Source organism: Cryptomeria japonica, chromosome 6 (genome assembly GCF_030272615.1).
Source record: "Cryptomeria japonica chromosome 6, Sugi_1.0, whole genome shotgun sequence".
Taxonomy (NCBI): Eukaryota; Viridiplantae; Streptophyta; class Pinopsida; order Cupressales; family Cupressaceae; genus Cryptomeria; species Cryptomeria japonica.
The window spans coordinates 334,410,855-334,555,033 of record NC_081410.1 but is presented as its reverse complement, the minus strand read 5'-3'; positions in this window follow the sequence as shown (position 1 = coordinate 334,555,033).

Sequence of the window (144,179 nt, the reverse complement as noted above, 5' to 3'; positions counted from 1 at the left end):
TCTTGTTTGGTATTGGGTTCGATATTTGGCTATGGTTGTTCTGTTAATATTTGTATATCTCTGTGTAATTATTATTGGGTTATTAAAAATTATGGGGAAATTGCTTTATTTAATTATTTTGGGAAAATTGTATTAAATAAATTCTAGGGAAAGAAATTTTATTGAAAATTGAAATTTATAATTTTTATGCTATGGAATTTAAAAAAAAAAAAGAAAAAAAATATATATATATAAAATTTCGGTAGTTGCTACTGATGGTAGTAAAGCTACCAGTGGTAGTAGTACTACTGACGGTAGCACCTACTACCGACGGTAGCCCCTGCTACCCTGCGTAGCATGTACTACCTATGGTAGTACCTGCTACCGTGCAGTAGCAGTGAGTTAGTATGGTTCGCTTTTCCTTGGGTTTTATTTTGTATTCCAGAATATGGTACAATCGGGTTCCGTGCCCAGTGTTATATAATTCCTTTTTTTAAATTAATTTATTATATATATATATATTCATAAATAAGTTTTTAAAATTTTGGGTATTATATCATTTAAGTATTATTTAATTTTGTACAAATTAATTCATGTTTTAATATATATATATATATATATATATATATTCATATATAAGTTTTTAAAATTTTGGGTATTATATCATTTAAGTATTATTTAATTTTGTACAAATTAATTCATGTTTATATATATATATAATATGAATATAGGTATATGATATATATATACAATGAATATATATATATAGTCATATATTTATATCATATTATTATATATATAATTAATTTAGAATTTGTTTATTTCCAGAAAAGCTTATATTTTTTTTAGATTCTATATTTATTCTTGGAAGTACATTAGAAGGTTAATTTTTATTTTATTAATTTAGCCTTGTTGATCAAATGACAATTCTGCTTTTCTTTTATCAATGAGGTGTATTTTCTACTTTTCTAAAATATCCGTATTTGCAAGTAATTAATGCTTTTTACTGTTTTAAAAAGGATTGCCTGTTATAGGATCTTTTGAATAAAGGGTATTCTCTGGTAAAATCATATTTTGTTGCAAATCTAACTTGAGTTATTGTCTTGTTATTAAGGTTGTTTTACCCCTTGGTCAGGTGTTGTTGTATAACCTTGTTGATATGAGCCGTTGTGTGTTTTATTCCATATGGTCAATCCTGGGTTATTTATTTGTGCATCCTTCACCTATAGTTTATCAGGATTAGATATGGCTGTCCGTTTCGCCATAAAGTTCTCGTAGAGAGACCTTTCCTGTTAGTGTCCTATGAGAGAGAGTGGCTTTTGAGTGGGGGCCGCGCCCGAAGTGGATGGTAGGATAACCCCTGGAAAGTTAGTTAAAAAGTGATAACCTAATAATTGATTAGGGGGTGGGTAGCTAAAATATTAATTAAGATAATGTGCCTCGCACATGGTTGAGTGCTTGCATAGGCTTAGGATGCGGTGAGAAGGCTTGGAATGGCAAACCTATCACATTCTCTTCATGAAAGGATTGGTATGGTCTGCATGAGGCTTAGATGGAGCTGGAGGTTCGGGAGAGGTTACTAGGATAACCCAAGATGGGGGTCGGGACCTATGGAGGCCTACCAGGGTAACCACCTTAAACCATGCGATGACACTCTCTCCTTAGAGTCACTAGTGTTTGTGAGTTGAGTCACATGGATGTTTGCGGAGTCATGTAGTTCTGTCATTCTTGTCTTATTTTGCTTGCTTGAGGGTCTTCTACTATCTCCTAGCACAGTGGGGTGGTTCCATTTCGGGATCACATGGTCGGGTGGTAGTGCCACTTCCCATTGGATGTTATGGATTGTATCTTCAGGTGAGGAAAAGCTTCGCTAGTGTTTCTTGGTTCATGGTTCATGTATGAGCTCTTGTTTGTGATCTTTGTTCAGTTGAGACCTTGTGGTCATTATATCAAACTTTTATGTAACCTTGATATTGTAACTTTTGGATTCCGTAGTGTTTTTGGAAGCCATGTATTTATGGATATTGTAATATTTTATTAGTGGAATGTATGTTAATTCAGTTTCTTTAATCTTATGTATAAATGAATTATGGATAAATAAATGCATTGTAATACTTTGATTCTTTCACTATGGAATTTAGATGTATGTGTAGGTTTAATCTTAAGCATTTAATTTACCTAATTAAATGGGCAATTGGATTAACCATGCTGTTAATATAATCTATGAATTAATCTTTGTTGGTAACCCTTAGGAAATCATGTGTTAGACTTTCAATGTGTTATTTAACGTGCAAATGTTATAATTAATGCACTTAATCTTTAAAAAAAATAATATTTCACCCTTTAGTTGCCTAGTTGTGTTGTTTTCCTTTAGGGTTCCTAGTGGGGCATTACACAAAATATTGTAGAATGAATGTTAAGTGATATGCATGTGGAAAATTTGGACATATGACTAATCAGTGTAGGTCAAACAATTATATTGGTTTTAGCAAAGCAATTCAAAAGAACAATGTTACATGTTATGCATGCAATGAGGTTGGATATGTTGCTAAATTCTATAGAAGAAGAAATCTATCGGTTGGTAATGGAGGATCAAATGAGAAAGGGAAAGAAAAGGTTAATGAAATCCAGAAAGATCATACACAAAGATAGGCTAGGAAGTTTGAAGATAAATCTGCAGATGGTAATGCTTCGGTTACTTATTCAACAGATGAGGTTACTCCTGCACTGAAAGGTAGCTCAACTGGTAACTAGGGTAGATGCCTTAGGGGTAGGAAAAATTCATGAAGATGTTGCATATGCCCCGGGAAGAGGTTCTGGAAGAAGTTCCAGACATTGGAGATGCTTATCTGGTATGGAAATGCTTGTTCGTGATACAGTATCTTTCACTGGAAGTCATTTATATCAATGAAAGATTAGGGTTTTTCTTGAAGGATAAAAGGTTGAATCTACTTCATTTTTGATCACCTTGCATTCAGAGCGATTAAGAATGATTAAGAGCGATTCAGTGCGATCAGATATCTTCTTGAGTGATTTCACTGGCGATTGGAAGAGGTCTTTATGGTTTTTCACCGGTAGTGATTCACAAGTATTTATCTTCAATCATGGAAGCATGATCGTCATCCGTACCTATCTTTTTTGCAAATCCGACTGTTTTTGAGGTCAAGGACCATCCCAAGTCAATTTTCAAGTGATATCCGCATGTGGCTACCCTAGATGATTTAGTTGGAGGAGCAAAGTGCATGGAGAGTTTATCTGGCTAGATAGACCATATAAGATTACAAAGGAGGCCATTAGGGAAATCACCGATTTACCATAGGTTGGACAATGTCTGGAGAAGAAAATTTCAAATGATCAGGTTAACAAGATTACTAATGCAACATGAGACATGTGGTCAATGAGAATCAATACTATCACTGATACAGACATCAGATTTGAAAGCATGGTCATCGGTTACAAGGTAACACAATCAAACCGACTGAATTCTATTTCTAGATTTATGCAACGTATAAAATGATGAGGGAGAATGATAAGATAGATCTATGTGGTTGGATGTTAGATGAACTATTAATTAACATAGGAAATATTAAAGGAGAAAAGAAGGGGACTTTCCAATATGGTAACCTAATTGTCTGTTTAATGCTATTTTTCATCAATGAGACTCCCAGTTTTGGGAAGATACAATAGGGTTTTGATATCTCAGTAGGGAGGAAACTAAAATAGTCTATTGCTACATTAGGTAGTCAAAGAGATGATAAAGTATGGGGATATTTTAAAGCATTTTAAAAGGCTATGAATTCTAGGGTGAGGGTTTCTAAGCACATTGTTGAGAAATACTCAACTGACATATGCTTCATGGTTAAGAAAGATGAAACACTCATGGAAGCAGTCAAACCCCAGAAGATTTGGATTGAGGAGATGGGTTATGAAGTTGATGCTCAGATTCTTGATGCTTACGAACAAATGATAATTGATGCACTAGTAGATGAAACTATAAAAACCTTTGGCACTGCTAATCAGAAGACACAAGAGGTTGAAACCAAGTTCAACCAAGAGAAGTAAAGGAAGCAATTTTATTATATTTGGATATTTATAAGAAAGCCTTGATAGAAATTGAAAATGAAATACCAGCACAGTTATATGATATATTAGATGCTAGAAGACTATCGCCAATGAAAGAGGACAAGTATATTAAGATACAAGAGTTGTTATTTATTTTTGTTTCTATTGCTCCATATGAGATGGATATGACACTTGAGGTTGTAGATAGGAAAATCTTTAACAAAAAACATAGAATAATCAGTCTTATGTTAAGTTCTTTGAACAGAACCATGGTTTTTTATACTTCACCGGAATCTAAGACAGATACTGCAAACATCCCGGTTGAAGGGAAAGGAAAGGGTATTATGGCTACTTCACCATCAATTTTGAAAAACATTAAGATAGTGGAAATTAAGCCCCCAATAGATACAAATGTACAAACAAATGTTGAGATACCAAAAAATAAAGAGAGTGTAAAGGTTGATAATGTACAGGGTACTAATGTTGAGGACAACAGTCCTCTAGATACAATACAGATGTACATGATGAGGTTACAGTTCCTAGGGAGGAACCAACAGTTACTGAGAGTGCACCAAGTGGTGAAGCCACTAGTGCAAGTGAGGAAACTATAAAGGTTAAATCATCAGAGGAGAAGAAAGAGGAATCTGGCAGGGAACCAATAGTGAGTCCATCATGTTAGGACCCAGAGGCAGCTGAGAGGGGGGGGGGGGGTGAATCAATTGTCTATTAATTTCAACCCAAATATAACTTAACCAAACTTAGTGCATAATGCCGGTAGACAGTTTAGTAGTTAATTATAGTACCAGTAAAGTTTAATGCATGAAACAGAAATACAAATAACATCCACAACACATAACATAGTTATTGGTACATGGAAACCCTGTAAAGGGAAAAACCATGGTGGGACACCTTACCCATAATCAAATGATACTACTATAGATATTATGTGTGTACAAATGGGGTCTACACATGCAGAAAGGCCAACTGCCTAGAGCTCATTGCTCAATCACAAAATGAGAGTAACACTGACTACAATTGGATGGTTAAATCCAATGATAATGTACTACTCAGAATAACATCTTCATATGCTAGATTTAGTACCAGTTAAGCTCTGATTGTCTTCTTCATACCTTCCTTGAATCTTCAAATGATGTCTACATGTATAGATATGGTTATATTCGCATATACCTTATTACAATTCTTTTTCCACACTCTTTTTTTTCTTAATCTCACAAATGAGATCCTACATATATACCAAAAACTAAGACCAAATGTGTAGGTTGGCTCACTAAGATATTACAATAAAATCAATTACAAATGAATCAATATGCGATGCATCATGTCGGGTCAATGCATTTACAACAATAACCAATCAATAAAACATCTCCATAACATACCGTGATGATCTGGAATAGATAACGCTTGCCAGTCCATAACCTAGACCTATTTGCCGATAACAACAAATATGCAAACTCGATTTAAACCAATAACCAAACAATGTCTTCGACATAACCAAGTAATCTCTAGATGATAATAGATCATCCTTAGTGCCGCTGAGCAATATATCCTGTTGGTGAACTGGATACCAGTGACTATGCATAAGTCACTGAACATGTCGGTGAATCATAACCAAAGATCTCCACAAGGATAAGTGTTGATAAGTGTTGACATCAATGACAAAACCAATGCAACACATCCATAATACCAACAATCTCCCCCTTTGGCATTGATGGCAACACAAGATGAAAAAACCATCTAAGTGCCAAAGTAGAAATGCCAAAAACCAAAAACCAACAATCTCCCAAAGAGATCATCAACTAGAAATCAAAATACAGATACAGAGACTAAATCTTTCCTCAAAAGATAATGTGTTTTTACATAGATATCTCTCTCCCTTTGACATCAAAATTCCAAAGCAATACAAAACCAAATACAACCAGTTCATAGAACTTATTACAAATACCAATTGTTATAACCAAATTTATTCAATCTACTCCCCCTAAGAAGTAGCTCTCCTTCATCAAAGCCAGAAAAAGATTTCTCTATTAATTCGGTCGATCTGATGCCATGCTCCAACTGTCTAAGTTTCTACTGATGAGGGTATAACTCCAAGCTTCTCTCTTAGATATTCAAAAGTTTCGTTAGGCAAAGGTTTAGTAAAGCTATCGACAATCTTCTCTTTAGTATTCACATAAACCAATTTCACTTCTTTTGCTTCAACATTCTCTTTTAGAAAATTGAATTTGATAGAAACATGTTTAGTTTTAGAGTGAAATACCAGATTCTTTGATATATCAATTGCTGCCATATTAGCATAGTAAATGATTATAGGTTCTTTGTATTTTACCTTTATGTCCTTCAACATTTTCTTAATCCATAATACCGGTGTACAATTAGTTGCTGCTGCAACATATTTTGATTTTGCTATTGATAAAGATGTGCAACTCTGTTTCTTGCTTAACCATGAAATTAATCTACTGACTGGAAAGAATGCTCTGCCGGTGGTGCTCTTTCTATCATCTACATCTCCTGCCCAATTTGCATCTATGTATGCACATAAATCAAAATTTTCATCTTTAGGATACCATAAGCCAAGATTTGGTGTGCTTTGTAGGTACCAGAAAATCCTTTTTACTGCTGATTCATGATTTTTCTTAGGATTACTCTGAACTCTTGAAACAATACATACTGCATTCAAAATATTAGGTCTTGTTTGTGTCAAATACAGTAAACCTCCAATCATAGATTTATATCTTGTCGGATTAACAGGTGCTGATTCATCCTTTAATGATAGTTTATCAGTTGTAGTCATAGGTGTACTTACCGATTTAGAGTTTTCCATGTCAAATTTCTTAAGTAATTCCTTCAAGTACTTTGATTGATTTATGAATATATCTTTATTAGTCTGTGAAATTTGCAATCCTAAAAAGAATTTTATCTCCCCAATCATAGACATTTCAAATTCTTCCCGCATCTTATTAGAAAAGTCTTTACACAATCCATCTTCTCCTCCAAAAATAATATCATCAACAAAAACTTCTATAACCAAGATGTCATCATTAGTCACTTTGAAATATAAGTTGCTGTCAGCATTACCTTTAGTGTAACCAAGCTTTAAAAGATATTTGTCCAATCTAGCATACCAAGCTCTAAGAGCTTGGTTCAATCCATATAAAGCTTTCCTTAACCCGCAAACCATATCTTTGTCATCTATCAAATAAAATCCATCAGGTTGTTCAATGTAAACTTCCTCTTCAAGATCACCATTTAGAAATGCACATTTAACATCCATTTGATATGCTTTATAGTTATTGTGTGCTGCAAAAGCTAAGAATAATCTAACTACCTCAATTCTAGCTACCGGTGCAAATGTTTCATTATAATCAATTCCTTTTTTTTTGGTGAATATCCCTTACACACTAATCTTGCTTTGTTTATGATTACCTTACCATCTTCATTAAGTTTATTTCTGAATACCCATTTAGTTCCAATTACATTTTTGTTTTTAGGCTAGGGAACCAACATCCATGTGTTATTATTTTTAATTTGTTCCAATTCATCTTCCATAGCCTTAATCCAATGTTAATCTTCACATGCCTCATTAATGGTTGCTGGTTCAATTTGAGAAATTAGACATACTGCTTCATTTTCCAGTCTTCCTCTAGTCATAACTCCTTGATACTTATTCCCAATTATCTGACTTTCAGAGTGATTCAATCTTACATACCTGGGTGTATTCACTTGCTGTTGTTCTTCAATCACTATGGGATTCTTAGATGATGCCTGTGTGACTGGATCAACAATCTGTACTGGTGTACTCATTGTAGGTTTATTTGTGATTATCTCAACTGCCGGTTCAAAGTCCATAGACCTTTTGAATTGTTCATCAATCTTCACATTTGCACTCTCAATTATTTTCTGTAATCTCTTATTAAAACATCTATATGCCTTTCTTTTAGATGAGTAACCAAGAAATATTCCTTCATCACTTCTAGGATCAAATTTTCCAATACAATCATCTCTCCTAATATAACATTTGCTTCCAAATATTCTGAAATATTTAAGAGTAGGAGTATTACCAAACCATAGTTCATGAGGGGTCTTACCGGTTTCACCTTTGATGTGAACTTTGTTGAATATGTAAACTACTGTATTCACTGCTTCTCTCCAATATACATGAGGTAGGTTTTCTTCTGATATCATGCTTCTAGCTGCATCCAAAATAGTTCTGTTCTTTCTTTCCACAACTCCATTTTGCTGGGGTGTCTGAGGTGCTGATAGCTGTCTTTTGATTCCATTCACTTCACAGAATGTATTAAGTTCCTTAGATGTGAATTCACCTCCTTGATTTGATCTCAACCATTTGATTTTCTTACCGGTTTCATTCTCTACCATCACTTTGAATAGTTTGAATTTCCCAAAGGCTTTTGATTTCTCCTTGAGAAAAGTAACCCAACACATTCTAGAATAATCATCAATGATTAGCATAAAATATCTATCACCTTGTAAACTTCTAGTTCTTGCTAGACCACATAAATCAGTATGAATTAAGTCAAGAACATTATTGGATTTTTCTAGAGTACTCTTAAAAGTTGCTCTAACTTGCTTTCCAAATTGACAATCCTTACATACCGGATTGTGAGGTTTAACAATCTTAGGTAAATCCCTTACTGCCTTAGTTGTATTGATTTTCACAATGCAATCAAAATTTACATGACAAAGTCTCTTATGCCATAACTAACTTTCATCAATATGTGCAATCAAGCTTGTCTTCTCATTATTATTCAAATGAAAGATATTACCTCTAGTCTGATTACCGGTTGCAATTTCCAAACAAGTTTTATTCATGATTTTGCAATTACCATTCTTGAATTGTAACTAAAATCATTTTTCAACTAATTGACCAACATTCAAAAGATTATACTTCAAACCCTACACATAATAAACGTTATCAGTATTGTGCTTACCATCAAAAGATATAGTGTCTTTTCCTCCAATCAAACAATCTTTGTCATCCCCAAATCTTACTAGACCTCCATTGTATTCTTGAAATGTTAAGAATTTACTCTTATCACCAGTCATATGATGTGAACATCCAAAATCAATGATCCATTCATCATTTTCTTCAATTTTAGCTACCAGGGCCTGCTCTACCGGTTGAATAGAAGGTGTCGGTTGATCTTCTGTTATTGCAACAAAGGCCCATCCATTGTCTGCTAGTTCCTCATCAAAATCATCAGTAACTCCTTCATCAAAATAGTAACATGATTTGTCTCTATTCTTCTTAAATTTGTATCTTTGATATTCAAGGTTAGGCTTATATGTTCTTTTAGCTTCTTCTTTCAATATTGCATGTCTATCAAGACACCTAGATGCCATATGACCAATTTTATTGTAGTTAAAACATTTAAATAGTGCTTTAACTTCATACTTACTTCCAACTGGACCTTTAGGCATTTTCCTTGCAAATAGTGCTTCAAGCTCTTCAAGTTATTCATTCTCTCTTCTGATTTCAACAAGTTCTCTAGCATAGAGTGCTTTCCAATCAGATTTTTCAGATGATGATGATGTTGTAGATGATGAAGCTTTGAAAGCCAAATCTGTCTTAATTATAGCAATAGGACCAAATTCTTCAAGTTCAAAAGCTGAAAGTTTTCCAACCAAAATATCTCTAGATACTGATGCATTAGGCATTGTTCTCAATTCATTAATAGAAATTAATTTCATTTTGTATGCCGGTGGCAAAGCTCTTAAAACTTTAGAAACAATTTCATCTTCACTTAAGGATCCTCCACAATATTGTATACCCAAGGCAATTTCATTAACTCTTTCCATAAAAGCAAAAATCCTTTCATCTTCTTCCATTTTAAGATTTTCATACCTGACCCAAAAGTATTCCAGTTTTGCAATTTTGATAGTGGTATCACCTTCATTCAATGTCTCCAATTTATCCCTAATAGCTTTAGTAGTAGATTGGTCTGATAATCTCATGATTTTCTGATTTGACATTGTGCTCCAAAGTACTTCTCTTGCTTTGCAATCATTCTCCTGATCTTTAGCCAAGGTTGGTAGATTAGGTTGACTCTGTGTATGACCAACATAGCCATTCTTTGTAACATCCCATATGTCTTTTCCAATGCAATTCAGATGTGTTTCCATTCTGATCTTCCATATACCATAGTTAGTTCCATCAAGCTTCAGACCGTCCTTCCCGAAATAGTTAGTTGCCATAGAATCTCCTCAAGTTGTTAAACTTTTGCAAAAAGAGGACTTGGCTCTGATACCAATTGTTAGGACCCAGAGGCAATTGAGAGGGGAGGGGTGAATCGGTTGTCTATTAATTTCAACCCAAATATAACTTAACCAAACTTAGTGCATAATACCGGTAAACCAAATTTAATGTCGGTAGACAATTTAGCAGTTAATTAGAGTACCGGTAAAGTTTAATGCATGAAACATAAAGACAAGTAACATCCACAACACATAACATAGTTATTTATATGTGGAAACCCTGTAAAGAGAAAAACCATAGTGGGAAACCTTACCCACAATCAGATGATACTACTGCAGATAGTATGTGTGTACAAATGGGGTCTGAAAATGTAGAAAGGCCAACCGCCTAGAGCTCACTGCTCAATCACAAAATGGGAGTCACACTGACTACAATTGGATGGTTAAATCCAATGATAGTGTACTACTGAGAATAGCATCTTCATATGCTGGATTCAGTACCGATTAAGCTCTGATTGTCTTCTTCATACCTTCCTTGAATCTTCAAATGGTGTCTACGTGTATAGCTCTTCTTATATTCGCATATACCTTATTACAATTCCTTTTCCACACTCTTTTTTTTCTTAATCTCACAAATGAGATCCTACATATATACCAAAACCTAAGACTAAATGTGTAGGTTGGCTCAATAAGATATTGCAATAAAATCAATTACAAATGAATCAATATGTGATGCATCATGTCGGCTCAATGCATTTACAACAATAACCAATCAATAAAACATCTCCATAACGTGCCGTGCTAATCTGGAATAGATAATGCTTGGCGGTCCATAACCTAGACCTATTTGCTGGTAATAACAAATATGCAAACTCGATTTAGACCAATAACCAAACAATGTATTCGACATAACCAAGTAATGTCTAGATGACAACGAGTCATCCTCAGTGCCGGTGAACAATATATCCTGCCGGTGAACCAAATACCGGTGACTATGCATAAGTCACTGAACATGCCGGTGAATCATAACCAAAGATCTCCACAAGGATAAGTGTTGATAAGTGTTGACATCAATGAAAAAAATAATGCAACACATCCATAATACCAACACATCATTGTTGTCAATTGACACCTCGCAGGTTGAAAAAAAAAGCATAACTGAGATGAGTTCTACTAAACTCATGATGACGACTGCACAGAAAATGATGGAGGGATCTATGGATAAAGGTGTTATTGATCATTCTATCACTGTTTTGCATAGACTTGCCCCAAAGTGCAAGTTTGGAAATGAAGCAAGCCCATTCAGAAAGCTTAAGATAATCATTGAACATATTTCAAAGGATTTTTAGTTCTTGCAGCAAATTTCAAACCGGCAAGCATTGGAGAGGTTCACATGGGAAAAAAGAGCTACATTTGATCAAGTGATTGAGTCTGAGGGGAAGAAGATTAATGAAAAGTTGAAATTGATAGACAATTATTTAAAGCAGTGTACAAATATTTATAGAGTATGTTGTAACACATATTTACTTACAGTTAATTTGGATAAGAGGATTAAGGAATCTCAAGAGAAAATTGTAGGTATAGCCAATTCTTTTGATGAATTGAATTCATTGACTACAAACATTGATGGTCATATTTTGGTTTTGGAAGCCCAAGTGAGTCCCCAGTTGGATTCACTTAGTGTACATAAGAATGAGTGTATAGATATGGTTGGTAAGCCCACACCAGAAGAGTTAAATGAGGATTCATTTGCCCATATGCTAATTGAACTTGTATCTATTTTTGACCTTTCAAATCTGGTTGGGATACTTATCTAGAGCTTTTGGAGAAGGCCTATCTAGAAATTTTCAAATATATTAAGCTTCGGTAAGGTATTTTAGGGATATTCATTGTACAATATCTTTCATTCTTCGTCCCGATTTTGGATTTTTGGTATTCTTTTTGGAAATTTTGATGGCATTGATGTCAAAGGGGGAGTGATATAGATGTGAAAAAGAAAAAGGGAGTTGTATACATTAGGGGGAGATATGGAGTATTTTTTTTTATGATCATAGATGAATATTTAACTAGGGGGAGCAGGTTCAGGATGAAACCAACAGATGAAACCATGACCATTTTTCACATGAGTGTTTCCATCAATGACAAAGGGGGAGATTGTTGGTAATTGATACTCAATTGGTTGGTTTCACTACATTGTCATTGATAGAAACATGGCAATTTATTCTGGCTTCATATTTTGGGTTAATTGTGTACTGACAGACACTTCACAGACACTACACTGGCACCAACATCGACAGGTTGAAAGGAATTCTTTGGTTACTAGAAATGCAGGCCGACATGGTTTAGAACCAAGTTATCAGTATTGGAGGCCGATATCTTTTGGATCTGGCATCGGAAATTGTTTTTGATATTCATGTATTTATGTTATCTAACCAACATGTATATTGTCATTGTAAATATCTATGTAAGCCGACATAAGACATGATGAATTGTAAAGGGTATATAGATCAGCTGGTTAGATCATTTTGTGTAATGATTGATAGGAGGATATGATGATGTTATGTAATGCGAAACATATGAGAGAGATCATGTATGTGAGGATATTTATATGAGGGGTATTTCAGTAAAGGGTTAAGGGTTTCAGACAGAAACATACAAAGCTTAACTAGAACTATATTCTAGCATAGAAGATGCTATCTTAGAAGTTCAATCATTTCTCCAGATTGTAGTCTGGATTTGTATGTAGTCAGTGATGCTCATTTTTGTGATTGAGCAGTGTGCTCTAGGCTGTAAGCCTTCCTGCAAGTGCAGGCCCCTATATTTTGTAATATCTCTTCATATGGCCAGTGAATTGATATTGTGGGTCACAAATCCCACTGTGGTTTTTCCTCTTCGAGGTTTTCCACATATAACTTTGTGTGTTATAGTATTCATTTATATGATTGGCTTATTGGTTGCTTTACTTCTTTCAATTCTATATGTACCGGTATACCAGTTGGTGTATGCATGTTTTAATAAGGTTAAATTTATCATTCGAGTATAACACTGATTCACCCCCCCTCTTAGTGTTCTTGGATTCTAATATATATATACATATATATATGCATATATATAGACATACACACACATATATATACATATATACATGTAAATATATGCATATATATATATATGTATTTATGTATGTATGTATCTATATATGTATATATATATATATGTATGTATGTATGTATGTATGTATGCCTTTACATTTGCATGTATATATATATATATATATATATATATATATATATATGCATGGCTTTACATTTGCATGTATGCATATATGTGTTTGTATACTTTCTTATGTGTACAATGTACATAGATATATTTGTATGGGAATGTTTGCACACACACATATGCCTATATGCCTACATTTATATATGTCTGCACACACACACACACACACACACACACACACACACACACATGTATAAATATTTGGAAGTATATATGTATATACATATATGTGTAGCTGTATTTACATTTGTAGGCATACATATATCTATTTCTATATATTCCTATGTGTGTGATGTGCATAGATATATATACATATACATATGTGTGTGTGTGCACGCGCGCACACACACACACACACATTTGTGTGTGCACGCGCGCACACACACACACACACATATTTGTGTGTGCATCTAGAGAAAACATTTAATTCTATTTGTATCTATATATATTGCATATATATGTGTGTGTGTGTGGATATGTATACATGCAGAAGGGCATCTATACAGCTGTATGCATGTATTTGTATGTGTGCAAATCTATGTATATATATGTTTCTTTTGTGCTTGAGGTTTTGATGTGTTGGAATTTTGGTTATTCTATTGTGAATGGTTGGGTGGGGGGTTTAATGTATTCTGAATGATTTTGATGTTTGATATAGATACCACCATCTTGGTTTACAATGTACTATCTTTTGTGTGTGGATAAAAATGTTTTAGAACCATTTGAAATGGTGATATTGACCTTGTTGCTTTCTTTAATGGTTCATTATTATAGCTTTGGTGAATGACTTCTTGTTGATAACTTTGGGGTTGAATTAATTAAAATTACAACAATGCTCTTTGTTATTGTGCAATAGAGGTTGCATCCTTCTAATTGCTGTACAAGAGTCAATCGTTGTGATTAACAAAATAGTTATTGCTATGTCGAGCAGCCCAAGGTTTCAACAGACCTTGCACTAGGTTCCTACATATGATTCAATAAGTTAATATATTGTCTTTTATTGCATTTAAAAAAAAATCCCTAAGCATGTGGAACATGCTTGCTCATGTGTGTTTGCATCTCATATTTATTCTATTATTTTATATGGTCCTTCATACACACACATAGATGCATGTATAATAAAGGCATTCACATGGACTAGACATATGTATGTGTTCTTAGCTATATGTACATGTCTTTCTATCTCATGCAATTGAATGGTTGCAAAAAATGTGCTTAGGTTTACATAAAGTGCTCCTTGTTGTTCTTTTTGTTGTGAACATGCCAGATCCACCATATGTATAGGCACAAACACACACAAACAAATAGCTAGGAGGATGGCATACATAGACAATTAACAAAATCAATAAATAGCCTCACATTTGCATCACTAGAATTGATGGAAATGGATATATGAATGGTCATTTATGGTTGTGAATACAACAAACAAAATAAAAAATGCTTCCCCTGTTTGCAATGAAACCCACTAGTGTTTGATTTGGAAAAATAGACATGTAAATGTAAGCTAGAAACATGCATGTGTTGACCTGGAAAAAAAACATAAGATTTTTATATTTGAGACATATGCAAATCCATGTGGATAGAATCATGTATGTGCTTGGGTATAGCAAATCAATAAAGAAGTTGCTATGCTCTGTCTTTGTGAGATTTATAACATGCCCATGTACATAGAAATTCACACATATGTACATATATCTATGCTGATATATGAATTGGAAAAAAATAACTACCATATATATATATAGGAATGCACAACACATATATACTTGTGGAACTCTGTAGATTTTCATATGGGCATAAAATGTTTCATCCTTTCTATTATCTATGTAGGATGCATAGATGTATCCACAATTGACTGCACATGTAATTCGTTTGACAAATGCTGGAGATGATGTTTCATTCCTAGTCCTTCATCTTCTATCATTTTTAAAATTGCATGCTGAACAGGATGAAGATGAGCCTTACAAAGTTGTTCTCTATGATGGTATTCATATACAATTGGGTATAATACCACCCAAGTATAGAGAATTGTTCAATTCAGATACACTCAAAGCAAGTTTAATAGTCTCACTAACAATATTTGTCTATAGAGACGTGCGGGGATCAAGGTAGCTTCAAGTGCATCCTCCTTGCTTCTTTCTTTGTTTATTCTACAATTTTACACTCATACACAACAATATGGTCAACATTCTTTTCCCCCTAATGGCACAAGACTATAAACATTTTCAGCCTTGATGTTAGACTTCTACAATGCCAATTACATGGAAGCCCTAAGTACCCTTTTAAAGAGAAGGAACATCAAATGATGGGATCTAGCATGCCTCCATCTAAAAAATCCCTCAAATTTGGGATACACTTACCTCCCCTACAAGATGTCAAATTTGTAACAGTTAGTCTTATAAAGGGGCTTAACCCTTACCAAAATGAATGAACTATTAAAGGACGTGTCACAAACATAAAAAAACATATACTAGTTTAGTACACAAAGCAGTAATGGTTAAGTTTTTAGCTTTGATATGATTGAAGATGAAGACACTAAGATTAGAATTACTTTCTTTAATGACATTGCAGAGTTGCATCACGATACAATTGAGGTTGGGGCATCCTATTGTGTCTCTGAAGGCTTGGTAAAGAGGCAAACACAAAGTTAAATAAATTTGGACCAATCTTCAATACTGAAACACTTTGATGACACCAACACATCTCCTAAAAAATGTTTCAACCTTTGTGCCAATAAATGAAATCACAAATTACAGTAGCTATACTTTAGTTAGCATAATAGGCATTTTAGTTGATTTTGAAAACACTTTAATAGTGTAAAGGAAGATGGTTCACAAGTTATGCATGGAACTCTAAAGATTAATGACATATCAAAATTTTCTATTGATGTAAATTTATGGGGTGATGCATTGCGAACTGTTGTCGAAGAGTTAGAAAGAAGGCATTCTTCAAAAAATTTGATTGTGGTTTCTGTTACTTTAATGGGAAGGTTGTTAATCGTACTGGTGCAACGCTATTGAATATCAATCCTTCCATCCTTGAAACATAGGTTCTTATGATTAGAGGAGGAGTAGCATCCGATGGAATGCCATTTCCCTCAACCCCTGGTCAGCTTAATCCACCATATAGCAGAATGACACTAGGTTATGTTTTGGAGTGATCCAGTGTTATGATATAAGTTTTGGAAATGATAGTTAAAGCGTCTGTTAAGTTTGTGAAACCTGATGTGTTTTGCTACCCTTCATGTCCTTTGTAAGTGAATGGCAAAAAATGTAAGAAAAAGTGTGTTCAAGAAAATTGCAACGAATGGTTCTGCCCTAGGTGTAAATTGCAAATACTAGAGTGCACTTATCACTACTTGTTGTAGGTGAAGATTCAAGATCATATTGGCTGCATGTGGGCTATTGCTTTCGATGAAGTCAAAATAAAAATGTTGGAAATCCTTGTGAAAGAACTTTGCATGCTTTAGTGTGACATTGACGCTACAACAACTGCCTTGCCTGTGATCAATGCTATTCATTCACATTGTTATGTCTTCATCCTTATCGTCAAAACTAAAACATATAATGTAGAGAACATGTTGAAAATGACAATCAGTAGAGCTTCGAAGGTTGATTTCAAGGCCGAGTCAGATCTATTGCTTACAGAGATTGCTCAATTGGCCGGATCTACATAGTGATTTTCTAGCTTCCACAGTTTTCATCATTTCCTTGAGATTTAAGACATTGACACAAATGACTTGGTGCTTTTATTTTTTCTTCTCGTTTGATTATAGTTTATTGCTATCTTCCATAGCTATTTTTTTCTTTTCCTATGAATTTATATGGACTAAAAATATTGGCTGAAAAATTCTAAATTTGATAGAATGTAGTTCCCATCATGCTTATTATGTTTTGTGTCCTCTTTGAATTTGAATATGTTATGTAAATCATTATTTTACATTTTTAATAGCTAACACAATTTAAAATTCCTCTCCTCTTGTCGTCTGTATTTAGCATTGTGCCTATCTTTTGATTTCAACTTATGTATTTGTCATAAAATTCATTCATGCTAATGTTTATTTGAATTCTATTGTTTGCACGATCATGCTTTCGTGCAAGTTTAGCAACATATTCTTATTTGCCTTTCATATGAATATCTCCTAAAGAATTTACTATTGATCTATATTCTTCTATTGGACCATTTGTGTGTATTCATTATCATTTCACATGTTCTTTATTGATGGAATACCTACACCTATTGATAGATACGTACATGTACATGCTTATGTATATAATGTCTTTGTGTTATGCAAACAAAATATAACCAGAAAATAAAAATGTACAATATATATATATATATATATATATATATATTGTTATGGATAGCCACAATTGAAATGTAGAAATGGAAAATGTAAATTGATTGTGAACTCTAGTGTCAACAATGCAACTCACGAACATAGTTCTAATCTATATTGGGTATGCATATGCCTCTTACATGCATGCACCTACATGCCAATGTATACACATACATATGTATATATACACACAACATATGTGTTTTTGTAAATATGTATGCTCATCCATACATAGGTATTTGTGTATAGGTGCATGCATTGATACATATATATGTATCTCTGTACATATATCTATGTCTATGGGAGCTTCACTAAACATATGTACTTTTTTAGATATGTGCAAATGCTATGGACTTTACCTATGTATGCTTGTATACATAGACATTGTATTCCTTGTACACAACTTGAGGACACAAAAAGAAACATGTCAGCCTATACATATCCATATATATATAACTATGCACACACATATATACCTATGTAGATGTATGGTGGAAGTGATGGACACATTGCTCAAGGACATGGAACACACTTTAGAGAAGCCAAATATTTAACCACATTAAATACAGTCTCTTCACATCACTATTGAAGCCATCCATAGAGGATGCGGTAGGTGGTGTATCACCTCACTGCCATGTGAGACTCAAACACATCAATAGAGGATGTGGTTCAACCTATCTTGTCATCCATCGAGAAACAAGGCTTGGCTGGAAAGTTTTCAAAAAATGGATCATCGCTAGAAGGCTGACACTTTGTAGATACATGCATGGTTGTTTTAACTATTTGCATACGTATCTATTTATATACATGCTATTTTTATATACAATTAAACATACATACATTGCGGCTATAAAAAAGATACCATTGCATATATATGAATATATACATATATATGTATATGTATATATACATATACATGTATATATGTATATATACATATACATGTATATATGTATATATATACATGTATATATACATAAATATACATAGATATATATACACACATACACATACACACACACACACATACACACACACACACATATATACACATATATCTATATATATACGCCTACAAAGCTATATGTTTAGATATACATATACATATGTATGTGTTTTCATATATGTATGTGTCCACAAAAAATAAACTCCTCCATATCAATGCTTGGCTGCATACACACACGCTCTTTGATTGTGTATGGCTATATTTGTATAAATATACTTTTTTTGATGGACATTTTTAACAGACATAGAATGAGAACACACACAATAAAAACCCTGATCTAATTAACTACCACAACAATGGAGATAGACAAATCAAATTCCAAGCAATTGTCATGTCTCTCCATTTACATATCCGGAATGGAAATGTACCTATATATGCTAGATTTTTGCAAATCCTTGGTTGCATACACAATGACAGAGAGCAACACACACTCTTAAAGGTAATTATCTGTCTTCACTGTGGTCTCACCATTCAATACATCCATGGCCACACCTTTTCTAACCTTGAACATTGTACTTTGCATTTAGCGTTTGTTTTGTGTATTTACATGTATTTATGAAAAAAGGTTGTACATCTCTCTTTTGATAGCTCTTCATAGTCCATGATTCATGTATGCTTATTTTGATATGTATATATATTTACTAATATACATTGTCGTCTCTATATGTTACACACACTATCTTCTTCCACTTATGCTAGAAAATTTTAGATGCTTATTGCAATATACCATTATACACACAAATGTATCGTTGTTTTCAATTATACTCTATTCCTATTTTGATCTACCTCAAATTGATGAATGTCTGGATGAGCTCATGAATATCTTAGTACAATGAATTATTATTAACTGAATTTCTGTATGTTTTTGCACAACTATATAGCTAAATTAGATACACATATATTTAACATACTCCCAGTTCATCAAAGATAAAAGAATAGGTGTGGATGGCTATGGCCCCATGTACAACTTGCAGTTATAATTATTTCGTAAAACATGGAAGCTTTACATTTTTTCAAAGTTATGTGTGAAACCCACTTCACCAAATTGGTAAAATCTAGACTCTTCTACCTCATTCCCTTCCTATGGAGCTCATTAATGTCATTTATAACTACAAGATGTAATTTATTAACTTCCCATATACAAAGAATCCCATCGGCTTTTGTTCCTCTTATATTTGACCTATTAAATAACAATGTCATATTACAAGGACCCACAGACAATGAGTGGGATGTTCATCTTGTTTCCATGGAAAAAAAAAGTTGAGTTTGACCATGGATGACATCAATTTTTAATTGACCAAAACTTGGATCATGGTGATTTCCTTCTTTTCAAATACATTTGCCACTCCTATTTCAAATTTATCATCTTTGACAAAACTGGCTATCAAAAAATTGTCCATGCTGATTGCTACCACACCCATCCAGCCCCAAAGCATTCCTCCATTGCAAGAATTGTACTTGAACCATTTGATGATATTGCTCCCATCCATGGCAATGTTGATGTGTCTGCCAAGCACATGAAAAAAAGAAAATGCATCCACCATTGTTCTAATCATGGTTAGTACACCTTCCCTTCTCATTAATACAAAAAAAGGAATGTACTTTTCTTACTAGCTCAATCAATTTTTTTTTCAAATTTCCATCTACCTAATTATTTCTTATTTCCCATTGTCTTTTGGTATCCTTAACGAACAAACCAAGCAACCTGCCCAAGAAAACACCTACACTTGCAAATCGCTTTGTTTCAGACAAACCTTTTGCTGCAATGATCATAAAATGATGAAATATTGGTGGCCCATTCCTTATGGTAAGAAACAAATATTGCCTGTTATGTTGCTTTGCAATTAATTTAAACATTTCTCATTTTAGTGTACAGGGCTAACATTTGGATATATACTTTATCTACCTCATTAAACCATATATTTACATCTATTTCCATTGTTTCTTTCATTTTTTTAAATTGTATAAATTTCCAAAAGAGTTAGTTTGTGCACTACGCGTCCCTCGTCACCAGACAAAACTTTCTCTATTCACTAGCAATCAACACTCCTAGAATGTCAAATGTATTATTGATAAAAACACACCCATATTCTCTGTAGGTTCAAGGAAATTTGTCTATGAAAACAACTTGAATGAAGATGATGTCTGTGTATTTGAGAACCATGGTAACTCTGCTTTCCAGGTCCATATTTTTCCTCTCCAAAACAAGGGTAGATTAGTACATCATTTCTCTTGGTTACTTATTTGCATATGTATCAATACAAAGTCTATTTCCATTCCTATTTCCAATTGAATTATGACAAACCAATTGTTTACATCTACTTGCAGGGCACTTGAGTTGAGTATTCTTTACTAGCTACATGCCTTGGCTAGTTCATTAATGTTTAGTATAGGTTTTTTTGTTACACTCTACAAAAACTATCACTATTTGACACGTTCTTTTTTGTTATATTTCTAAAAAAGCTTATGGTACTTATATCGTGTGATGTGCCAACAAAACTTGACTATCTAATTAATAATTTTATATGTAATGTTTATTCAAAACAATTATTAGATGACAAACAAAAACATATTTTATTTCATATATCCAGGTTGTTTTACTACAGTTCCTACACCAAAGCAAAAAAATAATATCACAATTTGTGTCATAAATTTTATTACTCATCTTGTTCTACCCATACAAGTGTACGTCCTTTCGTCAAGAATGATATAAATATTTCCCTTTATACAACCATGTTCTCCACACTTTTCCTATATTGTTTTATTATTGACTTTGATTATTTTGATCAATACAAGCACATAGATTTTCATTTACTCTCAATGAATACACAAACACAACACCTTTCACAAATTTTCCTTTCATTGCCACTATTCAATGTTTTGATCTCTGCATTCGCATTATATCTAGTATTTCTCTTGTAGATGCATCTTATGCACCTCTAATTTTCCCACTCAAAGCAAATGATTGACATCCATGGTAATACCTTACACTTGCACACCCTTTCACCTTCTCTCCCTCTCCCAGGTTTTCCACATTGTACAAACATTCTAATCCTTACATATTGCACATTGAAAGCAGATACCAACTCAACAGGAGATTTAATAACTTTCACACATGGATTATGCACATCATGTACATTGTGCATTGCATTTATAGGTATCATTAATTTGTTTCCAACTTTCTTTGAATTTTTTCCCTTTCCCTTTTCATACACCCCTTTTACTCCCCCCAAAAAGGTGCCAATTGTTTTTCCAGTTATTGTTAAACTCTTGTTACGATTTCATATGGTTGCACTCAGTTTTTTAAAAATGTGTTACACTTTACATTTACACACAATAGTCAATTGTTTGTTCTTGGTTTTGATTGTACCATTGACATCTTTTGTTTCCAAAATGAATTACAACTCATAAATAGAATTCACTCATTGATTTTCACAATACACAGACCGATCAACATTTTTCTCTACTAGAGGTGATGTAGAGGTAGGGCTTAAACTAGTGTGGAAATCTCAATTGTTCACTTTCCTTAATCTTCACCATGGGTTTCTAACAAACTTGGGCCTTTACACATAGGCTTACACATTCATGAGGATATTGACCAACAAAAAAAAGTAATGTATGCATACTATTTTTTGGGGCTTGAACCATTACAACAAATGCAACCTTATGATCCTTCTATTGTCACAATATAGGCCTTAACAATTAGGACTGCCCTATAGGTGGTCAAAAGGGTCTAAACTAGAGTACCTTATTTTGATAACCCTCACAACCTATTAAGGATTACTCTACACAACATTTAAGCACCTCACTTTGGATTGAGAACAGTAAAAGACTCCTTTTTGTTAGACAATTCAGATAAACGAAAGACAACTGAGAGGGGGGGGGGGTGAATCAGTTGTCACAGATTATCGAAAGCATTAGAATTTTAAACTTTAATACCAGACCCAAAAAAATAACATCAGAATAGTAGTTAATCATATTAAGCATAAACAATAATCACAGAATAAAAGCTATCCACACAACACCAAGATTTGTACGTGGAAAACCCGGTAAAGGGAAAAACCACGGTGAGAAGCCTACTTCTACAGTAAGTATGTGAATTACAATGAAGGGGCATGCACTTGTAGGAAGGCTAATAGCCTAGAGCACACTTCTCATCACAAAAGGAGCCTCACTGACTACATACAAATCCATACTACAATCCAGAGAAGTCTTGAACTGCAAAAGATAACATCTCTTATGCTAGAGTACAGTTTTGGTTAAGCTCAATACTGGAGGACTAAATCCTCTTACACAAACCCAATTTGATCTCCAATGATTGACCAACTCCTCTACCTAAATTATATTACATTATTTGCACATTGCATTCCTTGACCATGAGCTCTTACATTAACCATGATGATCTATGATGAGATCTTACATCTATTTATACAAACCCTTGACCCTTGACCATAAACAATCAGGTCGGCCACCAGACAATAAACCAATTACATAATTACAAACTATGTTTTCCTTAGACCAAAACAAATAATATCCAACACATAAGACATCCCATAAATACAACAATGGGCCCTATCCACACATTGCATTAATGTTGGTCCATAACCTAGATCAACCGGGACCAAGTATAGGTCCACACGCTTCAATAATGATCTCCAAATGCCAAGTCTCGAACATGATCACCAACAACATCTTGAAACTCCATCAGAAGCTGCACCAACATCACTTATGCAAATCTTTAAAGATCTCCACCAAAATCTTTGTCGATGAAACCCTCGCCGGAACTAGAAACCAATCTTCTAAGCAAGCAAGATAGAATCCAATCACCAAACCAAAACTAGCTGATCAAGTATGAGTATAAGCATTATGAATAAGCCTATTCCATCACCAGATTATACCGGAGCCTGCCGGATCAAGATGGATCCAAGTTAACTAGAAACCACTCAACCTACCTGAACCAAAAGGTTGCCGGTAAAGCATCCAAGCAGATAGTGTTGACATCGATGACAAACCATCAATGTAACACATAATCAATTCCACCAAACGGCCAACAATCTCCCCCTTTGGAATTGATGGCAACACTAGATGTGAAAAACATATAAGTACCAAGAAATTCCAAATAAGTCTCCCCCTGTGGAAGACAACCAACAATCTCCTACATACAACTCTTAATATCAATAACTCTCCCCCTTTGATATTTAATTTTTCACATCACTATCTCTCCCCCTTTGGCATCAATGCCAAAAATCTGATAGAAATATCAAAGAAAGAAAAACATAAACCTCTAAATCTCAAAGCTGACTACTCCCCCTGAGCAGTAGCATCCCACATCAGTACCAAAATGAATAGTATCTCTGATAATGCATGCCAGACTAATACCAAACTGCATCAATCAAGTCTCTAGCGGAGGGGCAGAAACCCCCAATCTATCTCTCAGGTACTCAAATGATTCCTTGGATAAAGATTTAGTGAAAATATCTACAATCTATTCTGTAGTGTTCACATAAACTAGTCCAACTTCATTTTCTTCCACTTTCTCCTTCAAAAAGTTATACTTGATAGATATGTGCTTTGTCTTAGAATGAAATATCAGATTCTTTGATATATCAATAGTAGCAGAGTTATCATAGAGAATAACTACCGGTGCATCACAATCCACCTTTATATCCTTCAACATTTGCTTCATCCATAAAACTTGTGTACAGTTAGTAGCAGCAACAACATACTCAGCTTCGATAGTAGATAAAGATGTACACGACTGTTTCTTGCTGATCCATGAAACCAACTTCTTTCCAAGAAAGAAATCTCCACCAGAAGTACTTTTCCGGTCATCGACATCTCCAGCCCAATCAACATCTATATATGCACATAAAGTAAAGTTATCATCTTTAGGGTATCATAAGCCATATTGTAATGTACCTTGCAAGTATCTAAAAATTATTTTCATCGACATCTCATGATTTTCTCTAGGATCACTCTGAAATCTTGAAATAGTACAAACAAAATTCATAATGTCAGGCCTAGTTTGAGTCAAATAAAGTAGACCTCCAATCATAGATTTGTATCTTGTAGGATTTATCGGTGTAGAAAAATATTTTCTTGTCAATTTTTCACTTGTAACCATAGGTGTACTTACTAGTTTGGAATCTCCCATACCAAATTTCTTCAACAATTCCTTAGCATATTTAGTTTGATAGATAAAAATTCATTTGTCAGTCTGAGTAATCTACAAAGCTAAGAAAAATTTCATCTCACCAATCATAGACATCTCAAATTCTTTCTCCATATTCTTAGAAAATTCTATGCATAATTTATCTTCACCTCCAAAAATAATGTCATCAACAAATACTTCAATAATTAGTATATCATCATTAGTGATTTTATAATATAAATTACTGTCAAGACTGCCCTTAGTAAAACCAAGCTTCAAAAGATATTTATCCAACCTTGCATACCAAGCTCTAGGTGCTTGTTTCAATCCATATAAAGCTTTCCTTAACCTACAAACCATATCAGTATCACCTGATAGTGAAAAACCACCAGGTTGCTCAATATAAACTTCCTCATCAAGATCCCCATTCAAAAATTCACATTTAACATCCATCTGATAAACCTTGTAGTTTTTATAAGCAACATAGGCAAGAAATAATCTTACAGCTTCAATCCTAGCTACTGGTGCAAAAGTTTCTCCATAATCAATTCATTCCTTCTGAGAATATCCTTTACAAACCAATCTAGCCTTGTGCCTTATAACTTGACCATGCTCATTCAATTTATTCCTAAAAACCCATTTAGTTCCAATAACATTGTTTTTTTAGGTCGGGGAACCAAAGTCCATGTGTTATTTTTCTCAATCTAATCTAATTCTTCTTCCATAGCTTTTAACCAAAATTCATCCTTACATGCCTCAATCACTGATACTAGTTCAACTTGTGAAATTAAACATACCTCATTAGTTGCTAGTCTTCTTTTTGTCACCACTCCATTTCTCTTATCCCCAACGATTTGATCTTCAAAATGATTCAATCTCACATACCTAGGAGTCTTTTGACTCTCTGTTCCTCTTCCCTGTTCTTCAGTCACTATAGAATTCTCTGATGTTGCCAGAGTAACTGGTTCAACTCTCTGTTCTAGTAAAGGTGCTACCAGTTCAGATATAATCATTTCCACTGTTGGTTCCTTCTCATAAATTCTGATTTGGCTTTTGCTCAGCTCATCTACTTTGACATTAGCACTCTCCATAACTCTCTGCAATCTCTTGTTATAACATCTATATGCTTTGTGTAAAGCCCTGCCAGGATTCCCAAAGGAAAACCCACAACAAGGTGTAATACCCTAAAAATGGTCATCTAAACCATGGGCCCCTAATCTCAACAACATGACCAAGGTCCGAACCAAAGACATTAAATCAATCTTGAGCACATTATTAATTCTTTAATCACCAAATATCACATGGCAAATTAATTACTCAATATTAATTAAATATTCATTTAATTAATTGAATCATTTTCAAGAATATCATTTTGATCAATTATCCTATTTTAATTTATTGTTCTTTTTAGATTATTTGCATCCATTATTGCTTGAATTATTCATCCATCTTGCATCCATATAGTTAATATCATATAGATTAAATCCTTCATCTTGGTGTAGTCTAGTCACTGGTACTGCTTATAAAAATCTGAGAGCAATCTTATACTCACATCTTTTAGAAGGCAATTAGTTGTTTTGTTATGGTTTATTACTTATTGATTACTAACCATGCATATAATGACTTAATTGAAGTGTTGTGCTTGCAAACACATACCACTTTTTCACACACACATATCTGGTGCCCACCGTGGGGCCGAAGACTACATTTTTCGGCCTCCAAGACTGACTACTTATTTTTTTGTTATTTTCTAGATTTTAGATTTTTCGTCCATACATCTCGTATGACAATTCCTATAGGCTGAAACGACAAACTGCAGGTGTTGTACGAACTGGAATCCTAATCTCATATGAGTTGGTATCCTATATCGTACGATTTTTCATACTGTCGTACGACTCTATATTTTCTAGTAAAAAATTAAAAAAGCGGCAAATTTTCATAATTTTTATTGATTATTCTGACGACTAAACCTGACTGTTTATCTAGCTATCTCAGAATTTTTCACAGCCTAATCAGTTTTTGCAGAACGCTTGTCAAAGAATATGCTTGTCGCACAAAGACAATATCACTACTGATTCATTGTCTTTGCAGGTTGCCTAAGGAGAAGCGACTAAACATCGTGTATTCTTTAAATTCATTTTTAGGAACCTAACTTGCTATCTGGTTAAAGAACAAATCTATCTTTCATGTTTTTAGAAGATTCTGAGAGGTAGGAGAGTATGCTCTTGTCTTTTTCTAGACAATCAAAAATCCAGACCCTTGAGGCTTTTTCTTTGTTTGAGATTTGTACATCTTTAGTAGGCCTGCCCTCCCGAGGGGTTGACAAACTCTTAAAGCTATTATGGCCGGTGTGAGGGGAACGACCTAAGTGGGAATGGATAAATGTGAAGTACTTCAACCCACTATAAAATAAACGTGATTTGATGAAAATCAAGTCAACGACAGTGCTTGGGAATAGCTCTCCTCCATACCTTTGGGTATATTAAACCTTGGTTTTCAAGGCTGGGAGACCTCTTAATTGAGTTTATACCTCAACGCGCCGAACAGATCCCTGACTAGTTCCAATTAAAATTAGAAGCTACTTGGTTAATCTCCAAAAGGGGGATAATCTTTGTGCAAGAGAGACAGTAACTCTCCCAAGATACTTGTCATTTCGTGCTCCCATTAGCGTTTGGAGTTGGATAATACGACATTGAGAATCCATTGCATGAGACTCAATGACCGTATTCTGATTAGCTATTGGGTGTGTACCTGAGTCTACAAGCAAAGGTTTTCTTTCCTCACCAAATTCCTTAGGGTTTGCATGTTGTGATTGGAGTCACTATACATACTACTTGTTTTCTGTGTTTTCATCCCTAAAACAAAAACTGAAAAACCAAATTGGAGAAGACAAGAAATCACCTCAATGATTAGAAACTCTGTCTGTGTCAGAAACTAGTCCATCCTACGTCAAAACTTTGTCCATGTTAGAAACTCGTCCATCCTAAGTTGAAACTCTGTCCATGTCAGAAACTAGTCCATCCTAGGTCGAAACTCTGTTTGTGTTAGAAACTAGTCCATCCTAAGTCAAAACTCTTTTCGTGTTAGAAACTGGTCCATCCTAAGTCAAAACTCTGTCCGTGTCAGGAATTTGTCCATCTTAAGTCAAAATTCTGTATTCTAGTAAAAAATCAGTCCATCTCAGAATTGGTCATACTTAGTTATCATACTCAGCAATTGAAAAAACTCAGAATTTTTAGGCTCTGTCATGTGAAGAGTTGTACGAGTTTGATAATTTATCATGCTGCACCTAATCCTGTGTCGTACGAGTCTTCTGGTTTGTCTTCCTAGACCTGATCCTGTGTCGTACGAGTCATTTTCATCTGTCATCTTTCTCTATATCCTATGTCGTATGAAACAAAACTGCTCTGATTATTTTTCCGTCCTGCATATACCCATTTGTCATATGGTACGAGACAACAACTCATATGAAATGAAACTTTTGTCATCCAATTTAGAAAATTCTGTCATACGAGTCTCTGGTTTTGTCAGAACAGAATAGTCAAACTTGCCTAAAAATAGCTTACAGTTAACATAATACTGGTTATCAATTTTCCTGAGCATAAACAGATCAAGACAGTGTACCTATGCCATTTGCATTGCATGATTTGGTCGATCATCTTTCAGCTAGTTCAATCAACTACCTATCAAATTTTTAGTCACTTAGATAACATCTTATATAGGATAGATCATTCTTAAAACTAGACTGAATCTTACACTACTCTTAGAATCAACTTAGATAAACATCTTATACAGGATAGATCATTCTTGAAATCAGACTGAATCTCAGTTGTTTCTCCCAAACAATACTCTAAACAGAACAACTAGCTATGAAATTGATCTTGACCTCTGCATCACAAACAAAATTTAGGTCGCACTAATCCATAAAAATTCCTACACAAACTAGGAGTTCTCGTAAGAAAGAAGCCAAAGGCAAAGGAATACCCTTTTCATACACTGACAATCCATTTTATGAAGGGGATCCACTTACTGACATACCGTCGTCATCAAGCGGACCAATTTTTGATGAGCCTAAATCTCCCACTATATATGAGACGGAACAAAGATGAAAACAAGGACAATAATAACATTCCCAAAAATGATAATGATTCCTCATCATCAAGTGAGGCTGACGAAGACATTGAACCTCTAGAAAAAGAAATTCATGACTGTCAAAAGGATAAAGACTTTATAAAAATGATGAAAGCTATCATGACCCGAGAGAAGGAAGACTATTTCTTAGAACTAGCAAAACAAGGTGCTAAACTTCCTACTGGATATGATGTTCAGACACTCATTACTAAAAAGAAAGAATCACCTATACTCATGGTGCACAAACAATTACTAGCCTTATGAATGGAGGTCATAGAATTGAAGAATAAGGACAAGTCCCCAAAATAATATTCTCAGGAAACAATATGTTCCTTTCCATTTGACAAGAATCTATACATGCCTCCATTTCCTTCACGAGTAGAGATCCCAAAATTTGATAAGTATGATGGTACCTTAGATCCTCAAGATCATGTCAGAGAGTTTTGTGCCACTTGTATGGAGTTCATGCACGATCAAACGTACCTCATGCACCTTTTCCCAAGGAGTTTAGGGGGTCAAGCAATTGAATGGTTCTCAAGTCTACCCAAGGGAATAAAAATGTTCGAAGAACTAATCCAACTATTTTTACAATAGTACTCATACAACATTTGACATCTTGTGACTATGATCGAGCTTTGTAATTCTAAACAAAAAATAAGGGAGCCTCTTCTTACTTTCCTCCAATGCTGGAGAAAGATGTTTTCTAGGTATTCTCGACCTATCCTAGACTCTGAGAAAATGGATATATTTGTCAATAACTTGGTCCCTGAACTAAAGTATAGTGTACAAATGCAAGTACACCCATCATTTAACAAAATGGTAGATAATTCCATTCGAATGGAAGATGTGCTCATAAAGAAGGGGGATATCATGCCTTGGAAAGAAACACAACCATGATCTAGCTCTAAAGAGAAGAACAAGTATTGGAAATTTGGCAAAGACAACAACAAGAATGTTGTTAATGATGGAGTAGTAGAAACTGTTAAAACCAACTCAAAGCCCACAATATTCAACTTGGCTAGTGGTACACAAGCACTTAAAGCTTCAACAGAAAATCCGCCAAAGAAAACAAAGGAGTGGTTCAAAGAAAAGCCTTGGCTTTCCAAACCTAAGCGTGATTTTACTCCTCTCAAAGAATCATATGAATCCACTTTCAAACTTTGTTGGAAAACTACTTGATAACACTACCAGATAACTCCAGACCATATGATCCAGATGTCAAACCAAGATGGTGGAGAGAAAATGAATACTGTGACTTCCATTAGAATAAAGGTCATAACATAAACAATTGCATGAAGCTAAAACATGAGATTCAAGATCTCATAGACGCTGGTAAAGTTGTTGTTGGGAATCATCCAACCAATTCAGATCATAAAGCATTTAAGGACCCTTTGCCTATTTATGAACAAGGTGATTCTTCAAAGACTAAAGGAGGTGCCAAGGTAAATTATACCTATACCGGTCAGGACAACATTATCAACATGATTGAGTCTTCCCACTCAGAATATTGCAATGTGATTATAGTTCAAGATAAACCAAATGAATCATGATATGCAAGAGCTCTCACCCGTTCTCAAAAGAAAGTCACCCTCCAAGGAGCTAGTTCTTCCGACCCGGCTCAAGAAACATCAAACCCACTAGCCTTGCCAAACAAACAAAAAGAATCAACCTTGGACAAATTTAAAAGGTTAACTTCATCATCATCTTCTAGATATAATGTCGTTGAACAGTTAAAAAGTACAAATGCTCAAATCTCAATCTTTGAATTGCTAAAAGTCTCATCTGCTCACAAAGAGATCCTAGACAAAGCATTGCTCACCACCAACATTCCAAAAGATTTAGATATTGATCGGTTTTAGTCTATGGTGGGTCATTTGACTTCACCTCACTATTTGACCTTCTCCAAAGAAGATGACAACTCACTAAATCATCCACATAACCAACCATTGCATATTGAATCCATGATCCACAAACATAGAGTCAAACATGTTTTGATAGATGGAGGCGTGGGGTTGAATATCTGTACTTACAGGCTGCTTACACAACTAGGATTATCTGAAAATGTCATTCATCCTGGCAAGAAAATAACAATAAAATCCTATGATGAGGAAGAAAGGACTTCTAAAGGTCTGGTGTCATTACCTATCAGAGTGGGACCTGCAGAAAGAGATGTCCTTTTCCAAGTAATTGATATTCCTTTGTCATACAATATATTACTGGGCAGGTCGTGGATTCATGAAATGAAGGTAGTACCATCAACATACCATCAATGCTTAAAGTTTCCTTATAATGGAGCTGAAGTCAGTATTCCTGCTGATACAAATGTCATCTGTAATGCATGGACAAAAGGTGCAGATACTTTTGTGCCTCATAATAGGGCAGCCTCTCCAAATGCAGATCCAGAAGCACTAATGAAAGACTTAGAAAAGAGATTTAAGATTACAAATACTGGCATGGATGGCTACAAGATAGAACTGGTACTTTCATTAGTTTCTCTCCCTCCATCACCAAAATAGTTGGGCAAGCCATCAGAGGCTATGAGAACACAAACTTCAGCTCCGAATACCATATATGATGGTCTCTTTGTACAATCTTCTACCTCCTTGGCAGATGAAATAGAAGAGGATGTTGTTCTTAACTGGTTCTTTAAGGAAGATAGTCAAAATGAGGAGGTGCGACATAGTGAGATTTCTTCAAACCAATATTGTCCTGGCTACAAAATGATTCAACACATGGGATATTTAGGTACTGGTCCTCTGGGAAAACATAAGGAATGTATTACTGAACCAATTCAGCTACAAACCAAATCCACAAATGATAAGGCTGGACTGGGATACGATCCAAAAAAAACATCAGACCAAAAATATGTTTCTAAGTCTAAGTGGCAAAAAAGAATATCACCTTTAACATTACAGGAAGTAGACACTCAATAAACAAAAGCAAAGTGTAGAAAAGAGAAAGAGGAATCAACAACCAAGAAAGAAGAAACAGTCAGTGCTCAAGCTTCAATGGTATCAGCTACAATAATGCAGGAAGTTGAGGTCCCAAAGGATATAAGAGATGAAGTAGTAAGAATCAGAGAATTGTTTGCACCACTAAAAGTTCTAGTCACATATACTGGCAAGCAGCAAGTAGACGATTCAGAGACTGATTCAAACGAGTATGAATGGGGTCCTGACGACCTCTCAGACACATCCACTATAGAAACTCCAGAAGAGTCTAGTGATGTCATAGATGATGCTCAAGAGCTGATGCACATAAAACTAGAGAAAGAAATATAGGAAATTAGACAAAAGAGACAAGCAAATTATGAACAAGGACTGAAAGAAGGAAGAATACTAGAAAGCTTCTCATCTATGTACCCCTATCCTAAAATAGAACAAATCAGGTATAGCACTACACAAGAAGAGTTGGAAGCTATAGAACAAGAACCAGTTATCAGCCCAGAAGAAGTTGAATGGAGTAGATGACAACAAATCACAGAAACATCAAGATCATGTCAACAGGTGTGTCAGATACAAGTGACAAATGAATCAAAACATGAAGGAACTTGCAGTATTAAAGATGTTGGTGTTGATACCATACATACGCTTATTAAATCACTTGAAGAAGACTCAAAAACTTCACCTGATGACTCTGATGACAGTCCTATTCAGGACAATATCTACTCAGCCTCAAATCCTGAATCAGCTAATACAAACAATGAAAATCTGTCTACTGATCTTATTGCTGTTAAACCATGATATGACGTCCATTCTGGCATAGTGAACGATGTTACAAGTATGTCTATCAGATTAGATCAACTAAATATTAATGTGGACTTTGATAATCATGATCTGACTCTTCCTGGTCTCGAGACACTTACGCAAGGTATTCTTCTAGAACTTGACTTTTCGATCTGCCACTATGATAACAATACCATGAACGCTCTTGAACCTATCCAAAATTTATCCTTAGTACACCCCGAATTGATTCACTATACTTTACAAAACCAGCCCATGAATATACCCACTTTTTCCAATGACTATATGTTAGCTTATTATCTCAATGCAGTCAAACCTATAGACTCTTCCACCAGTGAACATAGTGAAAATATGACTAAAGTGGATATCAAGTATCTTAGTCGCAAAAACAAGAAAATAAAAATAAAAGATCTGATGGTGAAAACCACATTGTGGTGGTATCAGAATATAAAAAAGAGAAAATAAAGGATGTACCTAAAGGTGAAAACCTCTCTAAGGCGCCTGAAGGTGAGATACTTGATATACTACCAAGTCATTTCTAGGAAAGGTCCTCCATATTGATTGAGCCAACTCAGCCAGTGAACATTCAGAGTCAAGAGACACCACACATCATTCATGTAGCTCAATCACTATCAGCAAAAGAATTGAGGGAGTTCACTCAGCTATTCTTAGAAAAGAAAATAAACTTTGCATGGACGTACTCTGATATGCCAAGCTTGGATCTTGATCTCATTATGCACCATATTTCAATTACACCAGGAGTAAAACCAGTTAAGCAAAAACTCTGTAAGATGCACCCGCATGTAGCACTATTAGTCAAGGCTGAACTAGAAAAACTACTCAAAGCTGCATTCATCAGAGCTATAGATTATGCCAAATGGATTTCAAATATAGTACCTGTGTCAAAGGCAGACAAGTCTATCAGAGCTTGCACTAACTTCAGAGATCTTAACAAAGCTTGTTCGAAGGATGACTTTCCATTGCCAAACATTGATATGATAGTCGACATGACTGATGGGTACGAAATGTACTCACTAATGGATGAATTCTCTAGATATAATCAAATCAAAATAGCTCCTGGAGATCAAGAAAAGATAGCTTTCACCTATGCATGGGGAACCTTTTGCTGGAACATCATGCCATTTGGGCTAAAGAATGCAGGAGCTACCTATCAAAGAGCAGTTACAACCATTTTTCATGATATGATGCATAAGAATATCAAAGATTATGTTGATGATACCTTAGTGAAGACTATGAAAAGATCAACGCATATTCAAGAGTTAGGTCCTATACTAGACAGAATGGAAAAGTTCAAACTCTGGTTAAATCCAAAGAAGTGTGCATTTAGAGTGACATCTGATAAACTACTTGGCTACATCATTTCAAAGAAGGTTATCAAGTTTGATCTTGAGAAGGTCCAAGCTATAATGGAAATGTTGCCTCTGAAGAACATCAGTCAAATGAGAAGTCGACAGGGATGTCTCCAATCCATCAGACGATTTATTTCTCAGCTAGCAGACAAAGCTCAACCTTTCACAAAAGAATTGAGAAAAGGAGTAATTTACAACTGGGATCAATAGTGTGAACAACATCTTCAGAAAATCAAAGAGTACCTATCGAATCCACCAATATTGATGCCACCGATTTAGGGTAAACCACTAATCTTATATATATTAGCAACTGATTCATCATTGGGGGCACTTCTGGCACAACAGGATGACAATAAAAAGGAACAAGCTATTTATTACATTAGTAGGACATTGGTGTCTTATGAAATGAACTACACTATAATAGAAAAAACATGTTTGGCATTAGTCTTTGCATCACAAAAACTGAGACACTACATGCTAGAACATTCAGTCAAGCTAGTGGCCAAAATTGATCCACTCAAGTATCTTCTCAATAAGGCAACACTTACATGAAGATTGGTGAAATGGGTCATGATACTTATAGAGTTTGACATTGAATGTGGAACACAAAGCCATAAAAAGACAGGTAATTGTTGATCAACTTGCTGAAGCTCCACTTGAGGACACTCAACCACTACACATAAAGTTTCCAAATGAATCTATAATGCACCTTACTCAACAACCTTGGAAAATGTTCTTTGATGGGTCCTTTACTCAAAATGGTTCAGGTGCTGACATATTATTCATTACTCCTCAGAAGTATTCAATCCCAAAGTCTTATAAGATTCTATTTCCTTGCTTGAACAACATTACAGAATATGAAGCTTTGGTGAATGGGATAAAACTAACTATTGAATGGAAGGTTGCAGAATTGTATATCTATGGAGATTCCCAGCTGGTGGTTAATCAAATCAATGATACATATTAGACTCGAGATGAGAAATTGATGCCTTACAAGAGGATGGTTGATGATCTTAAGAAGTATTTTTCTTTTGTATCATTCCAATAGATTCCTAGATCCGCAAACAGAGAAACAGATGCTATGGCTACCTTGGCATCTATACCTGAGTTACAAGAGTCCAATTTTCACTTTGATTTCCTGGTGGAAGAGTTATATCACCCCGCTTATGATTCTCCTGAGACCCAAATAGTTTGTTCTATTATTGGAAATGACTCATCCCGATACAACCACATCTACTCCTATCTATGCGACCAAATTATCCCTGGAAATATTACCCGAAATGAGAAAAGAAACCTAACTCAAAATGCTTCGCGGTATGTTATCATAGCTAATGATTTATTTAGATGAGGTTTGGATGGTACATTGCTTAGATGTCTAGAAACTGAAGATTCTAAATGTGCATAATCGGAAGTCCATGAAGGTATTTGTGGATCTCATTCGAATGGCCTTACTTTAGCTCAGAAACTACTACGGGCTGGCTACTACTGGTCAGACATGGAAAAAGACACCATCAAATTTACTAAGACTTGTGAGAAATGTCAGCTTCATGGAAATTTCATACATGCCCTGGTAAGGGACCTCATACCATTTATTACACATTGGCCTTTTCAGCCATGGGCCTTTGATCTCATTGGTTAGATATATCTTGCTTCATCTAACAGACATAAATTCATCATAACTGCCACTGAGTATTTCACCAAGTGGGTAGAAGCAGTTCCGCTCATTAAAACAACCGGTAAACAAGTCACCTTGTTTATCTTGAACTATATCATCTACAGGTATGGGATACCTTCATCCATCATGACTAATAATGGAGGACAATTTAAGAATAAAGATCTGGACGAGCTTTTTGAGAAATTCAAAATAAAGCAACACTGGTCATCAGTATATTACCTTCAAGGTAATGGACAAGCTGAGGCATCTAACAAAAACCTATTGACTATCTTGCACAAAACAATGAACAAATTCGGGAAGGATTGGCATCTGCAGCTCAATCCTGCACTATGGGCTTACAGAACAAGTATTAGAATACCTACTGGGGCTACACCTTTCTCTTTGGTGTATGGGTTCGAAGTAGCACTACCTATTGAAGTAGAAATACCATCTCTAAGAGTTTCTTTGCAAGGTCTTGTTACTGATGAAGATCATAGAATATCTAGATTGCAAGAACTTGAATTGCTGGATGAGCATCGGCAAGTGGCATTTGATAATCTCAGAGTGTATCAGAAGAGAATGTCCAAAGGATATAACAAGAAAGTTTGACAAAGAGAATTTCAGGTTGGTGACCTAGTTCTGAGAGAAAATCCAAAAAATCAATAGTTTCGTGACAATAAAGGGAAGTTTGAACCCAACTGGCTGGGTCCCTACATTGTTACTGCAGTATTCGGCTCCGGTGCCTATCAACTCTCAAACTTGAAAGGAGAACAACTCAGTGAACTGATTAACACCATCCACTTGAAGAAATTCTTCGCTTAGCATTCTCTATGCTATCAACATGTATAGCTGAAAAAGTCCTAGAAAAAATAAAATAAAAATCATAAAAATCATAAAATACAAAAAAAGAAAAAAAATATAAAGAGAGAAAATGCCCTGGTGAAAACCTGGTAAACAGGCACCTTGGTAAAAAAAAAATTGAATCTCTGCCAAGAAGGTGAAAAGCTGGCAAACAGGCACCTCTTGTACTCAAGCACTCCATCTATCAATGCAACGTTGGCATTTCTCGCTTTCATGCATCTTTTGCTTTCACTTGTACACATTTTTCAGTCACTTTTGTGACATCCTAGTTCGTTGGAACCTTCATGACTTGAAACTGATCAATGTCCTAGTCTCAGGTTACTTGACAGAGCACATTACATATCCTAAGCAATGTCAACCAAGTCATCTTTTCGTCAGTGAATCGTGGTCGTCCACTTTGAGTCAGTCACCTGTCTCCTAACTACCAAAGAGTTTTTTTTATCACTAAGTAAACAAGTAAAACAACATAATGGAAAACAATCACTAAACAATTTGAGCTATGAATGAACAATTTTCTTTGTGTGTTGTCTTTTACATTGGTTTTCGATTATTATCCCTTTGAGTAACTCAAGGAAGTCTATTGTGACAAAGAGGAGCAAGGATTGGGGGCATAATATTTTCTTTATTTTCTACTTGTAGGAATGATTCCGATGATCTGAAAACATCTAAATTAGCTGGGTGTCTATGATAAGAGCCTTCACAACAAGGTGAAATCACCTCACATACCTCGACTCCTCTTATTTGTATGCTACAGGGAGGTCCATATCATTTCTTTGTTTGTTTTGAGGGAATTTCTTTATGATGCAATTTGGGTCCCTGCGAAATCTGTCCAAGGATATGAACAAAAAAAGGGTCATTGCGGACAAGATAATTAATATTGCACATTGAAAAAGAAAGGAACTCTAACCTACCTGTTGTGTTCGTTATGCTCAGTGATGAATCTTAAGTATTTTAAATCCAGTGACTAGGTTTAGGATTCATTTTGCATATCATTCTGCATTTTTATGAAGTTAGAGTGATTTCGATATGGTAATAATATCCTTATCTTCTGAATGAGAGCTGAAAGCATCATCATTTCTTATGCTAAGTGGTCTATTTATCATTATTTCTTCGATCGAGTACTTGTGTTTTGAGATGTTTTAGCTGCATACATAACATTTAATATAGCTTCATACATTTCATTATTCACTCATCTGCATTCATCTTATTGCATAGAAAAATGTAAAAAAACAAAAAAACATTGCATTATTCATTACTTCGTTGCACATTCATTTATTTGCATATGAAAAGAAACAAAAGTAGACATCCATAATCATTTGCATTACATACATTCATATTGAAAAGAAATGCATACATATAGAACACAGCATATAAAAGACATCTCATAAATGAATTAGCACAAGTATGATGAATTCAAATCGAATCTCTTGTATATATATATATATCATGTCAAGTCTAAAGGTACAAAATGATGTCGAATGACATATACAAACTCCCATCGGAGAAAGAATCGTATAGGCTACAAAAAAATATATCCAAGCTACAACAAGAATATCTAGCTCTGGGCCTCTCCCTCATCGCCTAGTGGAGGAGGAGGAGCTTGATGATCGGGATCTTGTCGAGGTGCCTGAGCTCCCTCAGAACGTGCCATATACTAAGAATAAGGAATCACCTGCTGCACTACTGGAACTGCCACGCTATATGCTGCAACATAGTAGGCTGCCCTGCTATTCTGATGCAAAACCTCCTATTGGAGGGCGTCTCGCTCGTCTCTCATCACCGCGTCCTGATGATTGCGCTCTGCTCTTAGCTCTGTAAGCTGATGATCTCACTCCACCAGTTGAGTCTGAGCCACTATCAACTATGACTGTAGCTCTGCAAGACGTGCTCTCATCGACCATCTTGTGTCTGTCCCCTGCTCTCTCATCAGCTCTCCACCCCCATCTCCACCTCCAGTACCACCCTGCTCCTCCCTCCACTATCGGACCTATCTCGGAGTTGCTCGCTCCTCCTCAGATCCACCCAATCTCACTCCTACTCTCCCAAGGGATCCGCCCTCACCCCTTTGCTGTCCACCTTCAGCTGGAACCCTGCTACTACTAGCACCAGGATCCCCACCTATCCACCTGGGAGCCTTGACTCTCTATCCTTGTCTTTGTCTCTGGCCCTGTCTCAGATCCTATCCCTGTACTTATGTGGGAGCATCATCCTCAATATCCTCAATGCGCGATGCCTACTCACTCGGATTAGTAAACCTAGGAAAATGATGCTACTAGAACCACTCTTTTTATTGGGGTAGTACCCCTGCATCTGCTACATCATCCATATAATCCCATCCGAGGTGTTGTAGACCAGTTAGCTCCTGCATGGCTAGGGCATAAGATAATCATGGAGACCATCCCTGTCTCTCCTCATCCGCGTAATGTGGATATGCTGTAAACTCCTATGAGATCCCCTGAGGCCATCCATACTGCCTCATCACTCAAGAAATGATGAACCACTCCACAATAGTTTGTGATCTCCCAATAAGTGGGCGCATGACAAAAAGGTCCCTGTGGACTAGCCGCCAGTCATATCATGGCTCCAAACCTCTATAAGGTCTCCACACTATGGCTATCAAATCATCTAGCTATCACCGCCAAAAATATGTCTTGCCCAGATTGGGCTGCGTAATATAACTGACATACCTATATATAATTGGTTGCCCGAGCTCTCTACTATCATCTACCATTGGCCAACAAATAGGAAGATGCTCCCAAGCCCAAACCGGTAAAATATATACACCTGCGGCCATGCTCCGACCATCTCTATACATGATCTCATGCATCTCGTGATACATGTGCGCTAGCAAGCAAGAACCCCAACCAAGCCTCTGAGGGGTCTCCATCAATCTCATCAACATCCTTCCCCAACCACATTGGAAACCCTGCTGCCCTCTATCTCACATTAGAAAATAGCCTATGAATCCTGTCAGAACACACGCTAGAGGAAACTCCTCACTGTATCTGCTCATCAATATGTCCCAACTAATGGAACAAGTCAAAATGTCAGGATCTCTGAAGACATGCCTCACTGCCTGCAATCCTGGAGGTTGCCCTAAATCATTATCCACCTTATCCCCTGCAAAATGGATATGAAAGATCCCATATACATCCTCAAGAGTGATAGTCAACTCCCCCACCGACATATGAAAAGTGTTATGCTCTGAATGGAAATGCTCTACCAATGCCGTGAACATTTTGTGATTCACATGGATATCTGGCAAACTAAGAAGATGAGTCAAACCACATAAATCAATCTGAGCCTGCTCAACCTTAGATAAATGTTGAACTAATGCCATAGTGGGAGGATAAACGCATCTAAAGAGCACAGGAGGTAATTGAACCTGCAAAAACCCAACAATGAAGCATCATAAAACATTCCAAATGAGCCTACAATAGAAGTAAAACATCAAGCAAATCCAACTAAGTCAAATGCAAAATCAAAATTTCACGTTTAGACCTTAAAAAATGCTCACTGTCTCCCAAACAAACACAGAGGGATAGAATCTCATACGAGTTAGGAATAGCTCCCGTATGACAAAACAACCCCAAATGACAATTTATTAGACTTTGCATGACAAAATGGTCTTTTTACAGACCTGTCGTACGATACAAGGGTGCATCGTGAACGATAATTCTAATGACTTTAAACGACAAAATATAATTTACTAGTTACTCGTACGAGACATAAACTTGTCTCGCACGATAAAACGTGAAACCAAACCCCACACATGTGAAAAACTTGAAAAATGAGCAAAAAAATTCAAAATTGAAAACATAAAGAGGTTTAAGATCGATCACTTATCGCTGACTCATAGTTTCGGGGTCGCTTATGATGTCTCTGGCGCTTGAATCGATGCTGATGAGTAGGGACCACCATTTTCTTCGCAGAAGGATTTTTGAATTTTCAAACTTGAAGGGTTAAAATGATTTGAAAATGACACTTTCCTCCCATATATAGCCAAAAACCCAATTTTTCAACTTGCTCTGATGGACATGAAAATTGTACACTTAGCTAATTCACCCACTTTGATTCCATTTTCAGGATCAAAATTGAAATTCGAGATCATTTTGCTAGTCAATTTCACAATTTGGACCACTTAGCGCTCTTTTCATTAAATGCTCTTTTTTTCTTCAAATTACGCTCAATTTCAATGCTGAATATCCATTTCAATTCTACACATCAACTTTACGATCAACTCTGCGTTCAATTAACTCATCAAATCAACGTCAATTTTTTCAAATATTCCTCAAAATCACTTTGCGCTCAAATAACTTATTTTCGCCACACAATTGCCTATGATCAAGTACCCTCACTATTTTTTTTTTGATTTTGTTCCCGAGGGGGCATACTCATGACCTTATGATCTCACATCTTCAATGTCGAGAAATTTTTTTTCAAATCTTCATCAAATGTCGAGCAAAATCTTTTTAACTAAAGAAAATCAATTCTTATTGCTAAGGGGCATCTCAGCTTCATTGCTTCACATCAAGTTGAGATCTCTTGATCATCTGAATCGAATCAATCTCTAGGGGCATATCAGTTTCATCGCTTCAAATCAAGCTGATATTTGTCTTTCATTTAAATCAATCTCTTAACGTTAATCAGTTTCATCGCTTCAAATCAAGATGATTATTCGTTTAAACTCAATCAAAAGTTTAAAGAGTATCTTTGATCACACTCAATCTAAGCAGGTGTTTAGTATTTGTTTCTTGATCAAGCTGAACAGTTTATCTTCATCGTATCTTGATCATTCAAGTTCAAGATTGATTTTTATCATCACTCACTGTGTCTAGATCAATCAAGTTCTAGATCAGTAAGATCCACTTCTTGATCAATCAAGTTCAAGTTCGGTATCTTTTATTTCTATCGTTCCTCAGTTCAATCAAGTTCAAGAACGGTATCGCTTTAATCAGACTTCATTTAGCTTTGTCACTTCAAATCAAGCTAAACACCTTGCCCGTCATCTAGTTCGTGATCATTCAAGTTCAGAACGAACATCTTCTAGACGTCACACATTCTTTGAACCAACGCGCTGCTCGCACATTAATTCAAAGAGGAGTAAATGTAATACCCTAAAAATGGTCATCTAAACCATGGGCCCCTAATCTTGACAACATCACCAAGGTCCTAACCAAAGGCATTAAATCAATCTTGAGCACATTATTAATTCTTTAATCATCAAATATCACATGGCAAATCAATTACTCAATATTAATTAAATATTCATTTAATTAATTGAATCATTTCCAAGAATATCATTTTGATCAATTATCCTATTTTAATTTTATAAATATCTTTTCATATTTAATTAATTAATAAAATTACCATTTAATCATGCAAAAGGAATTAATTTATTACAAAAGAGGAATTAATTACAAAGCAAGAGTTGAATTGAAATTAAACAAAAAGAATTGAATTGAAAGAGAAATCAAACTTGAGATATTATTTCTTTTTCTAAATTTAGAACTTGAAATCATAAAATCAATTAATTGAATTATTGATTATTCTCTAAAATTGGAACTCAAAGCTTTTCAGAAAAAGAAGTTCAGTTGCATTGAAAACTCTTTTCTTGAATAAATAAAAGAATTATCTATTTTTATCATGAATGCATAGAATTAACTAAATCTTATTTCTAATGCAACTTGGACTTCTAATTTGAATGCATTTCAATTAAACTATAATTGGAATCTATCTCAAGGTTAACTAAACCTAATTTCTCAATTATTTTCAATTAATCCTAAATTGAGCTTTTCTCTTGGTAATTCTCTATAAATTCAGTCTTCATCTCTCATTCCAATTTACCCCAGATATTTTTGAGAACATGCTTAGAGATTATTATCACACTACTTTCACTCTGAAGTCATTGAAGATTATTGTGCTTTTTAGATTATTTGCATCCATTATTGCTTGAATCCATTATTGCTTGAGTTGATTATTTTCTTGAATTATTCATCCATCTTGCATCCATATAGTTAATATCATATAGATTAAATCCTTCATCTTGGTGTAGTCTAGTCACTGGTATTGCTTATAAAAATCTAAGATCAATCTTATACTCGCATCTTTTAGAAGGTGATTAGTCACTTTGTTATGGTTTATTACTTATTGATTATTGATTACTAACAATGCATATAATGACTTAATTGAAGTGTTGTGCTTGCAGCTACAAACCACTTTTTCACACACACACAAGGGTGAAACAATTTTTTTTTTTAAAGTATAAACATAATAGGTGCAATAAACACAGCATGCACGATGACACAAGAAGAAGACTTACACTAGAATTCCTTATGGGTTACCAACGAAGAATTGAAACAAAAAGATAAAATCCACAATTAAGGTTAATCCAATAATCCATCACTAACTCAATGATCACAAGAAGCCATATGCAATAGAAGATTACACCATTGAAAGACTGAAAGGATACAATATAATTTCTCTTCAATAAGCATGTACACATAACATAAAGGAAACTGATAAATAACATCCCAATCTTAGGATTACATTGTTCTTCCAATACATGGCTTCTCAATATACATAGAAAGATACAACTTAACAAAATACAAGGTTACAAAAGATCACGATACAATGACCACATAGGTCTCCAAATAACAATAATCTCCAACATTATATAAGCATGAGCCACAAACCACAGAAACGTCTGTGAAGCCAATCCTCACATGAAGGTATGAACAAGAACATCCGATGGGAAGTGGCACTACCACTCGACCATGTAATTCTCAAAATGGAATCACCCCACCATGCTAGGAGATAGCTGAGGACCCTCAAGCAAGCAAAAGCATGACATGGTTGACAAAACAATATGACTCCATGACAACACCATACGACTCCATAATAATCCAGGTGACTCAACATCACAAATACACAAGTGAACTGACATCAGACACACAAGTGACCCTAAAGAGAGAGTGTCATCACATAGCTTACGATGGTTACCATGGTCGACCTCCATAGGTCCTGACTCACTGTCCTGGTAACCTTTCCCGAACCTCCAGCTCCAACTAAGTCTTATGCAGACCCTACGAGCCTTTCGTGAAGACAAGGTGGTTGGTTTGCCATTCTAGGCCTTCTCACTACATTATGAGCCTCAGTACAAGCATTCACCTATGTGCAAGGTATAATATCTTATTTAAATGTTATGAACTTCCCACCCTATCAATTAATTAGATTATCACTTATTATCTTACTTTTGAAGGGTCATCCTACCAACCTCTTTGGGTGAAACCCCCATTCAAAAGCCACTCTCTCAAAGGACACTAAACAAACATGGTCACTCCATGAGGACCCTATGGCAAAGCAAACAACCATAACATCACTATCCAGAAACAAGTGGTCAAAACAAGGAAATACTAACTCTTGGTTAACCATAAGGCAAAGACACTACATGGTTAAGACAACAAAGTCATCACATATCACTTGGTCAAAGGTACCAAATATGCCACCATAGGATGACTGAACCACATACCAAATATAACACAATATAACTCTTGCAAGAAAAACAAATTTCACTAAGTCCGCACTCAGACAATCTTTGAGAAAATCAGCATCATAAGCACTTGCAACATCATTGAATGAAAATTAAATAAAACACTCCTTTACCATTCACATCTATTCAATTTCCAATTCAATATTCCATCAAGAATGAAATTCACATCAAATATTCAACCGAATAAAAAATGAATTCCTAACAGGCATTTAATTCATTTCCAGAATATATCCAAATTAACCAATTTGAATTACTAATTCATGCCTTGATTTCCATAGATAAATTTATTAATCCACATAATAAAAATCACTTGAAAATCACTATTTAATTAACATAAAACAAACGCTTAAAAATATTGATCAAAATAAAATTAAATTCATAGCACATAATGAATTGTGCTTGAGGGAGAATAAACTTTTTGCGAATTTGGAAAAGTGTGATTTCTTCCAGTCAAAGGTGAGCTATCTTGGTCATATAGTTTTGGGAGAAGGTGTATCCATGGATCCTTCTAAGATCCAAGCCATTGTTGATTGGCTACCACTGACCAATGTTTTTGAGGTTCAAATTTTCATGGGTTTGGCTAAATATTACCGTCGCTTTGTGCAGAGATTTTCTTGGATAGGACACCCAATTACTTCTCTTCAGAGGAAAGGAAAGAAGTTTGTTTGGTCAGAGTAGTGAGAATTAGATTTTCATACCTTGAAGGAACTCCTTGTTAGTGCTCTGATTTTGGTAGTTCCTGATCCATCCAGAGATTTAATGGTGTGCATAGATGCCTCTTTAGAAGGTATAGGTGCGCTGCTTATGCAGGATGGACGTGTGGTTGCCTATGAGTCTCACAAACTCAAGTATCACGAGTTGAACTATCCAGTTCATGACTTGGAGTCGGCAGTTGTAGTGCATGCGTTGGTTAGATGGAGACATTTCTTGGTGGGGCATTACACTTTTCTTTCATTAGAATAACCAAGAAATATGCCTTCATCACATCTAGGATCAAATTTCCCAATAGTATCATTTCTCTTGATATAACATTTACTACCAAAAATTCTGAAATACTTAACTGTAGGTGTATTGCCAAACCACAATTCATAAGGTGTCTTACCGGTTTCTCCTTTGATATGTACTCTGTTGAATGTATAAACCATTATACTTACTACTTCTCTCTAGTAGATATGTGGTAGATTATGTAGTTCCCCTACCCTAGTCGGCTCTATAAAACTGGTTTGACCTTGGTTGACTTTTTCTATGTGGCATTCTTGGATGGTTGATTAACCATTATGTAATGTTGTTTATTAGATAATATGAGTATTGTGCGTACCTGTTATTGTGCTTTTGCATTGATTCTTGTGTAAGTTTAATTGTTTCCCTAATTCTTGTTATAAATCTCGAGCTAATGCCTTCATTGTATATATATATATATATATATATATATATATATGCTTGCGTGACTCATGGTTGCAAGAGATTGCCGGTACAGTATCGCCTAGGTGCGAGGTTCATCTCCATCAAGATTTGCAGGGTTGAATATACCTCTTTCATCCTTATAATTTGGATTAGGTGGTCATAAAACCCTCGTCTTGCCTTAGCAATGATCAAGTGTGCGTCTTGTGTGGTTCGTCGATTTCCCTTTTCGTTTGGGTTTGTGTGTTGTGTGATTGGTTGGCTTTCTTGGGTTGCATGCCTTGCGTGTGGTAAAATGGGGTATTTTATCCTAAGTACTTAATTCAATTTAATGTGTTCGTTTACGCATTGGTAATTGAGAAATTTAAAATAAATAAGTTTCTTTTATGAGATTAATCATTAATTAAAAAGATCGCTTTATGTATGTTTGTAGCAAGTTTAAGTATTTAATTTGATTTAATGTGTTCATTTATGCATTTGTAATTGAGGAATTAAAATATATAGGTTTCTTTTATGTGATTAATGATTAATTAAAAAAATCACTTTATTTATGTTTGTAGCGAGTTTAATTTAATGGTTAATTTTAAATAACGAATTTAATTAGTTTATGCATTATATATAAAAAAAAAACTAAATAAAAAAAAAAAGAGAATTTTTGGGTTCCACGCGGACCCCACTGTGTACACACAGTGTGGGCCGTGTGGCGCCCACTGTGTGAACACACAGTGAGAGCCGCTCGGCTCCCCACTATGTGGACACACAGTGGTCGGCCGCGGCCGCCACTGTGTGGACACACAGTGGTGCGAGCCGCAAGCGGCGCCCACTGTGTGGACACACAGTGGTGCCGCGCCGCCACTGTGCGTTCACACAGTGGCACCCGCGGCCCTTCCCTTTTGCCATCTTCCACCTTGCATAAAAAAAAAAATGGCCGCCGTTGTTCGGCCATGTGGAAAGATTTTAGTGTTAATAAAAAATAAAGAGGATAAAACCCTAGCCCGGGTAGGGCTAGGGCAGATGAAATAAAAATATTATGATAATTTAGAGTTGTTAATATATATAAAAATATATATATATATTTTTTAATAAGATTTACATACAAAATTTTAAACAAAATAACAATGGGAGACACATTATGTAAATCCAAAATTTCATGTGCACAAATAAATGTATATGCATTTATATATATATATATATATATATATATATATATATATATATATATATATATAATTAATTGGTATATAAACTTAGGCTCTTTTATTTATTTATTTTAATTGCTGATAAAAGAAATTGAAGTAGATCTTTTGCTAACTTTTATTCTAACCCCTTTTTTTTTTTTTCCTAAAAAAAATCATACTATTCTGAATAAAACACATTCATTGATTTTTCCACAAATAAAACAATTACTTAAAATACCCTTATTCTTTTAAAATAGTTAGGATCTTTCAGCCAAAAAACTCACACTTTTCAACAAGAAGAATATAGATAAAATTTATTTGAAAACTAATTTTTTTTCATAACACAAAAGAAGCTTTTGCATGCAACTCAAGGAGGCTTTTCTTTTTCTGAAACAAAAACAGAAGTAGAAATAAAACAAGCTTTTTTTTACAACTCCAAGATATTCTGCAAATTTTACAGGATGTTTCTTTGTTTAGCTACAACAATAAACCTCAAGTCTATTTTCAAGAATTACAACTTGCCTCTCATTTCTATGAATGAGGGCATACTTCTGAATCAAATTAAAACAAATATATTGCAAATGGATTTAAGTATCTTCAACAATAATCTTCTGTATCTTTTCATGGTTCCTATTCACTTCTTCTGACTATCCTGCATAATAGAAAACACAAATATGACCACGGAGTGCTCACCTCCCAGCCTAGGCTAACTGGTAGCCACCCCCGAGCTCGGAGAACCAATTCCTAGACGGGTAACATACAGGCAAACACATAGAAGGCAAATGCATACAGATTTTCAGACACACTCCCAACTTGGCTTCACAACACCACACTTTGGTGATGATCTTTTCAAAGGGTGGTAGTGGACCAATACCCTAAGGAGAACTGCAAGTATGAAATAAACAAGAAGCCACCTCATGGCACAATAATTATATCAAGAATCTCAACCCCTTATTCCTTATGCCCCCCAAAGGCATTCTAGCCTTATTTCCCTCCTTATGACCCCCATTGCACAAACAGGCCATGCAGTAAGGGTCACACAAAGATCCCTTGTGATCGCTCTCAAGAAAGAGTCTCTCACTCGAGGGTTGTCACTGCTACCACCCACAAGATCCTCTTCTCTCCCAAGAGTAAGAGGTCTTGAGAAAACTCCCTAAACACAAACAATTCATAATGCAAAAATACCAAATGAATTTCAAAAGAAACATTCAAGAATACAGATTTCTTACACCAACATACTTCCAGACATAAGCAAGAAGAAGACATTATAATGAATAATTGAAACCAACCTTAATCTGGCCAAAGGTTTTATGATATTTGAGGAAGAGCTGCCCAATCCACGAATCTTTTTCCTTCTACCCTTAGTCAATTTTTCTATTCCATCCTATTATTTTCTTTTCAAAATTTCTCTTGTCTCCAAAAATGGAGAGTGGGTGATTACCCTCCAATTCCCAAAAATCTTGCTTAAGAAGCTCATTCTCTGAGTTCTCACAAGTTTCTAAAAACCAAAAAGGAAAGAAAAGCAGAATGCAAAAAGACTCTCATTCCAAAAGGAAAATCTTAATTAGATTTAAACTTCTAATTTTCAATTTTCGCACAACTCAAAAAAGCCAATTTTTAAAGCGTTAAAAAGATCATTAAAAAGTAGAAACTTGCCTAAAATTACCCCTAACCCCTAGGTATACCTTATGGGCTTTAGGAAACCCTATTAAACTACCCCTAGGTGTTCATTTAACCCATTTTAAACCCCTCTGAAGTTTATTTTCGGGTCAAACATATGTTGACCACCCCAAATATTATATTCCCAAAGTATTTATGACAACACATTATTTTATTTAAGAAGAACTATAATTAAACACTTTCCCACCAAGAGACCAATTAAAACATTTTAAATTAAATCCACACATGTGTCAAGTGACACAAATAAAACACTTTTACAAAATAAAACATGAAATTGTCTCTTGTGATTTTACACATTAAATTTAAATAACACTTAACACTCATGCAACATATACTGTTACGAATAAAATACAACACAAACGGGGTGTTGTCTCTCCAAATAGACAACCCCTGGCTTACGAACATACATAAGTCTAGGTTTGGTTCTCCGTAATTTCCATGGTCACATGGTAAATTTCCTGCACAACTCATTTAACACATTAGTACTTCCAAATATCCACATAAAATATAATTCAAAGGAATAACAATACACATCATTACTTGCATACAATTTTCATCAACACAGATTAAATACATCTTTTATCAAGCAAAGTTCTCATAAACAATTTCATCCCAATTCACATAAACTTAACCATACATCATAGTTCTATTATCATAGAAAAGTCCTGCAATTTAAATAACGACATCTATCATTGCAATATCATCTTATCTAACAATCATGTAGTGTTCTATCACAAAAGCATAGAAGTAAAATCATCAAATCATCGCAATGTTATCCAAATCCTGAAATCATGTAAGTTCTAAGTCTCAAAATGCATCAAAATAAAGTATCCATAATAGTCTAAATATAGAATCCACTGAATGTCAGACTGAGTCGAGGTGAGGCCTCACAGAAAATCATGAACTTGCTGGAAAAAAATTTCCCATAATGTTGTTTTGAACAATCTGGAAAATATATGGGACTATGTTAAAAAGAAATTGAGGGGTTTTTAGTTTGTTATTATTTTATTTTTTTATTTTTTTTGGGGTATTGATTTATTTAAGATCAGATATTTTTTTTTATGAAAAAAAAAAAGAGATTTAATTCTTGTTTTGGGCTAGGGTTTGGTGGGCGGAGGGGTCGAGGCTAGACTCACGCCGCCGCCTCCCCCTTCTCTCCTCCTCCCCACGGAAATCTCCGCAGAGAGTGGCATCCACGGTGTCTGCTGGGAGTGGCGCCCGCGGTGGTCGCTGTGAGCGGTTGCCGCAGGGAGGGGAGCTGTGGGAGCTTCCCATCTCTCCCGTGATGGGAGGTGGGCCCCGTAGTGTTTCCCCCCCCTTTTTCTTTTTGTATTAAAAAAGTTTTTCTTAAAAGAAATAAAACATGTTTTTTTTTATGCATAGTGTATTTTTTTATATAGTTTATTTTTATTTTTAATATTAAATATTATTAATATATATTTTATTAATAAGGGTTAATAAATATATATTAATTAATATTTAATTTGAAATCTACGATTTATTTAACAATTATTAATTTATATATATTATTAATGATATATATATATATATATATATATATATATAATAATAATAATAATAATAATAATACTTAATTTGAAATCGTGTGTTATTAACTTTATGATTGTTATATTTTATTTCCTGGAATTAATATTTTAATTGGAAAATTGTTTGGAATAAAATATATCTTGTTAATTTCTACATAATATGTTATTCAAGGATATAATTTTAATGGATTTGAATATTCTAGGAGACCTAGGAATTTTAGAAAAGAAGTGCTTATCATTGGATATCTTGTAGACTTAAATGATATGCTATTAGAAATATTGGAAATTTAATGATGTGTCGATTTGAGAATTGGTAAGGTATTGTTGTAATCATTAGTGAAATAAATGGATTAGATATACTTTCCCTCTGTAATGAGAATTAGACAAATGGTAATATTGCTATTGTGGCAGTGTATTCACCTTGTAATTGTGATTTTTTTTGTTAATGGATTTGGAAAACTGAGATCGTTTAGAAAACTTGATCACCTTTTTTACTGTTTAAACCAGTAGGAAAGAAGATTGGCCGTTTCCGGTTATTGCCTATGCAAGTTAAATTTTTGTATTCGCTTTTGTTTAAAGTAATGGCAAGACCTTGATATGTTTGTTTGGACCCTGTCGTCTGGTTGTTATGAGTTGGGCCATAGTGGGTCAAGTCCCTAGTTAGAGTACCGTCAAACAAGAGACCTTTGTATTAGCTTTTAATATGCTCAGTGGGATCCATTTCTATGTAGGGATCATTTAGGATTTATTGACCAAAGTGGTCATTTGTATATTGGTTGTTGTTTTCCTAAAAGGCAAGAATGTAAATGACATGAACCCTATGTAACTATAACTTAATTAATTATCAGAGGGGTCTTGCAATTGAGAAGACTCGGAGATGTAGCCCTCTAGGGGTGAAATCTGAGATCATTTTGGTGCTATGCGATACTTTTGTTCTCATGTTTCATGGTTAGTGTTAGCATGTATGGATGCCAATTTGATAGAATGTATAAGTGGGTTAGATGAGAATTGTCATAATGCATGTATGTAGTCGTCTTTTAAATGCAATAAATGTATCATGAAGGAATGTACTCTAGTAATGTTAATGAAAATAGGTATGCATGAAAGGACCTCATTAGTTATGATGATATTATAGAGCATTTTGGAACAAGATGCATGGTATGAGTTTAATGCAAAATTGAACGTAATGAATGGATAACAATTATTGGATGAACTCGTCATATTACCTAAATTGTAATTCTAATGGAAGAACTTTATTTAGTTACTTACATTTTAATATTCATAAATGAACTTCATCTTAATAGCTATATTTCAATTGTAATGGATGAACTCATTTAGTTATTTACATTTTATTCTTAATAAATGAACTTCATCATATTAGCTTCATTCTAACTATAATGGATGTACTCATCAAGCTATCTATATTTTAACCCTAAGGGATGAACTTCATTATGCTATGTACATTTCAACCTTAATATGTGAACTTCATCTTAATAGCTACATTCTAACGATAATGGATGAACTCAATTGATTATCTACATTTTAACCTTAATAAATGAACTCCATCTTATTAGCTATATTTTAACTATAATGGATGAACTCAAAGGGTTATTTACATTTTAACCTTAATAAACGAACTTCGTTAGGTTAGCTATATTGTAACTAAAATGGATGGACTCGCCAAATTAACCATATTTTAACCTTAATGGATGAATTTACATGTTATCTATGTTTTAACTTCTATGGGTAAATTTCCTCATGTTAGCCTCATCTTCAACCATAATAAATGAACGATTCCTAATTTCTATAATGTTAATTCATTGAACAAATTATATCCATGTATCAAGAAATAGCATGTAAATAAGATATCCTGCTTAATTGGATCAAATGTCGCGAGTTGAGTTAGGTGTTAAGTTGTGTAATCACATTGGGAAACTCCTTAGGTTCATTTAGTCTTCCGCTATGTTATCTAAGCATTAGATAACTCCAATGTATCTTAATGATGTGTATTAAAGTTTAAAAAATATATATATTTGCACTCCGTTTGAGTGTTTTAGCTTTAATCCTTTGGGGTTTCCTGGCGGGGCATTACAGATTAGCTTCCATCATCATTGTTCTAGCAGCATCCAAGATAGTTTTGTTTTTCCTTTCCACAACTCCATTCTGCTGAGATGTCCGAGGAGAAGAAAATTGTCTTCTTATACCATGCTTTTCACAAAAGTTATTAAACTCACTGGATGTGAATTCTCTACCATGATCTGATCTTAAACATTTAATCTTCAATCATGTCTCAGTTTCCACCTTAGCCTTAAAGATTTTAAAATTTTCAAATGCTTCAGATTTTTCTCTCAAAAAAGTAACCCACATCATTTTAGAATAATCATCAATGATTAGCATGAAATATCTATCACCATGAAAACTTTTAACTCTAGGAGGGCCACACAAATCAATATGAATAAGATCAAGAACATCATTTTATTTATCTTGTATACTCCTAAAAGAGGTTCTTACATGTTTATCCATTGGAAATTCTTTACATACCGAATTATAGGCCTTCATAATCTTAGGTATATTTCTAACAACCTTAGTTGAACTGATCTTCAAAATGAAATGAAAATTCACATGACACAACCTTTTATGCCATAGCCAACTCTCATCAATCTGTGTAATCAAACATGTCTTCTCACTGGAGTTCAAATGAAATATATTACCTTTTGTCTATGTATTGGTTGCAATCTCCAAGCCAGATCTGTTAATGATTTTGCATTTTCCATCCTTGAATTGTAATTGAAATCCCTTATCTACAAATTGTCCTACACTCAAAAGATTATGCTTTAAACTTTCAACATAATAAACATTGTCAGTATTTTTCTTACCATCCAATGATATATTTCCTTTTCCTTTGATCATACATGCCTTGTCATCTCCAAGTCTAACTAGTCCACCATCAAATTCTTGCAAAGACAGAAACTTCCCTTTATCTCCAGTCATATGATGTGAACAACCACTGTCAATTACCCATTCATCCTTATCCTCAATTTTAGTAGCAGGTGCTTTTTGCTCAGGTACATTCTCTTCCAGTGCTTGATCATCTTCCTTGATAGCCAAGAATAACCATTCTTTCCCATTGCCGAATCCAATAGTAGAGTCTTCTATCGGTTCATCATTTGAATCAGTAACACCTTCCTCATCCGCTATGTAGCATGATTTGTCTCTATTTTTCTTGAATCTATACTTGTTCTAATATCCAGGGTTAGGCTTAAATGATCTTTTAACTCTTTCTTCAAATCTTGAATTTCTTTCAAGACATCTAGATGTAAAATGACCAATCTTATTACATGCAAAACATTCAAAAGGTTCTTTTCCTTCATACTTACTTCCTATCGGTCCTTTTGGTACTCTTCTAGCAAATAGTGCTCCAAGTTGCTAGAACTCATCATCTTGTCTCTTCATATCTTCTAATTCTTTTGCATATAAATCTTTCCAGTCTTGCTTACCGGTTGTAGATGTAGATGCATGAAAAACAGGTTCAGTCTTCACAGCTCCAGAAGGTCCAAATTCCTCAAGCTCAAAAGCAGATAGTTTCCCAACCAAAATATCTCTGTTGACAAATGTATTAGCCATTTTTCTTAACTCATTGATAGAAGTAGCCTTCATTTTGTAAGCCGATGGTAAGGCTCTTTGGACTTTAGAAACAATTTCATCTTCACTCAGAGTTCCACCACAACATTAAATTCCCATAACAATCTCATTTACCCTTTCCATGAATGCAGTAATCCTTTCATCTTGTTCCATCTTTAGGTTTTCATATCTCACCTAGTAACCATCAAGTTTAGCAATTTTCACTGTATGGTCACCTTCATTAAGAGTCTGCAACTTATCCCATATAGCCTTTTCGGATGATTCGTCTATAAGTCCCATTATTTGCTAATCAAAAAGTGCACACAAGAGGGATTCTATTGCTCTACAATCATTCTCAAGCTCCTTGTCTAGGTTAGCCGGAGGAGGATTGCCAGATCCTGGATTATAGGGTGTGACACCATTTTGTGTGATCTCCTAAATCTCCTTTCCAAGACATCTCAGATGAGTCTCCATCCAAATCTTCCATACCGTGTAATTTGTTACTTCAAGCCTCGGTATATCCCTTTGAAAGATAGTTCCAAAAGAACTGGATGAACTTGAACTGTTAGTTGCCATAGGATCTTCCTCAAGCGGTTAAGCTTTCTACAGAGAGGACCAAAGCTCTGATACCAATTTCTAGATAGTTCAGATAATTGGAAGACAACTGAGAGGGGGGGTGAATCAGTTGTCATAGATTATCGAAAGCATTAGCATTTTAAACTTTAATATTGGAACCCAAAACAATAATACCAGAATAGCAGTTAATCCAATTAAGCATAAACAATAATCACAGAATAAAAGCCATCCACACAACACCAAGATTTGTACATGGAAAACCCAGTAAAGGGACAAACCACACTGGGAAGTCTACACACAGTCAGATAATACTTCTGTAGTAAGTATGTGAATTATAATGAAGGGACCTACCCTTGTAGGAAGGCCAATATCCTAGAGCACACTGCTCATCACAAAAGGAGCCTCACTGACTACATACAAATTTAGACTACAATTCGAAGAAGTGTTGAACTGCAAAAGATAGCATCTCCTATGCCAGAGTACAGTTTTGGTTAAACTCAATACCAGAGGACTAAATCCTCTTATACAAACCCAATTCAATCTTCAATGATCGACCAAATCCTCTACCTGAATGATATTACTTTATTCGCACATTACATTCCTTGACGATGACCTCTTACATTAACCATGATGATCTACAATAAGATCTTACATCTATTTATACAAACCCTCAACCATAAATAATCAGGTCAGGCACCAGACAATAAACCAATTACATAATTACAAACTATGTCGACCTTAGACCAAAACAAATAATATCCAACACATAAGACATCCCAAAAATACAACAATACATTCTATCCACACTATAGAGCCCCTCCCCGATCAAGCTTTGGTTAACCTAGTTTGACCATGGTTGACCTTATTAATAGATGCTATAATTCAATAGGATGGGCTATGTTAGACGGATAAACTAGTAAGAAAAGTAATTGAACCATTTTTTGGAATCATTTTACCTTGCGGTGCACATTTTGATGCGTTGTGGATTTAGATTTTATATAATCCACTGATTGGATAACCTTGATATGATGTATGTCATTTATCTCTAAATTTGCAGTACTTTATTTATGATGTTAGAAATTATGGATGCATGCCTTATGAATGATTGAACTTCATGATGTTTATGATGATGCCATTGAGTAAATTATTTTACGTGGATTTTATTAGATAATTAGTAATTTGATTGTTATGATTAAAATTGTATGCAAATTGTCTGAATTTGTATTCTTTTCATATATTAATATTGTATGTGGTTAATTGAGACTACTAATGTGCAAAGTGAGATGTGCTGGAAAACCAATCCATGTGACCATGGAAACTATTCGGAGAATCAAGCTAAACCTATGTGTGTTTGTGAAGACAAGGGTTGTCTATTTGGAGAGACAACACCTCATCTGTAATGTGTTTTATTTGTAAATGTAAATGCTTGAGTCTGAGTTGAAATTGAATTTGTTAAATTTGTTAATTCCAAAAAAGGACATTGGCATGTGTATTTAAGTATTGTGTATTTTTATGGTGTCACTTGACACTTGTGTTGTGAAGTGAGTTGATAGTGACATGTCCCTTGGAGGGAATTTATATAACCAATGCATTTTTTCAAATATCTTAGTGTGGTCCCAAGAGAGTCTTGGATATAGAGTCATTAGAAAGGTCAACTCAAGTTTGACCCATAGGTAAACTTTAGGTGAGTTTCTAGAGGGTCAAACTAACTCCTAAGGTTAGGTTAGGGGTATTTTTATGATGAATACTAAGAGGGGGGGGGTGAATTAGTATGCCAAAAATCTCTGCACTAAAACACTTAAACAGTCTGAAGACAAACCGGTAAAACAGTTTAACAGACAGACCGGTTATCACACATGCAAACCAAAATGCAAATAAAGCATTCACCCACAAAAGCAATACAACCATAACACAATATATTTGATGTGGAAACCCAAATGGGAAAAACCATGGTGAGATGGAACTCACAAGTCACTATCTGTAGAATAGAAACCAGACCAGTTAAGGTCAGACCGGTTAAGGTCTTACAATGTTCTTCACCAGAATAGATCCTATTAGGAATCTCAATCTCTGTTAGGAGATAAGTCCGATTAAAGACTACCTTGCTAGAGGATTTTAGATTCACAGAGGTGAACCACCTTGTTAGAGGATTTTACAAAAGGCTTTTGGGCCTACCCGGTTAAGGGCTATAGACTTGTCAAAGATGTGAGTAATCAACAAGTGTTTGATCTATCTACTAGCACAAACTGCTTGGTTAGATCCAGTATAGCTCACTGCTAATGCATTCCAGCATTACTTTAGTCTTCTCTATCTCTCACTCAGTTACAACTTGATCTTCTCAGATAAGATCACTCTTACAATAACTCATCAACCACCTTAAACCCTAACACATCATAAACCCTTTCAACAACAACCTAAAACCCCAGACATGATGTCCTTTTAAAGGAATCTAATTTCACATCGGTCCAATAGGATTACATTACAATTTCCTAGGTTCAATGAATCTAGACAAACTTAGTAACATGACACAAAAAGCACCGTCAATGTGTCAGCACTGTCAAAAAATCGGTGGATTGGTAACTCATCACAGAGTATTACCGGTTCATACAAAATACTGGTTGCCAGTTTGACAAAAATGAAGACCGGTAAGAATGTGTTATGCCGCTTTGCTCCCTCGTACTGCTTGAGATCTACGAACCGCTTGGGGTCAACATGCTGCTTCAGATCGGGAAACACATTCTACAAAATCACCAATAGTCTAAAGACTAAAATACAACATACTGGCTGGAATAGATACCGGTTGAGCTCTAGCTCATACATATAAAGGGGATCTTAATGCAAGTGTGTGTTCATCAATGACAATCACAACATAAACATCAAAAATATGCCAATAATCTCCCCCTTTGGCATTGATGGAAACACTTAGGAAAATAAAATTTTGACATCTAAGTATTTTACAACAAAAACATGCCATTAACAAAATTGCTCCCCCTAAGCATATACACTATCCCTTAATCAATACAATGTATAGCAGTTTTGCATACAAAACATAAACATTGACATATTATAGCATATAGCATATATCAAAGCATATAGCAAAATTTTAAAACCAGATACTTCTCCCTATACTTCTCCAAAATAGATAGAGTACTTCTCCCCCTTTGCCAACAATGACAAAGTATTGTTGAACAACCCTGTTTCCATTTGATATATAAAAATAATAAAAGGTTATGACAACAAGGAATAATACTTGTCAAAAACCAATTTATAATCCTGCAAAAATTGTTTCATGGATAGAGACCAAGACTCAAGTAGGGAGGTGGCCACTTCTTTCTCTGTTTGCATCTGGGATACCTGTTCTTCCATGGCATCAACTATGCTCATCTCCTATGTAACTGTCAAGGCATCCAGGTTTAGATAACACTTCTGAAGAATTTACAGATGTGGAAGTAAAACCAGTTGTAGCTCCTGCAAATCTCTAGACCATGTACTGATCTCTTGCTCCATTTTGTCCGACTGGATCTGAAACCGGTGAACGGTTTGCCCATAAGTTGCAAAGGAATCATAAGGTGGCTTAAATGTGCTTAAGTAAGACTATAAGTCCATTTGAAGCTTTTGCTTCTGGGCTAGCACATCATCATAGAATAGATGGGGTTGACAGATTTTGCTTAGTAGCAGGTTTCCCTCATCCAAAGCGTCCCTTATATCCTTTTGGTCTTTTAGCAGCTCAGACTAGAGTTCATTCAACTTCTTCACCAGAGAAATGTTAAGATCCTTTTGATGCTCTTTCTTGACATTTGCCTCAGCTGCTTCTTCCAGACTCTGCACCTGATCATCCACTACAATACATAGTAGCTTAAGCTGTGCTAGTGATGATTCAGTGTTGGGAAGATTGGTACCGGGGATCAAACTAGTAAGGGTGTCTACAGCCGCTTGAATTATATTTTGCTCGTTTTTCCTTCGTATGATTTCAAGGTGCTCTTGAGAAACCTTGATGCTATGCATTAGCTCCTACTCACTTGCAGACTAGAGATCGATAGGATTGGAGATGTCAGCCGGTTTGGCTTGACTCCTGGTTGCCTTCAGAGTCTCCATCTATGTGCTCTTCACCGCTTCCGCTGCCTTCTTTTTTCCCTCTACTTCCTTCTTCTTTTCTTGTTCCTTGTCTTCTTCTTCTTTCTTTTTCTTTTCAGATTCCTTCCTCTTCTCCTCTTCTTTCTCTTCCTCTTCCTTCTTCTTCTTTTCTTCTTCCTTCTGCTTTTCCTCTTCTTTATCTTCCTCTTCCTTCTTCTTCTTCTCTTCTTCCTTCTTCTTCTTTTCTTCCTTATCCTCTTCTTCTTTCTTTTTCCTCTCATCTTCTTGCTTCTTTTTCTCTTCATCTTTTTTTTTCTCCTCTTCCTCTTTTCTTTTCTCTTCCTCTTTCTACTTTTTCTCATCTTCATCCCTCTTCTTCTTCTCTTCCTGTTCCTTAGCTACTTCCTATCTGTCCTCGGCTTGCTCACTGCCCTGTTCAGCCTGTTGCCCCTGTTCTGTTCCCTCAGAAGGTATGTCTTGAGTGACATCTTCTACGTCTAGGGCATTGACATCAATAGTGTCAATTGGCTCTTCAACCGGGTTTCCTTCTTCATAAAAAACTTCATCTAGTTTGGATATAACCAGTTCTTCTTCTCCTTGCCGGTTGGCCAGTCGTGCTTTGTGATCTTGGATAGCATGATTCATATGCTAATGAGTGTCTTTTTCAACATCATCAATTCTTCCCTCTAACAGCCAGAGTCTTCTTCTCCTTGTGAAGAAGAGTTCCTTATTTTGGTCCAAAACATCAAATAATTCTGAGTTTGAGAGGTTGGGAAAGTACTGTGCAAAGACTTTCTCCCTAATCTCCTATTCTTTTTCTATGGCAATGCACCATTTATTACCTAATGCCTTATATAATGAATCCGGTGTCTGAGATTTAATCTCTGATGGTGACCAGTCATTCTTACACAAATAAATAATAATTTCCTCTAGTACTTCCTCTTTCTCCTCATCACTAAAATCATCATAGTAATCTACTAAATCATGAAGTAATTTTTTCCTAATATTATTTACTGTTCTTTGACAATGTGTCAAAGGTTTATATGAGGAGATATCAATATTTACCAGTGCAGACGCTGCCGGTTCATTCTTCTTCATCTTCTTTGTCTGTCTGGCCTTCTTTGGCATTTCATCAGACTCAGTCTCTTCAGAGTCCGGTTCATTTGACTTAGTCTTTCTTTTTCTTTCAAAGACTTTTGCCGGTGCCACTTTCGGGTTCTTCTTTGCAGGTGACCGCTTGGTCACTCTTGGAGTTGTAGTAGTAGCCGGTGCCGATGCTGCAGGTACTGCCTTTGCTTTCTTTGCTGCTGGTTCTTTACCTTTCTTAAGAAAGGGTTCTTCGGCCAGTGCAATCCTTTCCAGATAGGTTCTGGTCCTTTTTGCCTTGGGGTCAAGAGGTGAGGCAATAAGGGTTGAGGCATACCCTTCTAGCATATCGTACACCACCTCATAGCCCATTGGCTCCACTTCTTCCATTCTAGGCTCAACAACCTCCATTAAGCATTTGTCCACCTGGATGGTGAAATAGATGTCATCTTCATATTCTTAACAATATCACCTGAGATCCTCATCCTTTGGCTCACCTTCCATCTGAACTCATCAAAATATTTGTTCAGCACATCAGGGTAACCGGTTCCGATAGCTTGAATGCTTTTCTTGATTTGCTTGGTTACCGGTTGGTCAAGAGACCACTAGACATCTCCTACTCCAAGAAAGTAGCCTTGGAAATAGAAGAACAACCCAACCAATAGTTGTCCAAAATTGAATCTCAATGCATTATCCTGTTTAATCGACTTCAGATTAGACAAGAGTTGCCTTTGCATACTGGTGCACAGGTCAAATGATGCATCCTCTTTAATCATCCGGTAAGCGGCATTTACCACTGCAGCAGATACAGAGTTAATTCTACTGGCAGAGAATGTTCTGTAGCCTATCACCATGCAGGCATACTTAACAAGATCATCCTTGATGGAGTTGACTATCATGCCTCATGAATCGCTTGTTGAACTAGAGAGCTTGGCCATTTCAATTTTGCTTACCGTTCTTAGGGCTGGCACTTCCCCTGTGTTGTAGAAACTGATGACTGCATGAATTGCCTGAGGTGTTATATCATGCGTCCTCTCTAGGTACATCTTGTCACCATGGACTCTACTCAAAATTATCCTAATATGATCCTTTGTAAAGTTTTCCAAAAATTATACTGCATTATGGAGTTTCTTCTTCTCTAAGATACTATATTTCGGTTTGATTTTCTTGTCCTTTCCACAAAATAGACCTAGTTGAGAGTGGATGGCTAGAGACCCTAGGTCTTCAATCTTGCAATCAATATAGTCAAAAATTCCTTCTTCCACTATCACTCCAGCCGGAACTTGTGATAGGGCATTATACTTTGACTTCCTTTGAATTAAACTTTCAGACTTAATGGATGTACCAGAATTGGTATGAGATGCGGAAGCCATTGTAGAATATTTTAAGAACTCAAAGAATACCTTTAAAACATGAATTTAGGGCTTTCTGATTCTGCTTCACTCCACACTCCGTCAGTTGCCGAATCACCAATTTGTGTTCTCCACTTGACCGTTTGCAAACTAAATTTGAATCTCCTTCAAGATTATTCAATTTCTTGAAATCTTAGCTCAAATCGCCTTTTCTTTGCTCTGCACTTTGAAAAACTTTTCTTTGCTCAAAAACAGATAGTGAGAAATGATTTGAAATATGATTTTATACATGTCTCTCACCTACCACCATTAATGCTCCTCTATTAGGGCGTAAACCCTAATTTGCCTTTTTACCATTTCTGGTCTTCTGCCAAGTGACAGGTATCACATACCGATTAAGGTCCTTTACCAGTTTGAATTGGGGTTCGAAAACATTTTTCCGTTTTCTCCCCCTAAGCCTTTTGAGGCTTAGTTTGCCAGTTCTGATATTTCCACACTAGGTGCAGAAACCGGTTCCTCTTCCAACATTGTTGGTTTCTTCCTTGAGGTTTTGGTCATGTCTGCTTGAAATGTTTCAACATCAATTTCTCCTTCCTGAGTGACTGGTATATCATCAGATATACTATTTCTGCTTCTGCAGAATCTTGCAATGTGAACCGGTTTGTTGTAGTGGTAGCAAACCAATCCAGGTGCTCTCCAAGGTCCATTGTTCATGTTTCCATTATTCCTTTTGCATGTTGTAGCAGTGTGACCATGACCATGACAAATCCAATAGTTTTCTCTCCATCAGGTTGCCTGTTGATAACCATTGTTACCTGACTGATAATTGTAAGCATTAAACCGGTTGGGGTTCCGGTTCACAAAAGATTCTGGACCAGCTCCTTGGGTCCTCTGAGGATATCTTTCGGTGTTGTTCATGACAAACCTGCATTCAGATGCTCTATGCCCAAACTTGTTGCATGCATAACAATGACCGTTGAACTTATTGGATCTAGGTACATTGTTAATAAAGTAAGGAAAATTATTGTAGGCTTTTCTCCTACATACATTGGTAGTGTGTCCTTCTTTAAGATAGTTAAATCAAACAGGTTTGAATTTTTGCTTACCTTTTCCTTTAAATGCCGGTTGCTTCTTTGATGCTTCAGCATTTGTTCTTAAGGATTCTCCTTCCTCATGTCCAGAGAAACCAAGTCCATTGGTATTCTTTACTAGTCTAGATGACTCAAGCTTTTTCTCTAGCTTGAAAGTACTTTTGCTGAACTTAGCAAGTATTTCCTTTGACTCAGAGAGTTCTTTGGAAATAGCAGTATTTCTCTCCATTAGGCTTGCATTTTCAGAGATGGCTATGTTAAATTCATCTTGTACTCCTTCCTTTTCCATTCTACTCTCATGAAGGTGAGCAGTCAGTGCACTAATCTCTTGTTTCAACTTGGAGATCTCATGATCTCTGTCCTTCACCAGATCTTCAGCTTTCCTCCTACTCTCAAGCTCTTGACTAAACTAGACAGTCAGTCCTTCCAACTCCTTTCTCAGGTTGGAGTTTGATTCATTCAACTTATTTACTTCTGCTATCATGGCTTCCATATCTGCTTCATCTGCAGAACTATTTTCAAATAGCTCCATCAACTTTTCTGCATGTTCTCTCCTTTTTGCTTGAGATGCCTTGTATTTGACCATAAGATCATCATAGGCTTGCTCAGACTGAGTGAGCCATTGAGTAAGTTCCCTCAAGGTGTATTCCCCCATATCTCTTTCCAAGTGGTTAAACTTATAGAAAGGTAGGCTCTGATACCAATTGATGAATACTAAGAGGGGGGGTGAATTAGTATGCCAAAAATCTTTGCACTAAAACACTTAAATAGTCTAAAGACAAACCAATAAAATGGTTTAACAGACAAACCGGTTATCACACATGCAAACCAAAATGCAAATAAAGCATTCACCCACAAAATCAATACAACCATAACACAAGATATTTGACGTGGAAACCCAAATGGGAAAAACCACAGTGAGATGGAACTCACAAGTCACTATCTGTAGAATAGAAACCAGACCGGTTAAGGTCTTACAATGTTCTTCACCAGAATAGATCCTGTTAGGAATCTCAATCTCTGTTAGGAGACAAGTCTGATTAAAGACTACCTTGCTAGAGGATTTTAGATTCACAGAGGTGAACCACCTTGTTAGAGGATTTTACAAAAGGCTTTTGGGCCTACTCGGTTAAGGGCTACAGACTTGTCAAAGATGTGAGTAATCAACAAGTGTTTGATCTATCTACTAGCACAAACTGCTTGGTTAGATCCAGTATAGCTAAATGCTAATGTATTCCAACATTACTTTAGTCTTCTCTATCTCTCACTCAGTTACAGCTTGATCTTCTTAGATAAGATCGCTCTTACAATAACTCATCAACCACCTTAAACCCTAACACATCATAAACCCTTTCAACAACAACCTAAAACCCCAGACATGATGTCCTTTTAAAGGAATTTGATTTCATGTCGGTCCAATAGGATTACATTACAATTTTAGGAGGTTCAATGAATCTAGACATACTTAGTAACATGACACAAAAAGCACTGTCAGTGTGTCGGCACCATCAAACAATCGGTGGATTGGTAACTAATCACAGAGTATTACCGGTTCATACAAAATACCGGTTGCCGGTTTGACAAAAATAAAGACTGGTAAGAATGTGTTATGCCGCTTTGCTCCCTCGTACCGCTTGAGATCTACGAACTGCTTGGGGTTGACATGCCGCTTCAGACTAGGAAACACATTCTGTAAAATCACCAATAGTCTAAAGACTAAAATACAACATGCTAGTTGGAACAGATACCGGTTGAGCTCTAGCTCATACATATAAAGGGGATCTTAATGAAAGTGTGTGTCCATCAATGACAATCACAACATAAACATAAAAAATATGCCAACATTTTAAAGGTCCATATGTTATAGCTATTGGTAAAGGTCAATTTTAGCCATGTGTCCACTCAAATGTGACTATCAAGTCACCTCAAAATTTGAGTTTTCTAAGATGGACGAAATTAAACTTTTGAAGATTTATCCTACGTTAGACAACTTTCCAATTGAGTGATAGTTTCTCTTCCCCATTTTCTTTTACCCTTTTCAGTTGCCTTTTTTAGAGAGCCTGTAAAAGGTTGGGAAGACCAACCTATGAATTCTCACACTCCTTCCAAGAGGTTGGAAAGTGTGAGAAGAGTCTACTTAGGGAAGAGATTCAAACTTAGGATTTTGATCACCCACTCTCCATTTTTGAGAGACTTAGAATTCTTGTTGGAAGTTTTTTTTAGTTTTTGAGTTGAATTTATAAGCTTTGGAAAGAAAAAACTAGTGGACTGGGCAACTCTCCTTCAACCCTTCCTCATTCCATTTTCAGGTTCAAGGTTGGTAATGTTCTTCCATGCATAATGAAATCCATTGTTAATGTGAAGAAAAGACAGTTGTGAATTTAGCTTTTGTTGTTTATGTGGTTTGTGAAGTTCATTGTTGGAGTTCTTCCTTGTGTTAATTTCTATGTGTTGTATGGTTTTATGTGTTTTGGGTGTTTCAAGGTCATACTCACCCTTGGGAGGGTAGAGTATAGCCTTGGGGGTGAAGGGATGCTCGACAGCCTAAGAGTATAGAGACTCTCTTTTTAGAAGAGAGAGATACACACGGGTTATGTGACCCGGTTCATAAGGGGAGATATGGGCTTGTATGCCATGGGTGACTTAAGGGTATTTTGGGATAGGTATGTGACTTATGATGGTTTTACTTTGATAGCCTTGTAAAGGCATTTGTTCCTCTTTCTTGTAGATCTCCTCTAGGTACTTGGTCCACCTTCACCCCACAAAAAAATAGTCACTTGCTGACTTTGTAAATCCTTGGGTTGGGAGTTCATATGTAGATGAGTTCTTCTTGCTTTCATGGTTGAGTTTGTTTGTAACCCATTTATCCTTGATTCTCCTAGCTTGGGGGTGGCTTTTTGTAAGCCTAGGTTGGGAGGTGAACCTCCATGGTCACAACCTATAAGCTTTATGTGTAGGTTTTTGTTGGGATTAAGGATGGAGAAAAGACAAGATCGTGTGCAAGTTCTCCTATTAGATTTATTTAGAATTTTGAAAATATGCATTGTAACAAGCCCTCATTCTTGTAGAAATGTAAGAGGGTTGAGAATGTAATTTTTGTTATTATTGTAAAGTGGATTAAAAAAGAAAAGGATGTATATTTACCCTTTGTTGTATTTTCATTATAAAGAAATCAAAGAAGCAATTTAATAACATTCCTATATTGTTATTTATTATCATGAAATAGAGTAGGAAATGTAAACTTATTTTCTGTTTTAATGTTTATTGAAATAAATATATATAAAAATAAAAGGGTAGATAAACATTTAAATAAAATGCAGCTTTATTTCTTTACTCAGTTTTATGGTGTAAACTAGCTTAGTATGAAACCTAAACATGTAGTGTTGAATAATTATATAATTGCATTTCATTTATTTATTTGAGCATATTCTTATTAAAAAAAAAAAAAAATGCTAGTAGCAAATCTGCAGTAGGAAGTAAATATTTAGTAGAATGTGTAATCAAAAAGTTAAAGTTTATATTTAAATCTAGTGATATTTTCATTATGTCCTCTAAGTGTTATTGTTGGTTAGTCTTTAATAAAATTAAAAACATTATGATTAAACTTATTTGCTATTTTGATAATTTTTCTGTGAGTCCCTTTTGACAAAAGATAAACATTTTACTTGTAAATCAAATGATGTTGTAATTTAGTAAATCTGAAAAATGATGCACATAAGATGTTTAAATATATACCTTCACATTTTGTGTAAACAAACAGGTTGTTGTAACATATTAACCTGGTAAAAGAAAATAAATAAGTCATTGTGTCTATACAGTAAGTGTATTTTCCCATGAAAATATACACACCCACATGTTTACAAATGTATAAACACACACACACACACACACACACACACACACATATATGTACACGCACAAACACATATATATGTATACATACATACATATATATATATATGTGTGTGTGTGTGTGTGTGTGTGTGCATAGATATATATGTATACATGCATATATATGTATGTATACATACATGTATACATATGTATATACATGTATATACATGTATATATGTATACATACATATATATATGTATATACATGTATATATGTATACATGTACACACACACACACACACACACAGATATATATATATATACATATACATATACATATATATGTTTTATTGTGCAACTAAGGAAGTGAGAATATCATTGATAAACTAATTCTAGTAAAATTTACAGTAAGTATACTTTGTGAATCTAAGTATGTTGATATATATATATTGTTCAAAACTTTTCCCTTTAAAAAAAAATACATATACAAAAAAAAAAAAAAAGATTTATGAAAGCATGGGGATGGGGGAGTCGAGCTCTCAACTCCACCCCCCACCACCACTGTGGGTATCCATAGTGAGCGGCACTGTCACTGTGGGTAACCACAGTGAGCGGTATGGCTGCCACTGTGGGTATCCATAATGAGCGACATGGCCGCCATTGTGAGTAACCATAGTGTGCGGCGTGGCCACCACTGTGGGTTTCCATAGTGGAATGGCTAAGCCGTCCTCCACTCCTCCAAACCGCTGCCATCTCCTTTCCCCTTTGGCCGCCATTCTTTTGCCTTCAACATCCTCTCCCATGGCTGAAAACCCTACAACAAAGACAAAAAAATTAATGAAGTAAAATAAAAGAAGACCCTAACCCAATTTCAGGTTAAGGTTATGAGATTAGGAAAATAAGGTAAGAGTAAAGTTTGATATGTTTGGAAAAGAGAGAAAACCCTAAATAGGGTTAAATGAATAAAATAATATTATATTAATAAAGGTTTTGAAATTTGAATTAAAGTGAATGGGGAAAGTCCTCATTTTAAATAAAGTAAAAATTTTAATGTAGAGGGGTTTTTGTTTATATATTATAGGATAATTGATTTTTACAAGAGTATGATTGAAGTTATATTTTATTATGTAGATAATCACTCTCTCTCTCTCTCTCTCACACACACACACACACACATGCAAATATATATCTATATATATATATATTTAATTTTGATTAACATTTATTAATGGGTATTTCAATTATAATGATTATTTAATCCCCTAAGGGGTTAATTTAATTGGATATGACTAATTTATATTTTCAAGGGATTGATTTAATTATTAATGCTCATCTAAGGGAAGATTTAACTTCTAGGCAATTTTATTTATGATTTAGCTAAATAAATGATGTATGGTATTTTGCTTTTATTTGCTTTTTAACAAACATTGAAACAACGAATTGGTATTAAATATTAATTTAATAGATTAGTTAATGCAATGATGATTTGGAAACTTTGTATTCATTTGCTTATTTAAGTAATTAATATTAATACAATTAATTTGTATTAATGTTAATTTAAAGAACCTTGGAGTTATTTAAAATTGTATGGGATTAATGATAATTCATAATGTAATTAAAATTAAAGTAATTTAATCAAGCAAATCAATTAACTAAGAAAGTTGTGACGACTTTATAGGGGTAAATGAAGCAATTTAAGTAATGGTGATTATTGTAATTATTACATACAATAAAATGTAATTTGATCGCTTAGGAGTTAGAGATAAGACCTAAGTCTTCTAGTTAAATTATATTGCATTTTTCACTTTAGGAACCCATTCTTAATGTCTAATAGGATTCCTTTTAGTGTATCTTATTAAGTTGTCACATCTAATTAAACGTAGGCCTCTAGTAATTAAGTATTTAAAAAAAATAAAAAAATTGTTGTTGTGTTTTTGCCCAAAAGTTTGGGCATGACATTTTGGTATCAGAGCCCTAGCTTCATACACTGGAGAACATGGGCTACATTCATAACTTAGTCAGTTCAAACTATGACTTCAGAATATACCACCTAGGTGAATACTTGCGAAATAATGAGGTGATACATATGTGAAATTATTTTAAAAATGATCAACATATATCAATTTAGGGGGTTCCAAGGGTCACCAAAAGCCCTGAAATTTGAAACTCATTAATCATAATGGTTATGGCATAATGAGACCCCAAAGACTATGAAAATTTCAATATATATAGGAAAATATTTTCAATGTTTCATAATTGAAGTTATCTATCTAGTACATATGAGGTTACCAGTCAATTGGAACCTAAAGGCAACAATTGTACCTAGTCAAATTGAGTATGAGGAGTTAATTGTATAGAATACTCATAATAGTAACTAAGGCAATACCATCAGTCGAGATATGTTCTTGATGTGGCAAGTCAAGCAAGCTAGATAGACATGAGATGAAGGAACAACAAACAAGTTGATTGAGGTAGAGACAGTTCTTGTTAATATTTAAAACTATGTGAAATTGTGGTGGTTTGAAAACTATGACCGCCATTTGAGGCACCAATAAAGAACGAGTTAAGACGTACCCTTTATAAATATTGGGAAGGAGAATTATCCTTTCCTAATGGATAGGTACCTTAGGCACGTGGCCATACTAGGTTACTCTTATTGAGATTATTTGTTAGAGAATTACTGTATCAATGCAAAGAAGCTAGTGGTGGATAACTTTGAGGATGAGGGCTGAAATGGTGAATGACAATCTCCTTGATAAATGAACCCTAGTAATGCTATAGATAAATTGAAATAAGAAGAAAGGAGACATGAACCTCTTTGGATTAAATCACGTAATTGCAATAAACCCTAAGTCCTTTCGTAGTTATATAATTGGGGAATCAAGCAAAGTAAAGTCACAACTAGCTCCTTTATGGGAAGATAATCTTGAAAGGACTAAGTCAATGGAAAAGATAGTAGAAATGGTATGGGAATCACGCAAAATACCTATTATAGTGCAAGGAGTGTAGATGAATCATGTTTAGACAATCAGGAAATGAGTAACTTATATGCATTCATAACCTAAAGAGAAAGTGCAATCCAATCATGACTAGTAACTAGATACAAGATAGTTTGGAACATTTTTACTACTTTGGCACAATCGAAGGAGGTTTGCAATATTAGGGCACTTAAGTGTGGAAATATGCAAAGCATTAGGTATGGACAAGACAACATGCAATTGGATAAGGCTTATGGAAGGAAAGTTTTAATTCTCATTAAAACATGCAATGTTTTAATGAGAATTAGTTGGGAGTGTAATATATTGTTCTAATGCAAGGATTTATGATTACAATGATAAGGAGCCGATTTATGTGGCTAGCTAAGGGAGAACTTGGAAATTATGAGAGTCTTAAGACATTCATAATTATGGTACACCTTTATGATATGCATTAATAGGATAGTTTGATATTATGATGATAAGTTGGTTTTATGGGCTTGAAGATTTTCAAAAAATGCTTATGACGTGGTAAGATAACAATAGATATACAAGAAGGAAAATGGAGAATGATAATTTATTTTAGTCAAAATTTAATCAAAAGGAGGGTGTTGATGTCTATGCTTGTCACCCCCCTTGTTCTCATAGTTGCATTAGTGGAGCAGGTGAGAATAAGTCAAACCTCCACGTCTTTAGATAAGTATTATAGTATGTGTGGGCTAGGAATTAGTTGTCAAGCGTTATTGATTGTACTTGACAATTATTCCACCCTTGGTTGATCTTAACCATAACTGTTAGTAATTTGGCATCATGCTCCTACTTGAAGGAAACAAATCGATGATTAGATATGAAGATGTAAGGAGCTAGCAAAAGGTGCTAAGAGAACAAATGATGTCCCTAGTGAAATTATATGATTGCATTATACTAAACCTAAGTGGTTCTAAGTATATAAGTATCGATTTTGTACCCAACTATCGGTCCCATTAATAAGTGAGACATAAAAGTGTCAATGCATGTGTTACCATGTATCACTGAACCAAGATTTAACATATCAAGATATTTAATGGAAATCCAAGAAGAATGGACAAAGGATGGTAGAATTAGTGTTAGGTCTTGGAGACAACTGAGAGGGGGGGGGGGGTGAATCAGTTGTCAAATAAATTCAAACCAAAAACAATTTGACTAACTTAAAGCTTAATACCAATAAACCAGTTTAATATGCCAGTAGACAGTTTTAATAGTTAATTGCTATACCGGTAAGGATTAGTGCATGAAACATAAAGACCAAGTCATTCACAACACATAACACCAATATTTGTACATGGAAACCCTATAAGGGGAAAAACAACGGTGGGAAACCTTACCCACAATTAGATGATACTATTGTAGATAGTAAGTGTACATAAATGGGGTCTGCACATGTAGAAAGGCCAAGCGCCTAGAGCTCACTGCTCAATCACAAAATGGGAGTCACATTGACTAAAGTTGGATGGTTAAATCCAATACGAATGTACTGATAGTTCTGATACTTAATATAAGTATAGATCCAATAGCCAACAAGATGAGAGGGGGGGTGAATCATACAAACTTAATCATCCATAAAAACATCAGATTCAACCTCGGTAACATATATATCAGTAATATAACCAAAACTGTTAAACATGCAAACTTAAAAGCATATGAACAATATAAACCTCATAACACTAGATTTAACGTGGAAACCCAAATAGGGAAAAACCATTGTGGGATTTCAGACCCACTAAGAAATATACTCTTCTAGAGTATGCTCGATTAAAAGCAAATACTGTTAAAGATTACAAACACATTGCTAGATGTGACTCAGTTAAGGGATTTCCCTCAGATCTGTTAGGATCTTCACTTTGTTAGAAGTGACCTTGTTAAAGGATTTCAAACATTCAATCAGAATGTCACCTTGCTAGAGGGTTTACATATAAGACTGTTAAGTCCACTCGGTTAAGAGATTTTTTGTAACTTTCACAAAATAACAGTAAAAAAATCTATCTGCAACTTCACATCTAAAATGCTAAAGCAGATTCCTATTTGTTCAATACAATCTAGACATAAAACTAATCTTGTCTATCTATTGGGTTTCTATACTCTGTTATTCTAACAGGTCTTCAAGCTTCTGTGTTCTGTAATCACTATGTAGCATCCCTGTGCATACACTTGCCCGCATACATTGTTTATCAACAGTTTCCTATTTATAAACAATTAGGTAACCGCTTAATCTCCTTGATCACATTTCCCATGATCAATCATAGCCATTAGATCTTTAATCTTGTCCAGGTTCAATGCATCTTTCGATCTGAAAATGTTTTACCCTGCCTTGGAACTTGCATAATAGTCTTGGAACTTGTGCCAGGGTATTGCGGTTCAATCTGAGCTGTAGATCTTCATGTTGACTTTCCTTTGCCTTAGATTCGTTAACAAACTTCTTCCACGGCTTACCAATCATTCAATCCACTCTAGCTCATCAGCTTCCTTCATTAAATACTGCATGTAAACATTTAATGCATTCTGTTACAGCTCGGTTACAACTCGGTAACAACTCGGTGAATACTAAACTCCACTCGGTAGACATTCCGCCTTCATTAACTGATAGCGATAACCTTAGGGTTTACCGACTAGATTCTTTGCTGGATAACATAGTATAGTATTAACCTTTACAATTTACAACATATGTATGATGTTAAAACAATCTAAAACATCATGATCTCATCATTGTCTGACTCGGTAGTAGTTTCCCATTGAATACCTTATTCATCATATTCTTTCCTGTGTCTTTTACCGACATCTTTATAATCTTCATATCATACTTCTCAAGATATGGCAACATCATACCGAATTAGAAAATCAATTTCTTGACATCAATGACAAAATAATAATATCAAGATAGTAAAACATCTTTAATCAGTTATATCCATAATCATGAACAACCTTCTCAATATCCTTAAGAAATGCCAACAGTCTTTCATTGTCTGTTATAATGCAATATTGCCAACAATCTCCCCCTTTGGCATTGATGGCAAAACCGATTGATTTGACCTTAATAGATTCGGATTGCTGTGATTCTAAAATGCTAAAATGCTCTCCCCCATACATTAGACTTTTCCTCATTTCTTCAGTCTTCTTCCCAATCTGTAGTCTGCTCAGTTTTCTCTTAGTCTTCTCTCCTTTATAGTAGTCTTATCCCCCTTTGTAGGTCTTCTCCCCCTTTGACAACAATGCCAAAAAGAAAATAAAGAACTAAAACATAATTTCTTTCTGTAAGAAGTGATTTCCTGCTGTTGTGTATCAACTGAGTCTTGGTCAGAGCATTTGTCTTCAATTCCTGTTCCCTATAATATTTCTTGTATTAATTCTAGTACACTTTTAGAAAACATCCTAAAGTGTATAACTCAACATCAACTCCCAAAAGATATTCATTAGAGTCATCGGATTAATGCTTTCACCGAACTTGGTCAGTGAGTAGAAGATAGGGGTAGGACCCCTAACTTACTTTTGAGATATTCAAAAGTGTCCTTTGGTAGTGGCTTGGTGAAGATATCTGCTATTTGCTCCTTTGTGCTAACATATTCCAACACCACTTTCTTCTCTTGAGCTTCTTCTCGAAGATAATGATTTGATAGATATGTGCTTTGTCTTAGAGTGCATAACATGATTCTTTGAAATATTAATGGCACTAGTATTGTCACAGAATATAGTTACTGGCTCGGTAACTTTCTCATTTATACCTTCCAATAGTTGTTTGATCCATGCAATGTTGGTACAATTCAATGCTACAGCAATGTATTCAGCTTTAGCTGTTGACTGTGAAACACATCCTTGTTTCTTTCTAAGCCAACTAGTCTTTCTCCCAAAAAGAAAGCTCCTCCACTTGTGCTTTTTCTATCATCAATGTTGCCTGCACAATTAGCATCAGTATAAACTTTTAAATCAAAATCATTTCCTTTCTGATATACTAAGCCGTAATCCTCTGTGCCTTTCAAGTATCTAAAAATTCTTTTGATTGCTGTCATGTGTGTTTCCTTAGGATCTGCAGAGAATCTTGCAACTATACCTACTGCATGTGCTATGTCTGGTCTGCTGTGAACAACATATTGTAGCTTTCCAATCATGGATTGGTAGAGTGTCTCATCAACAGATGCAGATTCATCATTCTTAGATAATTTACAGTTGGTAGTCATAGGAGTACTTACTGGTTTTGAATCATCCATTCCAAATTTCTTCAAGATTTCCTTTATGTACTTGGATTGAGTAATGAAAATCTCATTTTTCATTTGCAGTATCTGTAAACCTATAAAATACTTTATCTCACCAATTAATGACATCTCAAATTCTTTGCTCATTTCATTTCCAAAGTTCTTGCATAAAGAGTCATTACCACAAAATATAATACCATCAACAAATATGGCTGAGATCAGTATTCCATTTTTATCATTCTTCATGTATGTTGCTATTCTCACTTGTCCTTATAAAACCAATCTTAATCAAATAAGAGTGCAATCTTTCATACCATGCTCTTGGTGCTTGTTTCAAATCATATAAAGCTTTGTTCAATTTACATACTTGATCTTTATTATTGTCTTCAACAAATCCTTCAGGTTGTTCAATGAAAACTTCTTCTTCTAATATTCCATTCAGAAATGCAGATTTGCCATCCATTTGATATACCTTGAAGTTCTTGAAAGCAGCATAGACCAACAATGTTCTTACTCCTTCAAGTCTAGCAATAGGTGAAAAGGTTTCACCATAATCAATTCCTTCTTCTTGAGCATAACCTTTGCAAACTAATCTTGCTTTGTTCCGAATGACTTCTCCTTTTTCATTTAGCTTGTTTCTGAAAATCCACTTTGTACCGATTACATTTTTGTCCTTTGGTCTTGGGATTAGTGTCCATGTGTCATTCTTCTTGATTTGATCAATCTCTTATGTCATAGCATTTACCCAATCTTCACTGTTAAATGCCTCTTTCACTATTCTCGGTTCAAATTCAGATATCAAACATGTGTTCTGTCTCAGTTTGTTCCTTGTCATCACTAGATCATCCTTATCTCCTATAATCTGACTTGGTGCATGATGTCTTTTGACATACTTGGCTAATACAGGCTTGGTAGGCTCTGTATGATCTTCTTCATCACTCGGTAATTGGATATTCTCTTCATTTTCTTCAACAGTCTTCTTGGTAGGACTTCTCAGTTAAACATAGACAAATTCATCATAGTCTTCTGGTTCCTTGGAATTTCCTTCATCATTTCTTTCTGCAAATTCATCAATTTTCACATTTGCACTTTCTACTATTTTGTTAGATGATTTGATCAGACATTTAAATGCTTTGCTTCTGAAAGAATAACCTAGAAATGTTCCTTCTTCACTTTTCTGATCAAACTTGCCATTTCTATCATCTATATGAACATAGCATCTACTTCCAAAGATTTTAAAATAACTAACATTAGGTTTCTTATCATACCAGATTTCATATGGTGTCTTCAAAGTACCTTTCTTCAGTTGAATTCAGTTCAAGGTGTAAATAGCTGTGCTTATTGCTTCTCTCCAGAATGTTTGTGGCACCTTCTTTTCAATCATCAGTGTTCTAGCACAATCCACAATAGATCTATTTCTTCTTTTAGCTATTCCATTATGCTTGGAGTTCTCAGTGCAGAGACTTGTCTTTTAATACCATGATCATTGCAGAATAAGTTGAATTCATCAAATGTGAACTCTCCTCCTCTATCTGATCTAAGACATTTTAGGTGTCTTCCTGTTTCATTTTCAACTCTTGCCTTGTACCATTTAAACATTTGAAAAGCTTCTGATTTTTCCTTTAAAAACATTACTGACATCATCCTTGAATAGTCATCCACAAATAATATGAAATACTTATCACCATAATAACTTTGAACTTTCATAGGACCACAAAGATCAGTGTGCACTAGATCTAAAATTCCCTTAGAAGTGTAAGACTTACTTGTAAAGCTTGATCTTGTCATCTTACCCATCTGGCATCCTCGGCACATAGCATTCTCAGGTTTTTGGAGACTCGGTAGACCTCTTACTCTATGCTTCTTACTTATTTTGATCAGATTATCAAAATTTACATGACAAAATATTTTATGCCATAACCAGGTATCATCAATCTTTGCATGCAAACACTTATTCCGAGTTGAGTCAAGGTGAAATGTATTACCTTTTGTTTGTGTCCCGGTAGCAACTATCTTTCCATTCTTGTCATAAACTTTGACAATTCCTTTCTGAAATTCTATTCGGTAACCTGTGTTGTTTAGTTGTGCTACACTCAACAAATTGTATTTCAAACTTTCAACCCAATAAACATCATTGCATCTTGCATTATCAAGAAGTGTTATAGATCCTTTACCTCTTACCGGACATGGTGCATCATTACCAAATCTAACATAGCCTCCATCATAATCTTCTAACATAACAAACTTGTGTTTATCACCTGTCATATGATGTGAGCATCCACTATCTATAATCCAAGAATCATTAGTGTTTATGTGAGATATTAGAGATTTTTCTTCATACCTTTCTTCATCTGAGCCATCCTTGATAGCCACATAAACAACTTCCTCTGTATCAGTCTCATCTGATTTATCATCGTTAGATTCCTCATCAGCTATTAAGCATGTCTTTCTATCTCTTCTTCTGAAGTCTCGGTGTCCTCTATAATGGTTATCTTTCTTTCTATCATCTCGGTAATCTCTCTTTTTAGTAAAATCTTTGTCAGGACAGTTAGAAGCCATATGTCCTATCTTATCACAATTGAAACATTTCAAAGGTAGTTTTCCTTTATACTTACCTTTGCCTCTCAGTAACCTTTTGGCTAATAGTGCTTCAAACTCTTCTTGCTTTCTGATTTCTTCATACAATTTGTGTACTTCTTCCATGTTCTTCCGAAATCTTTCACTTGCTCCACTATGATCTCCTTCAGAGTACTTATACTTTCTTTCATTGTAATCATTAGATTCATCAAGATGAAAAGAACTAAATGCAGATTCAACTTTATTTATCGAAGATCCACTGTTATCAAAATTACTTAACTCAAATGCATGTAGCTTACCAATAGTAGCATCCAAAGAAACTAGCATATTAGTTACGGACCTCAATTCATTGATTGCAGAAACTCAGATTGCATAAGCTGGTAGAAGGGTTCTTAACAACTTACTTGTTATATCCTTTTCTTCAATAGTTCCACCTGCTCCTTTGATTTGATTGACAATCTCCTTTAGTCTTGTACTATACTGAGTTATGTTCTCACCTTCATTCATCCTCATAGATTCAAGTTGTCCTCTTAGACTGTCTACTTTTGCTCTTTGAACATGTTCATCTCCTCCATATACTGATATGAGCTTATCCCACATTGCCTTTGCATCATTGCAGCCTTCTAGATCATTAAACTCTGAATCGATCAATGCAGATGTTATTTCAATCATTGCTTGAATATGTTCTTGCTTTGCCTTTATCTCTTCCATAGTCAATGGATAGGTTCTCGGTGTAACAAAATCATTCTCCAGATAGTATACATCATATTTTCCAAATCCTGATAGATGTAGCTTCATCCTTTTTTGCCATGTAGAGAAACTTGACTTGTTCAGCTTTGGTGCATCCCTCTTATACATCTTTGGATCTTTAACTCAAGTGCCTTTAAACTTTCCTTCCCGAGTCCAAAGCTCTGATACCAATTGATAGTTCTGATACTTAATATAAGTACAGATCCAATAGCCAACAAGATGAAGGGGGGGGGGTGAATCATACAAACTTAATCATCCATAAAAACATCAGATTCAACCTCGGTAACATATATATCAGTAATATAACCAAAACTGTTAAACATGCAAACTTAAAAGCATATGAACAATATAAACCTCATAACACAAGACTTAATGTGGAAACCCAAATAGGGAAAAACCACTGTGGGATTTTGAACCCACTAAGAAATATACTCTTCTAGAGTATGCTCGGTTAAAAGCAAATCTTGTTAAAGATTACAAACACATTGCTAGATGTGACCCGGTTAAGGGATTTCCCTCAGATCTGTTAGGATCTTCACTTTGTTAGAAGTGACCTTGTTAAACAATTTCAAAAATTCAATCAGAATGTCACCTTGCTAGAGGGTTTACATATAAGACTGTTAAGTCCACTTAGTTAAGAGATTTTCTGTCACTTTCACAAAATAACAGTAATAAAATCTATCTACAACTTCACATCTAAAATGCTAAAGCAGATTCCTATTTGTTCAATACAATCTAGACATAGAACTAATATTGTCTATCTGCTGGGCTTCTATACTCTGTTATTCTAACAGGTCTTCAAGCTTCTGTGCTCGGTAATCACTATGTAGCATCCCTGTACATACACTTGCCCGCATACATTGTTTATCAACAGTTTCCTATTTATAAACAATTAGGTAACCGCTTAATCTCCTTGATCACATTTCCCATGATCAATCATAGCCATCAGATCTTCAATCTTGTCCAGGTTCAATGCATCTTTCGATTTGAAAATGTTTTACCTTGCCTTGGAACTTGCATAATAGTCTTGGAACTTTTGCCAGGGTATTGCAATTCAATCTGAGCTGTAGATCTTCATGCCAACTTTCCTTTGCCTTAGATTCGTTAACAAACTTCTTCCACGGCTTACCAATCATTTAATCTGCTCCAGCTCATCAACTTCCTTCATTAAATACCGCATGTAAACATTTAATGCATTCTATTATAGCTTGGTTACAACTCGGTAACAACTCGGTGAATACTAAACTCCAATCGGTAGACATTCCACCTTCATTAACCGATAGCGATAACCTTAGGGTTTACTGACTAGGTTCTTTGCTGGATAACATAGTATAGTATTAACCTTTACAATTTACAACATATGTATGATGTTAAAACAATCTAAAACATCATGATCTCATCATTGTCTGACTCGGTAGTAGTTGCCCATTGAATACATTATTCATCATATTCTTTCTTGTGTCTTTTACCGACATCTTTATAATCTTCATATCATACTTCTCAAGATATGGCAACATCATACTGAATTAGAAAATCAATTTCTTGACAATAATGACAAAACAATAATATCAAGATAGTAAAACATCTTTAATCAGTTATATCCATAATCATCAACAACCTTCTTAATATCCTTAAGAAATGCCAACAATCTTTCATTGTCTGTTATAATGCAATATTGCCAACATGTACTACATAAAATAGCATCTTCATATGATGGATTCAGTACCGGTGTAGTTCTGATTGTCTTCACAAAAACCCTCCTTCAATCTTCAAATGATGTCTGCATGTATAGCTCTTCTTATTCTCACATAAACCTTCACACAGTCCTTTTTCGCATTCCACACTTGATCTTACAAATAAGATCTTACATTTATACCATAACCTAAGACCAATTTTAGTAGGTCGACTCTACAAGATATTACAATAAAAACATTTTACAAACAATACAATATCCGATGCAATAACCAATTCAACATGTCGGCTTAATGTATTTACAACAATAATTAATCATCTCCATAGCGTGTCGTGCTAATCTGGAAAAGATAAACATGCCGATGTAACTTGGACCTATTTGCCGGTAACAACAAATATGCAAATGCTAATGTGCCAATTAAAAAACCCCAAGACAAAGTGTCCACATGATGTCTTCGACATAACCAAGCGTTTTCCATATTATTCCAAGTGTCGGTGATCATTATATCTTGCGGGTGTACCAGATACTGGTGACTGTGCATGAGTCACTTGCTTGCCGGTGAATGTTGCTGATTTTCCAAAGTGCCAGAGTTGATAAGTGTTTAGTAGGTATTGAAATCAATGACAAAACCATACCAAAATACCAACAATCTCCCCCTTTGGCATTGATGGCAACACAAGATGGAAAAACCATCAAAGTGCCAAAACAGAAATGCCCAATACCAAAAACCAACAATCTCCAAAAAGAGATCATAACCAGAAATTAAAATACAGATATAGAGAGTAATAATCTCTCCCAAACAACAATCTCTCCCCCTGGGAGCAACATGTGTTTTCCTTGTGTTTTTCCATACCAATCTCTCCCCCTTTGACATCAAATGCCAAATTTCTTACGAAGCCAAGTTCATATACAAAATACCAATCAATTTAGTATACCAACTACTCCCCCTAAGAAGTAGCTTCCCATCAAAGCCGGAATAAGATTTTTTTGTTAATTCAGCCGGTTGATGACAATCATCAACTTCCTAAGTCTCTATCGGTGGGGGTATGAACCCAAGCTGATCTCTCAGATATTCAAAAGTCTCCTTAGGCAAAGGTTTAGTAAAGATATTTGCAATCTGCTCTTTAGTGCTCACATAAACCAGTTTTATTTTCTTTGCTTCAATATTTTCCCTTAGAAAATTTAGTTTGATAGAAACATGTTTGGTTTTAGAATGTAATACCAAATCCTTAGATATATCAATCGTTGCAGTGTTATCACAATAGATAGTAATAGGTTCCTTGCATTTTACCTTTATGTCTTTCAACATTTGCTTAAGCCATAGTACCTGTGTACAGTTAGTTGCTACTGCAACATATTCTGATTCTGCTGTTGATAAAGATGTACAACTTTGTTTCTTACTCAACCAAGAAACTAGTCTGTTTCCAAGAAAGAGTGCTCCACCGGTGGTGCTTTTTCTATCATCCACATCTCCTGCCCAATTTGCATCTGTGTATGCACATAATTCAAAGTTTTCATCTCTAGGATACTATAATCCAAGATTTATAGTACCTTGTAAGTACCGGAAAATCCTTTTTACTGTTGATTCATGATTTTCTCTAGGATTACTCTGAAAACTTGAAACAATACATACTGCATTCATAATATCAGGTCTGGTTCGTGTCAAATACAGTAAATCTCCTATCATAGATTTGTATCTAGTTGGATTAACAGGTGTAGATTCATCCCTTAGTGATAATTTGTCATTTGTAGTCATAGGTGTGCTTACCGGTTTAGAGTTCTCCATCCCAAATTTATTTAGTAACTCTTTTAAGTACTTGAATTGACTCAAGAATATACCTTTATCAGTCTATGAAATCTGCAATCCTAAAAAGAATTTTATTTCTCCAATCATAGACATTTCAAATTCTTGTTGCATTTTAATAGAAAATTCTTTACATAATCCATCTTCTCCTCCAAAGATTATGTCATCAACAAATACTTCTATGATCAAGATGTCATCATTAGTCATCTTTATAATATAAATTGCTGTCTCCATTACCTTTAGAAAAACCAATCTTCAAAAGATACTTATCCAATCTTGCATACCAAGCTCTTGGAGCTTGTTTCAATCCATACAAAGCTTTTCTTAACCTGCAAACCATATCTTTGTTATCTGTCAAAGAAAATCCGTCAGGTTGTTCAATGTAAACTTCTTCAAGATCTCCATTAAAAAATGCACATTTAATATCCATTTGATATACTTTGTAGTTCTTATGTGCTGCAAAAGCCAAAAATAATCTAACTGCCTCAATTATAGCTACCGGTGCAAAGGTTTCATTGTAATCAATTCCTTCTTTCTGAGAATATCCCTTACACACTAGTCTTGCTTTATTTCTGACAACCTTACCATCTTCATTAAGTTTGTTTCTGAATACCCATTTGGATCCAATTACATTTTTATCTTTAGGCCGGGGAACTAATGTCCAAGTATTATTTTTCTCAATTTGTTCTAATTCTTCTTCCATAGCTTTAATCCAAAATTTATCTTCACATGCCTCATTAACTAATAGTGGTTCAATTTGAGAAATAAGACATATCTCTTCATTTCCCAAACTTCCTCTTGTCATAACTCCTTTAAACTTGTTTCCAATTATCTGATCTTCAGAATGATTCAGTCTTACATACCAGGGTGTCTTTGTTTGTTGCTGTTCCTCAGTTACTGTGGAATCCTCAGTTGATACCGGGGTAACTGGATCTTCATTCTGATTCAGAGTAGGTTCATTTGTCAAAATTTCTATTTCCAGTTCAGAGTCTATATACCTTGAAGTTCCTTAGAATTGTTCATCAATCTTTACATTTGTACTTTCAACAATTTTCTGCAATCTTTTGTTAAAACATCTATATGCCTTGCTCTTAGATGAATAACCAAGAAATATTCCTTCATCACTTCTAGGATCAAATTTTCCAATATACTCATCTCTTCTGATATAACATTTACTTCCAAAAATTCTAAAATATTTAAGAGTAGGAGTAATACCAAACCATAGTTCATGAGGGGTCTTACTGGTTTCACCTTTGATGTGAACTTTATTGAATGTATAGACCACTGTACTGAATGCCTCTCTCCAATATACATGTGGTAGGTTTGCTTCTGATAACATACTTCTTGCTGCATCCAAGGTAGTTCTATTTTTCCTTTCAACAACTCCATTCTGCTGTGGTGTCCGAGGTGCTGATAGTTTTCTTCTGATTCCATTTACTTCACAAAATGTATTAAACTCCTTAGATGTAAATTCTCCTCCTTGATCTGATCTTAGACATTTGATTTTCTTACCAGTTTCATTTTCTACCATTGCTTTGGACAGTTTGAACTTTCCCAGTGCTTCTGATTTTTCTCTGAGAAAAGTAACCCAACACATTCTAGAATAGTCATCAATGATTAGCATGAAATATCTATCACCTTGTAAGCTTTTAGTTCTAGCTGGACCACATAAATCAATGTGAATTAAATCAAGAGCATTATTGAATTTTCTGGAATACTTTTGAAACTAGCTCTAACTTGTTTTCCAAATTGACATTCCTTACATACTGTATTCTGAGGTTTGACAATTTTAGGTAAATCTCTAACTCCCTTAGTAGCACTGATTTTCACCATGCAATCAAAGTTTACATGACATAGTCTCTTATGCCATAACCAACTTTCATCAATATGTGCAATTAAGCATGTCTTTTCATAGTTATTTAAATGAAAGATATTACCTCTAGTCTGATTACCGGTTGCAATTTCCAAACTAGTTCTATTCATGATTTTGCATTTCCATTTTTGAATTGTAACTGAAATCCTTTCTCAACTAATTGACAACCACTCAAAAGATTATGCTTTAATCCCTCAACATAGTAAACATTGTCAGTGTTATGCTTACCATCAAGAGATATTCTACCCTTACCTTTGATCAAACAAGCTTTGTCATCTCCAAATCTCACTAAGCCTCCATTGTATTCTTAAAAGTTCAAGAATTTATCTTTGTCTCTTGTCATATGATGTGAGCATCCTGAATCAATAGTCCATTCATCCTTTACTTCAACTTTAGCTGCCAAGGCCTATTCTACCGGTTGAGCAGTAGGTGTCGGTTGATCTTCTATTATAGCAACAAAAACCCATCCATTGTCTGCCGGATCCTCATTAGAATCATCAGTCACACCTTCATCAACAATGTAACAAGATTTGTCTTTATTCTTCTTAAATCTGTATCTCTGATATTCAGGGTTAGGCTTGTATGTTCTTTTAGCTTCTTCTCTTAGTCTAGCATGTTTAGCAGGGCATCTTGAAGCCATATGACCAATCTTATTGTAGTTGAAACATTTAAAGGGTGCTTTACCTTCATACTTACTTCCAATTGGACCTTTAGGCATTTTCCTTGCAAATAGTGCTTCAAGTTCTTCAAGTTCTTCATTTTCTTTCGTTCTTTCTTCAAGTTCTCTTGCATAAAAGGCTTTCCAATCAGATTTGTCAAATGATGGAGCAGATGATGTTGATGCTTTAAAGGCCAAATCTGTCTTTATAGTAGCAACAGGACGAAATTCTTCAATTTCAAAAGCTGAAAGTTTCCCAATCAATGTATCCCTAGTTACTGATGTATTAAGCATTGTTCTTAACTCATTTATAGCAGTGACTTTCATTTTATATGCTAGTGGTAATCCTCTTAAAACTTTTGAAACAATTTCATCCTCACTTAAGGTTCCTCCACAACATTTAATACCCAAAACAATCTCATTTACTCTTTCCATAAAAGAAGAAATCCTTTCATCTTCTTCCATTTTCAGATGTTCATACCTGACCCAAAAGCTTTCAAGTTTTGCAATTTTTACTATGGAATCTCCTTCATTTAGTGTTTCTAAATGATCCCAAATAGCTTTAGCAGTAGACCTATCTGATAGTCCCATGATTTGTTGATCTGATAATGCGCTCAAAAGTGCTTCTCTTGCTTTGTAATCATTTTCCTCATCTTTAGTCAAGTTGGGTGGATTGGGCTGACTCTGAGTAGGATCAGTATAACTATTATTTGTAACATCCCAAATGTCCTTTCCAATGCAATTTAGATGTGTCTCCATTCTGATCTTCCATATTCCATAGTTGGTTCCATCAAGTTTGGGACTGTCCTTCCTAAAATAGTTAGCAGACATTGGATCTCCTCAAGCTGTTAAACTTCTGCAAAAGAGGACTAAGCTCTGATACCAATTGTTAGGTCTCAGAGACAAATGAGAGGGGGGTTGAATTAGTTGTCAAATAAATTCAAACCAAAAACAATTTGACTAACTTAATGCTTAATACTGGTAAACCAGTTTAATACGCCAGTAGACAGTTTTAACCGTTAATTGCTATACCGGTAAGGATTAGTGCATGAAACATAAAGAAAAAGTCATCCACAACACATAACACCAATATTTGTACGTGGAAACCCTATAAGGGGAAAAACCATAGTGGGAAACCTTACCCACAATCAGATGATACTACTCCAGATAGTAAGTGTACATAAATGGGATCTACACATGCAGAAAGGCCAAGCGCCTAGAGCTCACTGCTCAATGACAAAATGGGAGTCACACTGACTACAGTTGGATGGTTAAATCCAATAAGAATGTACTGCATAAAATAGCATCTTCATATGCTGGATTCAGTACTGGTGTAGTTCTGATTGTCTTCACAAAAACCCTCCTTCAATCTTCAAATGATGTTTGCATGTATAGCTCTTCTTATTCTCGCATAAACCTCCACACAATCCTTTTTCGCATTCCACACTTGATCTTACATTTATACCATAACCTAAGACCAATTTTAGTAGGTCGGCTCTACAAGATATTACAATAAAAACATTTTACAAACAATACAATATCCGATGCAATAACTGATTCAACATGTCAGCTTAATGAATTTACAACAATAATTAATCATCTCCATAGCGTGCCGTGCTGATCTAGAAAAGATAAACCTACTGGTGTAACCTGGACCTATTTGCTGGTAACAACAAATATGCAAATGCTAATATGGCAATAAAAAAAACCCCAAGACAAAGTGTCCACACGATGTCTTTGACATAACCAAGTGTTTTCCATATTATTCCAAGTGCCGGTGATCATTATATCTTGCCGGTGTACCAGATACTGGTGACTGTGCATGAGCCACTTGCTTGCTGATGAATGTTGCTGATTCTCCAAAGTGCTAGAGTTGATAAGTGTTTAGTAGGTGTTGACATCAATGACAAAACCATACCAAAATACCAACAATTAGTGCATCCACCCGTTAGAATATAACTATGGCTATTGATAATCCTAAATGGATCATGGATTATATCAGAAAGTGTTGCTTATAATAGTAATCATGTTAATATCAGTGGAACATGATCTATATAATGATTGTAATCTCTTATGTATAAGATATTTTATGATAATAAAGAAATATAAATGATCTAATAACCTTAAGAGTCTAATAATCACTTCCTAACACACTCAGGACGTGTGATCTTGGGTGATGTGCTGTGGTTACTTCCTATAGTATGGCTAAAATGGTCACCTTGTTTTGAATTTTGATTTCGACGGTGTTTCGACTGTCTTTTGAATAGTGTATTGTGACCTTGGGGCTAGTACTTCCTTTTATATATATTTTTTTTATGATGGAAGGACCACTAAATTTATGTTTCTTTTCGTTTGAGCTATGGTGTTTTCCATGTTGCTAATTTTAATATTTTTTGATTGCCGACATTTCTCTTCTTTCTGATTGGACTTGGCAAATTTAACTTTTTACTCCCATCTTTTAAGGTGTCAAGTGGTCATTTTGAATGTTTGATTTAGCTAGCCCTAGTAATATGATCAGTGTAATGACTATCATGTTTATTGAACCATTGATAGTGTGTCAAGGAAGAATACCGCAATGAGTGAAATTAGGCACAAGGAATAAATAAAAAGTATTATATCAAATTAAGATAATGGAAAGAGTATCCTCTATGATGAAATTCTCTTGCGATTAATCTAAGCAAGGAGATTAATAACAAAATGTGTGATCTAGACCTAATAAATTATGAAAGTGTTAATAGGATGCAGACTCATGCGTTGGCACATGCATGGAGATGATTACATGGATGCTATCTAAATTAAGTGTAATTATTTCCATCACTCCCTTAGAATGGGATTGTTATGTACCTTAATATTTGGGGTTGTGAATAATGTGACCTATGTAACTTAAACCTTTGTGCCTAGATGTCTAAATATTGTAAGCCCTAGAGGTAGAAAAACACCCTATTTTATGGGCGGATTTAAAGAACTTTAACTTGATTATACCTTGTTGCCTTATGATGTGGGAGGAAATCATGTAAGCCCCAGAGGTAGAAAAATACCCTATTTTATGGGCGGATTTGAAGAACTTTAACTTGATTATACCTTGTTGCCTTATGATGTGGGAGGAAATAATGTACATAGGGTGGTCAATAAGGCAGTTGATCTTCTTAAGTCTTTATAGTTGTTGTTTGTTATTTTTGTCTTTTCTCTGGTTTTTCCACTTTGTTGTTCCTTTCTTTAGCTGTCCGTTCAGTTTACTGGCCTTTTTTCCAGTCTTTTTGTGTGTTGTTTCAATGCTGGTCTAGATGCTTTTTGATGAACTATCTTATGCTCCTATGTTAAAGGTTTCGGGTCCTTAAAACCTATTTTTCATATTAATCAGAACAAATATGTAATTAACACTCCTATGAGGCACCTTGAAGTAAAATAAGAAGATTCATTTTGGATAAAGTAAGTTATGATGTCAATTTTCTTTAGTATCATGTAATGGACAAGAATTGCAGTAGGATAATCGTGTTTTGAACAAATCCTTAAAAAAATATGACTCCTAGAAATTTAATAGGTAAACTAATACTAGATAATGAAAGATGATGTATTGTGTTGTTATGATTTGGATGGAGCATTAACTTAAAGTAATTAAGGAATGTGTAAAGAAGAATTTGTAAACACCTCCTGAGATTGAAGGAAAATGTAATAAAAATGCTAAGATCAGTACCTTATGGAGGTAATAAGCTGTTACGATAGTAGGTTGGTTTTAGTATTGCATCTTTCTTGTAGGTAAGATAAGATTTAGAGTAATTTAGTGAAATTGTGGGAAATGTTATGTCCCTATTTTGTATCCTAGTCATGCGACTTCTAGGAGTAAGTCAAATGTAATGCCCATACCCTAGTCGGACTTTTAAAACCCGTTTAACCTTGATTGACTTCCTATGTGGCATTCTTGAATGGTAGATTAACCGATATGCAATGTGTAGTTTAGATAATATAAATAAATTGTGCATACTTATTATTGTGCTTTTGCATCGATTTTTGTGTAAATGTAATTGATTCCTAACCCTTGAGATAAATCTTGAGCTAACGCCTTCATTGAATATGTATATGTATATGCATGCTTGAATGAATTCATGGGTGCAGGGGATTGCAGGTACAACACCGCTTAGGGCAAGGTTTATCCCCTTTGGAATTTGCAAGGTTGAGTATGCTCCTTCATCTTTTGAATTCGGATTTAGTGGTCATATAACTCTCATCTTGCCTTAGCCATGGTTAGGTGAGCATCGTGTGTGGATTCGTGAGGCTTGCCTTTCATTGGGATGCGTGTCGAGAGATTTGGAGGACTTCCTCGATTTGCGTGCCTTGCGCGAGGTAAGTGAGGTTTGTTATCCTAAGTATTAAATTTAAAATTATGATTAAACGTACACATTAGAGATATAGAAATTTAAATAGGTAGTTTCTTTTATACGATTAATCAGTAATTAAAGAGATTTGCTTTAAATTATTATTGTAGCTAGCTTAAGGTATTTAACTGGGGTTAGTGTGCTCATTTACGCATTTGTAACATTTATGCATTTGTAGTTGAGAAATTTGAATAAACAAGACCCTTGCATTAGATTAGTCATTTATTTAAAAATGTTGCTTTATTATGTTATAGCGAGTTAATTTGATAGCTAATTTTAAAATAACGAATTTATTGAGTTATACGTTTTAGAAAGGAAAAAATTTTAAAGTCGTTTGGGAGATAGAAATAAATTACTCATTTTCGCATTTTGGAAGAAAAAAAAAGGGGTAAATTATTATTATTAAGCAAGATTATTTCCTTTTTACTTGTAAAGTCGATAAAGTATAAAAGTTTGACTTTTAGAAAATTAAATTAATCAAATGCCTTACCCCGGGTCAATAGTTCCGAAATATAAAAGTAGCTCTAAAATTAATACTGAGGAATTAAAAATTTTAAAACTCAATAAGAAAAGAAGCATTTTAATTTTAATAAGGGAAAACATATAAGATTAATAAATAATGGTAATGAATGACTTCCATTTGGGATTTCCATTCATTTTTATTTTAAAAACAAATGCCTAATTTCGAAATTAAAAATTAGGGCAAAATTAGGGCTTTTTCTTTTTAACCTAGTTTTGGAGACTTTTTGGGGGTTCTTGGCTTGGGAGTTTTTTGGAAGAAAAATGGGGGACTTGCAATGGAGCAGCAGATTGGGGAAACTCTTCATCAAGATTCATGCCCGGAATTGCACCATGAGGTAGGATTTGAATCTACCTTTCTACTTCTTGTTAAAAAAAAAAAAAGAGAGAGAGAATATTACTCATGAATGTGTTTTCTTTGAAGAATAGTTGCAGTTGTTCTTTTAAGCTTGGTTGATTTAGAATGAAGTTTGATTTTGTGTTTCAGCCTGATGAGGAAATATAGTTTTCTCATAATGAAGTTATTTTTTGGAAAAATCTGATAAAAGAATGGGGCTGTGAATAAGAAATGAAGGAAAGAAAAAATAATAATAGTAAATGCAAAATGGGAGAATGAGGGTTTTTACATTTGTTTTGGTTGCTTGGTTCATGGTCATTTCAAAAAATACAGCTTCCCCAATTGGTTGTTTGCTATGAGAAATCTGGAAATTTATTTGAAGACTGTAAAAAAATGGTGGTTTATTTTACATTTTCATTTTGAGTGTTTTGTTCATGATATTCAAAAAATATATAAAAACAGAGAAGCTGCTGGAAACTGTTCTTTTTTTTCCCTGTCTGGCTGTGTGGGTGCACTGGGAATTTATTATATTCTTTAGACTGTTTTCTTTATTTATTATGGCAAATAAATTTAAAAAAAAAAAAAATTTTTAAAAAAAATGTTTTTGTTGTGCCCCACGGCAACTGCTACCAGCTGGTAGCAGCGCTACCAGAGGTAGCGAACTGCTACCAAATGGTAGCAGCGCTACCAAAGGTAGCGCTCTGCTACCATTTGGTAGCAGCGCTACCAATGGTAGCTGGGCTGCCAGGGGGGAGGGCCCACGTGGGTGTCCACGTGGGTACCCTCCCACTCTCTATTTTGTTTTTTTTAAAAAAGAAGTTTATCGTATTTTATTTTTTTAAAGAAATTTATTTATTTATATTTATTTTATATAATTGTTTTAAAAATAAATAAATGAATATATGCTTATAAGATATATAAAAAAAAAAAGAGAAGAATCATATTAACAAGTGAATTCAAGGTTAGTACAAGGGATTTACATTTAGTTCCTTGATAATATTCAATTTTAAATTCAGTTCTTATACTATTAATCTTGGTTTATAAATTAATATATTTGGACTTTAGGGAATCAACATTAGTAAATCCATACTTGAATACAAGTTTTCTTTTAAATTTCATATTGGTTTCAGCATACCCAAGTTAACACTTATTTTTTTACATGGACTAAATAGTCATGGTGGACTAGTATGAATTTTTGAATAAAAGTTAAATTATCAAACCCGTAAACTTGTTCGACATTAATGGTTAGATAGATATGGTAAACGAACACCTCTTCCGGATTATGCTTATGTAGGTTTAAATTTCTATAATAGAATTTGGTTATGGAATGGCGAGACTTGTTATGATAGTGATTGGTTATAAGTCGGTTAAACCCCCTAGTTAGGCTACTGTCAAACAAAAGAATCTAGGTTGTTTGTTTTCTTTTGTTATGATTCAATTTGACCCGCTTTTAAAAGGGATCCCTATGTAATAATCTAACGAGGTAGATGTTGAATAGTGTATGTGTTCGCCTAAAAGGCAAGATTGTAAAGACATGTAAATATGTAACCTTAACGATATAATACCAAAGGGGTCTTGCAGTTGAGCAGACCCGGAGATGTAGCCCATCCGGGGTGAACTCCGAGACCATATCTGTGTTATGCGATGTTTATAGTGTGCTTTGTTTTATGTTTTAAATTATCATTAACGATTGTATTCTTGCATAAGTGTATGGTGAAAATTTAATGAATTCAAAATTAAGTGCATAACATTATTCATATGGTTAAATGTAGTTATTTAAGCTCATAAAACGTTGTAAATTATGAATATGGCAAAATATTTAAATATTGTAATTAAAGTTGTGGAAAAAGTAATTTGATAATGTTAAACGTAGTAATAATGGAAAGAACCTCGCTAGATTACTTTATTGGATTAAATTGTTAATAAGTATGTAAATGGATTGAATGTAAAAGGGAAAACAAAGTTAAAACTTATGTCACAATTCCCAAATTGAGATTAAAAGGTTGAACATCATATAAACATCTATCTTTTTACCTTAGTGAATGAAAAACACGCCATGTTAATTATGCTTCATTGCATTGGATGATTTGTTAAGTTATTTCACGCTTTAACCTTAACTATAATCCTCACCAGAGTAAATTGATATTCGTGTGAACTCAATTAGGTAATTCATGTTGTATATTGGATGAATATACTTAGTAATTTATGTTGTAATTTTAATCAATAATCCTCACCAGATTTATTTTATAATTGGGTGAACTCAATTAGATATCCTTATTCTAATCTATATAAAAGGAATCCCTCATGATTGCTAAAATTAATCTAAAATGGGAAAGTAATTGATTTGTTGGTTATACATTAAACCTAGTAAAAGAATCCCTCTCATATTATTTTCATTTAACAAAAAAAAAGTGATTTGCAACAAGATAATTGTATTTTAATCCTAATAGAAGAACGTCATTATGATCTTGTTACTCTAATCTTGAAATGATAAATATTATCTTGCTAACTATATCTTAAAGTTAAAGGATGAACTCATGTGGCTCTAATACATTTTCAACGTAATGATTCTAGCCATCTAGTAGTATTATTTTAAAACTTCAAAAGAATTCCCATGGCTACTCACATTATACCTTTCATAAGAATCTTCAACTCATTAGTTGGCTATGTATGAAATCAAATGAAGGGATCTCACCCTAATTGTTGTAGTTAATCCTTAAGGAATGAATTCTTCTTTTTAACCATACCTTTTTAATATTTAAGAAATATATATCAAATGAGGGTGGATACTTTAAAACCAAATGGAGGGATCCTTGTTTTATTAATCGTAGTTTAACCTCAAATGAATGAATCTCATTAGGCATATTTTTAAACGTTAAAGGATGAAATCAACTGTGAATGGATACCACAAAACCAAGGAATGAACTACATTATATTAAACGCATGAACCTTTTTGGAGACCTCTTAATGTAAATATGAAATTAAGTGCATTGGATAAATAACTCCTCGATGGCCTCCTAACCTCTAAAGTAAATGAATTAAGATCTATGCATTATTCCATAATTAAGATATCCAGATTTATGGATCTGTTGACGCAAGTTGAGTTAGGTGTAAGGTTATGTAATCGCGTTAGGAAACCTCTTAGGATTGTTTGAGCCTTCCGCTGTGATATCTAAGTTGACAGATAATCTCCATTGTATTTTAATGTCGTGTCTAATAATGAATTGAGTTAGCTTCAACTATCTTAATGTTGTAACTTTGTATTAACGCTCTTAATAATTATTAAAAAAAAATAAAAAAATAAATTTGCACCCTAATTGAGTGTTTTTATCTTAAACCCTTAGGGGTTTCCTGGCGGGGCATTACATCAAACCCTAGGGGGGAGGATGTAGAGTCCCTCCCCGATCAAGCTCTAGTTAACCTAGTTTGACCTTATTAATAGATGCTATAATTCAATAGGATCGGCTATGTTAGACGAATAAACTAGTAAGAAAAGTAATTGAACCATGTTATGGAATCATTTTACATTGCGGTCCACATTTTGATGCATTGTGGATTTAGATTCTATATAATCCACTGATTGGATAACCCTGATATGATGTATGTCATTTATCTTTGAATTTGCAGTACTTTATTTATGATGTTAGATATAATGGATGCATGCCTTATGAATGATTGAATTTCATGATGATTATGATGATTCCATTGAGTAAATTATTTTATGTGGATTTTATTGGATAATTGGTAATTTGATTGTTATGATTAAAATTGTATGCAAAGTGTCTGAATTTGTATTCTTTTCATCTATTAATATTATATGTGGTTAATCAAGATTACTAATGTGCAAAGTGAGATGTGCTGGAAAACTAATCCATGTGACCATGGAAACTATTTGGAGAATCAAGCTAAACCTATGTGCATTTGTGAAGCCAAGGGTTGTCTATTTGGAGATACAATACCTCATGTGTAATGTGTTTTATTTGTAAACGTGAATGCTTGAATGTGAGTTTAAATTGAATTTATTAAATTCGTTAATTCCAAAAAGGGACACTGCCATGTGTATTTAAGTATTGTGTATTTTTATGGTGCCACTTGACATGTTCCTTGGAGGGAATTTCTATAACCAATGCATTTTTTTAAAATATCTTAGTGTGGTCCCAAGAGAGTCTTGGATAAAGAACCATTAAAAAGGTCAACTCAAGTTTGACCCGTAGGTAAACTTTAGGTGAGTTTCTAGAGGGTCAAACTAACTCATAAGGTTAGGTTAGGAGTATTTTTAAAGGTTCATATGCTATACCTATAGGTAAAGGTCAATTTTAACCACGTGTCCACTCATATGTGACTGTCAAGTCACCTCAAAAGTTGAGTTTTCCAAGATGGACGAAATTCAACTTTTGAGGATTTCTCCTAGGTTAGACAACCTTTCAATTGAGTAATAGTTGCTCTTTCCCATTTTCTTTTACCTTTTTCAGATGCCTTTTTTAGAGAGCCTGTAAGAGGTTGGGAATACCAACCTATAAAATCTCACACTCTTTCCAAGAGGTTGGAAAGTGTGAGAAGAGTCTAATTAGGGAAGGGATTCAAACTTAGGATTTTGATCACCCACTCTCCATTTTTGGGGGACTTAAAATTCTTGTTGGAAGTATTTTTTGGTTTTTGAGTTGCATTTCTAAGCTTTGGAAGGAAAAGACTAGTGGATTGAGTAGCTCTCCTTCAACCCTTCCTCATTCCATTTGTAGGTTCAAGGTTGGTAATGTTCTTCCATGCATAATGAAATCCATTGTTAATGTGAAGGAAAAATAGTTGTGAATTTAGATTTTGTTGTTTTTGTGGTTTGTGAAATTCATTGTTGGAGTTCTTCCTTGTGTTCATTTCTATGTGTTGTATGGTTTGATGTGTTTGGGGTGTTTAAAGGTCATACTCAACCTTGGGAGGGTAGAGTATAGCCTTGGGGGTGAAGGGCTACTTGACAACCTAAGAGTGTAGAGACTCTCTTCTTAGAAGAGAGAGATACACAAGGGTTATGGGACCCTTGCTGCACTATTTTTTATGTTTATGCAAAGGGGGTCATAAGGGGAGATATGGGCTTGTATGCCATGGGGGACATAAGGGCATTTTGGGACAAGTATGTGACTTGTGATGGTTTTACTTTGGTAGCCTTGTAATGACATTTGTTCCTCTTTTTTGCAGATCTCCTCTAGGTACTTGGTCCACCTTCACACCACTAAAAAATAGTCACTTCCTGACTTTGTAAATCCTTGGGTTGGGAGTTCATATGTAGATGAGTTCTTCTTGCTTTCGTGGTTGAGTTTATTTGTAACTTTATTACTTTACTCATTTTTATGGTGTAAACTAGCTTAGTTTGAAACCTAAACATGTAGTGTTGAATAAATATCTAATTGCAATTCATTTATTTATTTGAGCATATTCTCTTAAAAAAAGAAATGCTAGTAGTAAATCTGCAGTAGGAAGTAAATATTTAGCAGAATGTGTAATCAGAAAGTTAAAGTTTATATTTTAATCTAGTGATTTATTCATTATGTTCGCTAAGTGTTATTGCTGGTTTGTCTTAAATACAATAAAATCATTATGGTTAAACTTATATACTATTCTAGTAATTTTTTCCGTGAGTCCCTCTTGAGAAAAGATAAAAATTTTACTTGTAAATCAAATTATGTTGTAATTTAGTAAATCTAGAAAATATGATGCATAGAAGATGTTTAAATATATACCTTCACATTTTATGTAAACAGACATGTTGTTGTAACATACTAACCTGGTAAAAGAAAAGAAATAAGTCATTGTGTCTATACAGTAAGTATATTTTTCCATGAAAATATACACACCCACATGTTTATATATATATATATATATATATATATATGTATATATATATATGTATATATATATATATATATATAGATGTATATGTATATGTATATGTATATGTATACATATGTATACACACACACACACACACACACACACACACATATATATATGTATATGTGTGTATACATATGTATACATATGTATACACACACACACATATATATATCTATATATATATGTATATGTATACATATGTATGTGTGTGTGTGTGTGTGTGTGTGTGTGTGTGTGTGTGTGTGTGTGTATTTTATTGTGCAACTAAGAAAGTGAAAATATCATTAATAAACTAATTCTGGTAAAATTTACAGTAAGTATACTCTGTGAATCTAAGTATGTTGATATATATATATATATATATATATCGTTCAAAACTGTTCCCTTTAAAAAAAATACATATACAACATAGAATATACAAAAAAAAAAAAAAAAAGATTTATGAAAGCACGGGGATGGGGGAGCCGAGCCCTCAACCCCACCCCCCGCCACCACTATGGGTATTCATAGTGAGGTGTGCCACCATTGTGGGTATCCACAGTGGGTGGCACTAGCACTGTGGGTAACCACAGTGCGCGGCGTGGCCGCCACTATGGGTTTCCACAGTGGAACGAATAAGCTGCCCTCCACTCTTCCAAACCGCCGCCATCTCCTTTCCCATTTGGCCACCATTCTTTGGCCTTCGCCATCCCTCTCCCATGGCCAAAAACCCCGCAACAAAGACAAAAAAAAAAAGTAAAATAAAAGAAGACCCTAACCCAATTTTGGGTTAGGGTTATGAAATTAGGAAAATAAGGTAAGAGTAAAGTTGGATATGTTTGGAAAAGAGAGAAAAACCTAAATAGGGTTAAATGAAAAAAACAATATTATATTAAGAGAGGTTTTGAAATTTGAATTAAAGTGAATGGGGAAAGTCCTCATTTTAAATAAAGTAAGATTTTTAATGTAGAGGGGTTTTTATTTTATATTATAGGATAATTGATTTTTACAAGAGTATAATTGAAGTTATATTTTCTTATGTAGATAATCACACACACGCACACACACACACACACACATATATATATATGCAAATATTTATATAGATAATTTTGATTAACATTTATTAATGGGTATTTCAATTATAATGATTATTTAATCCCCTAAGGGGTTAATTTAATTGGATATGACTAATTTATCTTTCCAAGGGGTTGATTTAATTATTAATGCTCATCTAAGGGAAGATTTAACTTCTAGGCAACTTTATTTATGATTTAGCTAAATAAATGATGTATGGTATTTTGCTTTTATTTGCTTTTTAACAAACATTGAAACAACGAATTGGTATTAAATATTAATTTAATAGATTAGTTAATGTAATGATGATTTGGAAACTTTGTATTCATTTGCTTATTTAAGTAATTAATATTAATACAATTAATTTGTATTAATGTTAATTTAAAGAACCTTGGAGTTATTTAAAATTGTATGGGATTAATGATAATTCATAATGTAATTAAAATTGAAGTAATTTAATCGAGCGAATCAATTAACTAAGAAAGTTGTGACGACTTTATAGGGTTAAATGAAGCAATTTAAGTAATGATTATTATTGTAATTATTACGTAAAATAAAATCTAATTTGATTACTTAGGAGTTAGAGATAAGACCTAAGTCTTCTAGTTAAATTATATTGCATTTTTCACTTTAGGAACCCATTCTTAATGTCTAATAGGATTCCTTTTAGTGCATCTTATTAAGTTGTCACATCTAATTAAACGTAGGTCTCTAGTAATTAAGTGTTTTGAAAAAAAATAAAAAATTATTGTTGTGTTTTTGCCCAAAAGTTTGGGCATGACACACACGTTACATTAATGCCGGTTCATAACCTAGGTCAATTGAGACCAAGTATAGGTCCACACGCTTCAGCAATGATCTCCAAATTCCAAGTCTCAAACATGATCAACAACAATATCCTGAAACTCCATCAGAAGCTGCACCAACATCACTTATGCAATTCATCAAAGATCTCCACCAAAAGCTCTACCAGTAAAATCCTCGCCGGAACCAGAAACCAATATTCTAAGCAAGAAGGATAACATCCAATCACTAGACCAAAATCAAATGATCGAGTATGAGTATAAGCATTATGAACAAGACAATTCCATCACCAAATTATACCAGAGGTTGCTGGATCAAACCGGATCCGGGTTAACCAAAAACCACTCAACCTACCGGAACCAAAAGGGTGCCGGTAAAGAATCCAAATAGATAGTGTTGACATAAATGAAAAAAAATCAATGCAACACATAATCAATTACACCAAATGGCCAACACTTTTGTGGTACTTTTGTAGCATATGTGTGACTGGTAAATTGGGATTGAGTCAACGGTCCTAATTGGAACAATCAATATTATTGGCCAAAGGCCACAAAAACATCATTATGACACCATAAGTTATGCTTAACGATGTGAGGGACTTCATTTAAGGTATACCATTTAACCATTAAGAATTCCTACTTAGGTTTCCAAACAATACTTCATTTGAAGATCACTAACACTGATATACTTGTGACTGTCACAATCAATGCCTTAGAGTAGTCATTTACACATGGATTATTTTTTCTTATGGTGCCTTCCAAATTCTTCCAAATGGTGTATAGGGTCCTTACAAACCTCTCTTTAACATCAACCACACAATAAGACCACACACTTTTTCTTTCAAACAAATTCTTCTCCCTCACCACCTTACAAGATATGATATACTTAGGAAATCAGACCGACCGGTCCTTCTTAACATGCACATCCTTCATAATGGAGCCTTGAAAGATTGGGAAATAAAAATACATGTTTAAAAGGGACTTCCCACTCATTAGTGTGATTTTTTAATGTGGGAGAGGCCAAATTTACATTTTTTATGCTCATAGGATACCCTAACATGGGTTTATGATAGTTTTTACAAAAAAAATGATATCTTGCTCAAATAACAATGAAATTTAATGAAAAAAAAAGAAAAAATTCATAGATTCATTGCCCTATTATTTACAATAGGTTTCAATAGGAAAAAATACAAATTTAAAAGTGAATGGAGCAGATTATTAGACTACAACGTGTAGAAATAAACAAAACTCCAATTCTCATTTAATAAAAAATCTTCAAAAACCAAAACCAACCCTTGAGTGGCATTTACAATGACTATTTATAACAATAAAAGTGGGTTACAACCACCAAACATTGAAAACTAACTTATAATAACTTGTTTTAAAAGTTGTCACAAAGAATGCAAAAGTTGTCATTGACAACTATGACAACTTTTGACAACTTTTACATTTTTCCACCAATGAACCCCAAAATTTCCCAATTAGGTTCAAATATATCATAATGGCCTCAAATATCCTTATTTTCATAAGAGAACACAAAATAAACAAGAAACGCTAATTTTGACCTTATTGCACAAACCTAGGCCCCTAGGGTGCTCCTGCACCAGGAGGTAAATGAATACTTGTCTCTATATAATTTATCTATATCACTTTTTTTATTTCTTTTAATTTAACATGATTTTTGATTTCAGACCACTTTCCTAACATATCCATGTGTTCCCTCGTTTGCATCATCTCCATTCAACTTTTCAAATATAGTCCAATTGCAAAAAAGGTGTAAAATTGTCCATCCATTTCTTTGAGTGCAATCAATTAGTTACTTTTGTTTATAAATAGTTTGTATTACATTGTTTCAAGCTTACCAATTTTCTTCTATGACCTTCTACTTCCTTTTCTTTCTTTCCCCTTTTCTCTCCACTTTAATCATCAAACACAAATTTTCTAGACAGTTTGCTCTACATTGCTAATGGCCATTTACCATCAATCCTGCACCTATAAGTGTTTCAAAGATTGGCGTTTTCTCCCTTTTCACATTTGTTAAGTTTTAATGTTTTCCATATTCAACTTTAATTGATACCTTTTCCTAATTTTTGCATGTAGCTATAGTTCACCATTGAATCCTTGTTGATTTCCACACTGCACAAATCAATCAACATCAAGCTCATCCACAAGTAAGTTAACTCTTATGTCTCAAAAAATTATCTATAACTTTGTTGTATAGTTGTAAATTTAACATGGTTTTTAATTTTAGGCCACTAGACCAACATAGTTATATGTTCTCCCCTTTGGATTGCATGCCTTCAACATTTCAATTATACCCCTACTACAACTGAAGTCCAATTTTACCCATCCATTGCTTCGTATATAATTAATTTTTTGGTTTTTTTTATGTATTGTTCATACTAAAGAAACTTCAAGTTCCATAATCAATTTGAATTAATTGGCATCTCTGGTCATTGTATGTTATTGCATGCACCCCAATGCTATGGTATATCTAAAGACTATCATCAAACATGTTCTCCCTTGCTTTGTTATTTCAGTTGCAATTATTGGTGAATTCTATATTGCTCTATTCTCTAAAACCAAATATTTTTAATATCTATTTCCCTTGCATTGATATTGTTCTTTTTTTTATCATTGTCATGCCCTTTTACACAGGATTATCCACTTTTTTGCTCCTATAGCTTCTAGATCTTGCAAGCTTGGTCAATGTCTCCCATCAATCCTGCACTTGTAAGTGGTTAAAAAATTATCGTTTTCTCTCTTTTGACATTCATTAAGTTTTATTTTTTCCAACAGTCAACCTAAATTGATTCCTTTTCCTGGTTGTTGCATGCACCTACACTTCACCATTGAATTATTGTTGATTTCCTTAACACACAAGTCAATCAACATCAACCTCATCCACAAGCAAGTTAATTCTTATGTCTTTAAAAAATATCTTTAACTGTATTTTATAGTTTTGAATTTAACATGGTTTTTAATTTCAAGGCACTAACCTGACATAGTTGTACATTCTCCCCTTTGCATCACATGTCTTCATAATTTCAATTATAGCCCTTCTACAACTAAGGTCCAAATTTACCCAACCACTCTTTTATATACTATCAATTTGTTACTTTTATCTATGCATTGTTCATACTTAAATAACTTCAATTTTCATAGTCAAATTGAATTGATTGGTGGCTCTCATCATTGCATGTCCCTTTAGGCACTCCCATGCTATGTTGTATCCAAAGACTATCATCAACCCTATTCTCCCTTGACTTATTATTTTAGTTGCAATTATTGGTAAATTCTATATATCTCTCTTCTCTAAGAAAAAAACTTGTTAATATTTATTTTCCTTGCATTGATAGTGTTTTATTGTTTCATCATTTCCCTTCCCTTTTACATAGGTGATCCACTACTTAGCTCCTGTAGCTTCTACAACTTTCAAGTTTGATCAATATTTTTTTTCATGCATTTACCATTTCACATACTTTCTTATAGTATTGCTTATTTGTAGGTTATGCACTACATTTCTCTTAAAGCTTCTACACCTTGTGTGCTCTGTTAATTTTTTTGACAAACACGTGTTAGTCTCTGTTCATTTACTTTTGCATTTTTTCTTTTGTGTATTTGTTGTCATGCCATGGATTTCCTTACACCATTATTGGTTTTTTACATTTATGCAAGACCAGTTCTTATGAAGCTTTCTCAAAACGCTACCGCAGACCATGCTTCTTCCACCCTACCAACTTGTAGTTCCTCACTCCAAATGTAGGGAAAACTTGTTTTGCATTTGCACTGTGCCTGCTACCATCAAAATATTTGTCAAGTTCATTGCAACTACCACTCTCCTAGAGAAACTCTTGATATCATATATACTTTAAGATATATTTATCCATTTATTCAAATCGTATCATTGTACTTGAAAAACAAAAAGAACACAAAATTTTCAACAATTTGCCCCTTCCAAATGTTTTTTTATGTAAAAATTGTATATGTAGTTTTCAAAAAGCATATGCAACTTTAAAAAAACACATTGCACAAAATTTCCAAACATTTTCCCCTTCCAAATGTTATTTATCTGACAGTTGTATATCCAGCTTTCAAAAAAACCACATTGCTTCAGAAATACAAATATTTTGCAAACATTTGCCCTTTTCAAATGTTATTTGTATTTAAATTGTGTATGCAACTTTCAATAAACTACATTGCTTAAAAAAATACCATATTTTTTGTTAATCTTCTACATATATAAAACTTTTATGCTTGTGTAATATTTCTCATACCATGAAAGTATATACATTCTTTTAATTTGGCACTTCATTTTACCTTTGATCATCATTTAATACTAAGTGTAGATGTATAAATCTGACCACTTTCCTAAGTGAATATTTAATATTCATTTTAACCTCATTCCTCTATTTAATTAATTTCTCCGCATTCATCTATTTGATTAAATAAGTTACTCAATTTATTTAATTAAGTTCATCTAAGCCTTTTCTAACCTTTAACTAAATAAATCACTTTATTTAACTAATTCCCCTTTCTCCCCTTTTAATTAAATTTAAATTTAATTAAGTTGATCCCTGCAAGTAAATAAATATAATTTATTTGTTTAAATCCCCCATTTGTATTTATGCAAGTTGCTTCTATTTTTGTTGAAATAAAATAAATTATTTTAATTAAAATTCTCCTCCATCCACTTGCATTTTCCTACATCTCCCACTTGCCTCCTAAAACCCCTTCTAGATTCTTCTAATCAATCCTAATTTAGCCTAATCCATCTCTTAAATATTGTCACATCCCTAAGCAAAGGGAAGTCACTTCTCAAAGCCTTCAAAGTCTTTGAAAACCATTAAAGGCTATATGTCCTCAACAAGTTAACCCTCAAAGTCTTCCAAACCATTAAAAGCTCTTACATAACCATTAATGGTTAACTCAACCCTCATCTAACCCAAGGGTCTCATCAAGCATTCATGGCTTTGACCTTGGTTATCCTATTAACCCTTGCACAAGAGTTTATCCCTTGGGTAAAAGCTTTATCCAATGGATAACCCTAACCTAACCTTAACCCTTACCTCCTAAGGTAACCTTCATGTATTCTCAAGCATTTAGTGATTATTTTATCTCCTCTCAAGCAGTATCTTGTTGATAATTGTCACCATTTCATTGGTGAGAATTGTAAACATGGATTGATAACTTTCAATCCTGGCCCTTGTTAAGATTATCAAATCTTGACCATCCATTACCCTATTTTTCCTATAAATAGAGCTCTCATTCTCTCATTTTCATATATCCAAGTTTCATGTATCTAGCTTATAGTTATTTTTACTAAGCATCTAGACTCTATTTGTTAAAACACATTAAACATTTAGAAGCATTTTTAATATCATAGCATATCCATGTTAGACTAGTATATCTTGTTAGGATAGTATTACTAATCTTTATCATAGAATCATATTCATACTAGTTTAAATCATTCCAGTTTCAATATTATACATGTTGTAGGAATGCATTCATACTTATAAGAAAACATCACTCATTCTTGGAGTTGTCATTCCTAAGTCACTTTTCTTAGTGATCTAAGAGCAAAGACATTGACTTCAAGGATCCTGTGAGATAGAGAACAATGGAATCCATGAATCACATCATTTTTGATGCAGAAGCAAGATTGAAAGCATGCTGAAAAGCTGTATTAGCGCATTAGAACCTTTCATTAGCATGTCATAACTTTTTTTTAGCACTTCTGGTACACTGTTTAGCACGTAAGACCGATCCCTTAGTGCATATAGACTTTCTGTTAGCGCATAATATTCTGGTTTTTATTCTATGCATTGGAAAAATAGCGCAGTGCATTCGGTAATCAGTATAGTGCATAGGAGTCATTATGTCGCGCATCTGTAACTTTCTATAGTGCATCTGTGCAGAAGTCCAGCGTGTGATTTTGGCATAAGCAAAAACATAATTTGTAATAGAAGTAAAAAGTTAGGCTTGTATAAGCTCACCTCAGATTTAAATTTTTTCACTAACTATTATTTTTGTTGTAGGTTACTAATCTTTGTTTGTAGATTGGAGGAGTTTTATTTTAGGCATTTAATTATTTTGTTTCTAAAATTTTCAAGTTAGTTTTAAAAATAGTTCATTTTCCTATTAGTTAAAAAGAACTACAAAGTCATTTCATTTTGCAAAGGATTAAAAAGAACTATAAACTCACTTTCAAAGTTTTACAAAGGTTAAAAAGAATCCCATTTTCTTTTGGTGTTTCTTAAAAAGAACTTCATTTATCATTTGGTGCTTAAAACAAAACCTCATTTCATTTTGCAAAGGATTTAAAAGAACTACAAACTCACTTTCATTTCTTTGCAAAGGATTAAAAAGAACTACAAACTCACTTTCATTTCTTTGCAAAGGATAAAAATAATCTAACTTTTCTTGTTTTTGTATAAAGCGAAAGAGTTTTTCATTAAGGATTGATTTCACGATTTTCCTTTTGTTGACCAACATCATGATTTTCTTTGTTGACCAAGTTTGTTTTTCAAGAGTTTTGGAAATACACATTTTTCTATGAAGAGTTAAAAAGAACACCATGTTTGTTGGAGCAACATCTCCAAATAGAAGCTAGAAAATCATTGTCTTGAAGGATAAAAAGAATCTTGTTTGCCTTGTCTCAAAAATGGAAGGTATATGCTCTCCCCTTAATTGGGTGACCAAAAAGGAAAACCACTCTTATGCTTTCTTTACTTCAAGTATTTAAAACCTTTAGCAAGCCTGTCCTCCCGAGTTGCTCTTAGAGCACCATTAATGGCTGGTGAGAGGGAAACGACCTAAGTGGGAAATGCCTTTATCGCCAAGTGTTCCAACCCACTAATGTGGAGGCTGACAAAAGTCCCCTTCAATGGTTTTGCTCAGTGATTATCCTTCTCCTATTATATTTAAGATACGTAAACCTTTTGTTCTAAAGTTTAGGAAGCCTCCCAAGGGAGTTTACCACTGAAGACTGAACATAAGCTTGATTATGAACCTTAGCATTAGAAAATTTGAACTGAGTCAGTATCCAAACATTTTCAACATCATAGTCCAAAGGTGGGGAAGAATCTGCCCCCAAGATCACTCACCATATATCTCCCAAGATAACTACTCAATTGTGAAGCAATTCACTTTGGGTTAATTTCTGGCAAAAGGCAAAAAAAAGGGCGCCTTCTAGTGGGTGACACGACTATTTGAGCTGATAGAGTATCAAGAATAGTGGGCTATGATGTTGTTAATGACCCTTAAATAAAGAGTTTGCCTGATTTGTATTACTTGTTATGTAATCCAGTGAAAACATCAGGGATTTGAACACATCCTCAAAGAACATACACTAATTGTCTAGCATAGGAAAAATTTGTTCTCTTTCATGTTGTTTTTGCAATTTATTTTTTAGAAAATCATCCATTAAAAACACAAGTGTTTAAAATCCCCAAAAATAGCAGAAGCAAAGAAATCAGGAAAACTTAGCACGTAGGAGCAACTTCCTAGCACGCGCCAACCATTCTGTAGCACATTTCAACCAAAACATAGCGCTTTAAGCAGTAACATTAGTGCATAACCAGTATCACACTAGTAAAACTTTCAGTAGCGCTTTTCGGCACCAGTATAGCGCATTCAAACATCATCTTAGTGCATAAGAGACATATTTTAGCGCTTTCAGCTTAAACAGTAGTGCATAATCTGAACATAGTAGCGCCTGACTTTTCCAACCAAGTCAATTTCAAACAATCTGAGTCAGTGCGTAGAAAAGGAAGCTTAGTGCATAGAGAACTTTCTATGCAACATCTAGAATATTCATTAGCACATCCAGTCTCTATTTTAGTGCATCTTGAAAACCCAGAAAAATAGAGAGCCAATTAGACCTTTCAGGAAAATTTCATCAACAGTCTTGAGTACCCTTTTAGGTCTTTTGTCAAACTCAGCGGTCAAAATCCAAATCAAATTATCAAAGAAAACAATTCCAAAATCAACAAGGCATCCTTAGAACAATTTTTTTAAAATCTTAAACTAGCTCGAGATAAGACTTCATCCAAACAAAATCAGGCAGTATCATAACAATGATCAAAAGTTCCACCATCTAACAGATTCTATGAAAACAACATACCTAGTTTAATCCTTAAGTTGTCAAATCAAGTTTCCATATCGGGAGACTTTTATCCATATCATTTGACACACTTTGTCATGGAGGTGAATCTAACTAAACCTCTACTTGATAAAGTAAACTTGAGTTTTCAAATGAAGTATTCAAATCCAACATCAATGACAACCATTGATCATTTGTGTATGACCACTCCTCATATTTTGAGAAGAACAAGTCTTCATCACAAAACTAAGTTGAAGAAGAGTCAACCTAGTTCTAAGGCACTTGCAAAAAGGAAGAAATTTCTCTATATCAATCGCCAACTCTTTGCATCTCATTGCGCATTCTTGAATCACATGCGATTATATATCCAAGGCAAAAAAAATGAGTTTGACAAAGAACCTTTAAGAAGCAAAGCTTATATTCAGAAAGTGACATTCAACCAACACCTAAATCGTGGAAGAAGGATCAACCCTGCTTTATTCCCATAGTTCTTTATCACATATAATGAAGCTCAACCTGAACCACCAACACCACCAAAAACTCCCATAGAAAACAAATAATTCATCACGGTAGAAATTTACTAAATGGCCACTATCACTTGCTCTCAGAGAAACAAAGAGAATCACAACTAGAATCAAGTATGGGTCATATATTATCCAACCCTTTTGATGAGTATACCAATATGGGCAAAACAAAGATCATTGAGGAACTTCTCCAAGAGTGTTAAGAAAACCCATCATTCCAAAGACTCATGGAAAGACTTATTGAAGCAGACAAGGAAAAATATCTACTCATGCTAACTAGAAAAGGAGTTAGACTTCTTGAAGATTTAAATACCGAAAACTTAAGGAATGTAGACGAAATTTTTTTTAGAACAAGGTCTAGAAATTATACCTATCAAGACCAACAAAGAGAAGAAGAAACACATGATTTGAAAAACATACACAAGAAAAACAACACCCCCGAACACAACCATTCCTGCAATTAGGACAATCTTAATGGAATGGAGGAAGCTCTCCCTCAATGTACAAATGCACCCATGGTCTCTCTTACACAACAAATCCAAATGCTGCAAAGGAAAATGTAGGACATGGAACAAGGAACCACAGTGCGATATTCCTTGCACGAGATCTGTCCTTATCCTTTTGATAGGAGATTGAACATGGTACCTTTTCCCCCAAATTCATATATACCAAAGTATGACAAGTATGATGGTAAAAGTGATCCTCGTGATCATGTTCGGGAATTTTGTATGATAAGCCTAGAGTTTTCTTAGGATGACACTTATTTAATGAGGCTATTCCCAAGAAGTTTGGGAGGGAAAACAATGGAGTGGTTGTCTAAATTCACACCTCCCATCAGATCATTTGATGAGTTGGTAAACAAATTTATCACAAAATACTCCTATAATATTCAACATGACATCACCATGTTGGATGTATGTAACACCAAATAGAATAATAATGAAACATTCATGATGTTTCTTCAACATTGGAGATGCATGGTTTCAAGATATCCTCGAGATGTGTCTCAAAAGGAAAAGATGGAGATCTTTATCGATAATATAAATAGTGAAATGAGTTATCAACTCAAACTCCAATGCATAACATCTTTTGCCAAGTTGATAGAAAATGGAATCCAAGTGGAGGAATCCTGCATCAAGAAAGGAACATTGAAGTTCTTTAAGGAAGGAGCTAACTCATCAAACACTAACCCCTTTAACAATCAAAACAATAACAACACTTTAGACAAATCCGAATTTTGGACAAGAAACAAAAACATTATTAATGATGGGGTAGTTGATGCTAATGATGTGAAGTCCAAACAACCAGTATTGGCTTTATCAGGTAACCCACAATCTAACAAAAATAAAAAAAGTGTTAATCAAGGCACTAACACTTATCCACAAAATACCAATCAAGGACCTTCAATTTCAAACACCAACAATAATAACCAAGGAAACAACACTAGCTGAGGAAATAGTACAAACTAGAGAGGAAACACCAACACTTTCCCAAATAGACGCACCTACACACCATTGGGGAAAACCTTAGAATCAATATTTTGAGAACTCTTGGCAAACAAGACTATCACATTGCTAGACATAAACAACTTTGAACCCCCGGTCAAACCACCTTGGTGGAATGATGCACATTTTTGTGATTTTCATCGAAACAAAGGACATCACACAAATGATTGCATGAGGCTTAAGAACATTGTTCAGGACATGATCAATAGAGGTGATTTGATAGTTGATGGTCTCAAAACAAATGGTGACCATGACGCCTTTAAAAATACTCTTCCAATTTACAAAAAGGGAGGAGCTTCATCATCAAACGATACCGGAGGAGCTTGTATAAATCACCTATACAATAACACCATCAATCACATATCAACAGATGACAACCAAATAAATGTCATAAAAATCAAGGACAAATAAGACCACACGTCGATCAATGTGACAACCAGAGCACAAAAATACATCTTGAAAGGGCATACATCAACATGCACCACTATCCTTAAAACTCAATATAATTTGGTTGATCAATTGTGGAGAACTCCCGCTCAAATATCCATACTCGAGTTACTCAAACTCTCGCCAAAACACAAAGACATCTTAGAGAAAGCACTTGTTGAAACAAATGTTCCTAAAGATTTGAACATTGATAGATTCCAAGTCATGGTGGCTCATATGACAGGGCCTCGTAACCTCACCTTTTCTGAACATGATGATGTCTCCTTGAATCATCCCCATAACACTCTCCACATTCAAGTTTTAGTCTATAAACATCAGGTTAAAAGAGTGTTAATAGATGGAGGAGCTAGTCTCAATATCTGTACTTTAAAGATTATCCGTACATTGGGCTTCTCTGAGCAGTCTGTTGATCCAAAAAAAAAAATCAGCATCAAGGCCTATGATGATGAAGAAAGGTCATCCAAAGGAATAGTAACACTACCTATTTAGGTAGGACCCATACAAAAGGACACTATGTGCCAAGTCTTGGACATAGACAACATACAATATTCTATTGGGTCATCCTTGGATACATGAAAAGCAAGCAGTGCCTTTGACATACCATTAGTGTATCAAATTCCCATACAATGGACTAAAAATATCCATATTTGTAGATAATAGCCTTTTTCAACATTGCAATGCTGTGGGGGCAGCTCAAGACAGCCTAGTTCCACACAATAGGGAGGCTCAAGCTTCCTCAACATTCGATCATCATCAAGAAAAACTCAAGTCTTTATCCATAGACTTCAAACAAAAGATGAAAATCAAAGATCAAGGTATGGGGGAATATTCTTTTGAATCCACGTGTCTATCAAAATTGCCAACATTACCAAAATCTTATGGACAACCTTCGGCATCAACACATCAACCAACACAAACCATCACCAAATTTGATGGCAAATTTATCCAATTGAGTACACTAGCAAATGAATCAGAAGAGAAATACATCCTTAGTTGGCTATACAAGGATGAGGAAGAGGTCAGAGCTGCTACTCTAGAGGTGGCCATACCGACACAACAATATGGAAAAGGATTCCAGATCATGCAACAGATGGGATACAATGGCAAAGGACCTATAGGTAAGCATCAGGAAGGCATTACAGAACCTCTAGAATCTCCTTCACAATTTTCACGAGACAAAACAAGACTGGGATATGGACACAATATACCACCTAGGCAAAAACAAAAGAAGTATCACAAACCTTAGTGGAAAGCAAAGAAGAAATACAATGAAAACTCATGGCAAGAAGAACTACACCAAGCAGCTAAAACGACAAGGAAAGAGCAAGAAAACCAAGAAATAGAGAAACAACAAGAGGAACTGGCCATTCAAAGGGAAGAAGACTCTTATAGAAAAGTGCATCATGTGCAAGAACCTGTTCAAACCAAGGCAAAGTCACCACCCGAAGAAATTCTCCCTCCTCGAAGAGAAATAGTGTATGAACAAATGCAAACAATACAAGCAGGCTCTGATTCTAAATCAGAAAAAACTACAAAATTGGTATCAATTGTCAGAGATATTTTCTCACCCTACAACGCACCTGTCAGTAGCAGTGAGAGACTCTGGGATAGTACTTCTAAAACTGATTCTAATGAATATGGATGGGGTAGTTGTTTAGATATTACTGAAGATATCGAGGAAGGTATTGTCCATTCACACACACCCCTTTCTCAGGAGGGACCAGGTGTAGAGTCTTGATCACTTGAATACGGACCATGACATATCTATGAGGCTAAGAAGAATGAGCAACAATAATATGAACAAATTTACATCAAAGAGGATACCATCAAAGACCTTGATAATATCATTAACCTAACCAACATCCCAAACAACTATAACGCTACCTCTATCATGACACTTACTGCAACTGATCTCAACCCACCAAATGACTCTACTGCTCATATTTCCTAATTTAATAGACTGGGAAGAACCTGAACACCATGATATATCCATTTTCCCAGATGCTAAATTCATTGTCTAGTATCTATGTACAATCAATCCAGAAACGTGCTCTACTAGCAAACAAAATAATGATATTTGTATTCAGGGGAGTGCCAAGTCTCTCAGTCACAAAACTGAAAGGAACAAAAGGTCTAATGCTGAAAAATAGTCAATGGAAGTGTTAGATCACAAAAAAACTAAAAATAAAGGACACATCTGTGGGTGAAAACCTTTTTGAGGCACATAAGGATGGGAGACTTGACACTCTTCCTGAACAATACCAAGAGAGGTCGCCCATACTGATAGATCCCACTCAATCAGTAAACATCAGTACAGAAACAACAGTCAAAGCCATACACCTAGAAAAATCACTGACAGAAGAAGAGAAACCAGATTTTATCAAATTCTTTAAAGAAAAGCAAATCAATTTTGCATGGCCCTATGCTGATATACCGGGGATAGATCCAAACCTAATCATGCATCATTTTTCCATCGCTCCAAGAGCTAAGCCAGTCAAACAAAAATTAAGAAAGATGAATCTGCATGTGGCATTGTTGGTCAAAGCTGAACTAAAGAAGTTATTAGACTATGCTGAATGGATTTCAAACATTGTCCCAGTTTCAAAACCTAACGAAAGCATCAGAATATGCACAGATTTTAGAGATGTCAACAAAGTCTGTCTAAAGGATGACTTTGCTTTGCCCAACATCAACATAATTGTGGATCTAACAACATGCCACACAATGTTATCATTAATGGATGGTTTCTCTGGCTATAATTAAATCAAAATTGCCCCAAAGGATCAAGATAAAACTCGTTCACCTATCTATGGGGAACGTATTGTTGGAACGTCATGCCTTTTGGCTTGAAGAATGACGGGGTAACTTATCAAAGAGACATGACAAAATTCTTCCATGATATGATGCATACCTTCATGGAGGATTATGTGGATGATTTACTGGCCAAGTCATTCATCTGGGCAGAACATCTGGGCATATTAGATAAAATCTTTCAAAGATTGGAATAGTTCAAGGTCAAAGTAAAACCTAAGAAGTGTGTCTTCAAGGTCACATCAGGAAAACTATTAGGCTACATTGTGTCCACAAAGGGCATTGAGGTAGATCCAATGAAGGTACAGGTCATCATGGAGATGCCACCTCCTAGGAACATTAGCCAGCTGAGATCTCTACAAGGACAACTACAGTCTATTAGGTGATTCATAGCCCAACTAGAAGATAAAAGTCTACCATTCAATCATCTGCTACATAAGAACATACCTTTTAGATGGGAAGCCAAGTGTGTGGAATCATTCTACCAACTCAAGCAATATCTAATAAATCCACTAGTTCTGGTACCACCGATAGTAGGGAAGCCGCTCATTCTCTACATATCAACAACTAAAGTATCATTGGGGGCACTGCTAGCACAAGAAGATCAAGAAGGTAAAGAATGAGCTATATATTACATCAATAGATCATTAAATGGGTATGAACTAAACTATACATTCATTGAGAAGGCTTGCTTAGCTATGGTATTCACCTCTCAAAAGTTCCGTAACTACATGCTAGCTCACACAATCAAGATAGTAGCGAAAATTGATCCTCTCAAGTATTTACTCAACAAAGCAGCTCTTACATGCCGATTGGATAAATGGGTCATGATTCTCAGTGAGTTTGATATCCAGTACATAGAACGTCGGGCTATCAAAGGACAAGTAATTGTAGATCAACTAGTTGAAGCACCACTACAAGATAAACAACCAATGCAGGTGGAATTTCCAAACATGGATATCCTTACTATCACACCCAAGCAATGGACCCTGTACTTTGATGGATCCTATACACAACATGGATCAGGTGTCGACATCTTGTTCCTCACTCCAGAAGGGCACACGATTCCACGATCTTATAGACTGATGTTTCCATGCACCAACAACATCACTGAGTATGAAGCCCTGGTCACAAGAATCAAAATGGTTGTGGAATGGAGAATCACAAAATTGAGAGTCTATGGGGATTCTCAATTAGTCATCAATCAAATAAATGATGAATATCAGACAAAGGATGATAAACTAATGCCATATAAGAGAATGGTAGATGATTTCAAATAGTACTTTGTACACATCACCTTTGAGCAAATACCAAGGTTGGACAACCGACCGACCGATGCAATGGCCACTATCGCTTCATTGCTGCAAATACTAGAGAAGCAGAGTCATCATGAGTTCCTGGTCAAGCAATTATTTTCCTTAGTCTATGACAATTTTGCATCCCAAGTCATCTATGCCATAACCGGTTCAGACTCCCCTCTCTATGGGATAATCTATGAATATCTTAAGAACAATACCCTTCCACTCAATCTCTCCTGTAACCAAAAACACAACTTCATCTGACAAGCCACCCATTATACCTTAACTGTTGACACCCTTTACCGTCAAGGTTAGATGGTACGCTTCTTCATTGCCTTGATCGTAATGAATTTGAATCTTCCTTACACGAGCTTCACGAGGGTATCTATGGTACGCATTCAAGTGGTCCTACTCTTGCCAAGAAAATTATGAGAATGGGATATTACAGGCCGATAATGGAGGAAGACTCTTATCAATTTGCAAAGAAATGCCCTAAGTATAAAATTCATGGCAATCTTATCCATGCACCAACACAAGAGCTGCATCCATTTACAACATCTTGGCCTTCCTATCAGTGGGGACTTGATTTAGTAGGGAAAATCCATCCTTCCTCTTCAAATGGACACAAGTTCATTATCACTACAATAGAGTATTTCACAAAGTGGATTGAAGCAGTCCCGATGACCACAATAACTAGAAAATAGATGACCTCATTTATTCTCAATTATCTCATTTGCAGATATGACATTCCAAGATCCATCATCATAGACAATGGGCATCCTTTCCAAAATCAAGATGTATGAGAGCTATGTGAAAGATTCAAAATCTAACATCGCTTCTCTACACCTTACTACCCACAAGGGAATGGTCAAGCAGAGGCATCAAATAAAATAATCTTAAAAATCCTCAAGAAAATAGTAAATGATGTAGGTAAGGATTGGCATGTACAACTCAATCCGACACTCTGGGCATATAGGACTAGCATTCAGACACCTACAGGGGCTATGCCATATTCATTGGTGTACAGATCAGAAGCAATTATACCTCTTGAGGTAGAAATTCCATCTCTCAGAGTATCTTTGAAGGGACTCATACCAGATGAGGAGTATTGAGTCAACAAATTGCATGAACTAGAGCTTCTTGATGAAAAATTACAACATGCCTATGACCATCTCAAGGCATATCAGTAGTGAATGTGGAGAAGCTACAACCACAGAGTCATCCCTTGGGCTTTCAAAGTCAGTGATCTTAAAAGGGAAGTTCCGCAGCGCGTCAATAGGCTAGGTTAGCGCGTAGATTGTTTTAGTGCATAGGGTTGATAGGAAGGCACATGGGGTAGATAGAGTAGCACATCGGGTAGATTAGCGCATATGGTTAACTTGGTAGCGCAGTGGCGGAACCAGTTAGAGCGTCGAGGGATTTAGTGCATAGGGTAACGTTTCTAGTGCATTGGAGGAAAATGATAGCGCATAAGTAGCAGATTAGTGCGTAGGGTCCAAAATGGGTGAAAAAGGTTTAGACAAATGTATCGAGGGTCAAATAGATTAGGTAGATGGCTTAGGGTTTGATAGGCACCTGTTGAGTGTTTTGAGATGGGTCTTGAGACAATGTTTTGCCTACTGTGATGATGTTCGATTTTTGATATGATGATTTGGAGTCTGTTGAAATTGCTTTCGATTTCTGATAGTTTTTCTTTGAATCAACACTAAGTACATAGCTTATTCATACCACACATTGTGCAATTTATAATAAAATATAATAGATACCTTTTCAATGCTTGCAATGTACAAATCCCTTTAAATGGATTGGCTCCAAAATTAAGTACTTGGCTTTTCTTAATTGTGATATGTTAGTATTACATGCCTCTATTTACACTTCCTTTCTAGTGTATTTTCAAATTTGATCAATTTTATTTATCGAATTCCTTTCAAATTATGCATTTCAATCTCCTTGTAACATTTATATAAAAGACAAACAATCACATCAAATAAACTTCATTTTACTTTCTAGTTGTCAAACACAACACAAGGATCACGTCTTTCTTGACCATCTCCATTTCTTACCAAAAAAACACCTTGCTATATGTTTAAAACAATACACACATCATTGTTACTATTCGATTGGATTAGACATACCACTCATAGGATTGTTACCTCCCCACAACATAGTGCCTTGTTCAATATCAACAATTTTATACACCATAATATTAAAAAAATAAACTCATTGCTTAATACAACTTTTCATTCTCCTATAAATTTACATCCTATGTATACAATTCACACCCTTTGTTTACAACAAGTACAAAATGCCTCTGTTTACTATTGGTGTATTTCAAATTTCCTCAATTTTATTTATCGGATTTATTTTAAATCATGCATTTCAATCTCCTTGTAACATTTATATTAAAAAAAAAAATCGCATCAGATCAAATTCATTATACTTTCCAACTATCAAACACAACACAAGCATCGCCTCTTTCTTGACCATCTCCATTTCTTACAAAAAAACACCCGCTATATGTTTAAAAAAATACACATGTCATTGTTATTATTTAATTGGATTAGACATACCACAGTAATGTTACCTCCCTATGACACAATGCCTTCTTCAATATCAACAATATTATACACCATAATATTACAATAAAAAACCCATTGCTTAATAAAACTTATCATTCTCCAAGCAATTTACACATCCTATCTATACGATTCACACCCTCTGTTTACAACATATGCAAATGTATACTCGACAAAAAACATAGAGAAAATCAATATATTCCCCCTTGTTCTAAAAAACCTACATACTCAATCAACACAATATATTTTCATAGGTCCCTTCACTTTTATAACCAACCCACAAATACACATCTGCTAATGGAAAGTAATTCCACACCATTCCATTTATTTTCGTGTATTATTGCCTTCCATAAAAAAACCCACATATTACACACACAATATCTTCACCTTGAAAACCTCCTCTGCTTTTCATAGCCAAACCTACAAAATAGGATTTATCGTTGTGCAATATAGCATGCTAGATCTTTCATTCTCAATTTCTTTACCCTTCCAAGAAACTAAATACACTTATATGTCTTGTTAGCAATTTTTATTTCAAGCTTCAATCCTAAGGAGACACACAACACCGAACTATGGGATTGGTAATCTAGGACATGCAATCAACACTATCTACAAACTAAATACAAGAAAACATAACTGAACAAGGCTATGCAAGCCTTCTACTCTTCGAGCTCCACTGGACTTAGGAGGGTGTTCCTATTGTAGGTCTGAGAATGATAAAATTATACAAACTAACCAGCATACCTTTTTAAATATAGTGGATAGTGTGTGTGTGAAAAGTGGATAAGTATCTGTAAGCTGTAAGACACAACTTTTCAATTAAGTCATTTCATGCATGGTTAGACAGATATAATCATGAATATAAAAACCATAACAAATCAACCTATTTCCTTCTAAAAGATGTGAGTATAGACTTGCTCTCAGATTTGTCTAAGCAATACCAATGACTAGACTACACTAAGATGAATGATTTAATCTATATGAGCATAAGATTAAGCTAAATGGATGCAAGATTAAGCTAAATGATTGAATATTAAGCTATATGAATGAATAATAAGCTATATGAATTCAAGCAATCATAATTAAACTAAATATGCAAAAAAGATAAACTAAGATGCAATAATATCAAAACACAATATCTTCAATGACTCCAGACCAAAAACTACATAATAACAATAAATCTCTAGGGTGTTTTGAATGAGAGATGAAGGCTGAATTTATAGAGACTCAAAAGAGAGACCAACGGTCAAGATCGATTAGCAATGAGCGGTTGAGATTCCTCAATAAAAAGCACAATCTTGGTTAGTTGAAATAATTGAGGGATCAAATTTAGTTAATCTTGACATAGATTCCAATTATAGCTTGATTGAATGCATTCAGATTATAAGCCTGAGTTTGCATTGGAGATAAAATTTAGTTGATTCCATGCACTTTTATTTAATTTTCTCAAGATTTTTATTTAGAAGAAGCCTTTTTCAATGCAACTGAACTTCTTTCTTCAAGAGCTTTGAGTTTTAATTTTAGTGAAAAATGATTAATTCAATTTAATTGCTTTTCTGATTTCTCAATTTATCTCAATTTTAATAAAAGAAATATCTTAAGTTTGATTTCTTCTCTCAATTTAATTCTTTCCTTTTGTTTTCAATTTAACTCTTTCTTTTGCACATTAATTCCTCTTTTTGTGATAAATCTCTCTTTGTAAATTAATTCCTCTTTTTTGTAATTAGTTCCCTTTTTTATGATTAAATAGCAAATTTATTTATTTATTAAATATGCTAGGACATTTAATTAAATAAATAGGATAATTGATCAAAATTATTTACTTGGAATGATTTAATTAATTAAATAAATATTTAATTAATATTGAGTGATTTATTTGCCATCTAACATTAATGATTGAAGAATTAATTAATTAGGTGCTCAAGGTTAATTTAATTGCCTTTTGGTTAGGATCTTGGTGATGTTGTCAAGATTAGGGGCCCATGGTTTAGATGACCATTTTTAGGGTATTACATTTTCTCCTCTTTGAATTAATGTAAGAGCAATGCGTTGGTTCAAAGAATAGTTGATGTCAAATAGATATTAGTTTTGAACTTGATGGATCACAAATCGATGAAGAGCAAGATGTTCAGCTTGATTTGAAGCGATGAAACTGAACATATTGATTAAAGCGATATCGATTCTGAACTTAATTGAACAAGAATCGAGAAAGAGAGAGATACCGTTATTAAACTTGATGGATCAAGAAACGAGCATCGATCTAGAACTTGATTGAACTAGATTAAGCAAGACACGCAACCGATTCCAAACTTGATTGAACTAGAACCGACCGAGCAAAGCAATAATGTAGACACTTAAAAATAATTATTTTAAGTTCCTAACATAATTAATTTATTAATTATGCCAATTTTTAATTCCTCCTCAATATTAAATAATTATAATGAATATTGTCACTATAGTCTGTTGATTGATTTATTTAATAAATCAATCCCCTTTTATTTCTCTAAAAATCCTCAATATTAAATCTCCTCAAATTCCTCCTCTTAACTAATTAGTTTCAATTAATTAGTTAACCTAGGTGATTCCTACAAATCACCTTTTTCCTAATCCATCATTAATCTAATAAATTCTTCTAGAAACTCCATAAACCCACTTAGCATTATTCTTCTAATTTTTAATTCCCTCCACTCATTCTCTCTCCTATATCTACCCTAATCCCACCTAATCTTTCTTATAATCCCTCTCCTAATGAGTTGCTAGTGGCTAATCATCATTATTAGCCACAAAGTCAACTCCTTGTCCCTTCCATCCAACCACTCTCCTTAAATGCTCTTTTCCTAGGTGAAAATGAGATTTTCAAAATCTCACATTCCTCTAGGCATCCCATCCTCCAAGGAATTTTTAATTCCTCCTTATTCCTCCAATTCCCATGGACATCCTTTTTGAAGAATTTTTAATTCTTCATCTCTATCCCTCAAGGAATATCTTATCCCTTGTTCTTCCGTAGGCACATTGGGATGTCTTCCCAATGAACCTTGAGGAGTGTGGAGACAAGAAATGCCTTTAAGGCATATCTCTTGGTCTCTACACCTCCTCTTGGGCCTTGTGTGGGCTCACAAGGAATCCTAATCCTCCATCTTGGGTCAATCCTAGCCCTCCATTTCTCCTCCTCTCTTCCTTTAAATTGAGGATTCCATCCCCTCATATATCATCTCCAATTTTAGTAAATCCATGCTGCTAGTTTGTGCCCAAGAAATCATCCTTGCATCCTTACCATGCCAAAATTAGCACTCATCCATACTTATCCATTCCATCCTTTAATCCTTAATCCATCACACCCATTTGTGCATAATATTGAACAACCAACCACATTCAAATCACTCAAAGAAGCATATCAAGTGGAGCATCATCAAGGGGCGCCTTCACTTCACCAAGCTCAATCCGAGGGAGAAGGTATAAGCTTGCAAGGTATAAATATTGTGTTTATGTTTTCATGTGGTTTGTTAATGTTCCATGTTTTTAATATGTTTGAATGTTTTGTTTGCATACTAACCACCTGAAATCACCTTGCTGGTTTTTATCCTCTTCAATAAAACCGATTCTGAACTTGATTGAACTAGCACTGATTGAGCAAGAGAGAATGTCCCACTTGATTTGATGTGATGATACTGAACATCGATTCAAAGATTGATTCAGATAAGGACAAAGATTGATATGCCTCTAGAGATTGTTTTATTTGACATCGAAGAATCTCAACTTGATACGACGTGATTTAGTTAAGATGCCCCTAGTAACAAGGTTTGATTGATTCTCTTTGTTTGAAAATAATTTTGCTCGACTTTAGATGAAGATTCAAAAAATTTCTTGACTTTAGATGATAGTAATCACTGAAAAGGTGTTATGAGTATGTCCCCTCGGGAGTGAAATCGAAAGATAACGAAGGTACAATGATTTTAGGCAATTTTTAGCGGTGATAATTATTTGAGCATGAAAATTAATGTTGCAGATTAAAATCAGAGTTGATTTGAGAATTAAATTGAGATCTAGAATTGAAGTGAGCACCAAATGATTCAAAAATTGACTTGAGGATGAAAGTGCTAAGTGGTCAACATCATGAAATTTCAACTAGAAAATTGATGTCAGATTTTGATTTCGATCCCAAAAATGGACTCAGGATAGTTGATTTAGTTAAGGGTACAATTTTATGTCCATCAAAGGAAGTTTAAAAATTAGGGTTTGGGCTATATAAGGGGTTCAATGTGTCATTTTCAATTCATTTTTACCTCTCAAAGTTAAAAAATTTGAAAAACCTTTTGCGAAGAAAAATGGCAATTTCGATTCAGGAGCATCGATTCAAGTGCCAGAGATGACATAATCAACCATGGAACTTGTTGTTCACCAAATCTGGTTAACCCAAGAACACCTGCAAATCTATCTATGAGATAGACAATCTCAATCAATGAAACACTTCAGGGCTTGGAAAACATAACAAGGATCTAAATCCTTCTACTCTTCAGGCTCTACAAAACCCAGGTGGGTGTACCTGTGATGCATTTAATCAAACCCATTACACACAAGACTGCATCAACAAAAGCAGATGGATCTCAAAAGGTTCAAAAACTAAGAGGTTACTGCAGATGGGATAGATCCACACTTGCAACTCAATAATGTTTGAATCCTGAGATGGATAGAACAAACTAACATTACAAACATAAAATTAAAAGTAGATATTCTGATTGTTGATTTTAAATCCCTGAGAAAACCCCAAAATCTATAAGATCAGTGCCTTATCTAGGGGCAATAGAGTCATACATCAAACTGAAAATGAACACCTTTGTTGCAAATCTAATTTATTAATAAAGATATCCCTGTATTAATGCCTGACATTAATACATTCTAAATTTAGAAAGAGGATCATACATATCTAAACATTATCCTGAATCCTAAATGATTGCTCATAGAATTTAAACTCTTCCTTGAAGAGTACCTGAAAACAACCCTTACACTCCCACTTGAGAGGACAAACCCAAACTCCCTTGAAGACTACATTTATTGAAGACAAAGAATGCTTAGAGACAGTCCAATAAACTGTGTATATGCCTTACACATACATGACTTGCAACAAAAACATTTACGGCAAGAAGATACTCTATCATTGAAAGAAAAGCCCCGCCCTGTACAATCTTGAAGAGAACTCAAAATTGGAAGCCATGAAAATTGGAGCCACTCTCATAGAATTCTGGAACCATTACAATGAGAAGAAAATTGGAATAAGAAGGAAGAGGGAACCAATTAGGTTTCATCAGAACAAGCCAAGTGTCCGCTTTCTCCAACTGAATTTCACTTCCTTCCCATGGAAACTACTCTCGAAATCTCCCAAATTTGTTGAAACTAACTCCCTGACTTCATTCCTCATCTCGAGAGCTTTCCAGCAATATATAATACTTGCCATTTTGACCAAAAACAGAGCCTTGAGTGAATTAATCACTCATGTGTGCACAATCATTTAAATTTTTCATTTTTTCATATAATCTGGACTATATATTTAATTTGCATTTAACTTTGATTTTTGGCTCCTTTTGTGCCCTAACGCCTTGCCACATGGCGATCTCTGATTGGTCGATGGGGTCCACTGGGTGCCACCTCGGATGACACCTCATCACTCTGCCACATGTCCACCTGCTTGTCAGCCACCTCGACGCCACCTCGGTGCCACATCATCGCCACCTAAGCTCCACCTATGCGCCACCAGACAACCACCTCACTAGGGCCCACCTATTGGACCGCTGACTAGACCTACCACCTGTGCGCCACCTAGCTTTCACCATTTCACAATGGGTAAGTTTCATGCATCTTTGGGTCATGAAGTCACGCGAGCCATTGATCTTCATCGGACTTGCTCGATCTTTAACTTGCTGCATTTTTGCCTTGGGCTTTTCACCATTTCGCATCCCTTATCTCGCATGCATCTCGCCTTCGTGAAGTCGTGCACACCATCGGCTCAGCTGGAAGCTACATGATCTTTACCTCTTTTCGTTGTTTCGCAGGGTTTAACTGGCAAGCATCTTTGGCTTGCGAATCAACATGCTTCGTCGGATCCTCTACAACTTGCTCACTGGTTAAGCTGACCCTTCTCTGCAAAATTTTCTCACTTGCCTCAGGATCTGTACCTATGTGGGGTCTACCTATCACCATCTATCACCTCCTCAGTTGCCTTGGGATCCATGCCCACGTGTGTGGGGTCTGCCTTAGGCGCTCAACAAGAACCATCCATCAAAAGCCTTGATGGCTTTGACATATTAGATGGGTGTGAAATTGTATTTAAATACCAAAAGATACCATTTCCCAGTGAATGTGGGACTAAAGTCCTTTTCTTGGGACTGCATTTTGAAGCTTTCGCCTGAGCTTTAATGGCTCCTCTTTGCACTTGATTGAAATTTCAATGCCTTTATGGACTACAATTGTAACATGAATCCTCTTTTGTACAATTATCCACAACATCGATACATGTTCAGTGGAATTCTTTGCAATGTGACCAACTTTCTTGTATATAGCATGGTTTCTTATGCCACTCCACAGTGAAATCTATTGCAATATGGCCATATTCTCCACAATGATAGCATAGTTGCTCCTGCTCTTCTGGGGGATCAAAGTAGCGAGGTCCATGCTGCCAAAATTGCATTGCTTATTATCAATCCATTTTTTCAATAGGCACTTTCCTATAAAATGAATATGCACGAGAAGCAACCACATTGCATTTTTTAGAACTCTTGAACATACAAGAAGCTTTCACATCACTGAATTTTCTATGACTCTTATTTCGGTGTCTGCAACTTCAGATGTACTTAAATTCAAATTTTGATTATGATCATCAATCATATTTTCTACAACTTCTTTTGTTCCTGTCTGGGGAAGTTTATGGAGATCATTTATTTGAGATTTCAACACCTAAGCAATTACGTGAGAGGGGAGGATTGGCTGGAGACCTACCAATTGCATTGCCATTTTCCTTTTAAAACAAATACCTTAATCATCCTGTACAAAGGAGGGAATATTGACAGCAATTAAGTGCTCTTTCCAACAAACCAATGTAATTTTTGGAATTCATGCTCAAAGTAACTTTTTCAAACCCAAACGCTGCACAGGTGCTTTGTTGGTTTTTCTTGTGGGGGAGAGGATTAAAATTTTCTATTTGAATTTGAAAATCAATGCTACTACCACAACCACATTGTATTTGCTGAGGTTTGAAAGCTTCAGTCTTCCACCATGCTACGACAGAGAGGGAGGATGTTGGGGTTTCAACGCCTTGTGCCATTCTCCACATGTCTCCCTAGTCTTCTACGCTGCCCACTGCACCTTTGCATTGGTTGAAAGAAATTCTTTTTTTACCAGTAATAGCAAGAAGAAATGACTTTGCAAATGCCAATTTGCATTTGCTTGAAAGTTTCGCTGGTTTGCTGGTATTAGTTCACTCTACCTTGGATCACAATCAATTTCAAAATTTGAATTGTTGAATTTATTTCCTTAGGTCTCTTTTATATGTTGGTGAATCAATTTGTGTCCTTTCAAATGATGACTCTTGACATCCCTCCCTCCCAGCTGACTTATAGATCAAACATCAAAGGGTGCAATTTGAATCTTTTTAATTTATTTGAATGTTTGAAGTATGAGGGCAAAAATTCGCACCTCATAAGGACAAACTTGTCCTTTCTTTTTTTGCTAGTCCTTATTTGACTTCGCATCAATTTTTCCTGACAAGCTGCTATCTCCAGTTTCAAACCTGTATTTTGATTTCAACTTCTGGCATCCTCCTTATCCAGTAGTATCTTTATAACTTTCCAAAATATTGGAACCACCCATACTACCCATTACTTCAACAAGAGTTTTATCCACAAGCTTAAGATGATTGCACAACTTCCTTAATAGACAAATTACTTGCAGTATATTGGAAGAGGCATGGTTTGATTGCTTCAAATCTGCTACCTTGCATTTATTGAAATCTTCTACACTTCACAATTGAATTTTGCATATGATTTCCAATGCCTTAACCAATAGCCACATATGGAGGAGGTCTTGCACGATCTTTTAGTAAACAAAATTGCCAATAAAATCAAAGTACGAGCATGAGCCAAGTCAGGCCCCAAAGTGGGTCCGACTAAAAAAAAAATTCATTTTCATGCAACTGACCTTAGAAATGCTTCAAGGACTACCTCTGGAATCGATCGACACCATTTTTGGATCATCAGACTAAGTTCTGCAACTTTCAGGCACTTACGCCACATTTTCACATTTAACCGCGAAGACGTAACTTTCGAAGTGGTCAAAACACCTTTCTGGACCTCGCCATCTGACAGGCATGTACTCTGATATACAAGGATGAATTATACCAAACGGTTTCTCAAGATGAGTCGTGAGTGGAGATATTAATTGGCAAAAATGACCAACTAGCTTTGTCGACACTGCGGATCTAATGGTCAATGTTCTGGCAACACATGATGCCTTTCTCAAAAATATCAAATGACCTCCGTAGGCCCTCAAAATTGAAACACAGGTATATTGAAGTACATATTAAAACTTAGAACTCTCAATTTGACCAAAAGCCTGACTAGATGCAAATGGCGCGCTCATGAAAATGGCTACTTTAACTGATATAGCACTGAAAGTACGGATCACTAAAAAATGATGACTCAATGAACCCTTTCGAAAACCGACTAAACGGATTGGTAGGAGCCTAAAACTTGAAACATAGCTTGTCATTTATACCAATAATAACCTAGAGTAAACATTCTAACATGAAACTCACTGAGGCAACTTTTACACTCGTGCAAAATAGGGCTCCGAGTAGTTGTCAAAATAGGGACTAGTCAAACCACACAAACTGCAAACGGATTTGCCTCTGAAAACTGAGCAAATGGATTCATTAGTACTTGAAAATTTGTAAGCTTATTCACATTTATGCATATAATTTAATCCATTTTGAATTTCTTTATGACGATCAACAGGGTAAAAGATGTAAACACCCAAAGTAGGCTATTCAATAAAATTTGCATTTGTGCCTAAAATGCACTTTCAGCTCACCCCTCAAAATGGATACCTGGTAAACTTATCCAAACTGAATTCTGAAAGTTTCACATCATTGCATAGGCCAAATGAAAGGTTTAGGACATGTTTCCCGAGCCTTACCCTTTGAAAATCAATTGGCTCCATATTACCCTCTCTCAAACTAGGCCATTCAAACTGACTTATTTGGAAATGCAAAGCAAAAATTTGAATTGGCCCTCTAAACTTGACTCAATTTTAATGAGTCCCAATAGTGGCTCTGACTGGGGATGGTTGATTTCAAGATCAACATAAGAACATAGAATCAATGGTTAAGTAGACCACCCAAAAATGGATCACTTTCTTCTCTTCTAAAAAATGAGGCTTCCTTATTCTACCCAAACAGCAAGGCACTTTATTGAAAACCACATAGCTGAAAGTAAAGTGATGTTACAAGAGATACAAACATACTTACAACTAATTATAACTGCTCCATTTTCCTCAACATTTACCTATGTCAAAAATCTGATTTTCATCTCTTGATATCATGATCCAAACAAAGGCACCTTCCAGTAACAACTGAGCATAATCATTATAATCAACCTCTTTTATCTCATCACTGTAACAGTTGGTGTGCATACATTTTGTCTGATTCTAAACTTTATGGTCACACACTATCTCAACAAAAGTAAAACCATGAGACAACTCACTAAAGAGGCTTTCCCACAATATATCATACATTTCACTATCCCAATCAATTCTATCTTTTGCAAGGACATCATCATGCTGAACTTCAAAAGTAAAATATTCATTTTGAACACTGTAATTCCCATCAGCACATACCTTATTATCAATTAAATCAATAGAATGAGGGACACTACTAACCAATTGATGCAAACAAGGGACATAAACATTTTGGTTCAGATGTGATACTTCCCTATGCTGATCACACTCTTTACCATCCTTGTTCATCAAGCTCAAAACCTCCGCATTCTCAAAATCCCATTCATGAAAAAGAATGCATACCTCTAGCTGAAGCAAATCCTCAGCTAAGTTTTCTTCATTCAAACTTATATCCACTTGAAAAAATTCCATCTGTGGTCTGGAGTAATCATCACAGAACCCATGCCTCTTTTCTTCATCATGAAACATGTCACTGCTACATGGAATGGTATCAGCATTATGGACTGGTTCATCATTTACAACATTTGGCTGATCAATTATTTCTTCATACAAAGGGTTAGAAACCAAATGGACAATCCCTTTATGAACATTATGGCACTGAAATGGTTGGTCTGTATCTATATCAACATTGAATAAAACATTAGTAAAATTGCTAAAGATACCATCCATTTGATCATCATAATCATCTTCATCTGACAAAGAAGAAATTGAAACTTGGCTGGAACAATCCTCAGTGTTCCATGTTTCACATCCATAAGATTTCATCATATGACCATCATTCTGAAAATCGAGATAATCATACTTATCTTGCCACAATTGATCTTCTTTACCAATAAAATACTCGTCATCAGCCAAAGAACAAAGATGAATATCACTGCCATTTACTTCATCTGATGAATTTTCATCATGCTCACTTAAATTTTCTGTCATAAAACCATCTGTTAGATTAGCATGTTGTTCATCAAGTGTACAAGCATTCAGTTCACAGTCCTTTTCTGAAAAATCTTCTTCACCATATTGCAGAAGGTCTTCACTAACAACTCAAAGGCTCTCCAACATTTGAACCTTCTTGTCCACAACTTCAAGAGCTTTCCTAAGTTCTGCAATCTTTTGAAATTGTATTAGACTTTGCTGTTCCATGTGAGATTCTGTAAAAATTTCTCCATCCATGTGTGCTATATTTTCATTGCAATCATGTGTACCATTGAGATTTTCTAAATTAACTTTATGCATAACTTTCAAATTAGAAAAATCATCAACATGATTATAAGAAGTGAAATCTAAAGTGAAATCTGAAAATACTTTTACTTCATCCTCAACACAAGTGACATTATCAATATTTAAGTGAGGATCAACTATTGTTTGCACCAAACAACTTTGATTTTCATCATATTGCACATTTTCACTTGCACACACAACAACACTTGGCAATCCCTCTGTATTTGGTATTTCAACATCAAATACATCAGCAGCATGTAAAAATCAATGGTCATCACCATCATTATTTTCATTGTCATTATCCTTGAGAGATGCATGATTCACTTGGTAATTGGCAGTCACATAATCAACATAACCGGCATACAAATCAAATGGTACATATCCATTATATATATCTACCTCTATATCAACATTTTCACAACACTTCCCACTGATCATTCCATCATTACTTTGAGAGACAACCAGTATTGACAACAAAGGTTCTTGACTCTCATTTAAATCTGAAACACATGCATCAAAAAAACCTTTCGGAACTGCAGAGCTTGATGCACCTAGACAAGGAATGATTTGCTCAGCTTCACATGGTATTTCACCATTAAAGGTACTTTGGCATGAAACAACAACAGACACGAATCTCTTCGAGATCCCATACTTCAAGTTATTTTCCATATCCCTAGCTGTGTTAAACGCTTCATACAAAGTCTTGGGTTCTTTGTTTCTCAATAAGAAACCCATCTTCTCATCAAATGCACTCATATAGATATCCAAACATACTTTATCATCAAACTTATACTTTCTGGAAATTTTAGACAAAGCTTGTGAAAATCTGATATTAAATGTTGGCACCAATTCATCTTCCCTGATTTGTATATAAGTGAATTCTTTCAACAAATCACAATCATTTATCTTTTCATCGAATTGGTCTATGAAATCTAAAATCAATTCTTCCCATGAGGAAATACAATCTGCTAGCAAAAAAGAGAACCAATCCCTTGCATCCTCTTTCAATGACTGAACAAACAACTTCATGCATATATCTTCCTGACAAATTTCAAACTCTCCTATCAAATTTGAAAATCTTTTCACATGTTGACATGTTGATTCTGATTTCTTCCCATTGAAAATGGGCAAATATTTTCTAATTTCTGTGGGTATGGGATTTGGGTAACCCGGAATACCTTCAAAGTTTAGAGCAGCATAATACTTCATACTGAAACTTTTCCTATTATACGATTGTGACACTTCACCAGGCATGGCTCTATGTGGAAATACACAAGGTTGAAAAACTTCACTATTCATTCCTTCTTACTCCCACAAATGATTATACAATCTTGGATAAAAAAACTTCAAACACATATCCTTATTCAAATCTATTCATTAACATTGCTTGACATAAGGTTTTCCAAATTTGCATACTACAGAAGATCATATACACTGGATATTTTAGCATCATAGATATGCAAATTAATTTTGTGATTCCTCTTTCCCTCTAGACTAGTGTTGTTCACTAAATGGGAAAACAACATTACACATTCAAATTTTCAGAAGAGATGTCTTGCATTTAAAACCTTTGAAAATACTTGGAGATTTGCAGCTGTACAAAACTTGTAGATCTGAAGATTAACTTCCACTTTCAGCACGGTCTTTTATCACAGAGTCGCCACCTCTTGCACAAAGGATATTTTGAACAACAAGATACCATTCAACACTTATTTAATTCTTTGTTTCTCTTTCAAACTTGCTGCAATAAACACTCTTCCAGGCTATTTAACACTGGTATGAACCACAAAGTCACCACCCAATAAGGAATTGGGGAAAATTTTGCATACAGCTGCAAGAACTTCTTACAACTCTCAACAATGAATTTACTGTTACTCCTTTATAAAATATGACATGAAATAACACATCATTCTACAGATCCAAAACAAGGAAAATTCTCTAACTCTGTGCATACAAAATGGATAGACTGGCTGGATATGAAATTAGGCAATTCTTATTCAGCAATTCCCCAGCAGAGTCGCCATTTTTGTTGTTCAACAAATCTGGTTAACCCAAGAACACCTGCAAATCTATCTATGAGATAGCCAATCTCAATCAATGAAACACTTCAGGGCTTGGAAAACATAACAAGGATCTAAATCCTTCTACTCTTCAGGCTCTGCAAAACCTAGGTGGGTGTACCTGTGATACATTTAATCAAACCCATTACACACAAGACTGCATCAACAAAAGTAGATGGATCTCAAAAGGTTCAAAAACTAAGAGGTTACTGCAGATGGGATAGATCCACACTTGCAACTCAATAATGTTTGAATCCTAAGATGGATAGAACAAACTAACATTACAAACATAAAATTAAAGGTAGATATTCTGATTGTTGATTTTAAATCCCTAAGAAAACCCCAAAATCTGTAAGATCAGTGCCTTATCTAAGGGCAATAGAGTCATACATCAAACTGAAAATGAACACCTCTGTTGCAAATCCAATTTATTAATAAAGATATCCCTGTATTAATGCCTGACATTAATACATTCTAAATTTAGAAAGAGGATCATACATATCTAAACATTATCGTAAATCCTAAATGATTACTCATAGAATTTAAACTCTTCCTTGAAGAGTACTTGAAAACAACCCTTACACTCCCACTTGAGAGGACAAACCCAAACTCCTTTGAAGACTAGATTTATTGAAGACAAAGAATGCTTAGAGACAATCCAATAAACTATGTATATGCCTTACACATACATGACCTGCAACTAAAACATTTATAGCAAGAAGATACTCTATCACTGAAAGAAAAGCCCTGCCCTGTAAAATCTTGAAGAGAACTCAGAATTGGAAGCCATGAAAACTGGAGCCACTCTAACAGAATTCTGGAACCATTACAATGAGAAGAAAATTGGAATAAGAAGGAAGAGGGAATCAATTAGGTTTCATCAGAACAAGCCAAGTGTCCCCTTTCTCCAATTGCATTTCACTTCCTTCCCATGGAAACTACTCTTGAAATCTCCCAAATTTGTTGAAACTAACTCCATGACTTCATTCGTCATCTCGAGAGCTTTCCGACAATATATAATACTTGCCATTTTGGCCAAAAATAGAGCCTTGAGTGAATTAATCACTCATGTGTGCACAATCATTTAAATTTTTCATTTTTTCATATAGTCTGGACTATATATTTAATCTACATTTAACTTTGATTTTTGGCTCCTTTTGTGCCTTGACGCCTTGCCATGTGGCGGTCTCTGATTGGTCGATGGGGTCCACTGAGTGCCACCTCAGATGACTCCTCATCACTCTACCACGTGTCCGCTTGCTTGTCGGCCACCTCAACGCCACCTCAGTGCCATGTCATTGCCACCTAAGCTCCACCTACGCACCATCGGACAACCACCTCATTGGGGCCTTCCTGCTAGACCGCTGACTGGACCTGCCACCTGTGTGCCACCTGGCTTTCGCCATTTCACAATGGGTAAGTTTCGTGCATCTTTGGGTGACGAAGTCACGTGAGCCGTTGATCTTCATCGGACTTGCTCGATCTTTAATTCGCTGCATTTTCACCCTGGGCTTTTTGCCATTTTGCAGCCCTTATCTCGTGTGCATCTCGCCTTTGTGAAGTTGCGTGCATCGTCGGATCGGCTGGAACATGCATGATCTTTACCTCTTTTTGCTGTTTTGCAGGGTTTAACTAGCGAGCATCTTTGGCTTGCAAATCAACGCGATTCGTCAGATCCTTTACAACCTGCTCACTGGTTAAGCCGACCCTTCTTTGCAAAATTTGCTTGCTTGCCTCGGGATCTGTGCCTGCATGGGGTTCACCTATCGCCATCTGTCACCTCCTCGGTCGCCTTGGGATCTATGCCCACGCGCGTGGGTTCCGCCTTGGGCACTCAACAGGCACCGTCCATCAAAAGCCTTGATGGCTTTGACATATTAGATGAGTGTGAATTTGTATTTAAATACCAAAAAATATCATTTCCCAGTGAATGTGGGACTAAAGTCTTTTGCCTAGGACTGCATTTTGAAGCTTTTGCTTGAGCTTTAATGGCTCCTCTTTGCACTTGATTGAAATTTCAATGCTTTTATGGACTACGGTTGTAACATGAATCCTCTCTTGTACAATTATCCATGACATCAATACATGTTCAGTACAATTCTTTGCAATGTGACCAACTTTCTTGCATATATAGCATGGTTTCTTATGCTGCTCCATAGTGCAATCTACTGCAATATGGCCATATTCTCCACAATGATAGCATAGTTGCTCCTGCTCTTCTGGGGGATCAAAGTAGCAAGGTCCATGCTGCCAAAATTGCATTGCTTATTATCAATCCATTTTTTCAGTAGGCACTTTCCTGTAAAATGAATATGCACAAGAAGCAACCACATTGCATTTTTTAGAACTCTTGAACATACAAGAAGCTTTCGCATCACTGAATTTTCTACGACTCTTATTTCGGTGTCTGCAACTTCAGATGTACTTAAATTCAAATTTTGATTATGATCATCAATCATATTTTCTGCAACTTCTTTTGTTCCTGTCTGGGGAAGTTTATGGAGGTCATTTACTTGAGATTTCAACACCTGAGCAATTACATGAGAGGGGAGGATTGGCTGGAGACCTACCAATTGCATTGCCATTTTCCTTTTAAAACAAATACCTTAATCATCTTGCATAGGGGAGGGAATACTGACAGCAATTAAGTGCTCTTTCCAACAAACCAATGCAATTTTTGGAATTCATGTTCAACGTAACTTTTTCAAACCCAAACACTGCACAAGGGCTCTATTGGTTTTTCTCGTGGGGGAGAGGATTACAATTTTCTGTTTGCATTTGAAAATCAATGCTACTGCCACAACCACATTGTATTTGCTGAGGTTTGAAAGCTTCAGTCTTCCACCATGCTACGACAAAGAGGGAGGATGTTGGGGTTTCAACGCCTTGTGCCATTCTCCATGTGTCTCCCCAGTCTTCTATGCTGCCCACTGCACCTTTGCATTGGTTGAAAGAAATTCTTTTTTTACCAGTAATAGCAAGAAGAAATGGTTTTGCAAATGCCAATTTGCATTTGCTTGAAAGTTTTTGATTAAGGAAAAAGCAGGTTTTGAAGGGTCCCCGAAACCCTTTACAAGCAGAACTTAAACAGCAAAGCTACGAGAAACAAAAAAGAACAGAAACCACAAAAAGCCAGTGGAAAACCGAAGAAAACCCAAAAAAGCCCCAAAAAGCCAGCAGGCCTTCCAGCATTCATATTTTTTCCATGTCTTTAGCCAGGGTGTTGCTTATATCATACAACTCTTTGATGTTGTCTTTGAGGTTAGGGGAATCCTTTGCTGAAGCAGCCACAACTTTCTTGATATTGTCCCTGGTTCTCTTCACTGTACCGTCCATCGAATTAGCATCACGACTTCCAGTCTGGATGGTCTCTTCCTCCAGGTCAAGATCCATGACTAGTTTAGGAGTGCAGGTATGATGAATGACCTTGGTGATGTCCTCCAAGTTTTTAATGACAACAGAGAGGATACTTGGGATAACTCCCATCAGATTTTTCATCACTTCTTTTCCCTCTTCTAGCGATTTTACCTTATTCTCCATTTTCTGCTTCCAATTAATCTGCTCTCTGTTTTCATCCTCTCTCTTTTCATCTATTTTAATCCCTTTCTTATCCAGGTTTTTTAGAGTCTCGTAGGTCCATCTATCGAAATTCATTCTGGCCTCAGAGAGCTTCTTGAGGTTATCCAGGATAAGCCCTTTACTAGCACTTTCCTTGTCCTCACTATCCCTATCCTTAGTTAGGTCCTTCTCAGAGTCTTTGTTCATTTCCTTCTCAAAATTCACTCTGGTTTCCTCGTTATCCTTGGGATCCGCTTCTTCCATCAGATGGCCGTTGTCCTTACTAGGGTATTCGCTGAGGGTAGGGCTTTCTTGACTAGGCTCATTGTTGCCGCTTTCTTCCTCATTACCCAACTCCTCGTCTTTCTAGCTATCTTCAATTTGCATGAAAGTTTTGCTGGTCTGCTGGTATTAGTTTGCTTTTCCTTGGATCACAATCAATTTTGAAATCTGAATTGTTGAATTGATTTCCTTGGGTCTCTTTATAATGTTGGTGAATCAATTTGTGTCCTTTCAAATGATGACTCTTGACATCCCTCCCTCCCAGCCGACTTATAGATCAAACATCAAAGGGTGCAATTTGAATCTTTTTAATTTATTTGAATGTTTGAAGTATGAGGGCGAAAATTCACACCTCATAGGGACAAACTTGTCCTTTCTTTTTTGCTAGTCCTTATTTGACTTCGCATCAATTTTTCCTAACAAGCTGCTATCTCTAGTTTCAAACCTGTATTTCGATTTCAACTTCTGGCATCCTCCTTATCCAGTAGTATCTTCAGAACTTTCCAAAATATTGGAACCACCCATACTACCCATTACTTCAACAAGAGTTTTATCCACAAGCTTAAGATGATTGCACAACTTCCTTAATAGATAAATTACTTGCAGTATACTGGAAGAGGCATGGTTTGATTGCTTCAAATCTGCTACCTTGCATTTATTGAAATCTTCTACACTGCACAATTGAATTTTTCATATGATCTCCAATGCCTTAACCAACAGCCACATATGGAGGAGGCCTTGCACGATCTTTTAGTAAACAAAATTGCCAATAAAATCAAAGTACGAGCATGAGCCAAGTCAGGCCCCAAAGTGGGTCCGACTAAATTTTTTTTTTGTTTTCATGCAAATGACCTTAGAAATGCTTCAGGAACCTTGAACCTACCTCTGGAATCGATCGGCACCATTTTCGGATAATCAGACTAAGTTCTGCAACTTTCAGGCACTTACGCCATATTTTCGCATTTAATCGCGAAGACATAATTTTCAAAGTGGTCAAAACACCTTTCTGGATCTCACCATCTAATAGGCGTGTACTCTGATATACAAGGATGAATTCTACCAAATGGTTTCTCAAGATGAGTCCTGAGTGAAGAGATATTAATTGGCAAAAATGACCAACTAGCTTTGTTGACACTGCGGATCTGATGAAGTCAATGTTCTGACAACACATGATGCCTTTCTCAAAAATATCAAATGACCTCCGTAGGCCCTCAAAATTGAAACATAGGTACCTTGAAGTACATATTAAAACTTAGAATTCTCAGTTTGACCAAAATCCTGACTGGATGCAAATGGCACGCTCATGAAAATGGCTACTTTAACTGGTATAGCACTGAAAGTACGAATCACTGAAAATGATGACTCAATGAACCCTTTTGAAAACCGACTAAACGGATTGGTAGGAGCCTGAAAATTGAAAAATAGCTTTTCATTTATACCAATAATAACCTAGAGCAAACATTCTAACATGAAACTCACTGAGGCAACTTTTACACTCGTGCAAAATAGGGCCCTAACTAGCTATCAAAACAAGGACTAGTCAAACCACACAAACTGCAAATGGATTTGGCTTTGAAAACTAAGCAAATGGATTCATTAGGACTTGAAAATTTGCAAGATCATTCACATTTATGAATAGAATTGAATCCATTTTTAATTTATTCATGATGATCAACAAGGTAAAAGATGTAAACACCCCAAGTAGGCTATTCAATAAAATCTGCATTTGTGCCTAAAATGCACCTTCAGCTCACCCCTCGAAATGGGTACCTGGTAAACTTATCCAAACTGAATTCTGAAAGTTTCACATCATTGCATAGGCCAAATGAAAGGTGTAGGACATGTTTCCCAAGCCTTACCCTCTGAAAATCAATTGGCTCCATATTACCCTCTCTCAAACTAGGCCATTCAAACTGACTTATTTGGAAACGCAAAGCAAAAATTTGAATTGGCCCTCTAAACTTGACTAAATTTTAATGAGTCCCAACAGAACTACGACCCAATAGTAAGTGATCAATCTTTAGCCTTTGCAATCCTTAATTTTTTAATTTTTATTGAATTTTTTTTTTTTTTAATTTTGTTTAAAGTAGTTGTCATCATTTTATCGTGCGGTTCATGACCATTTCTTGTACGAGTATCTGTCCTTTTTTGTTTAGTCATTTAAGAAAGTAGGGTTTGTCATCTGGTGTATACCCTTGCTTCATACGATAGTGTTCTTATAAGACCATTTATTCATGTGAGAGGATATTGTTTGTCGTATGAGAATCTTTACTCGTGCGGGGTGTAATGTTTGCTTGTACGAGTTTCTGCTTGTCCGTGGAAACTCGTATAAAAAACAACAAGCATTTTGGAGAGTGTAAACAACAATTTTTTATTTTGAATGTTGTATATTTGGATTCGTGAGCATGTTTAACATATTTTTAGGGGAAATTTGATCACGTGCTAACGATTTGTATGTTCGATTTTCCAGATTCGGTTGCTAGATATTCAGTTTTGGTGTACATTTCTGTCGACGATCAGGTTAGTTCATGAGTTATCAGATGCAAAGAGAGGGCATATTGGTTTTTGTGGATTTAGATGCCTATTACAGATGCTTGATATCCATGTGGATCACGGTATGTTGACTGCTTTAGTTGAGCATTTTCATTCGGAGAATAACACCTTTCATTTACCGGTTGGAGAGATGACTATCACGCCAGAAGATATATATAGGATTTTGAGGATTTCATTCACTGGAGACAAGGTTGATTATGATTCTACTCAACGACCAGGTATTTTGGCATTGAGATGGATATCCCATGATGAGACCATTCTTGAATGCGCTATTACATGGGATGATTTGATGAGCAGATATGGCGCATAGTACCCTTTGGCTTGCATTTTGGTAGGTATGATTGGTCGTTTTATGATGCCTGATAGAGGACAATAGGGATTTCTATGTGGTTGGGGCAGAATTCTTGAAAGGTTGTTGACTCATCCAGTGAGATTAGGGTGGGGATCATGCTTACTTGCTCATATGTATCATGAGATGCACAAGTTTGTGTATCGGGAGGGGAAGAGCATGGCAATAGGTGTTTTAGTTCTACAGATATGGGCATGGGAGAACATCCTGGTATGCATACCTATTATAGATGATTCTTAGGAGGTGCACCAGCCTATTGTATGTCGTTATTTAGGATATGTTACACAAACCCACTTGGGCAAGACTGACTATTGGCGGAGGTAGTTGGATGATCTGATTGTGGTAGTATGGAGACCGTATAGGGGTCTAGAGTTGTGGGATGATTGGAGAGCACAGAGGAAGGACATGTTCATGACTCAACCTCTCATTGGCAGATTGGTGTCAATTATTGAGCGATTTGTAGTATCTAGGGTGATGAGACAGTATGGGAGACCACATAGTATATTCCAGGAGTTCACAGCCTATGCTCGATATGGGGAGGAGGAGAAAAGAGGATGGGCATCGAGACTTTCATATGCACTAAGTATGAAGGAGTTAGCAGGTTTAGAACCGCAGAGATGGGATTATCTAGATGATGTAGCAGATGTAGGAGCATTGCCCTAGTATAAAGATTGCTTTTAGAGACATCCTTTTCCTTAGTTTACAGATCTGAGAGAGCATGCACCTCTTATACATGAGGTTGAGGATGATGCACCAGCATAGGTATAAGTACTAGGTTAGGTACACGGATGAGGACAGGTACAGGGATAGAGAGCGGATGCACCTAGGTGGACAGGAGGTGATCTTGGTGCTAGTAGCAGTAGGGTACCAGCAGGAGGTAGGCAATGATAGCGAGGGGAGGGTGGATCCTTAGGAGCTGTAGGGGTTGAGACTGGTCGTGCTAGGGCAGCAGAGGTTGGAGGTGAGGAGGAGAGAGTTGTTAGGTCCCGGAGACAACTGAGAGGGGGGGTGAATCAGTTGTCAAATAAATTCAAACCAAAACAACTTAACCAACTTATTGCTTAATACCGGTAAACTAGTCTTTTATACCGGTGGATAATTTTAATAGATAATTGCAATACCGGTAAAGATTAATGCATGAAACAAAAAGACAAAGTCATCCACAACACTTAACACCAATATTTGTACGTGGAAACCCTGTAAGGGGAAAAACCATGGTGGGAAACCTTACCCACAATCAGATGATACTACTGCAGATAGTAAGTGTATACAAATGGGGTCTACACATGTAGAAAGGCCAATCACCTAGAGCTCATTGCTCAAACACAAAATAGGAGTCACACTGACTACAATTGGATGGTTAAATCCAATAAGAATGTACTGCTCAAAATAGCATCTTCATATGCTGGATTCAGTACCAGTGTAGTTTTGATATGCCTTCACAAAAACCTTGCTTCACCTTCAAATGATGTTTGCGTGTACAAATTTGCTTATTCTCGCATATACCTTCTTACAATTCTTCTTCGCTTTCCACATTCAATCTTACAAATAAGATCTTACATTTATATCTTAACCTAGGACCAATTTTAGTAGGTCGGCTCTAAAGGATATTACAATAAAATCAATTTATAAATAAATTAATGCCCGAAGTAATGACCGATTCAACATGTTGGCTTAATGCATTTACAACAATAATAAATCATCTCCATAGCATGCCATGCTGATCTGGAAAAGGTAAACCTGTCAGTGTATAACCTAGACCTATTTGCCGGTAACAACAAATATGCAAATATGAATATACCAATAATAAAATCTCCAAGACAAAGTGTCCAAATGATGTCTTTGACATAACCAAGTGTTTTCCATGCCATTCCAAGTGTCGGTGATCATTATATCCTGTCAGTGTACCAGATACCAGTGACTGTGCATGAGTCTTTTGTTTGCCGGTGAATGTTGTTGATTCTCCAAAGTGCCAGAGTTGATAAGTGCTAGTAGGTATTGACATCAATGACAAAACCATACCAAAATACCAATAATCTCCCCCTTTGGCATTGATGGAAACACAAGATGGAAAAACCATCAAAGTGCCAAAATAGAAATGCCAAATACCAAAATATCAACAATTACCAAAATATAAGTAATCTCTCCCCCTGAGAGTGATATGTGTTTCCTTGTGTTTTTCCATACCAATCTCTCCCCCTTTGACATCAAATGCCAAAGTTACTATAAAACCAAGTTCATATACAAAATACCAACCAATTTAGTATACCAACTACTCCCCCTGAGAAGTAGCTTCCAAATCAAAGCTGGAGTAAAAGATTTCTCTGTTAATTCTACCGGTTGATGACAAAGATCAACTCTCTAAGTATCTACCGGTGGGGGTATGACCCCAAGCTGATCTCTAAGATATTCAAAAGTCTCCTTAGGTAGAGGTTTAGTGAACTGCAATCTGCTCTTTAGTATCCACATAAACTAGTTTTATTTCTTTTGCTTCAACATTTTCCCTTAGAAAATTCAGTTTGATAGAAACATGTTTGGTTTTAGAATGTAGTACCGGAGTCTTAGATATATCAATTGCTGCAGTGTTATCACAATAGATAGTTATAGGTTCCTTGCATTTACCTTTATGTCTTTCAACATTTGCTTAAGCCATAGTACTTGTGTACAGTTAGTTGTTGCTACAACATATTCTGATTCTGCTATTGATAAGGATGTACAACTTTGTTTCTTACTCAACCAAGAAACTAGTCCATTTCCAAGAAAAAATGCTCTGTCAGTGGTGCTTTTTCTATCATCCACATCTCCTGCCCAATTTGCATCTGTGTATGCACATAATTTAAAGTTTTCATCTCTAGGATACCATAATCCAAGATTTGTAGTGCCTTGTAAGTACTGAAAAATCCTTTTTACTACCGATTCATGATTTTCTCTAGGATTACTCCGAAATCTTGAAAGAATACATACTGCATTCATGATATTAGGTCTGGTTTGTGTCAAATACAGTAAACCTCCTATCATAGATTTGTACCTAGTTGGATTAACAGGTGCAGATTCATCCCTTAGTGATAGTTTGTCACTTGTAGTCATAGGTGTGCTTATCGGTTTAGAGTTCTCCATCCCAAATTTCTTTAGTAACTCCTTTAAGTACTTGGATTGACTCAAGAATATACCTTTGTCAGTCTGTGAAATCTGCAATCCTAAAAAGAATTTTATTTCTCCAATCATAAACATTTCAAATTCTTGTTGCATTTCAATAGAAAATTCTTTACATAATCAATCTTCCCCTCCAAAGATTATATCATCAACAAAAACTTCTATAACCAAGATGCCATCATTAGTCACTTTATAATATAAGTTGCTATTAACATTACCTTTAGAAAAACCAATCTTCAAAAGATACTTATCCAATCTTGCATACCAAGCTCTTGGAGCTTGTTTCAATCCATACAAAGCTTTCCTTAACCTACAAACCATATCTTTGTTATCTGTCAAAGAAAATCCATCAGGTCATTCAATGTAAACTTCTTCTTCAAGATCTCCATTCAGAAATGCACATTTAATGTCCATTTGATATACTTTGTAGTTCTTATGTGCTGCAAAAGCGAAAAATAATCTGACTGCCTCAATTTTGGCTACCGGTGCAAAGGTCTCATTATAATCAATTCCTTCTTTCTGAGAATATCCCTTACACACTAGTCTTGCTTTATTTCTAATTACCTTACCATCTTTATTAAGTTTGTTTCTGAATACCTATTTGGTTCCAATTACATTTTTATCTTTAGGCCGGGGAACTAATGTCCAAGTGTTATTCTTCTCAATTTGTTCTAATTCTTCTTCCATAGCTTTACTCCAATGTTTATCTTCACATGCCTAATTAACTGATCATGGTTCAATTTGAGAAATAAGACATACCTCTTCATTTTCCAATCTTCCTCTTGTCATAACTCCTTTATACTTATTTCCAATTATCTGATCTTCTGAATGATTCAGTCTTACATACCGGGGTGTCTTTGTTTGCTGTTGTTCCTCAGTTATTGTTGAATTTTTAGATGATTCTGGTGTATTTAGTGTAGGTTTATTTGTTAGAATTTCTGTTACCAGTTCAGAGTCTATATACCTTGAAGTTCCTCTAAATTGTTCATCAATCTTGACATTTGTACTCTCAACAATTTTCTGCAATCTTTTGTTAAAACATCTATATGCTTTACTCTTAGATGAATAACTAAGAAATATTCCTTCATCACTTCTAGGATCAAATTTCCCAATATACTCATCTCTTCTAATATAGCATTTACTTCCAAATATTCTAAAATATTTAAGAGTAGGAGTAATACTAAACCATAGTTCATGAGGAGTCTTACCGGTTTCACCTTTGATGTGAACTTTGTTGAATGTATAGACTGCTGTACTTACTGCCTCTCTCCAATATAAATGTGATAGGTTTGCTTCTGATCACATACTTCTAGCTACATCCAAGAGAGTTCTATTTTTTCCTTCAACAACTCCATTTTGCTGTGGTGTCCAAGGTGCTGATAGTTGTCTTCTGATTCCATTCACTTCACAGAATACATTAAATTCCTTAGATGTAAATTCTCCTCCTTTTGATCTGATCTTAGACATTTGATTTTCTTACCGGTTTTATTTTCTACCATTGCTTTGAACAATTTGAACTGCCCAAGTGCTTCTGATTTTTCTCTGAGAAAAGTAACCCAACACATTCTAGAATAGTCATTAATGATTAGCATGAAATATCTATCACCTTGTAAACTTTTAGTTCTAGCTGGAACACATAAATCAATGTGAATTAAGTCAAGAGCATTATTGGATTTTTCTGGAATACTTTTGAAGGTGGCTCTAACTTGTTTTCCAAATTGACATTCCTTACATACTATATTGTGAGGTTTGACAATTTTAGGTAAATCTCTAACTGCCTTAGTAGTACTGATTCTGACCATGCAATCAAAGTTTACATGACAGAGTCTCTTATGCCATAGACAACTTTCATCAATATGTGAAATCAAGCATGTCTTTTCACTATTATTCAAATGAAAGATATTACCTCTAGTTTGATTATCGGTTGCAATTTCTAAACCAGTTCTATTCATGATTTTGCATTTTCCATTTTTGAATTGTAACTGAAATCCTTTCTCAACTAATTGACCAACACTCAAAAGATTATGCTTTAAACCTTAAACATAGTAAACATTGTCAGTATTATGGTTTCCATCAAGAGATATTGTACCTTTACCTTTGATCAAACAAGCTTTATCATCTCCAAATCTCACTAGACCTCCATTATATTCTTGAAAGTTCAAGAATTTACCTTTATCTCTTGTCATATGATGTGAGCATCCCGAATCAATGATCCATTCATCCTTTACTTTAACTTTGGCTACGAATGCCTACTCTATCGGTTGAATGGTAGGTGCCAGTTGGTCTACTGTTATAGCAACAAAAACCCATCCATTGTCTGTCAGATCCTCATCAGAATCATCAGTCACTCCTTCATCAGCAAGATAACAAGATTTGTTTTTATTCTTCTTAAATTTGTATCTCTGATATTCAGGGTTAGGCTTGTATGTTCTTCTAGCTTCTTGTCTCAGTCTATCATGTCTATTAGGGCATCTTGAAGCCATGTGACCAATCATATTACAGTTAAAACATTTAAAGGGTGCTTTACCCTCATACTTACTTCCAACTGGACCTTTAGGCATTTTTCTTGCAAATAGTGCTTCAAGTTCTTCATTTTCTTTCCTGCTTTCTTCAAGTTCTCTTGCATAAAAGGATTTCCAATCAGATTTGTCAAATGATGATGCAGATGATGTTGATGCTTTAAAGGCTAAATCTGTCTTTATAGTAGCAATAGGACCAAAATCCTCAATTTCAAAGGCTAAAAGTTTTCCAATCAATGTATCTCTAGTTACTGATGTATTAGGCATTGTTCTTAACTCATTTATAGCAATGAATTTCATTTTATATGCTGGTGGCAATCCTCTTAAAATTTTTGAAACAACTCCATCTTCACTTAAGGTTCCTCCACAACATTTAATACCCAAAACAGTTTCATTAACTCTTTCCATAAAAGCAGAAATCCTTTCATCTTCTTCCTTTTCCAGATTTTCATACCTGACCCAGAAGCTTTCAAGCTTTGCAATTTTGACTATGGAATCTCCTTCATTTAGTGTTTCCAAATGATCCCAAATAGATTTAGCAGTGGACCTATCTGATAATCCCATGATTTGCTGATCTGTTAATGCGCTCAAAAGTGCTTCTCTTGCTTTGCAATCATTTTCTTCATTTTTTCCCAAGGTAGGTGGATTAGGCTGACTGGGAGTAGGAGCAGTATGGCCATTCTTTGTAACTTCCTAGATGCCCTTTCCAATGCAATTTAAATGTGTCTCCATTCTGATCTTCCATATACCATAGTTGGTTCCATCAAGTTTAGGTCTGTCCTTCCTGAAATAGTTAGTACACATTGGATCTCCTCAAGCTGTTTAACTTCTACAAAAGAGGACTAAGCTCTGATACCAATTGTTAGGTCCCAGAGACAACTGAGAGGGGGGGGATGAATCAATTGTCAAATAAATTCAAACCAAAACAACTTAACCAACTTATTGCTTAATACCGGTAAACCAGTCTTTTATACTGGTGGACAGTTTTAATAGATAATTGCAATACCGGTAAAGATTAATGCATGAAACAAAAAGACAAAATCATCCACAACACTTAACACCAATATTTGTATGTGGAAACCCTGTAAGGGGAAAAACCACAGTGGGAAACCTTACCCACAATCAAATGATACTACTGCAGATAGTAAGTGTATACAAATGGGGTCTGCACATGCAAAAATGCCAATTGCCTAGAGCTCATTGCTCAAACACAAAATAGAAGTCACATTGACTACAATTGGATGGTTAAATCCAATAAGAATGTACTGCTCAAAATAGCATCTTCATATGCTGGATTCAGTACTGGTGTAGTTTTGATATGCTTTCACAAAAACCTTGCTTCACCTTCAAATGATGTTTGCATGTATAGCTCTACTTATTCTCACATATACCTTCTTACAATTCTTCTTCACTTTCCACATTCAATCTTACAAATAAGATCTTACATTTATATCATAAGCTAGGACCAATTTTAGTAGGTCGGCTCTAAATGATATTACAATAAAATCAATTTACAAATAAATTAAAGCCTGAAGAAATGATCGATTCAACATGTCAGCTTAATGAATTTACAACAATAATAAATCATCTCCATAGCATGCCATGCTGATCTGGAAAAGATAAACCTGCTGGTGTATAACCTGGACCTATTTGTTGGTAACAACAAATATGAAAATATGAATATACCAATAATCAAATCTCCAAGACAAAGTCTCAAAATGATGTCTTTGACATAACCAAGTGTTTTCCATGCCATTCCAAGTGTCGGTGATCATTATATCTTGCCGGTGTACTAGATACCGGTGACTGTGCATGAGTCTTTTGCTTGCTGGTGAATGTTGATGATTCTCCAAAGTGCCAGAGTTGATAAGTGTTAGTAGGTGTTGACATCAATGACAAAACCATACCAAATAACCAATAGGAGCGGCTCCTAGGTACGTTAGGAAGTGGAGAGATGAGCAGGGAGGTAGAGAGGGGGATGCTAGGAGAGAGGAGGGAGTACCAGATATAGTATGGTCTTTGAGGACTAGGTTGACATGTTTTCAATCACAGTTGATAGTGGCACAGATGTAGCTGGCAGAGCGAGACCAACAACTTGCAAAGGTCAGAGAAGAGTGTGATCAATAGCTTATAGAGGTGAGAGCGGAGTGAGATGCTCTTCGACAAGAGGTTTTGCATCAGATGAGTCATGCAACTTATTACATTGTAACTTATAGTGTAGCGGTCCCAGTAGCACAACAGGTTATTCCGTATTCTCACTATATGGCTCGATCTGAGGGAGATAGGGAACCCAAATAGGAAATTGGTCAGCAAGCACCACCTCCTCCACCCAATGATGAGGGAGAGGCAGAGAGCTAGATTTGTTATATCTCCTAGATTTTGTTATATACCCCCTTTTTGTAGCCTATACGATTCTTGCTTCGATGAGACATTGTATTTGATAGTTGATATCATTTGTACTCTTAAACACTCAGATTATGACGAGATATACAAGCTCTTGATTTGATTTTATCATACTTGTGTTGATTGATTATGAGATGTTTTTCTATATGCTTTATTCTATATGTATGCATATCTTTTCAGTATGGATGTATGTAAAGTAGATTAATATGGATGTTTGTTTTTTTGTTTCTTATATGCAAATAAATGATGAAAATGAGTAACTAGTAATGCAAATGTTTAGTTTTTTTATAGCAATAATATGAATATTAATAAATATATGAAATGTATGGATCTAAATAAGATGCTCATTTATGTAGCTAACATCTAAATACACAAGTACTCAATCAAAGAAATGATGATGAAAGAGATACCACTTAGCCAAGAAATTATGATTGCTTCAGAATCTCATTCAAAAGATAAAGAGATCATTATTATCATGCCGAAATCACTTTAAATGCATAAAATTTAAAATGAATGCAACCTATATGTAGTCACTGGATTTGGTATGCTTAATTTTCATCACTGAGCATTTTACAAATACAATAGGAAAATAGAGTTCCTTTCTTTTCACATGCAATATTAATTATCTTGTCCGCAATGACCCTTTTTTTGTTCATATCCTTGGATAGATTACGCATGCATCCGGATTGCACATTAAAGAAATTCCCTCAAAATAGACAAAGAAATAATTCCAACCTCCTTGTAGAATACAAATAAGAGGAGTCAAGGTATGTGTGGCGATTTCACCTTGATGTGAAGGCACTTATCACAGTCACCCAATTGATTAGATGTTTCCAGATCATCAAAATCATTCCTACAAGCAGAAAACAAAGAAAAGTATTATGCCCCTAATCCTTTCTCCTCTTAGTCAAAATAGACTTCCTCAAGTTACTCAGAGGGAATAAAAATCGAAAACCAATTTAAAAGACAACACACAAAGAAAATTTCAATCATATCTCAAACAGTTTAGAGATTGTTTTTGGTAGTCTTATTTTGCTTGTCTACTCAGTGATAAAAATCTTCAGTAGTTTGGAGATAGGTGTCTGACTCGGATTGGATGACCTGATACTACTAATAGAAAGATGACTTGGTTGATACTTCTTAGGACATGTAAATTGATTAGTCGATTACCCTAGGACTAGGACATTGATCGGTTTCAAGCCACGAGAGTTCCAAAAAGAACTAGATGTCACAAAAGCGACTAAAAGATATGTACAAGAGAAAGCAATTTGCTGGAAAGCGGGAATGAAAACCGAAAATGCCAAATTTGTGTTGATAGATGAAGCGCTTGAGTACAAGAGGCACCTATTTACCAGGTTTTCACCTGCTTGGCGAAGATCCTTTCTTTTTTTTTGACCAAGGTGCCTATTTACCAGGTTTTCACCAAGGCATTTGATTTTTTTTTTTTTAACCTTGACTTGTAAGTAATGAAACCTACTTGGGTGTGATAATTATAGTGGCACTGAAGTAGAATTTTAGATTTTTCACTAGTCATATGATCAAATAGGTGTCTAGAATGAATTAGAGATTTTATTAATGTGTTTCAGATATAGCAATTGATAGATTTTGGGTTAAAAAGTCTCAAATAATGAATTCACTACCCAACCATAGGTTACTCTGAGGGAATAATAATCGAAAACCAATTTAAAAGACAACACAAAGAAAATTTCAATCATATCTCAAATAGTTTAGAGATTGTTTTCGGTAGTCTTATTTTGCTTGTTTACTCAGTGATAAAACTCTTTAGTAGTTTGGAGACAGGTGACTGACTCAGATTGGATAACCTGATACTGCTAATAGAAAGATGACTTGGTTGGTACTGCTTAGGACATCTCATAGTGTTGCACTTCTTTGTTCTCACTATCTTCTTTGAAAAGCCATTTGAGAACAACCTCTTCTTCTGTTTCATCGGCAAGGGAAGTAGAGGATTGTACAAAAATACCATCATAAATGACATTTGGAGTTGAAGTTTGTGGCTTCATAGCCTCTGATGGTTTTCCAGACTGTCTTGGCGATGGAGGAAGATGCATTAGTGAAAGTAAAGGTTCTATCTTGTATCCATCCATGCCAATATTTGTGATTTTCAATTTCTTTTCTAGGTCTTTCATAAAAGTTTCTGAACTTTCAGCTGTAGAGGTTGTTCTGTTATAAGGAACAAAGGTATCAACACACTGTTTTAATGCACTATAGGTGTAACTTGTATCAACAGGAATACTGACTTCAACTCCATTATAAGGAAATTTCAAGCACTAATGATAGGTAGATGGTACTGCTTGCATTTCATGAATCCATGGCCTTCCCAACAAGATATTGTATGAAAGAGGAAGGTCAAGTACCTGGAAAATAATATCTCTCTCCACAGGTCCTATCCTGATTGACAATAGCACCAAACCTTTAGAGGTTCTTTCTTCTTCATCCTAAGCTTTGATTGTTATTTTCTTTTCTAGATCAATGCCATTTTTAAAAAATCTCAACTGTGTCAGTATATTGTAGGTACAAATATTCAACCCAATGCCTCCATCTATCAAAACATGTTTGACTCGATGTTTATGGATCATAAATTCAATGTGTAATGGCTGGTAATGTTGATGATTCAATGAATTGTCATCTTCTTTAGAGAAAGTGAGGTAATAGGCGAATTCAAGTGACCCACCATAGATTGAAACCGATCTACATCTAAATCTTTGGGGACATTAGTAGTGAGCAAAGCTTTGTCCAGAATCTCTCTATGAGCAAAGGAGATCTTAAGCAGTTCAAAAATGGAGTTTTGTGCGGTCGTTCATTTTAATTGTTCGACAATGCTATAAACAGGAGAGGATGATGAATCCAACTTCTTAGATTTAGCTGTGATCATATCTAGTTGTCGGTTTGAAGAAGTCAGTAGGTTTGATGTTGTTTGATCAGGAGTTAAGGAACTAGCTCCTTTGAGAGTAACCTTCTTTTGAGCGTAGGTTACAACTTTTGTAGTTTGTGTTTTATTTTGTTTATCTTTGATTATGACCACATTACAATACTCAGATTGGGAAGATTCAATCATGTTGACCACATTATCATTGTTAGTGTAGGTGTAATTGACTTTGGCACCTCCCTTGGATTTTGAGGAATCACCTTGTTCATAAGAAGACAAGGGATCTTTAAAGGCTTTGTGATCAATGTTAGTCATGTGATTTCCAACAACAATTTTGCCAGCATCGATGAGGTCTTGGATCTCATGTTTGAGTTTCATGCAATTGTTTGTTGTATGACCCTTGTTTTGATGATATTCATAGTACTCATTTTCCCTCCACCATTTGGGTTTAACCTCTAGATCATATGGTCTAGAGTTGTCTAGAAATGTTATCAGATCATTTTCCAATAAAGTTTTAAGAGATGATTTATATGATTCTTCCAGAGGAGTGAAATAGTGTCTAGGCTTTGAAAGCCAAGGTTTCTCTTTAAACCACTCTTTTGATTTCTTCGGAGGATTTTCTGCCGCAGTTTCAGCTACTTTGGGTGCTTGTGTGCCACTAGCCAGATTAAATATTGTGGGTTTTCATTTTGTTTTAACAGTGCCCACCACTCCATCATTAACAACATTTCTATTTTTATCTTTTTTGTATTTCCAGTATTTGTTCTTTTCTTTGGAACTAGAACCTTGTTGTGTTTCTTTCCAAAGTGATATATCTCCTTTGTTTATAAGCACATCTTCCATTCTGAGGGCACTATCTACCATTTTATTGAATGAAGGGTAC